General features: G+C 36.0%; 2 protein-coding genes and 2 long non-coding RNA genes across 23 annotated transcripts; 1 reads left to right on the top strand and 3 right to left on the bottom strand.

Moving 5' to 3' along the window:
* Window positions 1-12,639: 12,639 nt before the first annotated feature.
* Window positions 12,640-13,544, top strand: LOC132269713 (uncharacterized mitochondrial protein AtMg00860-like). Its single transcript, XM_059770969.1, has 3 exons — window positions 12,640-12,722; window positions 12,789-12,897; window positions 13,164-13,544. Exons 1-3 carry the CDS (start codon window positions 12,640-12,642, stop codon window positions 13,542-13,544), a joined length of 573 nt encoding a protein of 190 aa, XP_059626952.1.
* A 28,607-nt stretch (window positions 13,545-42,151) lies between these two features.
* On the bottom strand, window positions 42,152-86,887 carry LOC132269337 (protein NSP-INTERACTING KINASE 3-like). 12 transcript variants are annotated; one of them, XM_059770491.1, is made up of 15 exons: window positions 84,859-86,887; window positions 84,511-84,712; window positions 83,907-84,034; window positions 83,421-83,824; window positions 83,125-83,335; window positions 68,749-68,786; window positions 68,449-68,549; window positions 64,287-64,388; window positions 64,108-64,170; window positions 59,719-59,852; window positions 59,515-59,586; window positions 59,324-59,383; window positions 59,130-59,227; window positions 58,907-59,053; window positions 42,152-42,614 (listed from the first exon to the last, which is right to left on the bottom strand). In XM_059770491.1, exons 5-15 carry the CDS (start codon window positions 83,286-83,288, stop codon window positions 42,589-42,591), a joined length of 1,005 nt encoding a protein of 334 aa, XP_059626474.1. In that variant the 5' UTR covers window positions 83,289-83,335; window positions 83,421-83,824; window positions 83,907-84,034; window positions 84,511-84,712; window positions 84,859-86,887; the 3' UTR covers window positions 42,152-42,588. The 12 variants fall into 12 exon arrangements, 10 of the variants coding, with proteins under 10 accessions (XP_059626474.1, XP_059626472.1, XP_059626475.1 ...); XM_059770489.1 differs by having other exon boundaries at window positions 83,907-83,994; XM_059770492.1 differs by having other exon boundaries at window positions 83,907-83,994; window positions 84,511-84,704.
* A 4,993-nt stretch (window positions 86,888-91,880) lies between these two features.
* On the bottom strand, window positions 91,881-104,965 carry LOC132269335 (uncharacterized). 7 transcript variants are annotated; one of them, XR_009469473.1, is made up of 8 exons: window positions 102,355-104,965; window positions 102,024-102,208; window positions 101,420-101,507; window positions 100,934-101,337; window positions 100,636-100,846; window positions 93,538-93,625; window positions 93,051-93,455; window positions 92,631-92,962 (listed from the first exon to the last, which is right to left on the bottom strand). It is a non-coding gene; the product is annotated as an uncharacterized LOC132269335 (long non-coding RNA). The 7 variants fall into 7 exon arrangements; XR_009469474.1 differs by having other exon boundaries at window positions 101,420-101,547; window positions 102,024-104,965; XR_009469470.1 differs by having other exon boundaries at window positions 102,024-104,964.
* A 4,111-nt stretch (window positions 104,966-109,076) lies between these two features.
* LOC132269336 (uncharacterized) lies at window positions 109,077-112,309 on the bottom strand. 3 transcript variants are annotated; one of them, XR_009469476.1, is made up of 4 exons: window positions 111,633-112,309; window positions 111,304-111,488; window positions 109,516-109,623; window positions 109,077-109,433 (listed from the first exon to the last, which is right to left on the bottom strand). It is a non-coding gene; the product is annotated as an uncharacterized LOC132269336 (long non-coding RNA). The 3 variants fall into 3 exon arrangements; XR_009469478.1 differs by having other exon boundaries at window positions 111,304-111,348; window positions 111,633-112,294; XR_009469477.1 differs by lacking the exon at window positions 111,304-111,488 and having other exon boundaries at window positions 111,633-112,282.
* Window positions 112,310-144,179: the final 31,870 nt, after the last annotated feature.

Here is a 144,179-nt window from a genome sequence, read left to right as displayed (position 1 = left end):
TCTGTAATAGATTTGATTACAACCTAAACAGATTATCAGTATCATACCATTAACATGTAAGTTTTTAATTTATAAGTTATTTAACCCTAGAGACTATCTAGGTGCACATAACACAAGCCAACGGGAAGGAGGAAGAAAAGAACTTGCCTTTGATTTCAGTTATGAAATCCCGGCATTGTGTCTACTGTTCCGGCAATACGAACCACTGTAAAGCCTCCTCTGGTTCTAGAAAACCCACCACCACACCTCCTTTGTCCTTCCTTCTCCTAGGTCCGACCCTGAAGCCTCAGTCAGAAACCTCACAAACTTGCTTTGCTCTCTCAAAACCTTACTCTGTATCTCTCTGTGTTTTGCAGAACTAACACTTTGTTTTTCCCCCAAACCCTAAACCAACGTGATCACTGTATTTATAGGCGTAAACACTAAACCCTAATCCTTGTTTAATTACAGCCCTATCGTATAACTCCAGTTGATCGGCCCATATAACAGTCTATGTTAAGATACTCACGTAACTTCTTAGGGAACCCTAGTTAAGTAACGGATCATTTAATACTACAATTACTCAATTAATATAAAAACACAATTAATCAAATAACTTAAAACACTTAAAATAATTAATTCAAAAATCATCAGTTAATAAACAAACAAATAAAACAAATAATCAATTAAATAAACAAAATTAACAAATAAACAAGTAAAAATGCAATTTAAACAATACATTAAATACCAGGAATATCCTTTTAAATCTAGGGGTATTACAATAACCAATCCATCCTGAAACCATAGTAGGTCATTCAATTCACAATTGAAATGACACCTGTAGGAAATGGACTTAACCTTTATGATTAATCCATACCTTAGTCCAAATTTAGGTAGGCTTAGTGTCTGAACTAATTCGTACCTAGTATGACACCGTCCCATACCGGTGCATACCATCCTCCAGTTTACATAGTTAATAATACAGTATATCTATTTATTAACCACATCCCAGAATAAGCATAAATATAGTTTAACATGTATACAACCAATTTATGCCTCCAATATAACATTTAGATATCCCATTGCAGTTCTTTATAAAAATAAAAGACTGTACACTTAACTCATCCAGTTAGCGTAGTTTGACGAAAACAGTATCAGATACTAACCAACCATACTCCAAAATTTGCATAAATATAGTTTAACTTGCGTATAACCAAATTGTGCCTCCAATAACAATTTTAGAATCCCAGTTCCAATCCTTTAAATTGACAAATCAAGATTATACAATTTATTTCTCCATATAATACCATAACTGATGTATTGTATGTTAGTTTGTAAACATCAGTTAATTCCAGCTAAGAACACATATATTTTAACAGTCATATGCTCTTAACACAACTAACAATATGATTCATAATTTAAGATCATGCAATAAAACCAATTGCTAAAACAGTAAGCAGCGTAATGTAAATATTTAACCATTCACCTACGAGCCCTCTATTTAATCTTAAATTAATTCCTATCCTCAATAACTGAATGTGAACTTTCTTCTTAACATTATTATAGGTCTCAAACACATATTTACAACATTCAGTAGCTTTAAACAGTTCCAGAAAATTCAATTTCAGCCAAACGAACCAAAAAAACAGTTTTTAGACCTTTTAAGAGAGAACAGGCTCTAGAAATTAAAAGAGCCTGCTCTTCTTTTCTTCAGAGCCGGCTCTAGGCTCATTAGAGCCGGCTCCACAACATCCTAGAGCCGGCTTTACCTTCTAGGAGCCGACTTTAAGGGGTTATAAGAGCCTGCTCCCTTTTCCCCTTAGCAGCTTCATCCGTTTCGTCGTCTTCTCTATTTTTTGTGAGTACCAGTTCTTGTAGAAAATTTTTAGTGCATGTTTTAAGGCCTAATTCAGTTCCAGATTGATTGTAAAACAATGATATATCATCAAACTAGAATTGAAAACAAAATACTACACAACGAAGCCAAATTACAGAACTACAGTTTATTTACTATCTTTCTGAAACAACGAAGAACAGGTTCAATTCCATGAAGTTAAACATTGATTAAATATGCATAAAAGTTGTAATTAAGCCTTAGTTTAATCCCTGGAGTCTTCCTAACCATACACAGAATACAGATTAGAGAGATAGAGAAGAACAAGACTTGCCTTGAGTTTCAGACTTTGAAACGCTAATTCCACAGTTTATGGTGTCTTCCTTGAACTGCTCTGCCAATTCCCTAAGTTCACGCTCTGTTTCTTAGCAGCCCTTGGTGATACAGACGTAGCTTTATGTTTTCTAAAACCCTAAAGCCCAGTATGAACATGTATATATAGGCTTCAATTTACCAAATCCTATTCCAACTCTGACTATAAGTCGGCCAACGATAAATCCTAAAACCTTAAATTTAGATAAATAAAATAATTACACCATGAAAAACTTAAACATTTAAATTAAACCAATTGAATTAAATAAATTAAATTAAGTCAATTTAAAAACAACCCATTAACATAAAAATGAAAAAATACTCAATTAATCAATTCAAACAAAACCAAAACCAAAACCAATTAAAATAACAACTAAATAAAATCACAATTAATTCAAACATTCCAGCAAGCAAATAATCAATTAAATAAAATAAAATGCAAATAAATAAATACCAATTAAATACATGTCACATTGGTAAACAATTAAATAAAATAATTAAACCAAATAATCACGCAAAAATACAATAAAAATAATAAATAAATGCCGAGACTATCCTTTTAAAATTAGGGGTATTACAAGATGGATTCCCGAGTTGTTTAAATTATGGAGTTTTGGATTATCAGATTTAAGTATTTAATTATTAAAGGATTTTATATTTTAGTTTCTTCCAGCTTTTAAAACTTAATTCTTATTTCTTTTGTAATCTGTGTTCGTTATAACGTATTAATTGTTTGATATCTCTCGGGTTTGGGCCTGGGCCTAATCAACCCGTGTCTCGGATCTGAGGGGTATCACACAAGGAGAGGAGGAAGGGGTGTTGCTCATGGGATTTAACTTAGGGCAGTAATGTAGTGGACGACAGTCAAGAGGTCGCCGGAAAGTCTTGACAGAGGATGGAAAACCAAACTTACAGAGGCAGGTTCTTTCCTTACTCTCTCCCGTTGCCTGTGTTCTGTGCATCCTGAGACTGTCTCTAGGGTTTTAATGGATTACTAATTAAAGTTTACATGCTTGTTATATGCCAATTCTGATATCTATATGCATGAAATTGTTCTATTATAGTTCTAGTATTTTCTGTGTTTTATTCTGCGTTAAAAACATGGTTAATCGGTTAAGGTTTTAAACACTATAATGGAATTGAACTATTATGTACAAGGCATTGGGATGTTATTGAATGGTTCTAGGACTCTTAAGATCAGATTTAAGAAGCAACAGAGGGGTAAGAAAAGGGTCGGAGATGGAGTAGATCGTCGGAAACGAAGAAGGAACAAAGTCGAGGCTCTCAAAAGGGAGAGAGCCGGCTCTAGGCAAGAAGAGTCGGGTCTAGGCAGATTGAGCCTTCTCCACTATTTTGGAGAAGGCTTTGTGATCCTATTTGTTTACAGAAATAGTTTTGTGCATTATTTGGTTTGATTGTGGCTTTTTTTGGGTGCACTGTGTGGATGATTCTTGAGTCTGGAACTGTGTGGGAAGTAGACTAAGATGATTAACATGCAACCTAGGTATTGTTATAAGCTTTCAGTGCATAAGAGATGCAATTATGCAAGGGGAATAGGAAGCAAATGAGAAGGCTCAAAGGGAGAAAGAGAAGGCTCTAGAATGTGGAGCCTGCTCTAGGTGGTTTAGAGCCTTCTCCAGTTTTTTAGAGAAGGCTCTAGGTGATTTAGAGCCTTCTCCAGTTTTTTGGAGAAGGCTCTTTTCAATAGTGTTTTCAGAATTTTATTTTTTACGAACTGTATTGTTACTGTTGGAGCATGGAAACTGTTTTGTTGACTCTGGGGTTTTACAGAGGGATTATAAGGTTGGTTTAGGGTGTTATTAAATCTTTAAATTGAGTAGGGTTGACCTCTAAGTGAATGGAATTAATAGTGCGCTAATTAACAACTTTGCATGCGGTTAACGGCTGGAAGGAAGTTTATTGTCTAGTTTTAATTTGACAATTTAGGGTGCTATATAGTGATTCTAAATTAAGATTAAAAGCACAGTGAAGTCTTTTAAATTAATAAATTGGACTTGGGGCATAGTGCATGGCTCTGTGGTAAAAGATAAGACAGAATACAAGTATATAACTTAGTACGCTGTTACCGGATGGAAGGAATTAAATTGCTTAAATTAATGTACCGATTTATTGGACAATAATATGATTATAGAATTTATTTTAAATGCATAATAGAGTCATTGATGTATTAGATTTGATCTATGCATGCTCTGGATGGTAATTGCTGAATTGTTAATTGTTTCCTGCAACTATATGGTTTAACTCTTGGATTTAAATTGCTGAAACTTTAAATATATTTATGCAATTATTTGGATATTTGGTTTTGGACTATAAATTACTTGCTTATTATTTATATGTTGTAATTTACATGGATATGGAGGATTGTATGCACCGGTATGGGACGGTGACATACTAGGTATGGTTTAGCTCCAAACGCTAATTCCTACTTTATGGATTTTAATTGATGAACAATTTTTCCTGTTTAATCAATTATATGGATTTTGTGGATTGTATGCACCGGTATGGGACGGTGGCATACTAGGGACAGACTGATTCAAAATACTCAGTCCTACCTATTTTGGAATAAGGGTTCGGGTTGTTAAATAAAATCCTCCTTATATATATGAGTCGGTGCGGTTGAATACGCCGAACGACTTACTGGATTTCTTATGGATGAATGTGAATGGATTTTTTATATATTATTATGGTACTGCGATCTGAGCTTGAGTCTCATAGTCGACGGTTAGGGTGCATATATATAGTAGGATGCGTAACTAACTATGTTGGTTGAGGTATACCCTGTTAGGCTTAGGTAGTCATGCCCACTCAGGTGCGTATTGTATGTTGCCTTCTATTCAGGTTGAGACCCTCAGCATAGTTTAGTGAGAGTCCTGTAGTGTGGATATATATTTATCTATTACGGACTATATAGATATGGTTGGGACATCTAGGATGTATCTGCGTATCGGGTCTCTGTTTGGATTGTAGTTAAGATAGAACTTGGTCGTGGGCCTGACCCACTATTATTTTCAGGTAACAGACCGTTCCAGGTCTTAGAGCTTGTTCGTGCTGAGTAGTGACGACTACTCATTCTACCGACGACGTAAGAGGTTTCTTCATGGTTTAGCAGTGGATTTCTTTTCAGTTGTTCGCTTTCCAGTGTTGGTTTTGATTAGAGGTCCACTAGATAGATTCCCGAGTTGTATTGGAATTGGAAAAGTTGGATGTATCAGATTAATACTTTATTTATAAAAATTTATTTTGAGGTTTTCAATTTTGGATTATCATTCTAGTTTTTTTTCAGCAATTTTATTTATTCTTGTTTATCTTATCTGTATTCTGTGTTCGTTTATTACTAATTTGTTTGATATCCTCGGGTAATCGGGCGTGGGCCTGGCCAACCCGCATCTAAAAATCCGGGGGTATCACATAATATATGCTATATTGATGATTTGTATGTATTGCAATCCACTCTGTTTTAGTTCGTGCTTGTTTGAGTTCCAGTGTTATTCTTTAAGCATGCTAAACTAGTATTGTTGTAATTACTGTAACTGCTTTTAACCACTGTAAACAAACCATGGGGATGTTACTGGGATTAGATAAGACTCCTAAGTTCAGTATTGAAGAGGAGCAGAGGGGTTGGAATGGCCGGAGATGGAGCAGACGGCCTGAAACGGAGTGCGTTAGAGCAGGAGGCTCTCAGAGGAGGTGAGAACCGACTCCATAGAAGTGGGAGCCGGCTCCCACACTTGTAGAGCCAGCTCCAAGGTCCTTGGAGCCAGCTCCAGGCTTAAAAGAGCCTACTCCCAAAGACTTGGAGCAGGCTTTCTCTCAAATTTGTTCTCTGATGGTTTTTTTTTACGCACTGTTTTGAACTGTGCGAGGATTGAACTGTTCTGATGGTTTTGGGTTTCCACAGAGGGATTAAGAAGTTGATTTTGGGTATTATTATGACCTTAAATTGATTAAAGTTGACCTCTAAGTTTATAGGACAAATAGTATAAAATTAACGAATTTTCTAGACTGTTAATGAATGGAAGACATATTGGTTGCTTAATTAAATTTTAGCAATTTAGTTGGATTCAGTATGTTTATAAAACTTATTTTAAATGCATGATAGGGTCATCTATTTATTAGTTTTGATCTATGCATGCTTTGGATGCTAATTGTTGAAATATTAAACCTTTTATGCAATTACCTGGATTATTGTTTGGATTTCAATTGCTAGAATATTAAATGTCTTTCTGCAATTATTTGGATAGTGATTTTGGACTGTAAATTACTAAACTATTATTTATATATTGTAATTTACATGGATATGGAGGATTGTATGCACCGGTATGGGACAATGGCATACTAGGGATGGTTTAGCTCAAAACGCTAAGACCTAACCTACCGGATTAAAGGAATGGATTGTAAAATATTGAATCCTATTTGTGCTTAAGTCAGATCAACTGGTTAAGTTGAACGAATTCCTGGATTAGTTGGTTGTAGTTAAGTCATATTAACTGAATAAGTTGAGTGACTAACCGGACTGTGTTTAGTATGTCACCTCAATGAACAATTGAATGACATACTCTGGTTTTGGGATGGACTTTAAATATATGGTTATGGTACCACGAGATGAGCTTGAGTCTCAGGCTCGTTGGTTAGGGTGCGTTTATGCAGTGGATGCGTAGCTGGCTATGGTAGGTTGAGGTGTACCCTGTTAGGTCTAGATACTCATGCCCACCTTAGGGTGCATTTTCGTATGTTGCCTTCTATTCAGGTTGAGACCCTTATTGTAGTTCAGTGAATGTCCCTTAGTGTGGATACATATATACTTATGGACTAGATAGCTATTGTGAGGTATTTAGGGTGTATCTGCGTATCGGGTCACTGTATGGATTGCAGTTAGATTAGAACTTGTTTGTGGGCCTGACCCACTCTTTTATTCTTTTCAGGTACAGGACAGTTCCAGCTTTAGAGTTTGATCGTGCTTGTCGAGGGCAGTCTCTTTCATCTGCTTACGTAGAACTTCTCTCGATGTTTTAGTTGCATTTATTTTCAGTTATTTCAGTTCAGTTGGGTCTTTGTTTAGGGATCCACTAGATGGATTCCCGAGTTGTACTCATAGAGAGTTTAGAGATTTGGATTCACTTTAATCATTATCGTTTGGAGGATTTGTTATTAGATTTTTTTCTTTCAGCTTTATTCTATTTCTTATTTCATTTAATATTCTGTATTCGCTTTAAAATACTTTAATTGTTTGATATTTCTCTCGGGTTTTGGCCCGGGCCTGATCAACTCGTGTCTCGGATCCAAGGGGTATCACAATATTTAAGTCCCAGGAGTGTTAGTTAGGTTGTGGTTACGGACATCATGTAATTTTAACTATTAAGTTGCATGCTGTCAGGAGTTGTAGAGGTTGCTAGTTTTGTTTTGGCAAACTGAATGGACTAGTATGGGAATACTTTTGGGGTTTTATATAATGTACTCTGGTTATACTTCTGAGTGTCATTATATCAGGCACATGATTTATAATTGAGGATTAAATGGACGTCTTGGGATTTAAATATTTATTTGCATGCCGTCAAGGATTTAAGAGGATTTAATTACTAGTCTTTGTTTTAGTAATTAAAATGAACTAGTATGAAAGTATTGGTTGAGAATTTTAGTATAATGTGCTCATGTTATAATTCTAATAATCATTATATCAGGTTATGGATGTTAATTGCTGAACTGTTATAATTTTTGTTCTGTCAATTATATGGAAATGGATAGTTTAAATTGTTTATCATTACTCGAACAATTTAAACTAAGGTTTCGTGATTTTAATCATGTACTGGATGCATAATCGAATCTTGTCTATCTCTGATTTCTATTATGTTGGACTCTGGATGTATTTGACGTTCTAATGAGTGTGCATCATTTATAGATCAAATGCATCATATGCACTGGTATGGGACGGTGGCATATTAAGGATGGATTAGCTAAAAACGCTAAGTCCTACCTATTCATACATACGGAATATATTAACTAAAACAGTTAAATCCTACATGGATGTATGTCCTGCCAACTAAAACAGTTGAACGACATAACGGATGTTTGTTTTATTTTTCTGTATTAGGAAGGATTTATATATATAGACTTATGGTGCTGTGATATGAGCTTAAGTCTCAGGATAACGGGTGCGTATATCGCAAAGGATGGGTAACTGGATATTGCTAATGTTCCCTGATAGGTCTAGGTGTACATGGCCATTGGAAAGTGCGATTTACATGTTACCTTCTATGCAGGCTGAACTACACTATAGACTAGTGAGCGTCCTATAGTGTGTATCTATATCTATATGGACTATTTTAGTTATTGCCGAGCTATCTAGGATGTATCTGCGTATCGGGTTTATGTATGGATTGTAGTAGGATGGAACTTACATGTGGGCCTCACCCACTCTTATTTTTTAGGTGTTCATTAGTACCAGGCTTAGAGCTTGATTGTGACGAAGCAGATACAGTTACTCACTCTTCCGACTACATATGATTTTCGTTCTTATTTTAGTTTTGGATTTTGGTTCTGTAATTTATTTTTCATTTGGACTTATTAGGGGTCCACTAGATGGATTCCCGAGTTGTACAGATTAGAAAGATTGAATTATATTAATCTATTATTTTGGAGAATTTTTATATTTAGAATTCTTTTTAGCGTATTATTTTATTTTTAATTCTTTTGCACTCTTGCTTGTTTACATATTAATTGTTTGGTATCCCTCGGATCTGTGCTCGGACTTGATCACCCGTGGCTCTAGAATCGAGGGGTATCACAAAGATAGGGTCATCTCGATTAGTATGAGGTTTTCCTCATAGGGATTGTTAGAAGAATTTTGATTTGGTGGATGAGAAACTAGAACATATTCTAAAACGAGCCTCGTTAAAGAGACAATGGCTGTACATTGCGACAGAAAACTTAGCATCACATTCACCGTCATAATTAACTTGGTCACCACTAGTTATAAAATGACAAAATGCATTTAATGCAACAGATGAAAATATCCAGTAGGTTCCACAATTGGATAAAAAGGAAATGACCTCTTAGAACCCTAGTATCATTATGATTGCCTAGGTAGCTGTTAGCCCCTTGACATTGGTCCAGGGGAAGACATAGGCATTCAGGGCCATGCCATGTCTTGGGGATACTTTGGTTCTAGTTAGACAGCCACGAGGATGCTTAGTGGATTGTCAGTGTGCACAGGATGCTCAACGAGCACACTAGATGCTTAGAAGGATGCTCCGCGTGCACTGGGGGTGCCCAGTGGCATTTTCGTAAATATGGCAAAAAAGTGAACTTTTGAGTTTTGCCTCGGGATCTTTATGGGAGGTACCTTGAGTCCATAGAAGATGGTTGGCACAGACGGCACTCGATTTGGATGTCGGGAAGGGCCTGAAAGGCTTTTATGACTCTTCAAGCATTGTTGATGTTTACTCCTGTCAGAGTGCTGATTTTCCTTAAGACTATACTAGGGGGGTCTGTTGAGCACATCAGTTAGGCTATGGCATGGCTTGCTTAGAGGGCTTAGCCAACGTGCATGGACACGTCTTGCACCACTCCAAGATGGTTACACAAGAGGGCACAAGAAGGAAGCATCCAAACTAATGAAGGGCTTAATGGGCGGGCGGGCAGGCGTCCAACACGGTGTGCGCGTGGGCGTGCAACCACATGCACATGGGCGTTCAAGCATGGCTCGCGTTGATGAGCACCAGCGTGTGCACCGGCGTGCAGCAGCGCGCTTATGAACGTGCATCCGGGTTTACACTCGGACGTGCACACGGGCGTGCATGGCTTGGCACATCGTGCACTCAGAGACATCTATATTTGGGTTCAGACTTGTCGGCTTGACTCAAGATGGCTCGTGGACCATGGCTAAGGCCATGGCACCCACATATTACTTGGTGGGCAGCAAGTGTGCTTATCAAGGAATGATCCAATCAAGAAAAGACATGGGGGAGCAGTTGAGATACGCTGAGTGGCTTATGTTCAATTGTTTCATATTATATGTCTTGTGGCTTATATTCGGTTATGATAAGATATATGACATGTTGTATGTCTTATAGCGGTTCAGGGCAGTTCCTAGCAGTTGGGGGTTGTCCAACTGAGTATGTCACAGATAAAATAAGCAGTTGAGGGAAGAAACTGCTAGATTTAGTGGGATCAGATTGTGGGGCAGTTGTTTAGAAGGTTGGGCATGTCAACCTTAAGTGGGATAAGATTGTGGGCAGTTACCTAGAAGGTTGGGCATGTCAACCTTAACTGTGTGTATCTATATGTAGATACATAAAACCAGTTATGGGCGGTTTTCTTGAGGGCCTATATATTGGGATGCAAGGGGCATGGTTTGGGGTAGAGACACAGTGAGTGTTGAGACTTAGTTCCTTGTACGAGTTTGGTGTCCTTTGTAATACATTTAATATGAGCAAAGGTTGGGGCTTGTCCCTGTAAATTGTGTGTGCCTTCTTTACATTTCAGTATTGCGTGTATTGTGTTGTGTGTTGGCTGAGACTTGGTGGCCCCAAGTGCCATTACAGAGGTAAAAATTTGTGGTGTGATTTAGTCCTGTAACAATTGGTATCAGAGCCCTGTTCTACGATGGCTGGAGGCAATACTCGTGAGACAGTTTCCTGTTTGGAAGAGTTTGTGGGTTTTCTTACAGAAACATAGGTACAAGATGGTGCAGAAAGCCTTGTTGTTCAAATCGAAAACTTGGCTTTTGAAATGGAGATCTTAAAGACTGATCCTGATGGGTTTGGTGACTTCATGTAGGCCACCAAAGAGCAATTGACCCGTATCTCTGAAGATGTTGAGTCATTGACTGACGTCTTCAAGAAGAACTTGAAGGTGAAGTGTCATTGGTGAAGAGGGCCATTCATGGGAGTTCCAGAGGCGGTGGTGATCCTCTTTCACAGAAGATCAAGGTGCCGGATCCCAAGTCTTTCAGTGGTCCCCGAAATGCCAAAGAGTTGGAGAATTTCCTATGGGACATGGAATAGTATTTCAAGGCTGCTCGGATCCCCGATGGCGAAAAGGTGACCATAACAAGCATGTATCTGTTTGGTGATGTAAAACTATGGTGGCGCACACGGACAGAGGATGATGTTTCTGTATGTAGGCCTTGGATTGATGTTTGGGAGACCCTGAAGAAGGAATTGAAGGACCAGTTCTTGCCTCAGAACACTGCATGGATTGCAAGGGAATCTCTGAAGAAATTGAAGCACACAGGCACCGTTCGTAACTATGTGAAGGACTTTAGTTCCTTGATACTGGACATTCGAAATATGTCAGAGGAGGACAAGCTGTTCAATTTCATGTCCGGATTGCAACCATGGGCTCAGGCAGAACTCCGAAGGCAAGGTGTGAGGGACCTTCCTACTGCCATGACAGCGGCAGATTGTCTTATAGATTTTAAGATGACTGGATCTACCACACAAAATAAGAAGAAGTCCAAGGAGGGGAAAAAAGACAAAGGCCAGTCCTTCAGTTTTAAGGACAAGAAGAAGGACAAGAATCAAAAGAAGGATAAAGGCAGTGGCTTTGTCAAGGCCAAGGTAGATTACAATAACAAAGGGAATAGCAATGGGACTAAGCCCAACTCCAGTTGTTTTATCTGCAATGGTCCCCACTGTGTTAGGGACTGCCCCAAGAGGGAGAAGCTGAGTGTTATTGTCGCTGATTTAAAAGGAGACTCAGACTCGGAATGTGGTCCAACCTGAGTCAATTCTCTGCAAATGTTGAATTCTCTTACTGAAGAATAGTCCATGGAGTTGAAAGGGCTCATGTTCATTCAAGTGACACTGAACGACAAGGAAGTATTGGCAATGGTGGACACGGGGGCCACTCATAACTTCATTGCGTAGAGGGAAGTAAGTAACTTTAACTTAAAGTTAATTTCGCATGCTAATAAGATGAAGGCCATGAATTCTGAAGCCAAGCTTATCTTAGGCATGGCCACCAAATCTATGAAAGTTGGTTGTTGGGAGGGTGTAGTTAGTCTTATGGTTGTACCCTTAGATGATTTTGATCTAATCCTTGGAATTGATTTCCTTATGAAAGCCAGAGTGGTAGTTGTGCCATATCTGGGAGGAATTTTTATTTGGGACAAGGATTGTCCATGTTTTATTCCATCAGTGGCTCTTTATGGGCACCAGAAGAAGGAAGATCGTAAATATGGCTGCATCGAAATAATCTCTGCATTGCAAGTGAAAACAGGTTTGAAGAAGGGAGACTTTACCTTTCTTGCAGCCATGATAAAGATCAAACTGGACCAGTTTGTTGAAGTTCCGGATTCTGTTGTTGAAATTCTAGAGGAATTTGCAGAAGTGATGCCACCAGAACTACCCAAGCAATTGGCCCCTTGACGTGCTGTTGATCACAAAATTGAGTTGGAGCCGGGTACTAGGGCTCCTGCTCAGGCCCCATACCGGATGACGCCTTCAGAATTGGCTGAACTGCGTAGACAGTTGGATGAGTTACTGGAGTCTGGCTATATTCAACCATCCAAGGCACCGTATGGCGCGCCAGTGTTGTTCTAGAAGAAGCATGATGGCTCAATGCGGATGTGTGTGGACTATAGGGTGACTGTGAAGAACAAGTACCCAGTGCCTAATGCTGCAGATTTATTTGACAGGTTGTCAAGGGCATCCTACTTTACTAAGCTGGATTTACGTGTAGGCTACTGGCAGGTGCGTATAGTAGAAGGAGATGAACCCAAAACTATATATGTAATTCGTTATGGGTCTTATGAATTTCTTGTAATGCCGTTTGGGCTAACTAATGCCCCGACAACTTTCTGTAACTTAATAAATAATGTGTTTTATGACTACATCGATCGTTTTGTTGTTGTTTATTTGGATGATATAGTAGTCTATAGTGAGTCCTTGAAAGATCACTTAAAACACTTGAGATTGGTTTTCTCAAAACTAAAGGAGTTTCAGTTATATGTCAAAAGGAGAAGTGTGAGTTTTGTCGCCAAGAAGTGTTGTTTTTGGGATATTGGATCAGTAAAGGCCATGTCAGAATGGATAAGCGAAAGGTGAAAGCCATTCTTGATTGGTTTGTACCAACTAAAGTTACAGAGTTGAGATCCTTTCTAGGATTGGCAAACTACTACAGAAAGTTTATAAAGGGGTATTCCAAGAAGGTCAGTCCTTTAACGGACTTACTAAAGAAGGACAAACAGTGGGTTTGGTCTGAGGAGTGCCAGAAAGCTTTTGAGATGCTTAAGCAGGCATTGTCTACAGAACCGGTCTTGAGACTGCCTGACTTTGGTTTACCATTTGAAGTGCATACTGATGCCTCTAACAGAGCAATTGGTGGGGTCCTAGTCTAGGAGGGACACCCCTGTGCCTTTGAAAGCAGGAAGCTTAAGGATGCTAAGCAGAGGTATACAACTCACGAGAAGGAGATGACTGCAGTGATACATTGTCTTAACGCATGGAAGCACTATCTGTTGGGTAACAAGTTTACAGTGGTGACTGATAATGTGGCCAATACCTATTTCAAGACACAGAAGAAGCTTACTCCAAAGCAAACTTGTTGGCAGGAGTTTTTGGGGGAGTTCAATTTTGTGTGGGTTCACAGGTCTGGAAAGCAGAATCAGGTTGTTGATGCCTTGAGTATAAGAGAAGTGCAGGAGTATGTGGCGTCGCTTACAACGGTGTATACTGATTTCCTTGACAGAATCAAAGAACAATCTCAGTCTAACAATGCCTATCAGAAACTTAAGCTACAGGTTGTTGATGGTGAAGTCAGAAAGTACTGTATTGAAGATAATCTACTCTACGCCAGAGGAGATAGATTATATGTTCCTGTTGGAGGGTTGAGACGGGAACTAATGCGGGAGATGCATGATACTCAATGGGCTGGACATCCAGGGGTGGATAGAATGCTGGCGTTGATATCCAGATCATATTACTGGCCCAAGATGGAGAATGACATAGAGTTATATGTCAAGACTTACTTAGTCTGTCAGAAAGGCAAGTGTGACACCCCCAACATTTTCCACGCATAAGTTGATCAGGCTTATACACGAAAAACGAGGGATATCAAAAACAATTGGCAATATACAAGCATAGAATACAAAATGATGATAAATAAAGAATTTAGACAGGAAAGGAACACTAAACAATACAACATCCATCCAACCTTTATTTAATACAGTACTCCATTACAACTTGGAAATCCTATGTCAAGAATCCCTAAATATAAACCTGAGAGTTCAACGTTAAAAGTAAATAAAAACTGAAACTGAAGTAATACATAAAACTTCTACCCTGAACTGGATCGTAAGAGTAGATGAGTTCGGATGGTGGTCCCTCACTGCTAACCTCAACCTTGGAACGGGTACTGACCGTATCCTGAAATAACAACAATGGTGGGTCAACCCCACGAGCAAGTCCTCTCTACTATGACCCAAATCAGAGAATCAAATAAATTAATCATTATGAATCGGACGAGTACTATATTTGCATACATCCTAAGGGAACTATCCAATGTATAACATGACCTCAACCAGAATAGACGGTGATCACTTAGACTCACACTAGGTGGTTAAGTGTCGCCTTTCCCTACCCGGGAAATCAGCTATTATACATGGTGCACGGTACTGACAACACAGACTATAACGAACTACACAGTGATAACACCTCTCAAAGTACTGATGAATATACTGAGCATATAAATTAGGCAACACATGCCAATAATATTACTAAACATACTGAGCATGTCAATTAGGCAACACATGCCAATAATATTAAACCACATACCCCGACAGCCACACATCTGTCTATAGTAACGAATGCATAAGGTATAAATGAGTCTAAACTTATTAGCCAGCTCACATGGTTCTATATGGCAACACATCCATATAATATAAATGCGACATAATTAAACAGTCCATTTATTCTCTGAAATGCACATAGCATAATAATCATGGTTTATATATGATTAACAGTATAAACATCCCATAATGTAAGATGGATAATTTATATGACTAAAACCATGGCATTATTTAATTTCAAAGCAATGATTAATACCATTTAATAAAATAATAACACCATCTATATTTAACAATGTCGTTAAATAAATCACATTAATATCCGTACTGGTAACGAGCCAATAAATGCTTAGAAAAGATTAATCGGTCATAAGAATAATTAACGGGAATTAAAATAATAATTTCGTGGCCCGTTAAACCCGTAAATACCAATACAGTACCTAAAAATCCACGTTTAAGGTTCTGGAATTTACAAAACAGGCCCTAGGGGTATTCTGGTAATTTCCAGCAGCTGACAGGGCCCTTCACGCGCCCCCACGCGCCACCCTAAGCTTCCCCACGCGCAGCCCAACCTTCCCCACTCTCCCACGCGCCTCCACGCGCGTCTGGCATCAGCCACGCGCGCGCACGCGCTCCCACGCGCGCATTGATGGCTTCTTGCTGACGCGGCGTCCTCCGGTTGGTTGGCTGCATCATCTTTCCTACATGCGCGCCACACCGGATCAATCCACCTAAGCTCCTTTCATCCTGCGGCTGATGATTAACATGCACCATCATATGGTGTCCCGCGCTACACCGAATCAATCTAAGGATTCACAACCCATCTAACGACTGCTGATCCATGCGCATGCTTATTACAATACACCGCAACACACCAGATAACTCCGGTCACCTTCCTCACTGCCGGTGGCCGGAAAACTCGCCGGAGTCTCGCCGGAAATTGCAGAAAAGCCCCGGAAAAATCTAGAAAATTCTAGAGAAATCCCTAAAGCCTTATTTAATTATTTTCAGCCATTATTAATTTCATAGGATATTAAATAAATATATACCATCCTATATAATTAAAATTTTATTAATTTAATAAACTAAAATTAATAATTTATTAACCTCATAACCTGGTCTCTATGCATGAAAATAAACTAAACAATTAATTTATTAATTCAAAGGGGAAAAGTAGATAATAACTTGCCTTTTTGGATTTAAAATAAATCCGCCGGTTGCGCGTAATCGGGTAAATTTCTCCTACACCGGTCCAAGCTCCTTTTTTTCTCTCTCTTCCTTTCCACACTTTTACAATGGCTCACTAAAAATTATAACTTTTTTTAACTCCCTTCCATTCCTTCTAAGGTAGGCTAGCTAATTTATATACAATTTATATAATATAAATATTACAAATATCTAATTTTGCATTTAACTAACCACATTCCCAACCATATGGCTTCAAGTCTTACCCATAAATATTAATGAAATCCTATCCTAATCTCTAATTTCATCATGACTTATGATTTAATACTATTATTATTATTATAAATATTATTATTATTATTATTATTATATTATTATTATTATTATTATTAAACTATTATAATTATTATTATTATAAATATTATTATTATTAAACTATTATAATTATTATTATTATTATTACGTAAAAATACATTATATCATCATAATACTATATAACACAAATATAATACTTTAATTAACTAATAATGCTTAATTAAACATAATCAACAAATAAAATTATTAATAATAATACATGCACCATTAAATGAACTCAATATAAGAATGGTAAAGAAATCTACACATTAATTAATTAAATAAACTAAATTCTTTAATAAAATACGGGGTATTACAGCAAGCATGAGAGGAAGAAGGAGGCAGGGCTACTGCAACCCTTGCCTATACCAGAGCGTCCATGGCAGTCAGTTTCAATGGACTTCATTTCTAGTTTTCCTAAGGTGGAAGGTATGAGATCTATTTTTGTTATAGTAGATAGATTCTCTAAGTATGTAATTTTCATTGTTGCACCACATGCATGCCCAGCGAAAGTTGCTGTTGGTTTATTTCATAAGTTTGTGGTAAAATATTTTGGTTTGCCCGAGGATATTGTTAGTGATCGTGACACCAGATTTACGGGAATCTTCTAGACAGTGCTATTTGGCTTGATGGGTTCTGAACTGAAGTTCTCCACAGCAAACCATCCTCAGACTGACAGACAGACTGAAAGGATGAATCAGTTATTGGAAGAGTACCTGAGGCACTATGTCACTGCAAGTCAAAAAAATTGGCTGGAGTTATTAGACACTGCACAATTTTCATATAATTTGCACAGGTCTTCAGCAACAGGAATGAGTCCCTTTGAGTTGGCAATAGGGTAACAACCTCGCACACCACAGGAGGTGGCAGTGCAGAGGACTGGTGGAAGATGCCCTGCAGCATACCGTTATGCCCATTCCATGCAAGAGATGGTGGAAGAGGCGCAGGACAGCATTGCCAAGGCTGCTAGAAGGATGAAGAAGTATGCAGATAAAGGGAGAAGGCCATTAGAGTTCTAAGTGGGGGACAAGGTTCTGTTGAAGTTGACTCCACAGATTTGGAATAAGATAAACAGCAAGACTGTTCACAGAAGGCTGATTCAGAAGTATGATGGTCCCTTTGAATTTGTGAAGAAAGTGGGAAATGTTGCTTACAGATTGAAATTACCTGAGAGGCTGAAAGTCCATCCTATTTTTCATGTGAGTTTTCTTAAGCCTTTTTCATGAAGACACTGCAGATACATCAAAACAGCAGGCTAAGAGAGCCCCATTTGTTATTCGGTTGCAGTTTAACAAGGAGGTGGAGAAGATTTTGTCTCACCGGACCCAGGGTCAGAGTAAGAAATATCACAGAACTGATTACTTGGTGCAGTGGAAAGGATGCAGTGAAGTAGAGGCGAGTTGGGAAAGGGATGTGACATTGTAGCAGTTTGATAAACAGGTAAGGGAGTACTTGGACAAGTCGACGAGGGCGTCGATTTCTTTTGGTGGGGGTGGTTTGTTAGCCCCTTGACATTGGTCCAAGGGAAGACATAGGCATTTAGGGCCATGCCATGTCTTTGGAACACTTTGGTTCTAGTTAGACAGCCACGAGGATGCTTAGTGGGTTGTCAGTGTGCACAGGATGCTCAGCGTGCACACTAGATGCTTAGAAGGATGCTCCGCGTGCACTAGGGGTGTCCAGTGGCATTTTCGTAAATATGGCGAAAAAGTGAACTTTGGAGTTTTGGCTCAGGATCTTTATGGGAGGTACCTTGAGTCTATAGAAGATGGTTGGCATAGATGGCACTCGATTTGGATGTCGGGAAGGGCCTGAAAGGCCTTTATGACTCCTCAAGCATATATGATGTTTACTCCTGTCAGAGTGCTGATTTTCCTTAAGACTATACTAGGGGGGTCTGTTGAACACATCAGTTGAGCTATGACATGGCTTGCTTAGAGGTCTTAGCCAACGTGCATGGGCACGTGTTGTACCACTCCAAGATGGTTGCACAAGAGGGCACAAGAAGGAAGCATCTAAACTAATGAAGGGCTTGATGGGCGAGCGGGCAGGCGTCCAACACGGCGTGCGCGTGGGCGTGTAGCCACATGCACATAGGCGTTCAAGTATGGCGCGCGTTGATGAGCACCAGCGTGCAGCAGTGCGCTTAGGAGCGTGCATCCGGGTTCACACTAGGACGTGCACACGGGCGTGCATAGCTTGGCACGCCGTGCACTCAAAGACATCTATATTTGGGTTCGGACTTGTGGGCTTGACTCAAGATGGCTCGTGGACCATGGCTAAGGCCATGGCACCCACATATTATTTGGTGGGCAGCAGGTGTGCTTATCAAGGAATGATCCAATCAAGAAAAGATATGGGGGAGCAGTTGAGATACGCTGAGTGGCTTATGTTCAGTTGTTTCATATTATATGTCTTGTGGCTTATATTCGGTTATGATAAGATATATAGATATGTTGTATGTCTTATAGCGGTTCAGGGCAATTCATAGCAATTGGGGCTTGTCCAACTGAGTATGTCATAGATAAAGCAAGCAGTTGAGGGAAGAAACTGTTAGACTTAGTGGGATCAGATTGTGGGGCAGTTGTTTAGAAGGTTGGGCATATCAACCTTAAGTGGGATGAGATTGTGGGCAGTTGCCTAGAAGGTTGGGCATGTCAACCTTAACTGTGTGTATCTATATGTAGATACATACAACCAGTTATGGACGGTTTTCTTGAGGGCCTATCTATTGGGATGCAAAGGGCATGGTTTTGGGTAGAGACACAGTGAGTGTTGAGCCTTAGTTCCTTGTACGAGTTTGGCCTCCTTCATAATATGTTTAATATGAGCAAAGGTTTGGGCTTGTCCCTGTAAATTGTGTGTGCCTTCTTTACATTTCAATCTTGTGTGTATTGTGTTGTGTGTTGGCTGAGACTTGGTGGCCCCAAGTGCCATTACAGAGGAAAAAATTTGTGGTGTGATTTAGTCCTGTAACAGTAGCCATAATGCATGACATGGACAACTGGGTAATATCCGAGACGTCAAATTACTATAAATAGGAGCCTAAAGGTAAAAGAAAAGAAGGTACCTAAAAGCAAGTATTAAAGGCATAGAAAAGAAGGTATTTCTATCATTGCAACAATACACATCCCTATCTCCACTGAGGACTCACTAACCAATCTATTTTTTCTCCTTCTTCCATCTCTTTCTTTGGATCCCTTCCTTATATTTGTGTTCATATATATAAATCACCATTTACATAACCTTTACTGTATTACAAAAAAACCCCTACAGAGACACATAGTTATTCAATTATTAATATATATATATATATATATATATATATATATAGCATAATTATTTAATTATTGAGTTTTTTTTTTCTTTCCATTTTAATATTCCATATTAAAAAAAAAATTAATTATAAAGTCAAATTACATTCTTACGTAGTAGTAATTTTTTCCCCACTAATTAAATTTACTCGTATATAAGCATATCTCATGAGGTTTGAAATATCAACTTTTATATGATTCGAAAAGATAGTAAGCATAATGTTTATTATTCTTAACAGTCCAACATTATTGTTAGGAATGTCAGGAAAATGTACCGCACCACAATACCAAACTTTAACGCGTTTAAAGCTTTTTCCCATCACTTTCTCTCTCCTAATTTTATAGCTTTTGCGCTCTCTCTCTCTCTCTCTAAACATCATTCTTTCTGTATTTACTTGAAAGCTTTATTTCGCTGCAGCCTGCGACACATCACGACCCAGAGTGAGCAGGGTTCTGAGTCTTCTGACCTCCATATTCTCCCTCTTTTTACAATTCCAAAAAGCGGGACCAATTAATTTTTGCCGTCTCTTTTACTTTTGACTTTTTTTTTTTTTTTTTTTAAATGTTGCTTTAGGAATTTTATTCTTCTCGATCTTTTTTATCATATAACAACCGCTAGTTTGGTATTACTTTGTTGCCATCACCTTTTCATTTTAGGTACAGTATTCAATACTTTTTTAACTTATGTACGTATTTTTATATCCTTATTAGGAATACACACACAAACAAATTGTTTACGTCCACAAACACTTTTTCTCACTTTCTCAATTCTGACAATTCTATCTCTTACATTTCACACGTTATTGAATTACCAAATCTTTGTTGGATAATAATTCCTACAACTTGTCTATCATATCAAAACAATCACCCACTCTAAAATGAAAGCATCCCCATCTGGGATTGCTTTTTAATCCCTTAAAAGTATTTTTAATTTAAAAATTATATTTAGATATATTTGGTGATAAATAAAAAAAATGCTTTTAGGGAGTAGAGGATGAGTCAAAAACTTGCTTTTTGTTGAAACTAAAAATTGAAACTATAAAAATTGTGTTTCAAGTGATTGGTGACGGTGTTTCATACAAAATACGTTTCCAGACATATTGAATCGGTCCATAAAAATTAGTCCGTCTTTCTCAAGACTCAATATTTAACAGAATTTGAGACACATTCTAACATTCTATTCTATTTAAAATTTATAACATGGTTAAAGGATTCTTGAAATAGTTTAATTTAGGGATAAGTGCAGTTAACACCCCAATTAGTATCCTTAGTGTGCGTATACATGTCCCCAATGTTCAGTTGTTCATTAAACCCCCTCAAGTTTAAGACTCGTGCAAAGAACTGAATACCCCTCACAACAACAATTCTTTACATTATTTTTAAAAAGAATCGAAATGGGAAATGACCAAATTGGACATTGTCTATGTGATCAAATTCTTACCTAGCGTCCCTTTGTTCTCTCTCTCTCATACAGAACTCTCTCTCTCTAAATGTTATCATGAAAAAGAAAGTCGGCAAAGGTTATTACAAGGAATATAGGAATCCACTTTTCATGGGTATATATTTAGAGCACATTATTGACTATAAAAATAATATCTACTATATAGAACCGTATGTAATATGCTGATAGTATCCCAAAGTAGTGTTTTTAGAATAATGTGTGGTTGGATCGGATTCTTCCTTGTATGTTGTCTAATGCAATTGTTGTCAAGCTAGCAACTTCACAATCAATTAATGTAGAATTATAGCAAATCATTGGAATGGACTAATAAATTTGCTTCCACCACACAAATGAAAGAGAACCCTGTTCATCCTACCTCAACCATTCGTTGTAACCAAACATGCTGAAATGATGTCCCTCATATTCATTTGGTTGGATTATTGTGGACCATTAATTCAGATTGCGTCTGTCAACATATACATTTATGAAAATAAAAAGGTCATCAAAATCACATGGATTGAGATTGCAACGACTTAGTGGGTGTGAGCCCGGCTCCTTGACCCACTGTTAAGTTATGAAAGTATTCACGTCACATAAAAGATAATTTAAGGAATGTAATTATATATACGGATTTAGAAAATTTTGTAAAAGGAGCGGTTTTTTAATTTGTGGGGGCAAACTTATATAATTAGTTTATTTTTGTAATTTCAATAGAATTTTTTTAAAAAATTTAAAATATAAAATGCAAAAAAAAAAAAAATAGTGGGGTGAATTGTAATTTTGGTGGGGCATCTTCATAAATTCTTAAACATTTAAAATATAAAATGCAAAAAAAAAGGAATTTAGTGAGAGCGAATTGTAATTTTAGTAAGATTATCTTCATAAATTTTAAAAAAATTGAGATATAAAATAAAAATATAAAAATTCAATAGGGACATCCGCCGCACTAATCTTATGTTGGGCTGGTGCCTGTGTATTTATATTTTTAAATATATATAAATAAAATGAATTGACACCGCTTATTTTAAAAAGTAGGGAGTCACCCTGCAGCATAACCTTATACTCGGTATAACAGAAGGGTTAATAAGTGGACTTAACAGTTGGATCTATAATAAGTCTTTTGGACTTTTTTCAGTTCGGAAATGTTAACCTAATTTAGGTGTAAAGCAAGATTGAAAATATCAGGAAGTAATTGGTACGGCCTTTGCAAGAATTAAATGGGAGAGTCTGTCACATGTCAAAGCCATTTAATATATATTATGTAAGCCATTTACTATATTTTTTCAAAGTTCCACTACGTCCAAATTTAATGCAGCCCCCCTGAAAATTTTCAAAACATTGTGTAAAGTGACCTTTCACATCGGCAAAACTTGATCTTAATTAATGTTTAAAAAATAAAAAAAAATGAGAAGGCTAAATACAATCGCAGATGCAATCCGTCCAAATTTAATACAGCGCCTTGAAAATTTTCAAAAGATTATGTGTAAAGTGTCCTTTCACACAGATCGGCAAGCCTTGGTCTTAACGTATGTTTAAAAAATGAGAAAAATAAGGATGGTTAATTGCAGTCATGTTGCAGATGTAACCGTTCAAATTTAATGCAGCACCTTGAAAATTTTCAAAATACTGTGTAAAGTGTCATTTCACACGGATCAGCAAGACTTGGTCTTAACGTATGTTTAAAAAATAAGGAAAATGAGGGCGGCTAATTACAGTCGCAGTCTCATCCACGACTGCAATTAGCCATCCTTATTTTTCTCATTTTTTAACACATACGTTAAAAACCAAGTCTTGTCGATCCGTGTGAAAAGACACTTAACACACAATCACAATTGTAATTGGCTAAAAAAATAGTTATAATTAATGCATTGCTTTTATTTTTATGGAGCATTCAAATCTAAATTTGTAAGACGAAATAATTATCTTTTTTGTATATTGACTATTATTCTTTCTTCTCCTTCCATCACGTGCATATATATATATATATATATATATATATATAGCTAATCTTATGTCAATTCATTATTTCCTTTTCTTCTTCTTTTTTTATTTTTTATTTTTTTAAATGGATTCATTCTTTCCTTTTTAAGGTAGTTTAATAAGTGATACATAATTACTGGTGATAACAGAGTATAAATGATTAGTTTTGAAAAAAAAAAAAAAATGGATGAATCATTTTAAAAGACAGTTAAAAGAAAGAACGAACAAAGATATATATACGTACACAAACACATGAGAAGAGAGAGTATAAAATTTAAGAAATAGGGTAATTTCATCTTATAAAATTAGATTTTAATACTCAATAAAAATAACAGTAATATATTAATTATTATAATTTTTTTTAACCAATCACAACCACAATGCAATTAGCAGTCCTCTTAAAAATTGTTTGCAAGAAGTCTAACCATTTGAATTTCGAGCGAACCCCTTGGAGTCATGCATGCTCCATCCTATTTTAATGGTACCTTTTGGAAATGAATGCATTATCTCTTTTTTAAAATTACTAAATTATTAGGTTATTAAGTTGGGAATTTTTAAAATTTTAAAAGAGTATTTTCAGAAAGATGCACTTACATTCCTTTTTGACTTTTCAAATGAAATAATTATATTGGAACGAACCAAAACAGAAAAAAAGAACAACAGGGAATACCAACTATATATATATATTTCTTTGTATAAATTTGATATGTCATAATAGATTTAAACAAAAACTTACATAACTAACTTATTTAATATAAGGTTGATTCATTAATAAAATGAAAAAAATGAAGGAAAAAAAAACGTATGTTAATATGACCGTGTAAAAGAGTTGTGCAAAATATATAATAATTTTATACATTAGTGAGTTGTGCAAAATATATAATAATTTTATACATTAGTGACATGGCGATATATCTTAACATACTATTAAAAATTATAAAAAAAAATAATAATTACACATTATATATATTTTACACAAAATAAATTTTTGACACACAACCGAGATGATCTTAGGAGAGAAAAATCTAAGAGTTCTTTTTGTAGCGTTACTAGAGTATATTTTTATCCCAACACTCAATCTTGTTAAAAAAGAGAATAATTATAATATTTAAATTAGATCATAAAAGTAGAATAGAGCTTATACCATCTGAGTTAAAGTAGTAAATTACAGAGCATGCAGACTTCTAGTATCCCTGTCAATGTGGTAAATTACCAAATTGGAGACAATCACCGTCTTAGACGAAGTTTTTTAAAATTACTCTTATACCCATGATAAAAGTCACTTTACCCTCTCTTAACATCCGTATTTTCTTTTCTATATCTTTATCTTTCCCTAAATATTTCTCCTCTACTCATTAATTATCTTTAAATTGTTCATCCCTAGCTGTGATCAGATCACCACCACTGGACCATCGGCGGTGAGCTAGTTTGTTTCTTCTTTCTCTAAAACAAAATATCACTATAAAAATCAAATTCATGTTTTTGATGGTGAATTGATGTAGAATAGTTTTATAGACTTTTTTTTCATTTACTTAGTAGTTTTTAGTAATTAGGTTATTTATTTATTATTATAATAATAATTATTTTTTTGGTAATTTTTTGGGAAAATTGAATTTTAAATCCTTTTCCTATAAGTTTTTTTTTTTTTTTTTTTTTACTTTACTATTAGGTTTTCTTATGATGATAAGAGTTTTTATCTACGTAGACGTAGACCGAAATTTATTTATTTAATTATTATGATATATTCAACTATTATTTTCTTTTAACATTGTGCATTCAAAATTGTTCTTTGTAAACATTAATAACTTCTGTGCTGTCCTGAATTATGAAGTGCTTTAAAGGACTTGACACTGATAATGAAAAAAAAGAAAAAAAGTCAAATTTTTATACCGCGACTAACCACCATGTTTGAAAATTTAGCTTTGATTTTATGATTATGGTCACATTGCAATCAATTGTCTTCTGAACATTTATAGCTTATGAATTATGAAATGCTCAATCAATTGTCTTCTGAACATTTATAGCTTATGAATTATGAAATGCTCTAGGAGCGTTTGTCATGATTCATGAATTATGTAAGTGTTCCATATTTGTGGTTTGTCCAATTCAATTCAACAGTATGGTATTGGCTAGTTTGGCTCTTCATATATATATATATATATATAATTTATTAAAAAGTTTATTTAACTTCTAAAATAACTGTCTAAATTTGTGTTTTATAATTTATTTTCTTATGAATTATATATTATTTTAATAATTTGGTTGGATTGAAACTTATATTTTCTAGTATTTATCATTTGAATGACTATTATTAATAATTTAAATAATATAATTTTTTATTTTAGTAAATAGGTCATTAAACGGATTATATGTGTAACTCATTTAATAAATAGATCGAGTTAATGTTGAGAGTTCCTAACACGATTGTTAAACGAGTTGTGTTCGAATTAAGGTGTTTAATAAAATGCCAACACGACACAATTATGACCTAAATCACACAATCCTTCTTAACGAATGTCTCTCTCACATTCTGAACTCGCTCTTACACTTACGTTCCGGGCGATCTGACTCAAATTTTTAATATTTATGATTTAATTATACTACTTTCATATTCTCTCTCTCTCTCATTTACTCACCTCCCATCCCTACTTTCATTCTCACTTTATATCACTTAAATTATGAGGTGCAGACACAAATGGCCACCCCCTAATCCCCACCTATGGCCACCCCCAATCCCCACCTATTTCACCTTACTTTTCAAGCTTGGAAGAAAAGAAAGAGTGCCATTAAATTCACTTCCCTTTTGAATGTTTCCGTCAAACACTTTGAAATAGAAAGGCCCCATCAACAAGTAAAACATATAGTGACAACCTCCTCACCTACTTCACTAACTAAGTAAATATCATAACTTTAAACCACGTGGCTCTTGTTGCATACACGCGTAAACCCTAACTATCACATTCATAGGCCCGTATAAAATCATTATAATTAAATATTTGGGGTCCTTTCAGAATATTTTACATGTTTTTTTTTTTTTTTTTTTTTTTGCAAGTCATTTAACAATTGTTTGCGTTTGTTTGTTGTTGTTGTTTTCTTTCTTTTATTTTTTATTTTTTATTTTTAGTAGTGTTATTATAATAACGTTCTCGTAAAAAGTCTAAAGAACTCGTGCTTTATAAGTTACACAATTCTTATTTTTAAGAATAAAAATAAATTAAGATTTTTTCTCTTTTCTCTCCACGTTTTCTCTTTTGATTAACCCTTAAAGAATCTGTCTCTCTCTCGTTAACTCTCAAAGAATTTGTCTTTCTCTCTTATAGTTAACCCTTTGCCTTTCGATCAAAGAGCTTATCCACCTACATTAAACAGATTGAGTCGTTTCTATTATCTTGATGAAGAAGAAATTACAATGAATATGAAGGAGGGGTGGAATGGTGTTTGAATTCTCTTATTGAGAAATTACTCTCAAAGAATGCTATCAATACTAATGGTATGCACAATATCATGAGTAAGATTTGGGGTTGCTCTTCAAGGAAGGGTGGCGAGGATCAAAGAGAAGATTTTTCAATTCAAACTTGAACATAATTGATTCAAACTCATAGAGTTTTGATAGTCAATTGTTGGTATTGGTTCCTTGTGGTTAGATAGGTTGATTAAAGATCAAATCTTCAACTAGGAAAAATAAAAAATTCAATCTTCAATACACCAAGTTTTTGGGTGCAGTTAGAGAAATACCCATAGGAATTAAAGTTGGTAATAGATTTTTAAGCTATGATTGTATTGAAATTCGATGCAGAGAATTAGAAGGAGGGCATTTCTTGTGAATAGGGAGAAAATACTGTGACTGATGTTAATGGATCACAAGTCACTAACCAAACATAGCATAATGGCTACTCAGACAAATTAGTTGAGTATGAGCTTTTTAGACTTTTTGTGAGAGCGTTGTCACGCATTAGCACTATTCTTTTTTTATTTTACAAAATTAAAGTTTTAATTAGAAGGACATGAACATTGAACACATGGTACGCTTGTACTAATTTTAGGACACCTCATGTTTCATTCAATACTTTCATTCAATACATTTGTGTCGTGATCATCCCATAAACCATCCATGTTCAGTAGGCTGCAACTTGGGCAACCTAACTTAGTCCCAATCCAACCTCAACCCGAAACGGGTTGGGTTGGACCAACCCGAATTGTACTTAACATGGGTTATTATTATAACCCGAATCGAATATTTTCGGACGGGTTGGGTCGGGTTGAGTTCTTAATTTTATTTTTTTTTTGAAATTTATATATATATATATATATAATATATTATTTTATATATATTATATATATTTGATTATATTATTATAAAAAAATAAAAAAAACCAAATCATTTCAGCCTCCCCTGTCGCCCCATCTCCATTCTCTCTCTCCTCCAACTGCAAATTACAAAATCTGCAAGAATTAGATTCAAAACCCATATCGGCATATCATTTCAGATTGTTCAAAAAATCAAAAACCAGATCGGCTTATCTTTCAGATTGTTCAAAAAATCAAAACCCAGATCTTTCAGTTTCCATCGCCGGCCTGCTGTTCCAGTTCGGGTTCGCCGTTCGCAAGCTTCAGCCGCTGTCTGTCGACTCTCAAGCTTGCCCCCCTCTCAACTCTCAAGCTTCGCCCATGGACGGCGGTAGAGAGAGAAAGAGAAAGAAAAAGAAGAGTGGATCTGCAGACTGGAAAGTTCTCAAATACCTTGCGATTATTATTCCTACCGGAAACATAATCCCCCAACTCACAGCATTCAATATTCCATGAATCTGCCAACAAAATTAGAAAAACAAAAAATAAATCAGAGAGGATAATTAGCAAACAAAAAAAAAGGAAAAAAGGAAAAACAATTACAAGCATATGTTCACTTCTATAGTTTGATGATGAAACAGTACAACTAATCAATTCCCAATTCAACAACCAGTTTGATAAAAATCCACTGGTTCTTAATGATGATTGGAGCGCCGTTGCCTGCGGTGATGCTGTTTAGATATAGAGAGAGAAGAGAAGGATGAGGAGAGAGAAAGTTAGGGTTCTTTGAAATTTTTTTTTTTTTTTTTATGAAATGTTTAATTTGGGCTTTCGGGTTGGGTTTGGGTTGAACTCAGCCCAAACCGAATAAGGTTGGGTTTTGAAAAAACCCAACCCGACCGAAACCTGAATTGTGAATTTATATGTCCAGATTTTAAAATTCATTAGCTAGACTCGGGTTGGGTTGGGCTAACCCGTCCAAGTTGCACCCCTAATGTTAAGTGGATTACGTGGAAATAAAGGTTAGATATATTGTCATTCAGTATTGATTGTGCACGAACTTGATAACGACATTAATTAGCGACCTTTCTATTTGTTGAGGTTATTAGTCATTTGCCTTTTTTTTTTTTTTTTTTTTTCAAGTTTCCATAATTCACATTGTTCTAATGCTTATAAGTTTTGAATTTTTTTCTCATATAATAACGAGAGGATAGGGGAGTTTGAATGATCACTCGGTAAACTTTGCAGAAATAACTATTATCAATTGAAGTCACACAATCTTTCTTAACAGGTGTCGTCTTCACGCTTTAAGCATACTCTCGTTCTCACGCTTTGTGTTGTGATCTCTCTCTGACTCCTGCTCCCGCATCATGGGACTTAGCTACCAACTTCTCCGATAGTTCTCTCCAATAACTCTTCCTTAGATAAGAAAAGGATATTAGTGTCCTGACATGACACGAGTACTATCAAAAATTAAATACGCCGGAATTGTGCTTCGTCATGTTGCAAGAACAATGTTCAGTACTAGCTTGTGCAGAATTTTCATCAACAATATATATTGGTTATTTTTTATTTATTTATTTATTTTTCATATATTTTTCTACCCACTCGGAGCAAGTGAACATTTAAAGATTTAAAATAAAGTGGAGAGGGTGATGGGAGAGAGAAAAAAAAACCGTGTTGGATAATTTGGCCCAAAATCAGTTATGGGGATGGACTAAGGGGACCTTTAGGGTGTGTTTGGATAGATAGGGGAGAAAAGAAAAGAAAAGAAAAGATAATATTAGTTAGGAGAGAAAAGAAAAAAAAAAAAAAAAAAGTAATAATTTTTATTCATGTTTGAATATATAGGGGAGAAAAGAAAATAAATTTGGATAAGACAGATGAAAGAAAAGAAAAGAAATAATAGTGGACAAATTACTTTTTTACCGTTTCATAACCACTTCAAACATTATTCTTGATAAACACGAACTTAAATCAAATTACTGAGAGAAGCTACACCTGTTTACTTATGAATATGGCTCAGCAAACAGATCCACTGGCATCATTTATAAAATACCATATTTTAGGTCATTAGACAAGCTCTAAGTAGCAGTTCAAATTGAGGAAGGAAGCATTGGGAAGTTCAAATTACATGTTAAGAACCCTTACACGAGAATGGCTTCTAAAGATCTAGAACAATCCTCAAACATGTTTCGGCTCTTTACTGCTAGTCTGATTCTCAGTGTGAGTAATTTTTTTTTTATTTATATTTTCAACAAATTTGTTCTTCAGATCGGTTTTCTTTGGATGGCTTATTTAGAAACCATTTATTGGATATTTCCTGTGAAATGCAAAAATAAGTTTGAACAAATGCTTTACTAATTTGTTTTTTTGGAACATGTTTGTTGTAGTTCTTTTTCTTGGCTTGCCTGTTGTAGGTAGCCTTTGATTGTTTCTCTCTTTTGTGATTAAATAATTGAATTATCAAAAAAAAAAAAAAAAAAAATTATGAATCTTAGATTTTATTCTTCAATTGGAGTCCAGGAAAGAGAAAGTGAAAAACTGCTAACCCAATTGGTGGGTGCAGATGAAACACAAACATAGCATGTAATTCCCCGAAAAAAAAAAAAAAAACATAGCGTGGGACTTGAATGGAATAACAAATTTGTATATTGATTTGTGGAGGCTAGTTTTGATATTATCAAAATACCATTAAAATCACTATTCTTTCTCTCCCTATTTTCTCAAAATTGGAGAGAAAGCAAATGAGAGATAGGGAGAAAAAGCTATCCTTTCTATCTCTCCTTATCCACTCTTTTCTCTTCATTTAACTCATCCACACACACTCACACCCTATCATTTCTTTTCTTTTCTCTCCCTATCATTTCAAATCATCCCTACCAAACACACCTAGTGTTGGGCCGCGATTTGAGCCTATTATCTACACGATTCCTCACACAAGGGAAGTTGATGGATTAGGAGTCTTATTTATATCCATCAAGTTCAAGGCCCAACGCTAAAGCCCAATCCAGCGGTCCAAATCCACATAAGTAAAATTCACAGTTCAAGGAAAATGATTTTTTTGTCATGCAATTTGTCACATTTGGATTTGTTTGGCAGGCCGGAAATTCCTACCCCGTCAAATTCTTGTTCATTTCAGAGAGAAAATTTTATGTAAAGGAGGGAAAAGATAGAACAAACTACTGCCTCTCTTGGTGCACTTTAATACGTGTGTTTGTGTTTGTGTGTGTGACATGAATTTTTTTTTTCTTTTCTTTCACGTGTGTCATAATTCATTGGTGATGCATAAGTATTTTTTTTCGAAACCAAAATATTTGTATTGATAGGTATAAAAATGTAGAAGTCATGAAAAAAGGCCCAGAAACCGCCCATTAAGGGACATACAAAGGCAACATTAGTTGGCCCAAAAGGCAGCCCATTAAGGGGACACTAAGGCAACATTAGTTGACCGAAACCACAACTTCATCAATAGGCCCAACAAAAGTTGATGACAAGTCCAAAAGGCAGCCCAAAAATAAAAAATTAGCGGTTATGCAACGGGCACTCAATCCTCTTCTTGGATTGAAGCCAGAGCTTCAGACCATTACCCTAATCCGGTGGACGAGGAGGTGGTACTTATTGCCTTTTAGTGTATCATATCATTTATTTCACCTACAACTTCAATTGTTCACATCCTATGTGTTAAATCACGTGTCACATGACACGCATGTATCATGTATCATATCTGTTTTCTCCCAATCTCTTTGCCATTTCGGATCCCTCGTGTGTAGGAGATTTTGTGTGCACCCCTCCTGTATTGTTGATGTAATTAACAATGTTGCATTCTCATTAAATGTTGCATTCTCAATGTAATGAGTGAATTGAAACACATAATACTTGAGGCCGTATTTCATAAGAAATACAAGTTTATTTGGAGAAATATCTGATACCCAATTAACTAAACATGTCAATACATAATATTAAAACAATCCATACACACACACACATATACCTTTAACCCAACAATTCATACATGAACAGGCGATTATTGTTTTCCAGCCGGAACAAAGGTATGGGGAAGCTCCGTATCAGCCAGTGAATCATTGCCGCTGCTTCTTACAAGATTCTTCCAAGTGTATATCTGTGGACGTCATTGTCAAATATACATGGTAAAAATAAATAAATAAATAAAATGTGTTGTGAGTTTGGAAAAAAAAAAATCTAAATCACAACTTGACTTACATTTAAACATGCAGTGGCGTAAATAAAACAATCTAAATCATATATATATATATATATATTCAACTCTCTCTCTCTCTAACCTAACCTGCTTCCAGGAGTTGAATTGATCGTACATGTATTTTATCACTGGCATGATAAGATCCTTCAACACAAGTATATATGATAAGGAATTTGAAGATAAAAAGTGTTGTTTAAATCGCAACACATTTTATCACATCTTTGTTGGAAACGGGACATTAAAAACATAAACTTTGGATAAGGTTTGGAATAGATTCCGCTAATAATTTTTTGCAGATTTCTATATGAACGCATTTCTCTTTGCAAGGAGATGAACATGGTATATTTACTTTCTCAAATTCGTTACCGGGTGAATGAGAAATTAGCTCCAAAGTGTGGTTTTTGATAAGCCTGAATGGGTATGCAAAATGTGGGAAGTGTTTGTCCCACGTAGAAAAAATGTTGAAACTAATTGAAATTTAAATAAGCCAAATTTGGGCTTTGGCTTGGACTTGGGCTTGGGCCTAATTGCTTGGGGCTAATTGTAAAGTCTAATTATTCTTTTTACTAAATGGAATCTAGGATTGGGCCTTTAATTTTGGGCTGGACTTATTTAAATGGGTGGTTAGTTTTTTAATTTAAATCAAAAGTTAGTTTTTTTTCAAAGGGTTACATATATTTCTAAAGGGTTGCATCTGTTTCTAAAGGGTTGCAACTCAAAACCAACAGATATAACTATTCATGTGAACCATTACAACCTATTGGAGTGTATGTGTCTATTGGTGAACAAACATCATGTGAACCATTGCAACCTATTGCAATGGATGTGTCTATTGGTGAACAGACACCATGTGAACCATTGCAACCAATTGGAGTGGATGTGTCCAGTGTGAAGAGATACATATAAATGGTTGTGTCCAATGATAAAGAGACACACCCAATCTGAAGATGCACATTAATTAAAAACTACTTTTTAGTTTTTTTCCAAAGGGTTGTACCCAATCCGAAAAGGCACCTTGTTGCCTATAAATACCCCCATTTGGATCATTTGCAATTCATTCATTTTTCAATTTATTCTATCTCCTTCTCTATGCTTGAACCCAACCCAAGTGGGTTCAAACCATAGGTTAAGTGGTCCGAAGTACTTAGACCCTAATCCAATTTCATCCAGCTATATTAAGATTGGTCCGAACCATTTGGTTCGGATTGCACCCAATTCAGCATTTATATAGTATAGATGCATTTTTGAGTTAGAGAGAGTATTATACGGAAGAGGTTCGCTGTATCCACGAGTTTGTAGTACTGCTACTGGTGAATGTAGACCGTTGTATCTTCGGAGATAGACGCCATTGAGTCCGTTAGCACCATAGCGGGGCGAATCTGCCTTAAAGACATAGTATCCAGTACTAGCCTCGGTCCAGGTTCATTTCTTGTATATTATTATTATTTTATTACTTTATTTTGCATATTTAATTAAATATAGAATTGCATATTTAATTAATGATTTCTTAGCATATTGTTAATTATCTCATGACATATTAGTATAAGATTTGTTATATTTTAAATGTCACATGAAGCATATATCTTTCCAACAATCTTGACTTACATTCAACCAGTGGCATAAACAAAACAATCTAAATCACATTTTAGTTCACTAATGTAGACGATTGAAAGAAAACCAAGCACTTAAACAAATTTTGAGATGAGTTAAAGTAGAATCAACTTGAGATTGCTTCAGTGACGAGCGAGATATAGCTCGAGCTAGCATCATGTTTGAACTACTAATTGTTCAAATCGATCAAGCTAGCTTGATCACCATCTCACTAGTTGGCTCATTTATAGCTTTACTAATTGCAGCAAATAAACCCGACAGAATTAGGCAATGGTTGATGAGGAAAAGTTCATCCATCTGGGCCAACACCAAAAACAAAAAGAAAAAAAAAGTGATAAATATATGAAATGGAGAAGAAAAAGAAAAGAAGGAAGACTAAAAGTTTTTACTCTACCTGTTTCCAGGCGTTGTATTTTATGTATGACAAAAATATAAAAAGGGATTTGAAGATATCACAGGATAATCTCTCTCCAGTCTTGAAAAAAAGGAGAACACGTAGGCAATGGTGAAAATCACGATCCAACAAACCCTGGAAACATGAGATAGAAAAGGTTACCCCATCTATTGAAAAACATGATGGAGCATCAAAGGAGACCTAAAGTTTATATATATATATATATATGATGAAGTGTTAAAAAAACCTTTCAACTATGTCTAAATTTGTAAATAATTCCCCTGAACTATGTTTTGTGTATAAAACTCCCTAAATTATCACATTTAGTTACAAAATGCCCCATTGTCTTACTTATTTACATTAAATGACTATAATACCATTTCTTATTGAATAACACTTGATATATTTTTTTTGTTAAAATAAACTATGAAAAAAATTCATACTAATTTGATGCAATATTTTCCATTAAATTTGTATAAGTTTGTCTTTAATTTTTTAAATTAATTATTTAAATAAAAATCTTAAATAGAAAATTTTGAAACAATTTAAGTAATTTCTTAATTTTCATGAATATATTGCATTAAAAAGAAGATATTTTTTATTTACACAATTTATTAATTTGTCATGAATATTGTTTGAAAAAGAAGATATTTTTTTTATACTAAATTTTCTTAAAGTGAGTATAATACTAAGTTTTATTATAATAAGTTAATCATTTTAGAAAATGATAGCTACAAATTTATTATTATTTTTTTCCATTTTTATAATCAATTGATACTAATTATAAAATAAATGTAAATGGTATACTTAATATTTAAATAAGCAAAAATAAAATAAAAAATAATTTAATAAGAAATGAAAATTTTAATAACAAAGGGTAAAATAGTCTTTTTGATGAATTTGTCATTAATTGTAACAAATTAATAGTTTAGGGGGGCAATTTTTAATTCGGGGGGATTAGTTGCAAAAAGTCAATAATTTAAGGAGTTTTTTGGCACTTTACCCTTGACACACACATGCATAAAATACAAGACGAAACAATAGAAAATAAAATACAAATGCATATCCATATGAACTCATTTAATGTACTTTTAGGGGTTACAAATAATTCTTATTAGAATATTAATTTAAGAATCAAATTCAGTAGTTTTTGAATTCATTTTTTGTAAGTGTAACGGTAGACTCTACTATTTGATATTGACGTTATGTGATGGGACCTATCATTCTTCTCAAATAAATTGAATTCGGTTACGGTGTCCTTTTGAAAAGCCACCTATATACTTTTCTATATTGCGTTATATATGTGTATAAATGAGATAAGAATATATTAAAAAAAAATTACTTACCAAAAATATATTTACTTACCAAAAAAACATTATAATAAAAACTTAAAAAGTAAGCCCACAAAGCTAATAAATAGAAAAGAGAGAGCTCACAAGAAATCTTACGAGGGAGACCTCATCGTAGCATTACTCTAAATAAAAACAACTCTCACAAGGCTAACAAGGCAGATTGTGAATTGCTTCTGGGTAATAGGTGTGACAATGGCTGCAGAATGAATCAAGATAGATTGCAGGGAGAGTTAAGGTAAAGAGTAACTGTAAGATGTGCAGTTCAGGAGTGTCCATGGAGAGTACATGCTTCCCGTTTATTAGATAAAGTAACTTATCAACTCAAGACAATTAAAGGTCCACACAATTGTGTGAATTCTCCTTCAAAAGATTAGGACCGTAGATAATCCCGCAGATATGCTGACTTAAAGTTGTGACTAAGTTCAAGTTTGAATACTGCTTAGACTTGATTAATATCCTGCGAGCGAACCTTCTGTGTCTTTGCTTAATTGTTTTAAACACCGGATCTACCTTCAGGCTATGGCATGAGATTGAAGGGCTGATTCCTACCACTATATATATATATATATATATATATATATTTGTCCATATACATTTCTTAAGGGTTTTTTTTTTTTTTTTTTTTTTTTTTTGTCCATTCATTAACTTACATTTACTTGTTAAATAAAAAATGAATAAATAAAGACAGATTTACTCGAAGTTAATGAATTTCATTTAACAATATACCCATTTGATAAATTAAATATAAAACAATCCATCGAAATTTTTGTCTAAAAAATAGTCTGTGATCCCATCTTATTTGGGGTAGTGGGATTTTTGCTCAAAAAATTCAGAAGGAGAGGTCACTACAAATGTTTATAAGTAAAGAGGAATAAATCACAAGCGTTACAAGTCAAGATGCATTTTTTGTAATTCCCCCAATAATCAGTCCCTCTGAATTTTTATAATAGTTAAATAAAAAATCTTTATTTAAGTGACTAACTTCTCATGATAAGTCCATCTGAATTTTAATTGCTCGTATAGAGGAGCCGGGGATAAAAAACGAAAAAAGAAATAAATATACGTTAATTTATTTTACTGTATGTCCGTACAAATAGTGTGGGTATATATATATATATGCATCAAGTAAGATGTGGTGTATGGCATTTTCCTCGGTTGAATTCTTGCAAATCCGGTCATGTAGTTTACTAAAATTAATAATTACGTAATTAAACGAATGTATACTTGTGTACGTGGTCCCCAATCTTTAGCGAAATGGTCAAAGTAGGTTCGTTACGTAGTAGTGGTGTAACTTTTTTCTATCTGCTTATATAGCTCTATAAAAGAGTCTCACCTTCAACGTACTCAATTTCTTTATCAATCTATCCATCCCATCCTCATACCATTAATTAATCAGTTAATTAGACGAGCTCGATCGGGTTAATTTGAAGATGAAGGTTATGAACAGAGGACCACTGCTGCTCCTCTTGGTCATCTCTTCTTCTCTTGCCTTGTCGTGCTCGGCAGAAGCCCAGGGGGACGGGGGTGATGATATGGGTGGCAAGGAGTTTGCCGCTTACCTGGGGGGTGACATAAAGTCCGTCGCTTCTAGGTTAGAACAAATGGTGGATTTCATTGCGGCACGTAAGGCAAATCCTAATACACCAGCGAAAGAAAAGGAATGCCTCAACAAATGCGAGCAAAACTATAAGCAATACATGGACACCCGCAAGGAACTGCACTTGGTTAATGGCGCAGACCTCCGGATCACCATTGAAGCTGTGAGGGCAACCTTGAAGTTCCCCGAGTATTGCAGCGTCTGCTTTGACGATAATGTTAACATTGAAGACTATGTCAAGCAGCAGAAGCAGAATCCGCCCAAGAAGAGCAACAATGTAGCAGCTGGTGTGAATTTACCCGGGGAACCTAAGCCTAATTTCAAGGTGAGCCACAATCCCGGCCAGCCTAGCAAGCCCGTTGCCATGACAAGCAACAATCCTGGACAGCCTGGCAAGCCCGTTGCCATGATAAGTCATAATCCTGGCCAGCCTGGCAAACCCGTTGCCATGACCAGCCACAATTCTGGCCAGCTTGGCAAGCCTGCTGCCATGACCAGCCACAATCCTGGCCAGCCTAACAAGCCAGCTTTCATGACAAGCAACGATGACGAATCTGCAAATTCTAATTTGTTCAAAATAAGCCACAATCCTAGCCAACCCAACAAGCCAATTGCTATGACGAGCCATAACCCTGGCCAACCTGGCAAGCCAGTTGCCATGACCAGTCACAACCCCGGCCAACCTAGCAAGCCAGTTGCCATGACCAGCCACAAGCCTGGCCAGCCAGCCATCATGACCAGCAACAACAACGTATAATCTGCAAATCCCAATTTGTTCAAGAAGCACCCATTACCTGAACGCCTATTAATTAATTAGTTAATTAATTCAGGGGATCCATCGTGATCAAACATTAATTATACGTTGTCATTTATTGTGTTTATATAAAGATAAAGATCGTGCTTAATTAAGCCGACTTATATTATATATATATGAAGATTAGTTAATTTCTTTAATTATTTCATCTTCTTCTGTCTCATATTAGTTCCATCTAACTCTTTAGATTTAACAAATGAGTGGTTGTTTGAAAAAAAAGTATTTTTTGAAAAATGTTTTCCCTATTTCCTTGTGTTTGGTGGCATAAAATTGAGCATTTTATGTGCAAATTTGGTCACATTTATACACTATTCACCACTGAAATGAGAAATTAAGAATGAATTTCCATACATTTATTATATGTAATGCATGTTACACCTATTATATTGGAAATCCAAAACATCTCACATTATCTTGACTATACAACATTCATCTTCTATGTAATGCGTGTTACATTCTCAATGTAAAATTATTCGGTCTTATTAACTCTTTTGTTTCATCAATTTATGAGCTTCTCTACCCCATAATCTGTTCTGTCTCAGCTATTATGAGTCCCACTCCACCATTGGAATTGAAAAATAGACAGCCACAGGAATTCAGAGTGAAACAGAGTGCTCCACACAACTCCTGTTTCGCAATAGCGTGCTGGAGGCCAATGCCGTTCATCTTATGCAAATTACCTTTCTATTACAAATCCAGTACTAGAAACCTGCCATTTTGTAAATAATAATCCTTTTCAACCATCAAGACATTACACCACCCATCCAAATCAAGCGCCAAGTTAATGAACTTCGTTGTCCTTAATCATGTCAATCCATCCATTTGACTAATTACATATGTTAATCGACTATGTTAAAACAATCCACACCTAATTAACTAAACATGCCAATAGACATTATAAAAACAATCAATCTACCTTTAACCCACTCAATCAGACATGTTAACCGGATTTGACCTGTAAAATTAAACGTCTTAGGTATGGAAATATCATAACATTGCTTAAAACTTTTGTTCAACTGTTAAAATTTCTAAATCTAGGAGTGCTTGCGCCATGCCACCATCAACATGGTATGAAAAGGCCATCGCTGTTTTCCTTCCATGCCACAGCTACTTGCATGCCACTTCTGTTCTTCCTATTTTAGTTTGTGTATCTTTGAGGATAATTTAAGCACATGTTATTGTCATGTACAGAAGACAAATAAGTAGATGATTATAAACTATACATAATAAAAATAAACAAGTAATCTTCTTGTCCTATGATCAGATTAGAGGTGGGCTTACATTCAACCAGTGGCATTAGCAAAACAATCTAAATCACATGTTACAGCTGGATCAAATAAAAGAATAAATATACGAAATGGAGAAGAAAAAGGAAAGGAAGACTAAGGCCCTGTTTGGGGGAGCTTCCTGATTCTAAAAGTCCTTTTACCGAATAGGCTTTCAGAATGCATTTTAATGAAAGGAATTTCAAACAAAAAAGATGTTTGGTAAGTGCATTTTTTGAAGTTCTTTTAACTATTAACACAATTTAACTTGACAATATTATCCTCAATAAAAATATATATATATATTTTCAAATCCTAAAAAATTCATGAATAGTTCATAATTGAATAATATAGGGGTAACAAGATAGGGAAAAAATCAATAATTGAAGTAATGGAATGAAAATCGCTAGAGCAACAAGTAATTGATATTCATACTTCAATTGTTGATGCTTTCACCGTCATTACACTTTTCACTGTTTTAAACTTCCATTGATGGTATACATATTGACCTGATAAGTTGAAAAATAGAAAAAAAAAAAAAAAAAAAAAGAAAAAAAAGGAGGGGGGGGGGGGGGGGGGGGGGGGGGGGAATAAAAAATAAAACAGAGATTGTAGCAAAAGTATCTAGATTTCATTCTTATCTACAGCTATAATAGAAACCCTAATTTTAGAATCTTGTTAAATGAATTTCATCAATTTCATGCTTGTTATTCCTTAGTTCTTATTGTGGCGGCTCCCAGATTGCTCATCCCTTACTTTAAAGAAGAAAGTAATGGGGAGTTGGACTTCAATTAAAAATCGATTCAGTTAAAGTCGCACAAAGGTTATATAAATCCAACCAGACGTTCAATTAAGGATAAAAAAAAGAATATATATATATATATATAGACAGAGAGAGAGAGAGAGAGGTTGTACACAATTCCACAGAGAGTTAAATTGGATGAGAGTTGACAAATTTAAATTGGATGAGAGTTGACAAATCTTATAACCTTTTGAGATGAACTGAGATTCAATTTGTATCTTTTCTGCACCTCAACGTTTTGTCTTATGTTCTTCCCTTATTTTAAAAGGTTAAAATTGTAATAAAAAATTTATTACTTATTCAATAACTTGATTTCCAAGAAGCTAAGAAGCAGGTTTTAGTTTAGTTGCTTCCCTTAAACAGGCTTTCAAGGAGATGAATTTTTCTGAAGCGCGTTTAAAATTTTTACCAAACAAGTGTACATTGCTTAAAGCGGGCTTTTTAAGTGTAAAGGCCCGTTTTGAGGGGGTGGAAGCTCCCCAAACAGGGCCCAACTTTTTTTACTTTACTGGCTTCCCTGTGTTTCTTGGCTTAAATAATTGTGAGCCAATAACACGTGCGCTGCACTACGACCAAAGCGAAAATATCACCAACCTTCAACCAAAAAATAAAGGACCACACCAAGGCCATTGTGCAAGCCACCATCCATCGGCACTTGAAATCATGAGAAAGAAAAGAAGTTTAGTTTCTAAGATGGAATTGGAAATGAGTTTTTCTAAGATGGAATTGGAAATGTTATCCCATATTCCCAACTATTAAAAGCATCAAAAAAGAGACCTAAAATTTAAATATATGTGTGTGTGTGTGTGTGTGTGTGTGTGTATAAAACACGTGACGAATCAACAGGAAACAATCTACAAATGCATATCCATATGAACTCATGAAAGACACTTTAACCAAACCAAAGAGGTAGAGGAAGGTCTTTAGAGTGTAGATTTATTCAGTTTCCGGCAAAAAAACCCAGAAGAATCAAACAGAAACCCAAAACAAAAAGAATATAGAACTAATTGCTGGCCTTTGGAGAATTGGACTGGCAACTAAAAATTATCAGCATAAAGTGGGTGCCCTCTATGAATTCATATTATCTGCCAATTCAAGTATTAATCACAGTTGAACCTAACAAATCTCTCTGAATCAACTTGTTCATTTTTTATGCTAAGTCCCTCAAATCAACTCAATTGAGGAAGAAAGTTTATATGTTTATCAACGGGCTCCAAAATCATAGGTTCAGAAAATATGATAGGAAGTCAAGTCCTAAGGGCCCCACTCTTAAATAGCTACTGCCATAAACAGCTCCCATCTATTAAAGGCCACACTGACCGCAAGCTCTGAACAACATGAAAAAACTACATCAACAGCCACCACCACCAATTCTTTTTCCAATTAATTGGAATCGGCCACGTTAATCTCATGTTTCCATTCTGCTCTATTTCTCATATTTCCATTCTACTCTATTTGAGGCCATACCCTCAGTCAATCTAGATGTTACCATATATTTCTTTTACTAACTCTACCTACGTTAATTTTGTTCTTTCTCTTAACCTCATTTTACTCTCAATGTAGATTATGTCACTTTTCCTAATGAGAGTACTGAAAGGTCTTCTTTGAACACGTCCAAACCACGACTGGTGCTACTCCAACCATCTCCCGAATGTTATCATTTCTAATTCTATTCTTTCTACATCTTACCATGCATCTATCTCGATCAACATTCTCAATTCTGCCACACTCACTTTATGCAAGCATTGTTTCCTAGCAGCCTTATATTTGATAGCATAAAGTATGGTTGATCTAATAGCAATTCTATAGAACTCCCCCTTCAATAGCAGGGGCAAACACCTATCACACAATATACTAGATGCACTCCTCTATTTAATCCATCCTGTCTTGATTCTATGATTAACATCATCTCCAATTTAACAATTGGGACTAAATAATGAAAATCTTCACTCTCAACAAAATGAAAAACTGACCCCACAAAAAGGAAAATACAATAGTTGCTGCTAGCTAAAACAGATTACGGTTTCTGACCCTCTAAGGCTAACTATATCTAACAATGTTTCATAAAAAAACTCAAAAAGAGTTGCGCCAACGCAAAAACAGAAAGAAAAAAAAAAAAGACCAAAGGAACATTTCCTGCTACAGTAAGACGTTCCATTTGAAGATCTACTTTGGAAGAAATTGAAATAATCATGCACTTTTAATTGTTCAATATTTACAGAACTCTTTTGATGTTTTCTGAAATTCTCACGACATATCTCAAATTAGAGCATCAACAATATATAGTTAAGATCACATAAGATTTCATTTTCTATTTGACAGATTTTTTAAATCAGTAAGTACTATACAACAAGATATTCGGATTATTTTGTGAAGATAAAATAAGCAGCTCTACAAATGCATAAAGCTGGAAAAGATGTCACAACATTAGGCATGAAAGGCAACAACTGCCCTGTCCCTCTCAAGCCCCTTCCCTCCCCTAGTACAAATAGCTGAATAAGTTTAACTATACATGTACAGGAACATAAGAAAGCACATGCATGTGGTCAGCATCAACGTTGTTTTAAATTTACAACTTCGGAAGTGGAAACCAAAATTTCCAGAAAAAAAAACTATATGAATCCAAGCTTTGTCCCATAGTTGACAACCAATCATGAAGTAGACAATTGGAGAAGCTCACACACACACACACAGATGTTAGTATATAATACTCACCAGATTTCATACTCAGCATTACGATAATTAAACACTTCCCTTGGGCACAGATGTAGTGTTAACAGGATCAAGAACAAAATCCAAAAGGTAATGCCAATAATATCAAGTCCACAAAAATAAGCCATCCCAAAAAAATAAATTGCAAATGCTACAATCCATCGCTGCACCGTATACACAATGATTTTATCCCTCCACCGTTGCATAAGAGGTGCACAATAACAAGCCAGCCCCATTCATGCTGAACAAACAGCATCCTTAATTCCCTTCACCCGATTAATAAAAACTTTTTCCCTGTTGAATATCCATATCCATATCAATACATGATGTAAGAACACAAAAAAAAAAAAAAAAAAAAAAAAAACCTTGGCAGAAGAATAAATGTACTTAAAGTCCATTCACTAGAGTAGTAAAATTGTTAACTTCTTCTCCCCGTTGCATGTATAACCATTCATGAAGATACAACCATAAAGGTTAATTTATTGAATTGAAAAGGCAATATTCCAATGGTATAACCTCTCTCCTCCTTCAAAGGGGAGGTGACGGGTTCCAGCCCTAGTTACCAATATGTTAAATTTGTGTGTGAGTACATACCTAAGAAGGGGGGGAAAAAAAATCAACAACAATAATAAAAAATAAAATGTTAATAATAATAGAAAGAAAGAATCAGAAAAGAAAATTTATGAATTTAAAAAGAAAAAGAGAGAACAGTAGTAGTATTAAATTATAATTAGGTTGATGTAGGCGGTGAGATTGGGAATATATATATATTTTTTGATAAGTAAAATTTATTGAAGAATTGCTCAAAAGGGGAGCGGACCCAAGTACAAAAAACAAGGCCAAAACGCCTCAAGCTTTCAAAGAGGCCAAAAAAACAACCAACTCCTCTACAGATCGAAAATCCCTCCTTGAAACCCAACAAAAAAGAGTGGAAAGAATAGAGAACTTAAGCATAGAGATAGGCTTTTCCTTTCCATCGAAGTATCTCTTATTTCTCTCAAGTCAAATACACCACCCTCCAAGTGTCCCGAATGAGAACCCCCACTGAAAATCCTCTCTAAGCCTCTATCAACCCTCTAGTGGAGCTAGGCATCACCCACGGGATCCCAAACAACCCAATCATCAAGTCCCAACAGCCCCTAGCCATACTACAATGTAGCAGAAGGTGATCAACAGTCTCCTCATCATGCAAATACAAATAACATCTATTAATCACCACCTGGTTCCTCCTCCTAAAATTATCCTAGGTTAAAATTCTACCCAAGACAGAAGTCCACGCGAAGAAGGCCACCTTGAGGGGGGCTTTGGATCGCCAAATAGACTTCCAAGGGAAATAGCCTCCAGCGCCAACCGTAAGACACTTGAAAAAGGACCTCACCTCGAATCGACCCTGAGGGTTGGGTATCCAAAGCCAACAATCAGGATCCCTAGCAGCGATCGTATGACGGTACAGAAAGGCTAAAAATCAGGTTACCTCCTCAATCTCCCAATCCTGGAAGTGCCTCCTAAACTGAACATCCCATATCAGTCTCCCGTTATCAAGATGATAACAGTCAACCACCAAGGCTTGCTTATGAGAGGCAATCTTGTAAAGCCGTGGGAAAGCGAGCGCAAGAGGAAGATCCCTACACCAAAGATCCTCCTACCATCCCTGATTCGAAAACGAACATACTTACAGAAATCATCCCACCCCTTCTGAATGCCAGTCCAAACCCCCACCCCCCTAGGACCACAACCAACGAGAGAACACCACCCTCCACTGCTCTCCCCAAATTTATGTGCAATAACCCTCCTCCAGAGCCAACGCCTCTCCACCCCAAACCTCCAAAGCCATTTCCCAAGGAGAGCCTTGTTGAAAGGCAACAACCTCCTAATCCCTAAGCCACCCCTTTGAATAGGACAACAAACTTGCTCCCAACGAACCAAGTGAAACTTGAACTCCTCCCCTCTTCCCTCCGAAAGAAAATTGCGCTGCAATCTTTCAATCCTCTCTGCCACAAAGGAAGGAATCTGAAAGAGAGATGAAATAAGTGGGGAGACAAGAAAGGGTACTCTTAATCAGAGTGACCCGACCCCCCTTAGAGAGATACTGCTTCTTCCAACCCGCTAATCTTTTCTCAAATCTATCCACAACTGGATCCCAACTCCCCACACATCTCGAAGGGGCACCCAGGGGCAACCCTAAGTAGGAAATAGGAAAAAAGCCAGTGCGACAATCAAGAATTTGTGCCAACCTCTCAATCTCAGGGACCTCCCCAATCGGCACAAGAACACTCTTACCAACATTCACCTTTAACCCAGAAATAACTTGGAACCAGACCAAAACACATCTCAGATATCTCAACTGATATGCATCCGCATCATAGAGCACTAAAGTATCATCAGCAAACATCAAGTGGGAACTTTCCAACTGGCTAGTAGCATCCCTGCCCACTCTAAAACCTCTCAAGAATCCCTACTCCATCGCCCGTTGAATCAATCTACTAAGGCTTCCATCACAAAAAGGAACAAGAACGGAGAAATAGAATCCCCTTGTCTTAATCCCCTCGAACTAGAGAAAAAACCGGTCGGAGTTCCATTAACAAGAATTGAAAAACAAGCACTAGAGATGCAAAACAAAATCCATCTCCTCCACCGCTCCCCAAATCCCATCCTCTTCATCAAGTAAAGGAGGAAACTCCAGCTCACATGATCATATGCCTTCTCGATATCTAGCTTGCATAAAACACCCGGATTCCCACTACTCAATCTGGAGTCAACACATTTGCTAGCTATAAGAACTGAATTCAATATTTGCCGACCTCCCACAAAGACATTCTGAGAATCAGAAATGACACCATCTAAAACCTTCCTTAACCTAGAGGTCAGGACTTTAGCAATCAACTTGTAAATACACCCCACCAAGCAAATAGGGCGAAACTCCCTGACATCCAACGCCCCGCCCTTTTTCGGAATGAGAACAATAAAAGTGGCATTCAAGCTCTTCTCAAAAGAGCCCTGGGCATAGAAGGCATGAAAAGTACCCATAATCTCCTCACGAACCATCTCCCAACTCTCCAAAAGAGAACTCATGGAGAAACCATCTGGACCTGGGGCTTTATCCCCATTACAGCTCTTCAATGCGGACAACACTTCCTCTTCAGAAAATGGCTCCTCTAGAACAGAACTTTTTTCACTCGATAGAGAGTCAAAATGAAGCCCTATGAGCAAAGGTCTCCAACCGGCTAATTCTGTGAACAATCTTGAGTAGAAATCTGCAATACCCTTGCAAATCTCCTCCTCCTTACATAACACCTCCTTATCCACTCGGATTCTCCCAATATGATTTGCCCCTTCTATGAGCATTAGCAAGTCTATGAAATTTTTTTGTGTTCTTATCCCCTTCCTTGAGCCACAAAGCTCTAGAATTTTGCCTCCACGAAATCTCCTCCAAAACAACAATCTCAGCAAACTCCGCCTGACACTCTACCCTCATACATTTCAAGGAGTCCGACAAAGATCCTTGACCCTCAATCCGATCAATAGCGGCAATCTCTGAAAAGACCCTATTCTTCCGCCAAACCAGATTACCAAAAACCTCCTTATTCCAAACTTTAAGATCGCTCTTCAACAGACGAAGCTTACTTGCGAGAGAATGACTAAGGGAGCCACTCACACAATACCCCTCGCACCAAGATCAAACCCTCTCCAGAAAACCTTGAGCTCGAAGCCACATATTCTCAAATCTGAAAGGGGATTGTCTACTACGCAACCCACCACAATCCAACATCACCATAACATGATCAGATAAAGGGTGAGCCAAAGTGGCCTGAACAACATCCGAGAACTTCTTCTCCCAATCGCTTGACACAAGGAACTAGTCAAGACAAGAGAAAGTATGAGGAGAACGACCACTAGACCACGTAAAAGGACCACCCACCAAAGGCAAATCAATCAATCTCCACTCATCAATGAACTTTGAGAATGACTCCATTTTAAATGTCCATCTTCCCCCTGTCGACCTCTCAAAAGGAGAAAGGACAACATTAAAGTCCCCTCCAACACACCAAGGCAACTCCTATTGTCTATGGACCTCACCCAACTCCTCCCAAAACAAATGTCGTACATTGTCTTCTGTAGGGCCACAAACATCAGAGAAGGCCCAACGAAAACCATCCTCCAACAAAGAGAGAACGCAAGAAACAGAGAAGAGCCCCACTTGAGTGTCTCCCAAAGAAACCCAACGGTTATCCCAAATGATAAGAACGCCACCTGCAGAACCAATTGCATCCAAAGCAATCCACTCCACAAATCTCCACTCATCAATGAACTTTGAGAATGACTCCATTTTAAATGTCCATCTTCCCCCTGTCGACCTCTCAAAAGGAGAAAGGACAACATTAAAGTCCCCTCCAACACACCAAGGCAACTCCTATTGTCTATGGACCTCACCCAACTCATCCCAAAACAAATGTCGTACATTGTCTTCTGTAGGGCCACAAACACCAGAGAAGGCCCAACGAAAACCATCCTCCAACAGAGAGAGAACGCAAGAAACAGAGAAGAGCCCCACTTGAGTGTCTCCCAAAGAAACCCAACGGTTATCCCAAATGATAAGAACGCCACCTGCAGAACCAATTGCATCCAAAGCAATCCACTCCACCCACCTCCCCCCCCCCCCCCCCCCCCCCCAACACCCAAGCTTCTCACGATTAAGTCCGTCATCGATGCAATCTTAGTTTCTTGTAAACACACAACATGCCCACCCTCTTTCCGAATCACCGACTTCACAACTTTTCTTCTCTTCGGGTCATTGAGACCCTGGACGTCCTTCATGAGGAAACAGATGAAAAATCACTCCCACTCCTTCCACCGTCCCTCTCCCTGGACCCTGCTCCTCCTTTCATAAGTGACGACATCAATGGGACTCCTCTCCTCCCTCTCCCCCACCTCAACTCGCAACCCATCCCTTCTACCCGCCCTCTCCAAAATCTGAGGATCAATAATCTCATTAAACAATCTTCGCCTCATCCAACCTACCTTCAAACGACACACCCAAAAGAGAACCCACCTCTCCACCCTTCTCTCTCAACCATTCCTCTTCCAAACTCCCCTTACCCACACCAACAGCTGATACTTCCATGCATTCCCCCTCCGGCCCCATCACAGCCAAAGGGACAACACAGTCAAAATCATCACCACCCCCTTCCCACTGAACCAAGCCCAAATCCCCTTCAAAGAAGGAACTTGAGCCTCCCTCCCAAGCATCGGAAGAGGAAGGGGAGTCGCAAGTCAAAGGCGTCCCAGCCTCCTCATCAAACAAAGAACTTCCTGAGATGCTCTGCAAGCGTTTCAATGTTAAATGGTCCTGCACTTCCTTCAAAAAAAACGTTGGCTGTTACATCATCCAGCTTAATTTTCACATCCCTTCCCACGCAAACAGTAACTCCCTCGGTACTAAAATCACACAGTCGAGAGGAGCGAAGCCCAAAATCACAACCTTCACCATGACAATCAACTGCCGGCTCTCCCTCAGCAGCAACTGGGGACAAACATTGAGAACCCGACTCCCCCACGCCTTTATTCAACCCCAAACACCTTTGTGACTGAGAGGAAAAGGGAGAAAAAGGCTGAAAAGGCGGTAGTCCATGTCAAATATTTGACTTACCCGGAACAGAGTTAACCTGCGTTCTCGGAACCCACTTTTGCTTCTCCTTCCTTGACCATCTTCTAACAAAAGAAGGAAGAGCATCATTGTTAATCATTCTTCGGTGACCCTGAACAAATCCCTTAGCTCGTCTTCCTCCTTTAGACCCGTCAGAAAAAACGCCGGCCAGAAGAGCATCATTGTTAATCACGACATTAGATAAGGGCTCAAAACGATTGCCCAACATTAGCCTAGGAACGTCCTTGAATGACCCCGGCCTGCCCTTCAAATTGCAACCCAGACCAACAGGCCCAACTGCATCAAAATCATGCTTCAGGGCTTTCCCACCTTCAACAGGTCCACTAGAAGTACAGGTTAAGACCGAAGGCTGGGCCATGAACACTTACTCCCAAAGACTTGGTCAACGGCCCATCCTTAGGCCCATCTCCACGAGCTTGCATCCTCGCCTTTGGAGCCCAATCATTTGAAACAAAATGGGAACCGGCTATATTCCACTTAAAACGGCCACTCCCTGTGCGCCATCCACGTGTATGGCCAACAAGACTCCTCTTTCCACGCGCTTGCATCACGTGAAATTCACCTCTCTGTCTTCCTCGATCCCACATCTGCAAGAATGCCGGACGGCCAATCTTAGCAGAAGATCCACCCCTCTGAGTTTCCCGGAAGCCCATCTGCCGGCAACGATCAAACACACCCGCCAAACCTTCGTTCCTTTTTTAAGTGAAAATCCGTCGAAAGCAATTAAAGTTGCGAATCCAGAGGGCGTCCCTCCACTCCTTCCATCGTTGAAACTCTGTCAGTCCCTTCTTTCCCATAGCATCCCACCTCAACCATTCGGCCTCCTTGAGCAAGTGCAAACCATCCTCTCCTTCAAGGCTATTCGTTGTCGGCACAAGTTCCGGCGGTTTCTCGTCCCACATGGCAACCATATAACAAAACTGATCGTTGTGGATGAAGACAAAAGAGGGACAAACCCTTCCATCCGAAATTGTGATACGAACCCGTTCAGCATCCACGGCTTTGTCGGCATCCACCCAAATAAAACCACCAGATAAATCCCCAACCGTCACGAACAGGGCATGACTCTAGAGATGAAGAGGGAGCCCATAAAGTGTCACAATCTTCAGCCCCTTGCCTTTCAACACCTCAGAACACCCAACTCTGAAACTCCAATTGTCCACCTGTAAGGTAGCCGTCCCCCAATCACGGCGCCCCTTTTTGAGCACCCTTGAAGCTTCCGCTGAGGATGGAAAGCGAAACAACAGCAAGGAATACGGCAGAGGAGACACCACAACTCCAGATGAGACCTTCCAAACTCGAGTCGCCCAAGCCGCAATTTGAGCCCTATCTCCCACTTCCTTATCAAACTTACCCACCAAACACGAACGAAGATCTTCTCGTCTCCTTCCAACCGAAGCATCATCCAAGAAAATCGAAGGCCCTCTATACGTGTTAGCAGATCTCGTAGTCCCACCTTGAAACAGACGAGGCAACCTAGCAACTTCCAAGAACGAGCGCATAACAAGAGATGGTGAACACAAAAAGCACAAAACCTCACACCCAACTGAGAAAGAGAAAACACGAAAACGAAAAGTGACTGAGGATTTCACCAGAGTTGATGACTCCGGTGACTGGTCGGAGTAGTAGACTCCGGACGCATCTCAGTCACAACAAACTCTCTCATTTTTACACTCTTAAATTAATATAATGGATATTGCACATATGTATATGTAAATCCCCTTGCTTGAAGATTAATGACCAACCAACAGAAATTTTAAAGTAATAAAAGTATTTCAGGATGAAACTGCTAAAGCAAGCAGCCTTAATATAATAAATCACCCTCACGACTTAGCCAATTATGAGATTGGGAATATATAGTTTATTGGATGATGAATTTTGAATTGAGCGATGTAAAAATATGGTATTGTTACTGGTTTCCTCATACCACCACACCACCAATCAAGATCTACCAAAACCATGCAAGTAACTATCACCGGAAGTACTGGAAAAGCTAAGGATGAAAGCTGATTAGAGGAGTTACCTAAGACTGGCAGTGGCAGCATCATCGGTCGTCACTCGTCAACAACGCCATTGGGTTTTGGGTTTTGGATTTGGATTTGGATTTGGAAAACCATTTTGTATGTTTTGAACAAATGGAATTTAAAGGGAAAGGGATTCCTATTTTAGTTTGGATGTGAAATGGTATTTGGAATGAAAATAATATTATATCACTTTTGTCTTTATCAAAATAAATAATTTTTAAAAAATAATTATATAGACACGAAATTGTAAAATGAGTCAATAAAAAAAAAAAAATTTCAAAAGGCGCCGCTAAATCATAAATGTTTAAAAAATATATTTTTTAAAATTATCCTTTTTTTCTCTCTCCCTAGCATTTCTTAAATTACGTATTGCTCTAATGGCCATTTGCTTTATCCTTTCTAATTCTTTGTGATATCCAGCACCATTTGATATTTGAAGGGTTAGTTACATAAAATCCAACTGAATTATTCTCTCTCCAAAAAAAAAAAACCTCCTCAAATTAATATTTTAACTTTTTACATATTTCTAGAAATTAAATAATAAATAAGGAAAAGTCCATACCTCTTGTCATGAGACAGATAACATTATTTTCAATTATCTGGTAGTGAAATTCCATTATGGACTTTTCCTTATTTATTATTTAATTTCTAAAAATATGTAAAAAGTCAAACAATTCATTTATTAATAAGTTTTAATTCAATGATTATCATCTTGAGAGGGCCTATCGTAATATAGCATTACTCTATTTTAAATGAAGAGTAACTTCCACTAAGATAATAAATAAATAAAGAGCAACTCCTTTTGTAGGAGTAATAATAAATTTGATTTAGAATATTTTAAGCTTTATTTTGGAATGAGAATATAACTTATATTTTTCTTCTTTTCATTCTTTTATTAATTTTTGGCTTTACAGACCCTTAATTCTTCTGTAGTGTTCCATCTGCTATCTGAAGCAATTTATCCCAATAGCTTAATTTTATCAGCTCATACTAAACATCAGACATACCTACCAGTAACACAAACCAGACTATAAAATAAGTTACCTGAGACCAGTGCCGTTCATCTTATGCAGAGTACCTTGCTATTGCATATCCAAGACTAGAAATTTGCTTTGATCAAAGTTAATGAATTCCATTGTCCTTAATTGTATTTAATAGTTGACTTTCCTTGTACAGTTATTATATGTTGATCGCAGGCTATTTCTTTCCCATGAAACTTCTCTTTCTGGAAATAGTCAATTTATTGGCACTTCTCGTACCAATCGCCTAATCTTATGTCAGTTGTTCACCCTGAAGGATTGAACTTGGCGGTGAAGCGCAGCTTCTTTTCCCCTTTTTATTTGGGGTTGGGGTTTGCAGGCTGTATCTTAAACATCATCTAGGCTAACCTTACTATATGTAGCGTTTTATTTTTTATTTGGGTAAAGTACAGTAACACCTCCTGAGGCTTGCCAAAAGGACACTTAGATGAAAGTTTGTCTATTTTGGGACAATAACACCCCCTAAAGTTTGATACATCCACCAAAGACACCCCAATGGTAATAAATTGACATTTTTACCCTTTGACCTTTATATTGACTAATTTAAGTGCTGAAATGACTTTTCTAACTTCATACCCATAACAATTTCTTTCTTTCTCTCCTCTCTATTTTCTCTTCCTCAGCCCCCAACACCAACCCACACTGTACACATATACACATATACTGTCACACAAATGATGCATTCATACTTATTTAATAAATAATCCATCAATTACTTGATATTTTTTCGGTTAATAAATCTAATTACTTTAATGTGTTCCTTGAGCAGAACCAAGTTTTAACTTTTGGCCATTTTATGGTTATTAAATTCTCCAAATAACTTGGTGGGTTGATTTGATGATGCAAGTTGTTTTGAAATTCCATTGCTTTTATAGATGTAATTTTTTTGGCTTTGGTTTTAAATTTTCCAATGTTTATGTCCAATCCCTCCTATCTCCGGTGTTTGTCAAACTCTGCGAGACTAGAAAAATTATATCTACAAAATATGGATTTTGGTTGTTGGATGCATTAGGACATTTGTCATGATTTAGCCCTAGCAATATTTAAATACTCCACTTTCATTTTTTATGTGCGTGTCTATGTGTGTATATGTGTGACAGTGTGTGTTGGTGTTGGGGGCTGAGGAAGAGAAAATAGAGAGGAGAAAAGGAAAGAAATTGTTATGGGTATGAGGTTAGAAAGGTCATTTCAGCATTTAAATTAGTCAAAAGGGTAAAAATGTCAATTTATTATCATTGGGGTGTCTTTGGTAGATGTATCAAACTTCAGGGAGTGTCATTGTCTCAAAATAGGCAAACTTTCCTTTGAGTGTCCTTTTGGCAAACCTCAGGGGGTGTTACTGTACTTTACCCTTTTTATTTTTAAATATTTTATAACTACTATATGTAGTTTTTCTCTATTTACCATTGCACCTTTAGAAATACGAATTTAGTGTAACGTACCTCAAGAGGTTTTTCAAAATTTTCTTCAGAAGAAACTAGTTGAAAGTTTGTGGTCAACCTCCGTTGAGGTTTTACAAAATTACCCTAACCACCTGTTGTCAATCAACTAGGTCATTCAAAGGGATAAATTTTAAGTTTCAAAAATACCTCTGTTGGTCCATAGTTGTTTGCACTATAAATGTCAAATGTATGCTTCTAGGGCTGCTACTGAGATATTTCACCAATTCTGGTGTGCTCATGTCATATTGATACATACAGGGGTAGTATAGTCATTTTACAATCATGAGAGCTCATTTAAAATAAGTCGAGGAAGGTACATTGTGCTGTGGAGTCACTTTACAGGCCAAATCTGCTTAAATATCTGGTTCATCAATCGGTATGAGTGCTTTGGTCTGCTTATAGAGGTTTAACCAACCTGCAGAAGATCTTGTGCAATGAATGAAGGTCAAGTAACCAATAAAGCTCCAGGATTTGATGGTTCCAATTATGATTCATGGAAGACAAAAATGGAGTGCTTCCCGATGTCTCAATCCAGCATACTACAATAGCTGGAATTGTAGTTCCGAACCCTGACAATCCCTTGGCAAATGATAAGACAGCTTTAGCCAATGATGGAAAGGCAAAGCATGCTCTCTTATGTGCTCCCAAACAATAGTGTAAAACAGCTAAGGAAACGTGGGACTCTCTCAAGGTTGCTCATGAGGGAAACAATGTGATCAAGGCGAACAAGATTCAGCTCCACAAAGTTCAATATGAGAGCTGTAAAATGGATAAAAGGGAGGCTATCTCAGATTACTTGTTCAGAATAAATGAAATTGTCAACAATATCAAGGCCCTTAGTGAAGATGTAAAGGATTCTGATGTTTGTAAGAAGATTCCCAGGTTCTTAACTCCCAGATTCAATGCTAAGGTCACAATTCTAGAGGATAGGGACATGCTACAGATGAAGATTGATGATCTACAAGCCTTACTCACAGCTTATGATCGAGATGAGAGTTGGGGTTCCTAATCTACACAGAAGAGAAGCAGCTCTTAAGGAAAAGGAAGTGATTGAAGAAACTGAACAAAAGTTTGATGATGATGACCTTGAAGAAGATGAAGCAACCTATCTAGCCAAGGAAGGGGTTGAAGAAACTGAATAAAAGTTTGATGATGATGACCTTGAAGAAGATGAAGCAACCTATCTAGCTAAAAAGTTAGGAAAATTCAGGTTCAAGAAGAAAACACAGTCTCAGAACCAAACCTGCTATGGTTGTGGTAAAACAAGTCACCATGTGGCTAATGTGAGATATATATTTTGTAATTGGCTAATTTCGTTGTCAAAACAAGTCCATGTCGAGTTGTAATTCAAGTTACTTGTATTGCAACTTATCAAGATCGAAAGTACTACGGGATTGGAGAGGTTGTTCAAAGTTATTACAATTGAGATCATTTGAAGAAAAAGGTAAGAACAACATATTAGGAAGGATTCTAAATAGGGTTGGACACATTCTACACTTTCCATATTGTTGAGAACTTACCGTAGAATGATTTTAGACTGAAGGAACCAATGAAATCAAGTCTGCCAAACTTGAACCGGTTCAGCCCCTCTGAACCGGTTCAAGATGCTCAAGGTTGGCTTCGAATACACTCTGCCAATCTTGAACCGGTTCAGAGGCACTCTGCCAATCTTGAACCGGTTCAGCCCCTCTGAACCGGTTCAAGAAGTCCTAGTACTATTCTAATTTCAGTTTCCTTCTTCTGAATGTTTCCTTTTTGATCCCAACTTCTTTCCAAGTCCTATGCACAAAATTTTTCATATTTTCAGAGGGATTGGGACTTTATAAACTCTATATAAACCTTGTCATACACATAGGTTTATTTCACGGCTTTAGGGAAAATCAATTCTATATTTTGAGAAAGCCTTTTAGAGAGAAAATTTAAAAATTCAAATCTGATTGTTCCGAATCTATTTATGAGAGCATACACATATATTCATGAGTGATTTAGTAGTGTTGTTCTCTATCTCATCGGAAATGGAGCTATATTCATGAAGATTCAGATATTCCGAATGAAGAGCATGATTTAATTCTTCTATATCGAGTTCAGATCTTGAAGAACAGAAGAAAAAGCGATCGAACTTCGAAAGGGTTGGAGCATTCGAGGAGTGTTGCCTAATCTACCTGCTATTCTTCTACAAATATCAAGCATAAGCCTGAGGTCAAGTTGTTGTTGGACGGGGAGTCGCAAAGCCAAAGGATTGTCAACAATTTGTGTTTGGTAGAACGATAGGGTGTAAGCCAGAATCAAAGTTCGGTGTACTTAGTTTCAAACATAGTGGATCAGTTTACTTTGGACTGAATAGTCCACGAGGTTTTTCTCATGCAAATAATTAACGTATTTTATCAATTAGGGTTTCCTCGCTAAAATCCTAGTGTAATCTCTTTAAACTTTTACTTGCTTTACTTTACAGTATTTATATTTGTGATTGTGGATGTTTAAATTGATCATATAATTTAACCAATCATAAATTAAGCAAGTTGACCTAATAATCAAATCTAAGTCATTAAAGGAGTTGATCACAATTAAAATCAACTAACTGTTTCCGCACCCCTCACAACTCTATTTTTATAATTTGGTATTAGAGCGGGATACTCGACATACATATTTGTTGATTGTATTTGCATCATGTCTGAAAATTCATCTGTTGATGCATTACCTCCTGTTTTTTATTCTATCACAAGCATGCAAATTGAGTGGTCGAAGTTTAAAAAGGATTTTGAAAATCTGTTAGAGAAATTGAATCTTGCGGAACTTGATAGAGATATTTATAAGTTTGAAGTTTCCGTCTCTAATAAAAATTTGGAAGAAATTGGCCATAAGAATTTGAATCTTCTTCATAAAATTGATTTTCTGGAAAAGGAACTTAAGAAGGTAAATTTGTTTAATAAATCACTAGAACTAAAAATTGATAATTTGAGTAGTGAATTTGTTAAATCAAAACAGTCTTTTCAGAAAGTTGAATTTGACACTTACAAAATTGATAAGTTGAAAGGAGTGGTTAAGAATATTAGGCATAACAAAGAATTAGCTTCAACTTCAAATGATTTGTATTTTAAAAAATCTAAAGATGTTTTTGTGAAAGTTGAAACCAAACCTTATGTCATTTCTAGTTCTACCAAACTTATTTTAACATGTCATTTTTGTGGTGAAAAGGGGCATATCAAGTATAAGTGTCAGAAAAGAAAAATTGAACTAGGAAATAAATTGAAAAATCTAGAGAGTTCAAATTTGAAGAAGAAGAGGATTAGGACTGTTGAGCCTTGTGACACTTTGCCTAGAATAATAGGGAAATCATTGCATAATGAATCTAAAATTGTTTGGGTAAAGAAAGAGAATTTTAAATGCCTTGCCATGCACACAGCACTTAGAACACTTGGTCCATGTTGTTGGTACTTTGATAGTGGTTGCTCTAGGCATATGCCAGGGGATAGAACATTGTTTACCACTTTTAAGGAATGCTCAGTTGGTGATGTTACTTTTAGTGATGGTAATGCTTCTACTGTAAGTGGTAAAGGTATGATCAAATTTTCAGGAATTGGGGAGTTAAAGAATGTTCTATATGTTAAAGGTTTAACTACTAATCTGTTGTGTATTAGTCAAATCTGTAATGAGGAGTTTCAAGTCAATTTTACTCAACAAGGGTGTTTTGTAACTAATGAAAAAGGTGAATACATCTTGAAAGGAACTAGAACTTCTGATAATTGCTATGTTGTATTTTCAGATCCTTCATTAATTTTTCTGCAGTTACTGATGAGGCTGTTTTATGGCATAAAAGACTTGGACATGTGAATTTTAATGATTTAGTAAATTTGTCTAGTAATGATCTTGTTCGAGGTTTGCCTAAATTGAAAATGTCTAAGAATGAAATATGTGGTCCATGTCAATTAGGAAAACAAACTAGAGTGTTACATAAGAGACTTGTTCATAAAGTCACTTCTCGACCTTTAAAATTGATTCATATAGATTTGATGGGTCGCATAACACCTGATAGCATTGGAGGAAATATATATATGCTTGTTATGGTTGATGATTTTTCTAAATTTATGTTTGTTGCATATTTGAGAGAAAAATCTGATACGTTTGTGAATTTCAGGTCTATTTGCCAACTTTTTTAAAATGAGAAGGGATATCGAATTAATCGGATTAAAAGCGACAATGGAGATGAATTCGAACCTAAGGAGTTTATTGAATTTGTGATAAGAGCGGTATTAAGCATGAAGTTTCAGCACTTAAAACACCACAACAGAATGGTGTAGTGGAAAGGAAAAATAAGACAAATGCAGGTATGGAACGTACTATGCTTCATGAGAACAAAATTGCAAGTCATTTTTGGACTGAATCAGTACGTACTGCTTGTCACATCCTAAATAGAGTTTATCTTATTTCTAGAACTAAAAAGACTTCATATGAATTGTGGTATGATAGAAAGCCCACTGTTAAATACTTTAGAGTCTTTGGAAGTAAATGTTATATCCTTAGAGATAGGGTACACTTGGGGAAAATTTGACTTTAAAAATGATGAAGGTGTGTTTTGAGTAATTCACAAACAAGTCGAGCTTATAGGGTTTTTAATCTTAGAACCAAAGTGGTCATGGAGTCTATAAATGTGGTTTTTGATGATACAAAATCTAAAATAACCTCTTCTCAACTTGAAGAAGAAACTAATTTTAAAATTGCAGGAGAAAGGAAAAAACCTACAATAGAAAGACTTGAGAATTTAGGTGGAGAAGATGAAAAGGTTGAAGAAGATGAGGATGAGGAATTAGAGGTCACCCCTGATGTACCTATTGGAATTCTTGCACCATCTTTAGATATTCCCACATCTAGCAGTTCTAGAGTTCGATCAAGTCATCCAATTCACAAAGTGATAGGTCCATGGGATCAGCATGGTACTAGGAGTACAGTCCGTGATCATATAGGACATTCATGCATTGTAGATGACATAAGACATTCATGTCACATGGCTCAATTTGAACCTAAGAATTTTGATGATGCTCTTCAAAATTCTTATTGGCTTATGGCTATGCAAGAATAATTGCTTCAATTTGTGAAGAATGATGTTTGGGAATTAGTGCCTCGACCTAGTGATATTAATATCACAGGGACCAAATGGATCTTTAAAAATAAACTTAATAAACATGGTCTTGTGATGAGAAATAAAGCTAGATTAGTTGCATAAGGATACACTCAAGTTGAAGGAATTGATTTTGATGAGACTTTTGCACCTGTTGCTAGACTTGATTCTATTCGACTTCTTTTTGCTCTTGCATGTCACTTTAAATTCAAATTGTTTCAAATGGATGTTAAAAGTGCTTTTCTAAATGGTATTTTGCAGGAAGAAGTTTATGTAACACAACCAAAAGGTTTTATTGGTCCACATAATCCCGATTTTGTTTTTCATCTTAAAAAGGCTTTTTATGGTTTAAAGCAAACACCTAGAGCGCGGTATGAGAAATTGACTTCTTATTTAATACACAAGGGCTTCAGAAGAGGAGGAGCAGATAAAACATTGTTTATTTTCTAAAAAGGAAAAGATTTTCTTGTTGCTCAAATATAAGTGGATGATATTGTTTTTGGTGCTACATATGATAACATTGTTCATAATTTTTCTAATGATATGAGTAATACTTTTGAAATGAGCATGGTTGGTGAACTGACTTTCTTTCTAGGTCTTCAAGTGAAACAACTTGATGATAGGATTTTCATATCTCAATCAAAATATGCAAAGGAGCTAGTTAAGAAATTTAGTATGAAAGATTTAAAGCATGTTCAAACTCCTATGAGTACTTCATCCAAATTGGATAGAAACTTTGATCCTAACAAGGTTGATCATTTCTTGTATAGGAGTATGATTGGTAGCTGCTTGTATTTGGCAGCAATTAGGCCATATATTTCATTTAGTGTAGGTGTTTGTACTAGGTATCAAGTTGATCATAGAGAACAACACATTCTTGCAGTTAAGCACATTATTCATTATGTCAATAGTACATTGAATTATGGACTGCGTTATTCTTCTGAGTCTAACTCTGAGAACGTAGGATATACTGATGCTGATTGGGTTGGTAACAAGAATGATAGAGGTTGTTTCTATGTTGGTAGGTACTAAACTTGTTTCATGGTATAGTAAGAAGCAAAATTGTATATCTTTATCATCTTGTGAGGCTGAATACATTGCTGCTGGAAATTGTTGCACACAATTGCTTTGGATGAAATGATTGCTTCTGGATTATGGAGTTAGTCAAGATACTATTGCTATCTTTTGTGATAATACTAGTATAATTAATATTTCAAAGAATTCAGTTTTGCATTCTAGGACTAAGCACATTGACATTAGACATCATGGAAACGAAGACAATATACAGAAAGAACTAACCAGTAACATCAAAGAAAATCTGTTGGTGGTGTCTATATCGCCACCAAATAAGTGACCCAATAAGCATTATGATCACAAAAGCAGCACTGAAGCTTGTGCCAAAAGCAGTAGCCACATTGTGGGTTTTAGTCCCAGATTCTGACCCAGCTGGGAAAGCAGTGATTTAATAATAAAGATTTCATAAAAATGTAGCAAACAGAATATTTGGCTGAGTGATAGACACCTCTTACACCATCTGGTGAGAAGGAAAGTGGTTCTGAATACACAACAGAACAATTGCTCCCAGAATTCTGCCCACAGTTTAAAGTGTTGCCTATTATTCTGAAAGCAGAAAGAAGCAGCAATAGAACTTCAATAATAAAAGTATAACAGAGACAAGAAATGGATCAGTATGGAACACAGGAAAGAATGACCAACTTGAAAGCTCTCGCTGATATTTTTGGCAAGGAACCACTGAGATTGTTGAAAGAAAGGTCCCTACAAGCAATTGTAACTTAAAATTGTGAAAACATCTGTGGATGAAAAGTAAATTTGAGTTTTTAGAAGTATCTTTCTGTGCTCTGCATGTTAAAATTGAACTTAAGGTTGAAAAAAGTACAGAGACATACACAAGATTGAGACCTTCAACTTTGGACAGAGATTGGGGAACGGGTCCAGTAAGGTTGTTGTTATTTAGTCGCCTGACTTGTGCAGAAAAAGGAGGGAAAAGAAGGAAAAAGAAAAACACAGGAGGCAAATTAAAAATCATTATACTCCTAAATGTTAAATAATTCAGGTGAAAGTCAAGGTTGGATGGGAATCTTGAAACTTACAAATATTTCAGGTTCTTGATATTCCCAAGAGAACTAGGAATTGCACCATTGAACTTATTGCTCGAGATATCAAGTGTCTGAAGCTTCTCCAACTTCCCAATTGCAGCAGGAATAGGACCAGAAATGGCATTATTCTGCATCAACCTACACAACTAAGAATAACTGAGCTGCTTTTTAATTAGAGAGAATATCGGCCAAATTCTGATAAATATGCACTTTTTCCAAAGACACGACATTTTGTTCAACAAGTTCCCATTAGATGCTCCTAAGTTTTCTCATTTTAGGAAATTTATTGGTGTCTGTTGTCTTGATTAGATGCATTGCAAAGACATAGTCTATAAAGGATTTTCATGCATATCTTTTTTTTGAGAGTCTAGATTATGTTTTTGGGAAGTTAAGCAAACCATATTGATTGAGTATGTTGAACTCCTTGGATTTTCATGCATATCTTGAGAGTCTAGATTATGTTTTTGGGAAGTTAAGCAAACCATATTGATTGAGTATGTTGAACACAAGGAGTTTAATGACACGTGGATTATCTGTGGAAAGCATACAATGGCTATATATTGATGAAATTGGTTTTGTTTACTTATTTTGTATAGTAAATGAATCATTAATAGTACATTTACTTGAGATATCATTGTTTTGGTCAAAAATAATATTGATATGATTGATCATTGTCTTAAAATTTAAACTTGATTTATGTGTTTTAGACCAAAAGAGTGAAAAGAAAAGAAAATTGAAAAACAGCTTGGAATGAAAAAGTTTTTGAAAAAAAAAGAAAAATATTTGTTGTTTTGACAAATGTGAGATGGAAAAGGTTACCTTTGGGATTTGTCCGAAAGCTACCTTGTCTCGAAACAAATGGGAATAAGGGAAAGAGCTGGCTGCCCATAAGCGTAAAAGCCACCAATGTGCAAAAAGAAAAGTAGAGCACAAAGAGAGATTAAAAAAAAAATGTCTTTTGCACATGTTGATTGTTTGATTTCTAAGGATATGTGATATCATTGATTTATTATCTGAAATCTGAACAATTGACAGATCATATGTTTTTAGAACTTGGTGGTGATTTTAATACACTTACAAAGTTTGTGGAACTTCATTAAATTGATCTTGGTTATTTCTGTTAATACATATAATCTTGCAGAGTCTAAATTCTAATTGGTTTCAATTTACAAGATTTATATGGTTGGTTGCTTTCTACTTCTAGGATATTTCTTCCTTGTGACCCTTGTTAATTTGTGACAAAATGGGGGAGAGAGTTTAGAGTCATATCATTCAGGGGGAGAGATATTTTTGCATTAAGGGGGAGAACTTTTTGCATTGAGAGCATAACCATTGATCATTGCATGTGTTTACATTGCGTTGATATTCAGGCATTAAAATTTGTTATTTTATGCTTGTGCTTATTTTCTTGATTAAGCTTCACGGGTAGTTGTGTTTGAGTTAATGTGTAGATTACAGGTTGCTACATGTGTTGAAGCTTCATGAGGTTCAAGATTATTTCCTTTAACAATCATTATAATTTACTTTCCTGTGTGGGTAGATTGCTGAATTGTTTTTAGGGTTTTGTCACGAAATTGCCAAAGGGGGAGATTGTGAGATATATATTTTGTAATTGGCTAATTTCGTTGTCAAAACAAGTCCATGTCGAGTTGTAATTCAAGTTACTTGTACTGCAAGTTATCAAGATCAAAAGCACTACGGAATTGGAGATGTTGTTCAAAGTTACTACAATTAATATCATTTGAGGAAAAAGGTAAGAACAACACATTAGGAAGGATTCTAAACAGGGTTGGACACATTCTACACTTTCCATATTGTTGAGAACTTAACGTAGAATGAGTTTAGGCTGAAGGAACGAAGGAAATCAAGTCTGCCAAATTTGAACCAGTTCAAGATGCTCAAGGTTGGCTTCGAATACACTCTGCCAATCTTGAACCGGTTCAATAAGTCCTGGTACTATTCCAATTTTAGTTTCCTTCTTCTGAATGTTTCCTTTTTGATCCCAACTTCTTTCCAAGTCCTATGTACGAAATTTTTCATATTTTCAGAAGGATTAGGATTTTATAAACTTTATATAAACCTTGTCATACACATAGGTTTATTTCACGGCTTTAGGGAAAATTAATTCCATATTTTGAGAAAGCCTTTTAGAGAGAGAAAATCCAGAAATTCAAATTTGATTGTTCTGAATTTATTTATGAGAGCATACACATATATTCATGAGTGATTTAGTAGTGTTGTTCTCTATCTCATCGGAATTGGAGCTATATTCATGAAGATTCAGATATTCTGAATGAAGAACAGGATTTAATTCTTCTACATTGAGTTCAGATCTTGAAAAACAGAAGTAAAAGTGATCACACTTTGAAAGGGTTGGAGCATTCGAGGAGTGTTGTCTAATCTACCTGCTACTCTTCTACAAATATCAAGCATAAGCCTGAGGTCAAGTTGTTGTTGGACGGGGAGTCGCAAAGACAAAGGATTGTCAGCAATTGGTGTTTGGTAGAACGATAGGGTGTGAACCAGAGTCAAAGTTCGGTGTACTTTGTTTCAAACATAATGGATCGGTTTACTTTGGACTGAATAATCCACGAGGTTTTTCTCATGCAAACAGTTGACGTATTTTATCAACTGGGGTTTCCTCGCTAAAATCCTAGTGCAATCTCTCTAAACTTTTACTTGCTTTACTTTACAGTATTTATATTTGTGATTGTGGATGTTTAAATTGATCATATATTTAACCAATCATAAATTGAGCAAGTTGACCTAATAATCAGATCTAGGTCATTAAAGGAGTTAATCACAATTAAAATCAACTAACTGTTTCCGCACCCCGCGTAACTCTATTTTCACAGCTAATTGTCCCACACCAATGGTCAAAACCAAAAGAAGCCTGACTCATTCAACAACAGAGGAAGATTTGGAAGAAAAGCCTTGGTCTTTGACTAAGATACAACTCCAAAAGAAGAAAAACCGAAAGAGAATCAAGAAGATGATTGTCTGTTCATGGCATTGCTTAAATAACCTGAAGCTCAGAAAGAATAAGAGGAAGAAAATGATACCGAGGTAGAAGAGATCCTTGAAGAATGTGAAAGACTGGCTGTGAAATGTGATCAACATAAGTCTTAAATCAAAAAGTTCAGTTTTTGAATTACAGAAATCCAAAGACTGACTCATTAAGCACATCAAGGCGAAGCTTTGAACCCCTACACCAATAGGAATACCACTAGTTATATCTTTTAATTTATACTTCCTTTACAGTTCGAGTGAAATAGATTGTGCAAGATTGCACATCTAGTTCAGCTCAATTCACAAACTCAAGCATCAGTTCCTTATTTTATGGAGAGATCAATGATGGCAGCTTTTCTTCCAAAAATCCAAAGAGGTATTAGGGTCTAAACAAGAATTACTTTGATATTTCTTTTCCCTGTCAAAACAGCCTAGTGGTAATGACTCTTCCATGCTGAGCCCTTTTACTTTAGATGGGAAATTCAGACAGAGAAAGAAAGAAATTTTTAGCCAGCTATGTATTTAAGTATTTCCGTAGAGCATTAAAGAGATGACTTGTGGCCACTATAAAAATGGAACTTGTATTGTATGTTCACAAAGTCACATAGTCAATCAACTATTCCAAGGACCCTCCAGAAACCTTTTTTTCTTCTTTTTTGGTAAGTAATGTTTTAGAAAGCGTTCAAACGGGGAATGTTAGAAATTGGCACAAATTAAGGCTCAAATTTATTGGTCATGTGATGTGTGTTTGGTTAATTGGATGATTAATGTGTGTGCATGTTGCTGCCAATAATCTCTAAGTGGTGGTGAAGTTTGTCAGCAATGAATGCTGTATGCAAGCTGTCTTGGTCCAAGATTGTGTGCTAGTCAATGTTTGTGAGTGGGTGAAGCACTGATGGCGAGAGTGAGTGCAAAGGGGCATTGAAGTTTAGGGAGATGTAGTCTCATAGAAATATGTGTGTGTGTGGGGGTAGAGATGATGAATGAGTGTGAAACACTGATGGCGAGCGGAGGTCTCGTGGAGTGGTATATCGTGCAAGGCTTGGGTATCCAGCACCATGCCTAAGCATTAAGTGGGCATACTCAGTTCAGTGTTCAACGTCTCTACCAGTGTAATTTCTTACGAGGCAATGAGTGTCTATCTCTACCGGAATATAAAGTTACTCCTTTGTCTACCTATAGTTGATTGATGGCAGAGGTGGTTAGGGCGATTTTTCAACGAATGTTTGACAACAGTTTTTCAACTAGTTTCAATCAAAGGTAATTTTAAAAAACCTCAGGGGGTACTTTACCATAAATTCTATATTTACAAGTATCAAACAGCCAAGCAATAAAGTTTCTAAAGGAGTAATGGTAAATAGAGAAAAACTTTACCATTCGTAATCCTAAAGCCTTGAGATCCTCATCAGTCATGTGTTTTAGGGTGGCTTTATCGATCTGCATAAAAACATGAGGCCTCAAAATAGTGATAGAATTTCGTAAGGTAATGGTTAAAACAAAAAGGTAGCGCATAAAATTGAACTAAACAACGAAAAGCTATAAAATTCACCTACTTCTTTTTTTGGGTAAGTAAATTCAAATACTTTCTCATCTTTGAAAAACACTGAATGTTTCTCAAAACCCAGCGACTGCAGGAAAGAATTCACTAATTCAGCCTGCACCAAACATGTATCACTTGTAAATACGAAAAAACACCACATTAATGTATTTAGAGCACGTTTATGATTGCTTTAGAATGATGAAAGCGCTTTTAGCAGTAAAGCTGTTATGTGTTTGGTGATGCGTTGTATAAAGCAATTTTTATACTTAAAGCACTTTAAATATGTTTGGTAACAATGTTGATTAAAGTACTTTTATTACTAATTTACTATATCATTCATACACTGGAAAATAGGATTTTTATCATTTGAGAATATATTATTTTGTTTGTTTGGATAGCATGGAAGGAAAAGAAAATAATTATACTAACCAAAACTAACCTTGTGATTTCAAATATTTAAAAAATAAATGAATTTGTTAGATCAATCCCCTTCATACCCAATTGTTTATTATTTTTAGCAAACAAATAGTAAAATAATGAATTATTAAAAATAATAAGATTTTAGCGAGGTTAGATCCTTGGATGTTGCACTGGCTCTTTTCCCTTTTCTTATTTAGGATTGCCTTTGGGTGCCCCTTCGAGATGTGTGGGGAGCTGGGATCCGGTTGTGGACAGATTCGAGAGGAGGTTGGCACGTTGGAAAAAGTAGTACCTGTCCAAAGGGGGTCGGGTTACCCTGATTAAGAGCACCCTTTCTAGCCTTCCTACATACTTCTTATCTCTGTTTCAGATTCCTTCTTCAGTGGCTGAGAGAATTGAAATATTGCAGTGCAACTTTTTTTTTGGGGGGGGGGAAGGGGGGAAAGGAGAAGAGTTCAAATTTCGCTTGGTTCGGTGGGATCAAGTGTGCCGTCCAATTTGGTTTAGAGGCTTAGGGTTTCGGAGGTTGTTGCCTTTTAATAAGGCTCTTCTTGGTAAATGGCTCTGGAGGTTTGGGATCGAAAGGCATTGGTTATGGAGGAAAGTTATTGCTAGCAAATTTGGGGAAAGTCGTGGTGGGTGGTGCTCTCTGGCGATGCGTGGTCCAAGGGGGGTGGGAGTTTGACATTTCATTCGGAGGGGTTGGGATGACTTCTGTAAGCATGTTCGTTTTCGTATTAAAGATGGAAGGAGGATCAGTTTTTGGAAGGATCTCTGGTGTGGGGAACTCTCTCTTGCTATCGCGTTCCCACGGCTTTATAGGATTGCTTCTCATCGACAGGTCATGGTTGTTGACTGTTATCATCTTGATAACGGGAGACTGTCTTGGAATGTTCAGTTCAGGAGGCATTTTCAGGATTGGGAGATCGAGGATGTTTCTCGTTTTCTGGAGCTGTTGTATAGCCAGGTGATTTGTTTTGGGGATTCGGATTGGTGGTTCTGGATTCCTAACTCACAAGGCCGTTTTAAGGTTAGGTCCTTTCTCAGATGCCTTTCTCAGATGCCTTTTGGTTGGTCATGGAGATCCCTTCCCTGGGAAGTTTATTTGGCGGTCCAAGGCTCCCCGCATGGTCGCCTTTTTTGCTTGGACCTCTGTCCTGGGTAAGATTTTAACCCAGGATAATCTGAGGAGGAGGAATCAGGTGGTGGTCAATCACTGTTACATGTGTTTGTATAATGAGGAGTTTGTTGATCACCTCCTTTTACATTGCAGCATGGCCAGAGATTGTTGGGATTTGATGCTTAGATTATTTAGGGTCCATTGGGCCATGCCTTTTTCCTCTAGAGGGTTGATTGAGGCTTGGAGAGGCGTCTCTGTTGGGACTGGCATTAAGGACGATTGGAAGGCTACACCGCTTTGTATCTGGTGGTGTATTTGGCTTGAGAGAAATAGGAGATATTTTGACGGAAAAAAGAAGCCTGTTTCTATGCTTAAGTTCTTTGTTATTTCTACTCTTTTTTGTTGGGTTTTAGGGAGAGATTATAGATCTATGAAGGAAATTATTGTTTTCTTGGCCTCTCTGAAGGTCTAAGGCGCCCTTTGGCCCTTTTGTTTTCTTTTGTTTCTTTAGGCTTCGCTCCCCTTTTGAGCGTTTTTAATAAAATCTTACTTATCAAAAGAAAAAAAAAAAAGATTTTAGCGAGGCACCAAGTCACACTCCAACCAAACACAACACTAACCCTAATTCTAATCAAACACAAAAACCCCTAGAACCCCAACACTAACCCTAATCCTAATCCTAATAGAACCCCAACACTAACCCTAATCCTAATCCTAATTTTCACCCAACCCTCTGATAGTAATGCTCTCAACAAATACTTGATATATATATATATATGTATGTATATATCACTCTCAATAATTACTTGAAAAAAAAAATACAATAAAGAATCAAAAAATAATTTCTTAGTAAGTCAATAAATAATCAATTTTGTATGAACTTTAGTATTCCATAATCATATCAACTAAGCAAATGACATGGGCATAATAGGAAACTAAAATAAAAAGAAACAACTCTTGCGAGAAAGTAAAATTTTCATGTGTTTTATAGGGGAAACATTTGGGGAATAAAACCACTTGCGGGAATCCTAGTTTCCCCAAAAATTTTCTTTTCACTCTAACCAAGCTCCTAAAAAGTTTAATTTTTTACTTTTCCTTTTCCTTTCCCGCTACTTCTACCTAACCAAACGGACCCTTAGGAAATCTCTACCAACTAAAGGTACTTTTTCTTGCTACCGAACACATCTATGATCTAACCACAGTATTTTTTAAAAAATGAAAGCGCTTTTTAGCGATAGGGAAGCAATTCTAATGGGCTCTTAGTCCACAATCCCATTATTTATATTTAATTTTATTAAAAAGTCTTCAGCTAAGCTGATGTTTAAGATACACTCTGCAACCCCCAAAACAAAAAGAGGAAAGAAAAAAAGAATCAGCAGCTTCAACAATGATAAATTTATTGGTGTCCTACCTAGTTCAATCCTTCAAGGTGAACAACCAACATAAGTTTAGGTGATTGGTATAAGAAGTTCTAACAAATTGACTGTTCCCAATTAGAAGTTTCATGGGAAAGAAATAGAGTGATCGTCTAATCACATGATCAGCATATAATAACTATAAAAGGAAAGTCAACTCCTAAATACTTCTCCAAACGGTTCAAAACCAGTAAAAAAAAGAAAAGAAAAAGAAAAAGAAAAAAAGAATACGGAAAAAAAAAAAAAAAAAAAAAAAAAAGATAGAAGAAATTCAATATGAATTGCACCAAAAGTACCAAGGGCAGTAACCTAGTCGTATCTCCTCTACCTCCAAAAATGAAATGTGTTGGTTCAAGTACCCATAAGAGCAAATGGGGGTGTGACTTTCTTGCTAAGTTATAAATTGCACCAAAAGTGAAAACTAAAATTACTAAATCCGCTAACTTGAGTGGCGTTTCTTGCCACTCCCCAAGGGGAAGGGGAGGTCACAATTCCCGTTGGGACCCTTAGTTTTTGTTTTACCCAGAAGTGAAAAGGATATAATCACACCATAAGTACCAACGGCAGTAACTTAGTAACATCTCCTCTACCTCCCGAAGTGAAAGGTGCCATAAGAGCAAATGGGGGTGTGACCTTCTTGCTAAGTTATAAATTGCACCAAAAGTGAAAACTAAAATTACTAAATCCGCTAACTTGAGTGGCGTTTCTTGCCACTCCCCAAGGGGAAGGGGAGGTCGCAATTCCCGTTGGGACCCTTATGTTTGTCTTACCCAGAAGTGAAAAGGATATAATCACACCATAAGTACCAACGGCAGTAACCTAGTAACATCTCCTCTACCTCCCGAAGTTAAAGGTGGGGGTTCAAGTCCCCAAAGAGACAAATGGGTGTGTCAGTTTCTTGCTAAGGAATAAATCGTGCCAGAAGTGAAAATAAAAATTACTAAATCCATTAACTTGAGTGGCATTTCTTGCCCCTCCCCAAAGGGAATGTGAGGTCGCAATTCCCATTGGGACACTTATGTTTGTCTTACCCAGAAGTGAAAAGGAAATAATAAAGATTTACTTAATTGCAAAACACCCTAAAAAATTAAGAACTCATTCTTCGAAAAGTAGTAAAATACGACAGAAGAAATATTTTGAAAAAAGGAAAACAGTATGATTGGGGTATTTCTAAAAACTGAGGCTAAGCAGACAACTCGTTTTATAGCAGATTGACTGACCTCAGGTACTGACTCCGGCTTTGGTGGATCAGTGTTCACCGGCTGCATATGCGTGTCAACATCGAGATCCTCAAACTCCTCTGCCTGAACAATAGGACCTCCTGCAATAAAACCCTTTCCACTTTGTGTTCTTTGCTGACATTCGATCAAAGTACTATGTACAAAAGATTGCTATATATTATAATTGTTATTTATAATAACAACGAACATATATATATATATATATATATATATATAAGTAAAATACAATCATAGTTGCAGCCTTTAGATGGATGCAACTGTATGTCAAACAATTCATACTTGTCCAAAATTCAGACTTGTAGGCATAATTACTGTGCCTGCAAAACAAAAGACCTTCAGTCAAATAAAATACAAAAAAAAAAAGACAAAAAAGATAGAAGGCTTTGTCTCTCAACTTAATATAATGGCAGTCCACCTTACTACATACTAAGAAACAAAATGTAGGAAAAGGGAAGTGCATCTAAGAGATTTATTACTTAATGGCTCACAACTGTAGAACATGCATAAATTGTATATGTATTACTCAATTGTATATGTCCCAAAAATGACTTGATCGTCGGAGGGTACCCGGGCGGCACCCGCCGATGCCAGGCCTCAGTCAGCATCCCTTTTCTTTTGCAGGAAAGAGTGCTAATCCGGGTCGTGCAGAATTTTGCTTCAACATATATATATATAATTCTTTATATTGCCATAAACGTAAATCTTCATATTGAACTTTTCTCCAAGCTTTCTTAGCAAGAAATATTCCAGTTTTGGTGACTAAAAGGCATAGATCTTGTGCGTGTTGTGATTAGCAAATCGGTTTGATGTTTGTCATTGCATTGATGGTGGATTGCTAAATGCATCATCTGGTTTTGAAAATTTTGGGCCTTTTAACAGAGCGGGGCGGGGATGGTATTCTTACCAACAAACCGTCCTTGGTTCTTAACGGATATGGTATGAAGGATTTCTTAAAAGGGTGAGATAGGGTTCACTCAAACCCGTACCGAACCCACCCAGTAGCCATCCCTAACTCCAAACACTATACGCCCTTATATACCAGGCTACAATAGAGTACTAAATAGGGTCCACGGCCTGCAAGCAAAAAATGGGTCACAATTTTTTTAGTCCCACACAACTCACTATTCGGGTCTAAATAGTGTCGCAGCGCAGCGCGGGCCGAAACAAAATTCAGGCCACAATATCACAGCAGCAATATTTCACCATTTGCTAATAAAATTAAATTTCTTTGAATGAAAAATATTATTGGAATAACACAGCCTAATAAGGATTCATGGGAGAAAAGGTATCACAGGTTTGTGGTTGCATATCTTTTAGCAATTCTTGAACTTTATTCGTGTTTTTATTTCATATTTATACCCCTCAACAACCATATATATATATATATATATATATATATATATATATAAAGATATATATAACATTGTCACTTTCCCTGTTTCTTATTTTACATTACAATAAAACATAAACTAAATGCAGGACATTTCCCTTCATACTTAGATAATATAAATTTAGGATCATCTCAACAAATCATGCAACTTACTAATTTTTGTCAAGGCTGGTAATTGCAACAAACAAAAACTCTCAATACACGGATATAATCAACAATCAAACACACACTTCCAATATAATAAGTACTTATCAAAATTAAATTATTTTTTAAATTATTTGGTAACAATTTTTTTTAATTGCAACAAACAAAAACTCTCAATACACGGATATAATCAACACAATCAAACACACCTTCCAATATAATAAGTACTTGTCAAAATTAAATTATTTTTTAAAGTATTTGGTAACAATTTTTTTTAAACACTTATATTGCTGAATTTACAAAAATATCCTTTAATATGATGATACCATATTTGATAATAGCAACTTAAATGGGTGTAATTGTCATTATAAAAAAATTATATGGACAAAATTGTCTAATAAAAAAGAGTAACTAATATATTCAAACGCCAGTAACTATTTTTTAAAATAAATGCACTTTTAAGGAGTCGAGAAGCAATCACAAACAGGCTCTTAGAAGCCATGAAAATAAGGAAAGGATACACAATAACAACAAAAAAAATACAAACACGAATACTTACTCAGAGTCCAAACAAAGTGATGTTAGATTTGCCGGGGCGAGGTTCTCCATATTCAAGGCACAGAGACCTGACCACGTCGTTGAAACGTGCATGTCATCAGAAACTTGGACGATCAAGATGGGAACATATTGAAAGTTGGAGGGGTCAACATTTAAACCAGTCTTCATCATACAAAATCTTTTCTATCCCAAATGAACAAAGCAACCAGAGAATGCGGGATCTTTAAAGTCCAGTCCTCTAAAATGCACTGGAACACCAATAGATTGAATGATACCATCATTCTCAACGACTTGATATGCAATCAAGTTATAATTACATCCGAAAGTGTATAAATAACCATCCAACATATTCAGCCTTTCCAAAGAACGGGTAATATAACCCATTCTCCTTTTCCTTCTTGATGACCTGCCAGTTCTTCATTTCACTCCCGATTCTGTAATAATAGAATTCTGGGTTACCATGAAGAAAATCATGGACTGAAATGAGAATACAGTAGTGAATGACTGCGTAACTAGAGATAATTCTGGGTAATTTTCTGTCCAAAGGATACTTAGGTAGGGAACAATCATTATAATCCGAATCATACCACCCATCCAAAGGATCTAAACGTTCGAAACACGGAGAGCGTATTTTGTAGGACGAATACAAAGTAGCTCCAGCAAGCACAAAAAAACCATAGTCAGGGTCAGCCTCATCAGTAGGGGATAAGGTTTTTTGCTTCTGGCAACGGCAATTCGAAAGCCGTTTTGGTATTTGTATTGAAACAAATGGGTTCAAACTGCAAAGACCTGTCATGCAGATCCCAATATGAAGCCATCAAGACCATTTTCAATCCTATGATATCACAACCAACCGGTGAATATACTCTCTCTTCATCTAAGCAACGAAACGCTTTCTTCAAGGGACTAACTCTTGCAATTTTAGAACCAATTTTTCCTCCTCCTACGAATTTGATTTCATAAATTGCAGCACAATATGGCCCACCACCAAAACTAGCAACCAAAAACAATGATACCATCTTTAAGTGCCTTCCTCCTCCTTCGCCGGAGATGTACGAGACTCTACCTAAGGGCTCTGAACGTTGCATAAGAGAATCTTTGTGCTTCGTGTAGAAGAAGCCTTTTAGGGTTTTTATTGCCTCCCACTCCCCCCTCCCTCGATTATAAATGGTAAGGAATGCGTGATTGCGTGTGTACTTTAGCTAGGTCTGAAAGGACATCGATACCTCCAGCAGCCCAACCCCAATAATTTTGAAACTTCGACTGTTAAATTTACAAATCGGGCTCAAATTAGTTGGATTTTACCAAAACCCAATCGTATTCGGATTGGATTGGGTTCAATCTGAACCCAACCTAAAATCCGAAATTAAACAATTCTACCAATTTTAGCCATTGAATAATTCTGATCCAATGAACCGATAATATCATACACCTAAATTAATATAAATCCTAAAGGTATGCTTGGTTTGTAACTCTGAAAATAGTTACAAAATTTTTTAAAACAGAGAACAGTTTCCGAAGGAGGGTGAATTTTTCTTGAAGCTGCTAAGATTAGGCTGAAAGGTATATGTCTAAGTCATTGTTGGCTGCTAATGAACAGATCACCACCATTCTCTAGCAGTGCTTCCACCTTCTAGTTTATTTATTTTCGAACTCCCGGCTTCTCTCTTTTTTGTTGGACACTGATGAAATTTTCTCTTCTGTTCTGTTCAGAGCCTCTTTTTCACTCTTTCCTCTGTATATCAACCTTAAGGTCCTCTAGCTTTCCAGCTGGAATTTTAAAACACATGGCTCCTTATTATTAGTTCAAACTTCTATGATCATCATGTGTGAAACCATCTGAATTGACTTTTTCCGAAAAGGTAATACTTATAAGCTATGACATATGCCATTTTTTACTTGTTTTATCATTTCATCACAGCATTCTTTGTTGAGCTCTTTGTTGAGCCCTGGACCCTATTTCATTTATTGTTTGTTTTACCTCGAGTCAAAATAGTAACACAGCTTTGTCCTCCAATTGGGTTTGAAATACAAGATTGCGTCTCCTGGTTGATGCAACATCACTCATTGAATTGTTCTTTTAGAGTCATAATATGTGTGTAATAATCGTTTGCAATATTTTAAACCTAATTACTCTTCTAACCAGATCAAAGTTGGTGAAAATTTCAGGTGATGTGACTTTTGAGTATCTGCCTCATGGCTAATACAAATCCAATTATCAAACATTAGGGGTTTTGGAGGCACTCTGTGAAGACTGTGATAAGAACAAGATGTGACTTGAATGCACGAGTCATACGTGATTGACATTTACTTTTGGAGCAAAAATAAACAAAATCAGATATTTTATAAAATTATATATATATATTAAGATAAGATTAGGGTTATTTCAGAGTTTTCTTATTTTAGGATTTTATCTGATAGTTGTGTTTGATTAGATTTTATTTTATTGTCAATATATATATATATAGGGCGGGGTACTTTCGATTAGGACACTTTTTAATGATTGTTGATTAATGAGCATGTTGTTTTAGAGATTTTGTCTCTATTTTCTCCCTCTTTCCTATCTATCCTCTCTTCTTTTTCTGCATTAATTTGGTATTAGAGCTTTCCCCTACATCAAATGGTGTCAACGTTATATGAAGTATGCTTTTAGATGAAGATTAATACTGGCTTTATTGGATACAACCTCTCTAAGCAGCTAGTTGGCAGTGTCTCTATATTCGTGGGTCATGATTTAGGAAATGCTCCTCTTTTTTTCTTTTCTATTTTTTTTTTTTCTTTTTTGTTAATATCAGTAATAGATTCGACTCACACCCTCCAAAATCTTTGTCTCTTGCTCATTTTATGTTCACTTTAACTCTTCTTTCATGGTTCAAGAAAGAAGATACTTTTGGCATTAGAGAGACTGAAAGTTTGACATTTAGGAGTTGATTAGGTTCATTTGCTTGTTTGTGTGGAGCTCAATGTTTCGGACTAACATCTGACAATTAAGCAGGGGTTGGCATGATAACAGTTTACCCTTCCCCTTCGGTTAAAAGTGATTTTACCAATATCATTCATCAGCAAATACCGAAAGAGGAGTGCTAGGGGGCAGTTGCGCTAGCGACTGTCCTTCCACAGTAAATACGTTTGAACACTCATTTTGACCCTGTTTGGCAATTTTTTTTGCTTTTCTTGGTAACTTTGGTTGCAATTGGAATAATATCTTTTTATACTGTAGCAATGATGAACAGTACCCAAAAAAAACCCTCTTTACCTTTTTAACCACCCATTTTATTCTTTTTATTCAAGGCCCAGCGACCTGACCACAATGTTGAAAGCTCCGTGTCATCAGACGCTTGGACGATCAAGATGGAAACATATTGAAAGTTGGAGGGGTCAACATTGAAACCAGTCTTCATCATACAAAATCTTTTGTTTCCCAAATGAGCAAAGCAACAAGACAATGCGGGATCACAATCCACTGGTAGATCTTTAAAGTCCAGTCCTCTAAAATACACTGGAACACCAATAGATTGAATGATACCATCATTCTCAATGACTTGATATGCAATCAAGTTATAATTACATCTGAAAGTGTATAAATAACCATCTAACACATTCAACCTTTCCAAAGATCAGGTAATATAACCCATTCTCCTTTTCCTTCTTGATGACCAAAGGATACTCAGGTAAGGATCTAAACGTTCTAAACACGGAGAGCGTATTTCACAAGACGAATACAAAGTACCCCAGCAAGCACACAAAAACCACTTTCAGGGTCATTGTTACAGGTACAAATCACACACTGACTTTTTTTCTCTGTAATGGCACTTGGGGCCACCAAGTCTCATCCAACACAAAACACAATACAGATATACAAATATAGGCACACACAGTTTACAGGACCAAGTCCCAACTTTTGATCTTATTAAACATAATACAAATAACACAATTTCGTACAAGGAACCAAGGCTTTCATTGCATACATTGCAATGTACACTCTGCATAATCCAAGCCCCCTACATCCCAATATATAGGCACTCTGCAAAACTGCCTACAACCGGTATGTATGTGTCTGTATCTAGACACTACAGATAAGGTTGACAAGCCCAACCTTCTAGTCAACTAACCCAATCAAACTCGTCCAGCACACCATAAGAAGTTTCTCCCTCAACCACCTATCTGTGTCAGGCATATATATATATATATATATATATATATATATATATATATATATATATATATATTCAGTTGGACATCCCCGAACTTTTATGAAGCTGCAATAACTGAAATAAGCCATATAACATATCTGTATATGCTATCACAACCGAATATAAGTCACAAGGCATCTCTGGAACAACTGATCATATCTCAACTGCTCCCACATGCCACCTTCTGATTGGATCCTTGCTTGATAGGCACACCTGTTACTCACCAAGCGCACGCCCATGCACGTGCTGGTGCATGCCAGTGTGCAAGCACTGGTGCACGCTGGCGCGCGCGCTACTGCACGCTGGTTTGCCCTTGAGTGTTTGGATGTTCCCACCTTGTGCCACCACCTTGGGGTGGTGTAACCCGTGCCATGCACGTTGGCCAAGCCCTTTAAGCCATAGTTGAGCTGATGAGTACAACAACCGAGCTTCAACTCCCACTGCCTAGCTGAGCTAAGGTAGATATTAGGACTCTGGCAGGCGTAGACATCACCTATAGCCAACGAGTCATAATGGCCCATATTGAACCCTCTGGACCTCCAAATTGAATTATGTCTTCACCAACAGTCTTCTAAGGTCTCAAAGTACCTCCCATTAAATTTTCGAGTCCAAACTCCAAACTTCATTTTTCACCATAATTACAAAAATGCCCCTGAGCATCCTCTGGGCAAGCTGACAGCCCACTCGGTGCACGCTGAGCATCCTCATGGTGGTTGTCAATTGTGTCACTAACCTCTCTTTGACAAACCCCATGTCTCACACAAGTGCATAAGTGATCCCAAGACATGCATGGCCCTAAATGCCTATGTCTTCCCTTGGACAAATGTTAAGGGGCTAACAAACCACCCCACCAGAAGAAGTCGCCGTCCTCGTCGACTTGTCCAAGTACTCCTTAACTTGTTTCTCAAACCGCCACAATATCACATCCCTTTCCCAACTAGCCTCTGCTTCACTGCATCCTTTCCACTGCACCAAGTAATCAGTTCTGCGATTTTTCTTACTCTGACCCTGGGTCCGTTGAGACAAAATCTTCTCCACCTTCTTGTTAAACTGCTGCTGAATAACTGGTGGGGCTCTCCTAGCCTGCTGTCTTGATATATTTGTAGTGTCCTCATGCTTGAGGAAACTCACATGAAAAGTAGAATGGACTTTTAGCCACTCAGGTAATTGCAGTTTGTAAGCAACATTCCAAACTTTCTTCACAACTTCAAAAGGACCATCATACTTTTGAACCAGCCCTTTGTGAACAGTCTTGTTAATCTTCTTCCAACTATGTGGAGTCAACTTGTCTCCCACTTGGAATTCTAATGGCCTCCTCCCTTTATCTACATACTTCTTTATCCTTCTGGCAGCCTTGGCGAAGCTGTCCTGCGCCTCTTCCACCATCTCTTGCATGGAACGGGCATATCTGTATGTTACAGGGCATTTTCCGTCAGTCCTCTGTACAACCACCTCCTATGGTGTTCCTGTTGCTGAACACCTGTGTAAGTTATATAAAACCGTGCAGTGTCTAGCAACTCCAGCCAATTTTTTTGACTTGCAGTGACAAAGTGCCTCAGGTACTCTTCAAGTAACTGATTCATCCTCTCAGTCTACCCGTCAGTCTGAGGATGGTTTGCTGTGGAGAAATTCAGTTTGGAACCCATCAAGCCAAATAACATTGTCCAAAATCTCCCCGTGAATTTGGTGTCACGATCACTCAATATCTTTTGGCAAGCTAAATATTTAACCACATATTTATGAAACAAACTAGTAGCAACTTCTGCTGGGAATGTATGTGGTGCAGCAATGAAAATTGCATATTTAGAGAATCTATCTACTATCACGAAAATAGATCTCATACCTTCCACCTTAAGAAAACCATAAATGAAGTCCACTGAAACTGTTTGCCATGGATGCTTTGGTATGGGCGGGGTGGAAGTAGCCTTGCCTCTTTCTTCCTCTTATGCTTGTCTTTCTGACAGACCAAGCAAGTTTTGACATATAGTTCTAAGTTTTCCTCCATCTTGGGTCAGTAGTATGATCTGGATATCAACGCCAGCATCCTATCCACCCCTGGATGTCCATCCCCCGCATTAATTCCCGTCTCAACCTTCCACTAGGAACATATAATCTACCACCTCTGGCATAGAGTAGATCATCTTCAATCCAATATTTTCTGACCCCGCCATCAGTAACTTATTGTTTAAGTTTCTGATATGCATTGTCTGACTGGGACTGCTCTCTGATTCTGTCAAGGAAATCAATATACACTATTGTAAGCGAAGCCACATATTCCAGCAATTCTTTACTACTCAAGGCATTAGCAACCTGATTCTGCTTCCTAGGTTTGTGAACCCACACAAAATAGAACTCCCCCAAAAACTCTTGCCAGTGAACTTGCTTTGGAGTAAGCTACTTTTATGTCTTGAAGTAGGTATTGGCTTTGTTATCAGTCACCACTGTAAACTTGGTACCCAATAAATAGTGCTTCCATGTGTCAAGACAGTGTATTACTGCAATCATCTCTTTCTCGTGAGTTGAATACCTCTGCTCAACATCCTTAAGCTTTCTGCTTCAAAGGCACAGGGATGTCTTTCCTGAACTACAACCCCGCCGATTGCTCCATCAGAGGCATTCGTGTGCACCTCAAATGGTAAACAAAAGCCAGGCAGTCTCAAAACCGGTTCTGTAGACACTGCCTATTTGAGTGTCTCGAAAGCTTCTGACACTCCTCAGACCAAACCCATTGTTTGTCCTTCTTTAGTAAGTCCATCAAAGGACTGACCTTCTTGGAATACCCCTTGATAAACTTTCTATAATAATTTGCCAACCCAGAAAAGACCTCAATTCTATAACTTTAGTAGGTGCAGACCAATCAAAAATGGCTTTAACATTTCTCTCATCCATTCTGACAAAACATTACTTCTTGGCGACAAAACTCGCATTTCTCCCTTTTGACATATAACTGAAACTCCTTAAATTTTAAGAAAACCAATCTCAAGTGTTTTAAGTGATCTTTCAAGGACTCGCTAGAGACTACTATGTTATCCAAATAAACCATAATAAAGCGATCAATGTAGTCATAAAACACGTTATTCATTAAGTTGTAGAAGGTTGCCGGGCATTAATTAGCCCAAACGGCATTACAAGAAACTTATGAGACCCATAACGAGTTACACATGCAGTTTTGGGTTCATCTCCTTCTGTTATACGCACTTGCCAGTAGCCTACACGCAGATCCAACTCAGTATAAAGTAGGATGCTCTTGATAACCTGTCAAATAAGTCAGCGGCATTGGGCACTGTGCACTTGTTCTTCATAGTCACTTTATTCAGAGCCCTGTAGTCCACACACATCCGCATTGAGCCATCCTGCTTCTTCTGGAACAGCACTGGCGTGCCATACAGTGCCTTGGATGGTTCAATGTAGCCAGACTCGAGCAACTCATCCAACTGCCTGGGCAGTTCAGTCAATTCTGAAGGCGCCATCTGGTATGGGGCCTGAGCAGGAGCCCTAGCACCCGGCTTCAACTCTATCATGTGATCAACAGCACGTCGAGGGGGCAACTACTTGGGAAGTTCTGGTGGCATCACCTCCGCATATTCCTCTACAATCTCAGCAACAGAATCCGAAACTTCAACAAACTGGTCCGGTTTGATCTCTATCACGGCTGCAAGAAAGGTAGAATCTCCTCTCTTCAAACCTGTTTTGACTTGCAGTGCAGAGATCATCTCGATGCCATACTTACGCTTTCCTTTCTTCTTATCCCGATAAGAACCCACTGATGGAATGAAGCATGAACAACCCTGTTCTGCAATAAAAATTCCTCCCAAATATGGCACCACAACCACTTTGGCTTTCACAAAGAAATCATTCCCAATGATTATACCAAAATCATCTAAGGGTACAATCATAAGATTGATTTCGCCCTCCCAATAACCAACTTTCAAAGAAGTGGCAGTCATGCCTAAGATAGGCTTGGCCTTTGAATTCACAGCCTTTATCTTTCTGGAATTACTAACTAACTTTAAATTAAAGTTACTTACTTCCCTCTGTGCAATGAAGTTATAAGTGGCCCCCGTGTCCACCATAGCCAACACTTCCTTGCCATTTAGAGTCACTTGAATGAAAATGAGTCCTTTCTGGAATAAGGACTGCTCTTTAGTAAGAACAGTCAGCAACTGCAGAGGATTGACTCGAGTTGGACTGTTCGACTCTGAATCTCCTTCCAAAGTCTCATCGATAATAACACTCAGCTTTTCCCTTTTAGGGCAGTCTCTAACACGATGGGGACCATTGCAGATAAAACAACAAGAGTTGGGCTTTGTCTCACTGCTGCTAGTCCCTTTGTTGTAATCTGCCTTCAACTTGCCAAAACCCCTGTCTTTATCCTTCTTGTTCTTGTCCTTCCTCTTGCCCTTAAACTTAAAGGATGGACCTTTGTCTTTCTTTCCCTCTTTAGACTTCTTCTTGTCAGTAGTTGTAGATATTGTCATCTTGAAATCTACCAGACAATCTGCAGTAGGAAGGTCCCTCACACCTTGCCTACAGAGTTTTGCCTGAGCCCATGGTTGTAATCCAGACATGAAATTGAACAGTTTGTCTTCCTCTAACATATTTCGAATATCCAACATCAAGGAACTAAATTCCTTCACATAGTCACAAACTGTGCCTGTGTGCTTCAATTTCGTCAGAGATTTGCTTGCAATCCATGCAATGTTCTGAGACAAGAATTGATCCTTCAATTCCTTCTTCAGGGTCTCCCAAACTTCAATCCGAGGCCTGTTTGCAGAAGCATCATCCTTTGCCTGTGTGCACCACCACAATTTTGCATCACCAAGCAAATACATGCTTGTAATGGTTACCTTCTCGCCATCAGGGATCTGAGCGGCCTTGAAATACTGCTCCATGTCCCACATTAAATTTTTCGAACTCTTTGGCATTTCGTGTACCACTGAAAGACTTGGGATTCGTCACCTTAATCTTTTGTGAAAGAGGATCACCAGTGCCTCTAGAACTCCCATGAATGGCCTCTTCACCAGGGACACTTCATCTTTAATATCCTTCAGATTCTTCTTGAAGACATCTGTCAAAGACTCGACATCTTCAATAATACGGGTTAATTGCTCTCTAGTGGCCTGCATGAAATCACCCATACCTTCATAATCGTTCTTCAAGATCTGCACTTCAGAAGCTAAGATTTCAATTTGAACAACAAGGCTTTCTGCATCATCTGCCTCGGTTTCTATATGAAAACCTACAAAGTTCTTGAACCGGGAAACTCTCTCTCTAGTATTGCCTCCAGCCATCGTAGAACAGGACTCTGATACCAATTGTTACAAGGATGAATCACACTATGAATTTTTTTCTCTATAATGGCACTTAGGGCCACCAAGTCTTAGCCAACACAAAACACAATACAGAACTACAAAGATAGGCACACACAGTATACAGGACCAAGTCCCAACCTTTGATCTTATTAAACATAATACAAAGGACACAATTTTGTATAAAGAACAAAGGCTCTCATTTCATACACTGCAATGTACACTCCCTGCCTAATCCAAGCCCCCTGCATCCCAATATATAGGCACTCTGCAAAACTGTCTACAATTGGTCTGTCTGTGTCTATATCTATCTAGACACTACAAATAAGGTTGACAAATCCAACCTTCTAGCCACTAAAGAATCAGAGGAGTCCGCAAATCTCAACGAATTGCTTTGAGTTATATATATATATTTGATTAATGAATGATGATACTGATTGATGATGTTATTTTGTTTTGTTTGGTTGATGTTTGCTTGAAAGTTCAGATTTATGTGGTTCTGTAGAATCAAAAAATTAGAATTTTCAAATTTAATCGGTTATGGGGCAGTTGCGGGGTGGGGGCGGGGCAAGCGGTGGCGGGGAGGGGGCAGTTATAGGGGTTGGGGGTAAAGAAAAATCATTTGGGCGGTTTTGGGGGTGCAAAATTTAAACGAGGACTGGGATGGGGATTGAGACACCCGCCCCAAACCGCCCCATTGCCAACCCTAAACACAATACAACCTTAAACACAAACCCTTTCTTTTCTCTTTCCTCATCTATTTTCTCTCTCTAATCGCCTCCCAATTCTTTTCCCTCTTTCCACTCCAATCAGTACCGATCTCTGAGCTTTTCATCCGCGTTTGGTTTGCGTTTCGTTTTCTTCGCTGCCCTGTTGTGTGTTGATTCACGCTGCTGATTGTAATTATGTTTGTGATTGTATGTTTTCTTTGTTCTCGAAAATGCTGAAAACCAAGTCATTACACTTACATTTAGAGTTTAAGATGAGGTTTTAGTTTTCAAGGCTTTCTAATGAAGAATGTTTTTAATATTTGAAGTTTTGCCCTTCCTGGATTGTTGGATGCTCTGTTCTAAACTTATTTCTCAATCAATCAATTTTTTGTGCTTGTGGGTTAATTTTATCCTGTTAATTTGTCCATCCCTTTTCATGTATTCTTGTTTCATGGCAGTTTCAGCTTGTAGGTATTAGTGGGATTGGTATTTTATCTTTAAAAACATATACTAAATTTATGCAAATTTAAGTCCTACCTATATATACACTAGTAAAACACACGTGCGATGCACGTGATGAAAAGTTCTTTTATAATTTTAATTAATATAAAAATTCTGATCCAACGTCGTTTCCTGTAACAAAGAGAGATGCTAGCCCTTGTCGACACCGGTGTGGTGCTTGCCAACGGTTCTCCAACGATCAAGTCAGAATGGAACCTATAAAATTTAAGCAGAAAATATATTAATTAATTCTTGCGTACCTCTTTGGCTTGACAGAACTATGCTCTTATAGCAGGTAGACGTCATCCGTTACGAGTTGTTTAAACCTGGTCATCCAACTTTATCCGTATCGTTAAAATACCCTAATTCAAATTATCCTTATCAATTGCCCCTCATTCCCGAGCTTGCTCATCAAGCGTGGAGAATGTCAGACACTATTTTTCTTCTTTTTTTGGGGTCGAGTTGTTTTTAATCAGAGTTAAGCATGTATTATTGCTTCAATCTTGTTCCTTTATCAATGGAAGTTGTTGTACTCAGCTAATCCTCAAGGAGTAGTTATTCCGAATTTCACTTAACTCGTTTGGATAGTAAGATAAGTAAAATTTGTCGAACTTCACTCAGCACACTTTTAATAAGGGAAGCATATTCTACGAGCTCCACCCAGCTCGCCTTTTAAAAAGCAAAGCATATTTTACAAGCTTCACTCAGCTCGCCCTTTAATAAAAAAAGTATATTTTACGAGCTTCACTCAGCTAGCCCTTTAATAAGGGAATAGGCTTTTTCTGAGCTTCATAGACTCACCCTTTAATAGGGAAGTAAGCTTTTACTAAACTTCATGAGCTTCTCCCTTTAATAGAGGAGGTTGATTTTATTAAGCTTCGTAAGCTTCTCCCTTTAATAAGGGAGGTTGATTTTACGAAGCTTCGTGAGGTTCTTCCTTTAATAATGGAGATTGATTTCATTAAGTTTCGTGAGCTCTTCCCTTATATAGGGAGTTCTGTCTGTGTTTATATCTATCTAGACATTAGAGATAAGGTTGACAAACCCAACCTTCTAACCAACTAACCCAATCAAACTCGTCCAACACACCATAATAAGTTTCTCCCTCAACCACCTATCTGTGTCGAACATATAGATACATATATTCAGTTGGACATCTCCTAACTTACTGAAAACCGACCAATAATAACATGCCACAGCAATAACTGAAATAAGCCATATAGCATATCTGTTTATGCTATCACAACCGAATATAAGTCACAAGGTATCTCTGGAACAACTGATCATATCTCAACTGCTCCCACATGCCTCCTTCAGATTGGTTGGTTAGAGTGCACACACATTCCTTACCCTTTAGGGGGGAGGGGGGGTGGCAATAAAAACCACTACAAATCTTTAATCAGACATACAAGATTTGTATTGGTTTACACTTCCAGCCTCATTTTCTTGATACTATAGAACCTTATAAGGAACACACACTCGTCGCTTTTTATGCTCCATGCGAACCTTATCTATCCAATTTGCCTTTCCCCATGGATTGATCAACTCATGATTGATTTTCTAGTCAGTGTTAAACGTATAATCCTTGTGATGATATCCCAAATGATGGCAGAGAGCCACAAAGTATTGAAATCTCTCTTCCTCATTCAATAACAAAGGGTGTTTCAATAGACTAGATGCTCTGTAAAATTAACATGACCAATTGACTTGAAGCAATAAATGAATCAAAGATTGAAAAAACTAGTATATACCAAGAGAAATAAATAAAAAAACTTGGAGCAATAAAAGAATATAAGGGCAATAATTGAATAGATTAAAAGAAATGTTCATATAAAATTCAAAGAACATACTTAGAGGTCTTGTAATTGCAGAATGGATTCCGATCGTGAGGCCTAGACGGATGATTGTTTAGGCCAATGTGACGGAATATGAACTTTTTGAAATTTTCCAGGTCTTCCGTTTTGCATCTTTCCTCCCCGCATAACATATGAGCGGTCATGTAGAACATTTCCATGGGCTCTACCCATTTTATGTAGATACCCTATTGTAGCTAGAATGTTTCTGGAATTGATAATAAAAAATTGTATGATTATAATATACTACTCAAACAAAGAAAGGAGTTTTTGAAATAAAAAAATATTCTTACCTCATCGATTCAATCCAGAACTCCTTGAATTCATAGTCGTCGGATGTGTTTACAAAGAAAGGCTGACTCTCACGATGTGTTTCCAAGCTTCAACCACTCAACAAAATAGGAATCAAATCCTTCATGACTAATCACAGTCACTTCTTGGTTGAAGTCCACAGCAACATCAGTCGGTCTCAACAGATATGGAGTTCTGAAGTCCTTCAACATCAGTATTGAATCAATGGCTACTCTCTGATATCTCCCTTTTCTGCGCAAACACCAAAATCGAGCATCTTCTTTCCTTCGTCCATGTTTTACTATTACTCCCTTCCACAGTTTTTCCGCCCAGGCTTCTTTGCATTCAATTCAAAATAATAGCTCCTCAAACCAGATCTGTAACCTTCTAGTATTGATTCTTTATCCTAAAAATTTCAACATTATAACAATTAGAACTATATTGGAATTACAAATTGAAATAACATTAGGCTAGAACTTGAATTATACCTTAGCTTTACCAACCAAGTCTTAGCCTGTTCTCTCATCTTTATATATGAACGGTCTATTTGGTAATCTTCAAGATCAGGTTTTGGTTCTTTATCGAGATCCATAGTACCGACATCAAAACAATCATACTATTAAAAAATAAAAATAAATTACGGTAATTGATCACAAATCACAGAAGTCAGTCACAATAACACAGAATAACATAATTGCAACCCCATAAGTAACTAAACAGTGTATGTATATCAGGGTGGAACCCAAAATCACCACTCAGTTTGCATTGTTCCTTCATACAATATACATTCTCAGTTCAATCACTTTTGCATAATTAATCTCATCAAAATATAACATAAACAAAAATAAATTATACGTTAACAGTAATCACTAAGGTTACAGAAGTGAAACAATAACAAAATAATTAACATTAGATGAAACCCCCAATCTGCAACCAATTTAATGAAACAAGAACAATTTAAAGAAAACCCCCAATTATGAACCGAAAATATCTACCATACAAATCACGACACAAACCAGCCAAATGATAAACCCTAAACCCCAAATAAGAAATGTAAACCTACCGAGATATAATATGGTCAAGATTACTTACAAATTGATGACGATCAGCGAACAAACACAACACAAACCCTAGTTTCTGCACAAGAAATTGCTGTGATTCAGACTTTCTTGCGATTCAGACTTTCTTGCGATTCAGACCGGTCGTGGAGCCTAATTTAGAGTTATTATCATCATCTCCATTCAGGTTGAAAGAATTCCTCTCCGGTGACCGAAAATGGTTCAGTTCTGAGTTTCTAATCACACATTTTCAAACACATATGGATACAAGGAGAGATAAAGTTGGAATAAATCAAATGACGAGATGAACAAAAGAAAGAAACATGTATAAAAGATCGATTCATGCAAAAGGAGAGAGAAGAGAGAGAGAGGATGAACATACCTTGTCACGGTGTCACCTGAGCCTGAAGCGATACATAGGCTGCGTCCTGCGGAGTGTCGAAGCAGATTGTGTCGTCTGAAAAACTTGCCCTAACTTATATTTTTTATTTTTTTTTTCCCATCCCCTATGGGCCTCAAATTTTGAGGCCCAAGCCAACCAAGACTTGCCGTAACTTAAATTTTTTATTTTTTTTTATATCTAAATGTAACTAATGTATCTCACCATAATATTATAATAAAATATAATAATAATTTTATTATAAAATTACAATTGTAATGATCGTGATTTTTTTTCATTTTTTATTTTATGGTATTTTTTTCCATTTTTTGGGATTATTTTGGTCTGGTGTCATTTTGCGTGCCGGACACCGTGGTGTGCGCCAGGTGTGTTTGATAGTTAGTTGAGGCACTTCCTTGAGTTCAGGACTCTTGGAAATGAATTGGTTGCCATTTCGACATTTTTCTCATTTTTTTTTTTTTTTTTGTTGGACCAGGTGGGACCCGCTTGGAATTTTATTTAGAGTTCATTGCATTGCATGCATTATTTATACATGGTTAAGTGTTTAATTGTGTGGTGGTATTATGTTGAGAGTATATATATAAGTTATTAAATTAAAAATATATATATTTTTTATGCCACGGTACCCACCATGGTAATGAACCATTACAAATGGTCTTAGGATCAATTACGGACCATTACTTTCTCTCCCTCTGCCACGATTTTCTCTCCCCCTCTTGGTTCTATATTTCTTTCTCTTTTTGTTACAATTTCAATCTTTCATTTCTCCATAACCATAAAGATTTTGACTTGCGCGTCGAGATCTACATTTTATTCGTAGCAGAGTTCCGTTTAGCCACCATTTGAATTTCGAGTTTGGGCTAAGTTTTGAGGCTTTTCTTCTTTATTGAGGTAGGAGTGTTCTAATTCACACCATCTTTGATTTTAGTGAATTTTCTTCCTTTAAATTATTTCTAAGCATGTTTAAATTAATTATTTTGCTTATGGTATGGAGGGATTTGTGTATCAATGTGTTTTATGTAATTAGTTGGTTGAAAATATATGTTAATTGGATTAATAAGACGAAGCATGTTAAGCTGAAATTTGTGTTTGCCTTGAATGTGCATAAATGTTGAGATTCTATTTTGTCAATACATGAGTTCATTTTTTGTGAACTTTCTTGAAAGCATGCTATATATATTGTTGTGGTTGATTGCAATTTATGGAAAATTTGAATTTATTGTCATGGTTGAGGATGGCATGAAGCATTCATGCATTTCATTGGGAATGAAAGGGAAATGCTGTTTTAAAGCAAATGAAATAAATTTTGGAAAAATTATTTTGAAAAATGTTTATGAAAACCTGGACGCTTAGGAGGTGCCTAGTGGTCTGTGGCGTTAATGTGATCTAGAAAGAACTAGGGAGAGACCCTAGCGTGGTTGAGATACTTAGGCCTAGAACGACACCATGGAGGTGTCATGTGGTCGGGGATAGCTAGCCAATCCTTCCTCGTGGCGCTACAGAGGTGCTATGGGTCGGGTTGCATTAACGGTTTGGAACAGCGAAACGCAATTGTTTCGGAAAATAGGGAACAACATTGGCATGACATTGCACTTCATTGGCATACATTGTGTAATTTGTGGTTGGATGACCTATATACATACTTGTAATTGTTGCTGCGATATCCCCTATGGCATGATCCCGTTTACTTGTATTTTGTCCCTTGTATGGATTCACGGGGTCATTAAGAGGTGTGTTTTAGACACCTCTTACTGAGCGACTGGCTCACCCCATCATATTATTATATTTTTTCAGGTCACGAGAAGGAAGTGGCAGACGACACTCCTCCACAAGTTTAAATGGGTTAGTGAACTGTTTTGACATCTTTTGTACTTATGATCTCATTTTTTTGTATAAGCCTTGGGATGACACATATATTATGTATCGACCTTAGAATTGACCATAGTGCCCTTAGACGACCTCACGTTTGAGTAAGAACCCGGTTAGCAATTCAGACCCTCGGGTTCGGGTCATTACAATAATATTATAATGAAAAGATTTAGATCTATACATATATATTTAGGAATGAGTTAGAAATAAAATAAAATAGAAAAAGTAAAGTTGTTTTGACCTTCAAAAATTCTGAGCATAATAGGATTTATTTTAATTGGTAACTTTAGGTTTAGGAAAAAGTTAGAAATATAATAAAGTACAACGTTCAGAGCCCTCTAGTAAAGTGTCTTACATCTCCGACTAAGGAGGAGGAAATTGTAATCAATAAAAACCCTAATAGGCTTCTTCTAAGCGACGCACAGAGAATCTCTTCTACAATTTCCTCCTCCTTCGCCGAAGAAGTAAGAGACTCTCTACTAGAGGGCTCTGAAAGTTGTAGGAGAGACTCTTTGTGCGTCGCTTACAAAAAGCCTATTAAGATTTTTATTCCCCACCCCCCTATTAGGGTTTTTATTACAACCACCCAACAGTAAGGAATGCCCGAAGCCTATTAGGGTTTTTATTGCCACCGCCCCAATGGTAAGGAATGCGTGTGCGCTTTAGCTAGGTCTAAAAGGACATTAATATCTCAAGCAGCCCAACTGGATTGAAACTTGGGCTTTTAAATTTACAAATCGGGCTCAAATTAATTAGATTTTATTAAAACCTAATCTTATTCGGATTGGATTGGGTTTTAATAAAATTTAACTAATTTGAACCCGATTTGTAAATTTAAAAGCCGATTGGATTGTGTTCAATCCGAACCCAACCCAATCTTACAAACACAATTAGGGATGGCAAATATCCCCAACCCGGTGGGGAAACACCCCGCCCCTGCCCCAGCCTCATTTACAACGGATTTGGAAAACCGTTTAGTTAAATGGAGTGGGGATGGTGATTTAAAAATAATAAAAAAAAAAGGCCGATTTTGGAGCGGGAACGGGGGAGTCCAATCCCCGCCCCGAGCCCGCCCCCGATTAGTATATAAAATTATTAATTTACCCCTACTATGCTATTATATTTACAAAATTAACCTACACTATTTATGAATTTTGGAAATCCTGGACTACAGTTCGCTTCCTATATTCCTAATGACAGTGAGGCAGGTGTAGGAGGCGGCACTAATAGATCTGACGAAAGAAAAAAAAAAAAAAAAAAATAGCAAGAACCAAGGACGAAACAACTAACAAGTACTCGAAACTCCTACCATCCTACACTCCCTCCCGCCTCCTTCACCATCTTCATCCACTGCCTCAGCCGACGTCCACCTGTTTTTGCAGATGCTTTTCTTTTCTTGTTAAATGATCACTTACATTACATTGTGTACTCAATCCTGGATACTTGGAAGTCCATTGATTTGTTCACACAATAAGATCCACCAATTATTTTTCTTGCAATTTTATGGTTCTGATTTGAAGTTATTAAAGGTGAGATTGCAATTTTGTTAATATTTAATTTTGTTAATATTTGATTAAAGAATCAGAGGAACCCGCAAATCTCAACGAATTGCTTTGAGTTTTATATATGTATGTGTATATATATATATATATATATATATATATACACATACATATATATAACTCAAAGCAATTCGTTGAGATTATATATATATTTGATTAATGAATGATGATACTGATTGATGATGTTATTTGGTTTTGTTTGGTTGATGTTTGCTTGAAAGTTCAGATTTATGTGGTTCTGTAGAATCAAAAAAATTAGAATTTTCAAATTTAATCGGTTATGGGACAGTTGCGGGGTGGGGACGGGGCAAGGGGCGGCAGGGCAGGGGCGGTTATGGGGGTTGGGGGTAAAGAAAAATCAATTTTTGGGCGGTTTTGGGGGTGCAAAATTTAAACAGGGACGGGGATGGTGATTGAGACACCCGCCCCATTGCCATCCCTAAACACAATACAACGTAGAACACAAATCCTTTCTTTTCTCATTCCTCATCTTTTTTCTCTCTCTAGATCGCCTCCCAATTATTTTCCCTCTTTCCACTCCAATCAGTACCGATCTCTGAGCTTTTCGTCCGCGTTTGGTTTGCGCTTCGTTCTTTCCGCTGCTCTGTTGTGTGTTGATTCACGCTGCTGATTGTAATTATGTTTGTGATTGTATGTTTTCTTTGTTCTCAAAAATGCTGAAAACCAAGTTATTACACTTACATTTGGAGTTTAAGATGAGGTTTTAGTTTTCAAGGTTTTCTAATGAAGAATGTTTTTAATATTTGAAGTTTTGCCTTTCCTGGATTGTTGGATGCTCTGTTCTAAACTTATTTCTCAATCAATCAATTTTTTGTGCTTGCGGGTTAATTTTATCCTACTAATTTGTCCATCCCTTTTCATGTATTCTTGTTTCATGGTAGTTTCAGCTTGTAGGTATTAGTGGGTTTGGTATTTTATCTTTAAAAACTTATATTAAATTTACGCAAATTTAAGTCCTACCTACATATACACTAGTAAAACACACATGCGATGTACGTGATGAAAAGTTATTTTATAATCTTAATTAATATAAAAATTGTTGACACATAAATCTGTATGATCCGATCCAACGTCCTCTCCTGTAACAAAGAGAGATGGCAACCCTTGTCGACACCGGTGTGGTGCTTGCCAACGGTTCTCCAACGATCAAGTCAGAATGGAACCTATAAAATTTAAGCAGAAAATATATTATTTAATTCTTGTGTACCTCTTTGGTTTGACAGAACTATGCCCTTAGAAGGTAGACGTCATCTGTTAAGAGTTATTTAAACCAGGTCATCCCTCTTTATCCGTATCGTTAAAATACCCTAATTCAAATTATCCTTATCAATTGCCCCTCATTCCCAAGCTTGCTCATCAAGCGTGGGGAATGTCAAACACTATTTTTCTTCTTTTTGTCGGGTCGAGTTGTTTTTAATCAGAGCTAAGCATCTATTATTGCTTCAATCTTGTTCCTTTATCAATGGAAGTTGTTGCACTCAGCTAATCCACTAGAAGGAGTAGTTATTCCAACTTTCACTTAACTTGTTTGGTTAATAAGATAAGTAAAATTTGTTGAACTTCACTCAGCACACCTTTAATAAGGGAAGCATATTCTACGAGCTCCACCCAGCTCGCCTTTTAAAAAGCAAAGCATATTTTACAAATTTCACTCAGCTCACCCTTTAATAAGGGAAATATATTTTATGAGCGTTACTCAGCTAGCCCTTTAATAAGGGAATAGGCTTATTCTGATCTTCATAGACTCACCCTTTAATAGGGAAGTAAGCTTTTACTAAACTTCATGAGCTTCTCCCTTTAATAGAGGAGGTTGATTTTATTAAGCTTCGTAAGCTTCTCCCTTTACTAAGGGAGGTTGATTTTACGAAGCTTCGTGAGGTTCTTCCTTTAATAATGGAGATTGATTTTATTAAGTTTCGTGAGCTCTTCCTTTATAAAGGGAGTTCTGTTTGTGTGTGTATCTATCTAGACATTACAGATAAGGTTGACAAACCCAACCTTCTAACCAACTAACCCAATCAAACTCGACCAACACACCATAATAAGTTTCTCCCTCAACCACCTATCTGTGTCGAACATAGTTGTCAAAGGCGCCGGAGGCGCGCGCCTGAGGCGCCAGGTTAGCGCCTTGAGTGTACTCAAGGTGGTTAGGTTATATAAGGTGTGCGCATTTAAGAGCAAGGCGCCAGGCTACAGGCGCTAGAAAGGCGCGCCCGCATGAAACTTTTGTTTTTAACTTCTTTTCATTATTTTTTTTGTTTTATTTGTGACTCTGTATTGTTATATTATTTGTATTGTATTATTTTATTACTTAATTAAGTAGAAAGCTTAAAGCCAAAGCCTATTGCAAGTTTGCAACATAAAAAACAAAAAAAAAAAAAAGAAGCAGAGGAAAGAAGAAGACAGACTGACAGAGGCAGCGAAGTACTCACTCGGGACTCTCGGATCTGCGTTGGCTCTCTCCTGGCAGGTTAGTTCTTCTTCTTCTCTCCTTCTCTTTTTCTTCTCTCCTCCTTCTCTTCTCGGATCTGCCGTATCGGTGATTCGGTCAGATTTTTTTTTTTCTTTTCTTCTTCTTCTTCTTCTTTTTTTCTCTCGAGTCTGGGGCCTCTCGGCTCTTTCTTGTCGGATATTTATGTCTTTATTTCTATTTTTCTTCTTCTTTTTATTTTTTTATTTTTTATTTTATTTATTTATTTTCCTCCAGTTTTATTCTTCTTTTTCTTTTTTTCTTCTTTTCTTCTTCTTCTCTCAAGTCTCAGCTTTCTCCTGGTAGATTTTTTTTTTTTCTTCTTTATTTATTTATTTATTTTTTCTTCTCTTCTCTTGAGTCTCGGCTCTCTCTTTTTTCTTCTTTTTATTTATTTTATTTATTTTTTCTTTCTCCAATTTTTTTTTTGTCTTTTTTTTGTCTTTTTTTTTTTTTTTTTCTTTTTTTCTTCTTCTTCTTCATTTTATTTATTTATTTGTGTGAGATACTTTATATTTACCTGATTTATTTGTGTGAACAGTTGTATTTGTTCCATTCTAACATGTTGTTGGTTTGAGGAAATGCATTTTTATCTAATTTTGTTAAAATGAAATAATTAGTTAAGTGTACTCTAATTTTGTAAAATCTTTGTATACATTGTTGGATCGAAATTTTTGGCAGCTTCAACTTTTGTGATAATTAATATTCTTGAGTATTAAGGACCATTAGGTACAAAGAAGATAAAAAAGTGCTTCGCATATATACACTTTCCTAAGGTAATGATTGAGTTAAATCCATGAAGAGCTGAATAGAAAGTAACTAATATTTTTGGTGTAATCATGTGTCACGGACTGCTTTTTCTCCAAATTCTTTTGCTCTTCACTAAATTATACTTAAGCTCGGTGAAAATGGAAACATGTAAATTTTGCTCTTTATGTTTGATTATTCACTGTTTTGAACTCAAGTACTTGATTTACTTGGTTTTAACATCTTTATGTTAAATATTTAACTTAAATAATCCATTTAGTTGATTTTTACATCTTTATATATACTATTGCATCTTTAATACTTTATTGGGTGAGTTTTGTTTTGTTTTTGTTTTTTTTTTTTTTTTTTTCCCAACATGCGCTTTGCTTCAGTCGGGCACGCGCCTCGCCTTACGCCTCAGGCTCCGGGAGACATTTGCGCTTTTGTGCGCCTTGAGCCTTTAACAACTATGGTGTCGAACATATAGATACATATATTCAATTGGACATCTCCCAACTTATCAGAAACTGACCAATAATAACATGCCACAGCAATAACTGAAATAAGCCATATAGCATATCTGTATATGCTATCACAACCGAATATAAGTCACAAGGTATCTCTGGAACAACTGATCATATCTCAACTGCTCCCACATGCCTCCTTCTGATTGGTTGGTTAAAGCACACACACATTCCTTACCCTTTAGGGGGGAAGGGGGGGTGGCAATAAAAACAAATACAAATCTTTAATCAGACATACAAGATTTGTATTGGTTTACACTTCCAGCCACATTTTCTTGATAGCGTAGAACCTTATAAGGAACACACACTAGTCGCTTTTTATGCTCCATGCGAACCTTATCCATCCAATTTGCCTTTCCCCATGGATTGATCAACTCTTGATTGATTTTCTAGTCAGTGTTAAACGTATAATCCTTGTGATGATATCCCAAATGATGGCAGAGAGCCACAAAGTATCGAAATCTCTCTTTCTCATTCAATAACAAAGGGTGTTTCAATAGACGGGATGCTCTGTAAAATTAACATGACCAATTACTACTGACTTGAAGCAATAAAAGAATCTAAGATTGAAAAAACTAGCATATACCAATAGAAATAAATAAAAAAACTAGCAATATAAGAATATAAGGGCAATAATTGAATAGATTAAAAGAAATGTTGATATAAAATTCAAAGAACACACTTAGAGGTCTTGTAATTGTATAATGGATTCCGATCGTGAGGCCTAGACAGATGATTGTTTAGGCCAATGTGACGGAATATGAACTTTTTGAAATTTTCCAGGTCTTCCGTTTTGCATCTTTCCTCCCCACATAACATATGAGCGGTCATGTCGAACATTTCCATGGGCTCTACCCATTTTGTGTAGATATCCTACTGTATCTAGAATGTTTCTGGAATTGATAATAAAAAATTGTATGATTATAATATACTACTCAAACAAAGAAAGGAGTTTTTTGAAATAAAAAAAAATATTCTAACCTCATTGATTCAATCCAGAACTCCTTGAATTCAAAGTCGTCGGATGTGTTTACAAAAAAAGGCTGACTCTCAGGATGCGTTTCCAAGCCTCAACCACTCAACAAAATAGGAATCAAATCCTTCATGACTAATCACAATCACTTCTTGGTTGCAGTCCACAGCAACATCAGTCGGTCTCAACAGATATGGAGTTCTGAATTCCTTCAACATCAGTATTGAATCAATGGCTACTCTCTGATATCTCCATTTTCTGCGCAAACACCAAAATCGAGCATCTTCTTTCCTTCGTCCATGTTTTACTATTACTCCCTTCCACAGTTTTTCCGCACAGGCTTCTTTGCATTCAATTCAAAATAATAGCTCCTCAAACCAGATCTGTAACCTTCTAGTATTTGATTCTTTATCCTAAAAATTTCAACATTATAACAAGTAGAACTAAATTTGAATTACAAATTGAAATAACATTAGGCTAGAACTTGAATTATACCTTAGCTTTACCGACCAAGTCTTAGCCTGTTCTCTCATCTTTATATATGAACGGTCTATTTGGTAATCTTCAAGATCAGGTTTTGGTTCTTTATCGAGATCCATAGTACCGACATCAAAACAATCATACTATTAAAAAATAAAAATAAATTACGGTAATTGATCACAAATCACAGAAGTCAGTCACAATAACACAGAATAACATAATTGCAACCCCATAAGTAACTAAACAGTGTATGTATATCAGGGTGGAACCCAAAATCACCACTCAGTTTGCACTGTTCCTTCATACAATATACATTCTCAGTTCAATCACTTTTGCATAATTAATCTCATCAAAATATAACATAAACAAAAATAAATTATACGTTAACAGTAATCACTAAGGTTACAGAAGTGAAACAATAACAAAATAATTAACATTAGATGAAACCCCCAATCTGCAACCAATTTAATGAAACAAGAACAATTTAAAGAAAACCCCCAATTATGAACCGAAAATATCTACCATACAAATCACGACACAAACCAGCCAAATGATAAACCCTAAACCCCAAATAAGAAATGTAAACCTACCGAGATATAATATGGTCAAGATTACTTACAAACTGATGACGATCAGCGAACAAACACAACACAAACCCTAGTTTTTGCACAAGAAATTGCTGTGATTTAGACTTTCTTGCGATTCAGACTGGTCGTGGAGCCTAATTTAGAGTTATTATCATCATCTCCTTTCAGGTTGAAAGAATTCCTCTCCGGTGACCGAAATTGGTTCAGTTCTGAGTCTCTAATCACACATTTTCAAACACATACGGATACAAGGAGATATAAAGTTGGAATAAATCAAATGACGAGATGAACAAAAGAAAGAAACATGCATAAAAGATCGATTCATGCAAAAGGAGAGAGAAGAGAGAGAGAGGAGGAACATACCTTGTCACGGTGTCACCTGAGCCTGAAGCGATACAGAGACTGCGTCCTGCGGAGTGTCGAAGCAGATTGTGTCGTCTGAAAAACTTGCCCTAACTTATATTTTTTATTTTTTTTTCCCCATCCCCTATGGGCCTCAAATTTTGAGGCCTAAGCCGAATTGGAGTTGCCCTGACTTAAATTTTTTATTTTTATTTTTTTCATCCCCTATGAAATTTGAGGCCCAAGCCAACCAAGACTTGCCGTAACTTAAATTTTTTATTTTTTATTTATATCTAAATGTAACTAATGTATCTCACCATAACATTATAACAAAATATAATAATAATTTTATTATAAAATTAAAATTGTAATGATCCTGATTTTTTTTCATTTTTTATTTTATGGTATTTTTTCCATTTTTTGGGGTTATTTTCGTCTGGTCTCATTTTGCGTGCTGGACACCGTGGTGTGCGCCGGGTGTGTTTGAGAGTTAGTTGAGGCACTTCCTTGAGTTCAGGACTCTTGGAAATGAATTGGTTGCCATTGCATTTCATGCATTATTTATACATGGTTATGTGTTTAATTGTGTGGTGGTATTATGTTGAGAGTATATATATAATTATTAAATTAAAGAAAATATATTTTTTATGCCACGGTACCCACCATGGTAATGAACCATTACAAATGGCCTTGGGATCAATTATAGACCATTAGTTTCTCTCTCTCTCTGCAACGATTTTCTCCCCCCCTCTTGGTTCTATATTTCTTTCTCTTTTTGTTACCATAAAGATTTTGACTTGCGCGTCGAGATCTACATTTTGATCGGAGCAGAGTTCCGTTTAGCCACCATTTGAATTTCGGGTTTTGGCTATGTTTTGGGGCATTTCTTTTTTATTGAGGTAGGGGTGTTCTAATCCACATCATCTTTGATTTTAGTGAATTTTCTTCCTTTAAATTATTTCTAAGCATGCTTAAATTAATTATTTTGCTTATGGTATGGAGGGCTTTGTGTATCAACGTGTTTTATGTAATTAGTTGGTTGAAAATATATATTAATTGGATTAATAAGATGAAGCATGTTAAGCTGAAAGTTGTGTTTGCGTTGAATGTGCATAAATGTTGAGATTCTATTTTGTCAATACATGAGTTGATTTTTTGTGAACTTTCTTGAAAGTATGCTATATATATTATTATGGTTGATTGCAATTTATGGAAAAATTGAATTTATTGTTATGGTTGAGGATGGCATGAAGCATTCATGCATTTCATTGGGAATGAAAGGGAAATGCCGTTTTAAAGCAAATGAAATAAATTTTGGAAAAATTATTTTGAAAAATGTTTACGAAAACCCGGACGCCTAGAAGGTGCCTGATGGTCCGTGGCGTTAATGTGATTTAGAGAGAACTAGGGAGAGACCCTAGAGTTGTTGAGCTACCTAGGCCTAGAACGACACCATGGAGGTGCCATGTGGTCGGGGATAGCTAACCAATCCTTCCCTCGTGGCGCCATAGAGGTGCTATGGGTCGGGTTGCATTAACGGTTTGGAACAGTGAAACGCAATTGTTTCGGAAAACAGGGAACGACATTGGCATGACATTGCACTTCATTAGCATACATTGTGTAATTTGTGGTTGGATGACCTATATACATACTTCTTGTTGTTGCTGTGATATCCCCTATGGCATGATCCCGTTTACTTGTATTTTATCCCTTGTATGGATTCACGGAGTCATTAAGAGGTGTGTCTTAAACACCTCTTACTGAGCGGTTGGCTCACCCCATCATATTATTATATTTTTTAGGTCACGAGAAGGAAGTGGCAGATGACGCTCCTCCACAAGTTTAAATGGGTTAGTGAACTGTTTTGACATCTTTTGTACTTGTGATCTCATTTTTTTGTATAAGCCTTGGATGGCACGTATATTATGTATCGACCTTAGAATTGACCATAGTGCCCTTAGACGACCTCGGGTTCGGGAAAGAACCCGGTTAGCGATTCGGACCTTCGGATTCGGGTCATTACAATAATATTATAATGAAAAGATTTAGATTTATAGATATATATTTAGGAATCAGTTAGAAATAAAATAAAATAGAAAAAGTAAAGTTGTTTTGATCTTCAAAAATTCCGAGCATAATAGGATTTATTTTAATTGGTAACTTTAAGTTTAGGAAAGAGTTAGAAATATAATAAAGTACAACGTTCAGATCCCTCTAGTAGAATGTCTTGCATCTCCGACGAAGGAGGAGGAAATTGTAATCAATAAAAACCCTAATAGGTTTCTTCTAAGCGACGCACAGAGAATCTCTTCTACAATTTCCTCCTCCTTCGCCAAAGAAGTAAGAGACTCTCTATTAGAGGGCTCTGAACGTTGTAGGAGAGACTCTTTGTGCGTCGCTTATAAGAAGCCTATTAAGATTTTTATTCCCCCTCCCCCCCCCCCCCCCAATTAGGGTTTTTATTACAACCACCCAACGGTAAGGAATGCCCGAAGCCTATTAGGGTTTTTATTGCCACCGCCCCAACGGTAAGGAATGCATGTGCGCTTTAGCTAGGTCTGAAAGGACATTAATATCTCTAGCAGCCCAACTGGATTGAAACTTGGGCTTTTAAATTTACAAATCGGGCTCAAATTAATTAGATTTTATTAAAACCTAATCTTATTCGGATTGGATTGGGTTTTAATAAAATTTAACTAATTTGAGCCCGATTTGTAAATTTAAAAGCCGATTGGATTGGGTTCAATCCGAACCCAACCCAATCTTACAAACACAATTAGGGATGGCAAATATCCCCAACCCGATGGGGAAACACCCTGCCCCCGCCCCAGCCCCATTTACAACGGGTTTGGAGAACCGTTTAGTTAAATGGAGTGGGGATGGTGATTTAAAAATATAAAAAAAAGGCCAGTTTTGGGGCGGGAACGGGGGAGTCCAATCCCCGCCCCGAGCCCGCCCCCGATTAGTATATAAAATTATTAATTTACCCATACTATGCTATTATATTTACTAAATTAACCTACACTATATATATGAATTTTGGAAACCCTGGACTACAGTTCACTTCCTATATTCCTAATGATAGTGAGGCAGGAGCAGGAGGAGGCACTAATAGATCTGACGAAAGAAAAAGAAAAAAAAAAATAGCAAGAGCCAAGGACGAAACAACTAGCAGATACTCGAAACTCCTACCATCCTACACTCCCTCCTGCCTCCTTCACCATCTTCATCCACCGCCTCAGCCGACATCCACCTGTTTTTGTAGATGTTTTTCTTTTCTTATTGGATGATCACTTACATTACGTTGTGTACTCAATCCTGGATACTTGAAAGTCCATTGATTTGTTCACACAATAAGATCCACCAATTGTTTTTCTTGCAATTTTCTGGTTTTGATTTGAAGTTATTAAAGATGAGATTACAATTTTGTTAATATTTAATTTTCTTAATATTTGATTAAAGAATCAGAGGAGTCCGCAAATCTCAACGAATCGCTTTGAGTTTAACATATATATATATTTGATTAATGGATGATGATACTGATTGATGATGTTATTTTGTTTTGTTTGGTTGACGTTTGCTTGAAAGTTCAGATTTATGTGGTTTTGTAGAATCAAAAAAATTAGAATTTTCAAATTTAATCAGTTATGGGACAGTTGCGGGGTGGGGTCGGGGCAAGCGGCGGCAGGGCTGGGGCGGTTATGGGGGTTGGGGGTAAAGAAAAATAAATTTTTGGGCGGTTTTGGGGGTGCAAAATTTAAATGGGGACGGGGATGGTGATTGAGACACCCGCCCCAAACCGCCCCATTGCCATCCCTAAACACAATACAACGTTGAACATAAACCCTTTCTTTTCTCTTTCCTCATCTTTTTTCTATCTCTAGATCGCCTCCCGATTCTTTTCCCTCTTTCCACTCCAATCAGTATCGATCTCTGAGCTTTTCGTTCGCGTTTGGTTTGCGTTTTGTTCTCTCCGCTGCTCTGTTGTGTGTTGATTCACGCTGCCGATTGTAATTACGTTTGTGATTGTATGTTTTCTTTGTTCTTGAAAATCGAAAATGCTGAAAACCAAGTTATTACAATTACATTTGGAGTTTAAGATGAGGTTTTAGTTTTCAAGGTTTTCTAATGAAGAATGTTTTTAATATATGAAGTTTTGCCTTTCCTGGATTGTTGGATGCTCTGTTCTAAACTTATTTCTCAATCAATCAATTTTTTGTGCTTGTGGGTTAATTTTATCATGCTAATTTGTCCATCCCTTTTCATGCATTCTTGTTTCATGGTAGTTTCAGCTTGTAGGTATTAGTGGGTTTGGTAATTTATCTTTAAAAACTTATATTAAATTTGTGCAAATTTAAGTCCTACCTATATATACACTAGTAAAACACACAAGCGATGTACGTGATGAGAAGTTATTTTATAATCTTAATTAATATAAAAATTGTTGATGCATAAATCTGTATGATCCGATCCAACGTCCTCTCCTATAACAAAGAGAGATGGTAACCCTTGTCGGCACCGGTGTGGTGCTTGCCAACGGTTCTCCAACGATCAAGTCAGAATGGAACCTATAAAATTTAAGCAGAAAATATACTATTTAATTCCTGCGTACCTCTTTGGTTTGACAGAACTATGCCCTTAGAAGGTAGACGTCATCCGTTAAGAGTTATTTAAACTAGGTCATCCCTCTTTATCCGTACCGTTAAAATACCCTAATTCAAATTATCCTTATCAATTGCCTCTCATTCCCGAGCTTGCTCATCAAGCGTGTGGAATGTCAGACACTAATTTTCTTCTTTTTGTCGGGTCAAGTTGTTTTTAATCAGAGCTAAGCATCTATTATTGCTTCAATCTTGTTCCTTTATCAATGGAAGTTGTTGTACTCAGCTAATCCACTAGAAGGAGTAGTTATTCCGACTTTCACTTAACTCGTTTGGTTAATAAGATAAGTAAAATTTGTCGAACTTCACTCAGCACACCTTTAATAAGGGAAGCATATTCTACAAGCTCCACCCAGCTCGCCTTTTAAAAAGGAAAGCAAATTTTACAAGCTTCACTCAGCTCGCCCTTTAATAAGGGAAGTCTATTTTACGAGCTTCACTCAGCTAGCCCTTTAATAAGGGAATAGGCTTTTTCTGAGCTTCATAGACTCACCCTTTAATAGGGAAGTAAGCTTTTACTAAACTTTATGAGCTTCTCCCTTTAATAGAGGAGGTTGATTTTATTAAGCTTCGTAAGTTTATACCTTTAATAAGGGAGGTTGATTTTACGAAGCTTCGTGAGGTTCTTCCTTTAATAAGGGAGATTGATTTTATTAAGTTTCGTGAGCTCTTCCCTTATAAAGGGAGTTCTGTATGTGTCTATATCTATCTAGACATTACAGATAAGGTTGACAAACCCAACCTTCTAACCAACTAACCCAATCAAACTCGTCCAACACACCATAATAAGTTTCTCCCTCAACCACCCATCTGTGTCGAACATATAGATACATATATTCAGTTGGACATCTCCTAACTTACTGGAAACTGACCAATAATAACATGCCACAGCAATAACTAAAATAAGCCATAAAGCATATCTGTGTATGCTATCACAACCGAATATAAGTCACAAGGTATCTCTGGAACAACTTATCATATCTCAACTGCTCCCACATGCCTCCTGATTGGTTGGTTAAAGCGCACAGGGGGAGGAGGGGTGGCAATAAAAACCAATACAAATCTTTAATCAGACATACAAGATTTCTATTGGTTTACACTTCCAGCCTCATTTTCTTGATACTGTAGAACCTTCTAAGGAACACACACTCGTCGCTTTTTATGCTCCATGCGAACCTTATCTATCCAATTTGCCTTTCCCCATGGATTGATCAACTCTTGATTGATTTTCTAGTCAGTGTTAAACGTATAATCCTTGTGATGATATCCCAAATGATGGCAGAGAGCCACAAAGTATTGAAATCTCTCTTTCTCATTCAATAACAAAGGGTGTTTCAATAGACGGGATGCTCTGTAAAATTAACATGACCAATTACTACTGACTTGAAGCAATAAATGAATCTAAGATTGAAAAAACTAGTATATACCAAGAGAAATAAATAAAAAAACTTGGAGCAATAAAAGAATATAAGGGCAATAATTGAATAGATTAAAAGACATGATATAAAATTCAAAGAACATACTTAGAGGTCTTGTAATGGGAGAATGGATTCCGATCGTGAGGCCTAGACGGATGATTGTTTAGGCCAATGTGACGGAATATGAACTTTTTGAAATTTTCCACGTCTTCCGTTTTGCATCTTTCCTCCCCGCATAACATATGAGTGGTCATGCAGAACATTTCCATGGGCTCTACCCATTTTGTGTAGATACCCTATTGTATCTAGAATGTTTCTGGAATTGATAATAAAAAATTGTATCATTATAATATACTACTCAAACAAAGAAAGGAGTTTTTTGAAATAAAAAAAACATTCTTACATCATCGATTCAATCCAGAACTCCTTGAATTCATAGTCGTCGGATGTGTTTACAAAAAAAGGCTGACCCTCAGGATGTGTTTCCAAGCTTCAACCACTCAACAAAATAGGAATCAAATCCTTCATGACTAGTCACAATCACTTCTTGGTTGAAGTCCACAGCAACATCAGTCGGTCTCAACAGATATGGAGTTCTGAATTCCTTCAACATCAGTATTGAATCAATGGCTACTCTCTGATATCTCCATTTTCTGCGCAAACACCAAAATCGAGCATCTTCTTTCCTTCGTCCATGTTTTACTATTACTCCCTTCCACAGTTTTTCCGCCCAGGCTTCTTTGCATTCAATTCAGAATAATAGCTCCTCACACCAGATCTGTAACCTTCTAGTATTGATTCTTTATCCTAAAAATTTCAACATTATAACAATTAGAACTAAATTTGAATTACAAATTGAAATAACATTAGGCTAGAACTTGAATTATACCTTAGCTTTACTGACCAAGTCTTAGCCTGTTCTCTCATCTTTATATATGAACGGTCTATTTGGTAATCTTCAAGATCAGGTTTTGGTTCTTTATCGAGATCCATAGTACCAACATCAAAACAATCATACTATTAAAAAATAAAAATAAATTACGGTAATTAATCACAAATCACAGAAGTCAGTCACAATAACACAGAATAACATAATTGCAACCCCATAAGTAACTAAACAGTGTATGTATTTCAGGGTGGAACCCAAAATCACCACTCATTTTGCATTGTTCCTTCATACAATATACATTCTCAGTTCAATCACTTTTGCATAATTAATCTCATCAAAATATAACATAAACAAAAATAAATTATACGTTAACAGTAATCACTAAGGTTACAGAAGTGAAACAATAACAAAATAATTAACATTAGATGAAACCCCCAATCTGCAACCAATTTAATGAAAGAAAAACAATTTAAAGAAAACCCCCAATTATGAACCAAAAATATCTACCATACAAATCACGACACAAACCAGCCAAATGATAAACCCTAAACCCCAAATAAGAAATGTAAACCTACCGAGATATAATATGGTCAAGATTACTTACAAATTGATGACGATCAGCGAACAAACACAACACAAACCCTAGTCTCTGCACAAGAAATTGCTGTGATTCAGACTTTCTTGCGATTCAGACCGGTAGTGGAGCCTAATTTAGAGTTATTATCATCATCTCCTTTCTGGTTGAAAGAATTCCTCTCCGGTGACCAAAAATGGTTCAGTTCTGAGTTTCTAATCACACATTTTCAAACACATATGGATATAAGGAGAGATAAAGTTGGAATAAATCAAATGACGAGATGAACAAAAGAAAGAGACATGTATAAAAGATCGATTCATGCAAAAGGAGGGAGAAGAGAGAGAGAGGATGAACATACCTTGTCATGGTGTCACCTGAGCCTGAAGCGATACAGAGGCTGCGTCCTGCGGAGTGTCGAAGCAGATTGTGTCGTCTGAAAAACTTGCCCTAACTTATATTTTTTATTTTTCTTCTTCCCATCCCCAATGGGCCTCAAATTTTGAGGCCCAAGCCGGATTGGAGTTGCCCTAACTTAAATTTTTTTTTTTTTTTTTTCATCCCCTATGGTCCTCAAAATTTGAGGCCCAAGCCAACCAAGACTTGCCGTAACTTAAATTTTTTATTTTTTTTCATATCTAAATGTAACTAATGTATCTCACCATAACATTATAACAAAATATAATAATAATTTTATTATAAAATTATAATTGTAATGATCTTGATTTTTTTTCATTTTTTATTTTCTTGTATTTTTTCCTTTTTTTGGGGTTATTTTGGTTTGGTCTCATTTTGCATGCCGGACACCGTGGAGTGCGCCGGGTGTGTTTGAGAGTTAGTTGGGGCACTTCCTTGAGTTCAGAACTCTTGGAAATGAATTGGTTGCCATTTCGACATTTTTCTCTTTATTTTTATTTTTATTTATTTATTTATTTTTTTTGGGACCAGGTTGGACCCGCTTGGAATTTTATTTAGACTTCATTGCATTTCATGCATTATTGCTTGATGCTTATACATGGTTATGTGTTTAATTGTGTGGTGGTATTATCTTGAGAGTATATATATAAGTTATTAAATTAAAAAATATATATTTTTTATGCCACGGTACCCACCATGGTAATGAACCATTACAAATGGCCTTAGGATCAATTACAGACCATTACTTTCTCTCTCTCTGCCACGATTTTCTCTCCCCCTCTTGGTTCTATATTTCTTTCTCTTTTTGTTTCCATAAAGATTTTGACTTGCGTGTCGAGATCTATATTTTGATCGGAGCAGAGTTCCGTTTAGCCACCATTTGAATTTCGAGTTTGGGCTAAGTTTTGGGGCTTTTCTTTTTTATTGAGGTAGGGGTGTTCTAATCTACATCATCTTTGATTTTAGTGAATTTTCTTCCTTTAAATTATTTCTGAGCATGCTTAAATTAATTATTTTGCTTGTGGTATGGAGGCTTTGTGTATCAATGTGTTTTATGTAATTAGTTGGTTGAAAATATATGTTAATTGGATTAATAAGATGAAGCATGTTAAGCTGAAAGTTGTGTTTGCCTTGAATGTGCATAAATGTTGAGATTCTATTTTGTCAATACATGAGTTGATTTTTTGTGAACTTTCTTGAAAGCATGCTATATATATTGTTGTGGTTGATTGCAATTTTTGGAAAAATTGAATTAATTGTCATGGTTGAGGATGGCATGAAGCATTCATGCATTTCATTGGAAATGAAAGGGAAATGTTTTTTTAAAGCAAATGAAATAAATTTTGGAAAAATTATTTTGAAAAATGTTTACGAAAACTCGGACGCTTAGGAGGTGCCTAGTGGTCCGCGGCGTTAATGTGATCTAGAGAGAACTAGGGAGAGACCCTAGCGTGGTTGAGCTACCTAGGCCTAGAACGACACCATGGAGGTGCCATGTGGTCGGGGATAGCTAGGCAATCCTTCCCTCGTGGCGCCATAGAGGTGCTATGGGTCTGGTTGCATTAACGGTTTGGAACAGTGAAATGCAATTGTTTCAGAAAACAGGGAACGACATTGGCATGACATTGCACTTCATTGGTATACATTGTGTAATTGTGGTTGGATGACCTATATACATACTTGTAGTTGTTGTTGTGGTATCCCCTATGGAATGATCCCGTTTACATGTATTTTATCTCTTGTATGGATTCACGGGGTCATTAAAAGATGTGTCTTAGACACCTCTTACTGAGCGACTGGCTCATCCCATCATATTATTATATTTTTCAGGTCACGAGAAGGAAGTGGCAGACGACGCACATCCACAAGTTTAAATGGGTTAGTGAACTGTTTTGATAACTTTTATACTTGTGATCTCTTTTTTTTTTGTATAAGCCTTGGGATGACACGTATATTATGTATCGACTTTAGAATTGACCCTAGTGCCCTTAGATGACCTCGGGTTCGGGTAAGAACCCGGTTAGCGATTCGGACCCTCGGGTTCGGGTCATTACAATAATATTATAATGAAAAGATTTAGATCTATACATATATATTTAGGAATGAGTTAGAAATAAAATAGAATAGAAAAAGTAAAGTTGTTTTGACTTTCAAAAATTCTGAGCATAATAGGATTTATTTTAATTGGTAACTTTAGGTTTAGGAAAGAGTTAGAAATATAATAAAATAGGATTTATACTCTGTGCACGCTGGCATCCCACTCAGTGCACGCTGGCTACTGCAAATTTGATTTCATAAATTGCAGCACAATATGGCCCACCACAAAAGTACAACGTTCAGAGCCCTTTAGTAGAGTGTCTTACATCTCCAACGAAGGAGGAGGAAATTGTAATCAATAAAAACCCTAATAGGCTTCTTGTAAGCGACACATAGAGAATCTCTTTTACAATTTCCTCCTCTTTCGCCGAAGAAGTAAAAGACTCTCTACTAGAGGGCTCTGAACGTTATAGGAGAGACTCTTTGTGCGTCGCTTATAAGAAGGCTATTAGGATTTTATTGCCCCCCCCCCCCCCCCCCCGGCTGTTAGGGTTTTTATTACAACCACCCAACGGTAAGGAATGCCCGAAGCCTATTAGGGTTTTTACTGCCACTGCCCCAACGGTAAGGAATGCGTGTGCGCTTTAGCTAGGTCTGAAAGGACATTAATATCTCCAGCAGCCCAACTGGATTGAAACTTGGGCTTTTAAATTTACAAATCGGGCTCAAATTAATTAGATTTTATTAAAACCTAATCTTATTCAGATTGGATTGGGTTTTAATAAAATCTAACTAATTTGAGCCCGATTTGTAAATTTAAAAGCCGATTGGATTGGGTTCAATCCAAACCCAACCCAATCTTACAAACACAATTAGGGATGGCAAATATCCCCAACCCGGTGGGGAAACAACCCGCCCCCGCCCTAGCCCCATTTACAACGGGTTTGGAGAACCGTTTAGTTAAATGGAGTGGGGATGGTGATTTAAAAATAAAAAAAAGGCCGGTTTTGGGGCGGGAACGGGGAAGTCCATTCCCCGCCCCGAGCCCGCCCCCGATTAGTATATAAAATTATTAATTTACCCCTACTATGCTATTATATTTACCAAATTAACCTACACTATATATTTGAATTTCGGAAACCCTGGACTACAGTTCACTTCCTATATTCCTAATGACAGTGAGGCAGGAGCAGGAGGCGGCACTAGTAGATTTGACGAAAGAAAAAAAAAAAAAAAAAATAGCAAGAGCCAAGGATGAAACAACTAGCAGGTACTCGAAACTCCTACCATCCTACACTCCCTCTGACCTCCTTCACCATCTTCATCCACCGCCTCAGCCGACGTCCACCTGTTTTTGCAAATGTTTTTCTTTTCTTGTTGGATGATCACTTACATTACGTTGTGTACTCAATCCTGGATACTTGGAAGTCCATTGATTTGTTCACACAATAAGATCCACCAATTGTTTTTTTTGTAATTTTCTGGTTCTGATTTGAAGTTATTAAAGGTGAGATTGCAATTTTGTTAATATTTGATTAAAGAATCAGAAGAGTCCACAAATCTCAACGAATTGCTTTGAGTTATATATATATATATATATATATATATTTGATTACTGAATGATGATACTGATTGATGATGTTATTTTGTTTTGTTTGGTTGATGTTTGCTTGAAAATTCAGATTTATATGGTTTTGTAGATTCAAAAAAATTAGAATTTTCAAATTTAATCGGTTATGGGACAGTTGTGGGGTGGGGGCGAGGCAAGCGGCGGCAGGGTGGGGCGGTTATCGGGGTTGGGGTTAAAGAAAAATCAATTTTTGGGCGGTTTTGGGGGTGCAAAATTTAAACGGGGACAGGGATGGTGATTGAGACCCCCGCCCCAAACCGCCCCATTGCCATCCCTAAACACAATACAACGTTGAACACAAACCCTTTCTTTTCTCTTTCCTCATCTTTTTTCTCTCTCTAGATCGTCTCCCAATTCTTTTCCCTCTTTCCACTCCAATCAGTACCGATCTCTAAGCTTTTCGTCCGCGTTTGGTTTGCATTTCGTTCTTTCCGCTGCTCTGTTGTATGTTGATCCACACTGCAGATTGTACTTATGTTTGTGATTGTATGTTTTCTTTGTTCTCAAAAATGCTGAAAACCAAGTTATTACACTTACATTTGGAGTTTAAGATGAGGTTTTAGTTTTCAAGGTTTTCTAATGAAGAATGTTTTTAATATTTGAAGTTTTGCTTTTCCTGAATTGTTGGATGCTCTGTTCTAAACTTATTTCTCAACCAATCAATTTTTTGTGCTTGTGGGTTAATTTTATCCTGCTAATTTGTCCATCCCTTTTCATGTATTCTTGTTTCATGGTAGCTTCAGCTTGTAGGTATTAGTGGGTTTGGTATTTTATCTTTAAAAACTAATATTAAATTTATGCAAATTTAAGTCCTACCTATATATACACTAGTAAAACACACATGCAATGTACGTGATGAAAAGTTATTTTATAATCTTAATTAATATAAAAATTATTGATGCATAAATCTGTATGATCCGATCCAACGTCCTCTCTTGTAACAAAGAGAGATGGTAACCCTTGTCGACAACGGTGTGGTGCTTGCCAATGGTTATCCAACGATCAAGTCAGAATGGAACCTATAAAATTTAAGCAGAAAATATATTATTTAATTCTTGCGTACCTCTTCGGTTTGACAGAACTATGCCCTTAGAAGGTAGATGTCATCCGTTAAGAGTTATTTAAACCAAGTCATCCTTCTTTATCCGTATTGTTAAAATACCCTAATTCAAATTATCTTATCAATTGCCTCTCATTCTCGAGCTTGCTCATCAAGCGTGGGGAATGTCAGACACTATTTTTCTTCTTTTTGTCGGGTCGAGTTGTTTTTAATCAGAGCTAAGCATCTAATATTGCTTCAATCTTGTTCCTTTATCAATAGATGTTGTTGTACTCAGCTAATCCACTAGAAGGAGTTGTTATTCCGACTTTTACTTAACTCGTTTGTTTAATAAGTAAAACTTGTCGAACTTCACTCAGCACGCCTTTAATAAGGGAAGCATATTCTACGAGCTCCACCCAGCTCGCCTTTTAAAAAGCAAAGCATATTTTACAAGCATCACTCAGCTCACCCTTTAATAAGGGAAGTATATTTTATGAGCTTCACTCGGCTAGCCCTTTAATAAGGGAATAGGCTTTTTCTGAGCTTCATAGACTCACCCTTAAATAGGGAAGTAAGCTTTTACTAAACTTCATGAGCTTCTCCCTTTAATAGAGGAGGTTGATTTTATTAAGCTTCGTAAGCTTCTCCCTTTAATAAGGGAGGTTGATTTTACGAAGCTTCGTGAGGTTCTTCCTTTAATAAGGGAGATTGATTTTATTAAGTTTCGTGAGCTCTTCCTTATAAATGGAGTTCTGTCTGTGTCTATATCTATCTAGACATTATAGATAAGGTTGACGAACCCAACCTTCTAACCAACTAACCCAATCAAACTTGTCCAACACACCATAATAAGTTTCTCCCTCAACCACCTATCTGTGTCGAACATATAGATACATATATTCAGTTGGACATCTCCTAACTTACTGGAAACTAACCAATAATAGTATGCCACAGCAATAACTGAAATAAGCCATATAGCATATCTGTATATGCTATCACAATCAAATATAAGTCACAAGGTATCTCTGGAACAACTGATCATATCTCAACTGCTCCCACATGCCTCCTTCTGATTGGTTGGTTAAAGCGCACACACATTCCTTACCCTTTAGGGGGTGAGGGGTGGCAATAAAAACCAATACAAATATTTAATCAGACATACAAGATTTGTATTGGTTTACACCCAACCTCATTTTCTTGATACTGTAGAACCTTATAAGGAACACACACTCGTCGCTTTGTATGCTCCATGCGAACCTTATCTATCTAATTTGCCTTTCCCCATGGATTGATCAACTCTTGATTGATTTTCTAGTCAGTGTTAAACGTATAATCCTTGTGATGATATCCCAAATGATGGCAGAGAGCCACAAAGTATTGAAATCTCTCTTTCTCATTCAATAACAAAGGGTGTTTCAATAGACGGGATGCTCTGTAAAATTAACATAACCAATTGCTACGGACTTGAAGCAATAAATGAATCTAAGATTAAAAAAACTAGTATATACCAAGAGAAATAAATAAAAAAACTTGGAGCAATAAAAGAATATAAGGGCGATAATTGAATAGATTAAAAGAAATGTTGATATAAAATTCAAAGAATATACTTAGAGGTCTTTTAATTATAGAATGGATTCCGATCGTGGGGCCTAGACAGATGATTGTTTAGGCCAATGTGACAGAATATAAACTTTTTGAAATTTTCCATGTCTTCCGTTTTGTTATATGTGGTTGATTCTACCATCATTTTGTCCATAGAAGGAATGATGAGATGCATCTTTCCTCCCCGCATAACATATGAGCCATCATGTAGAACATTTCCATGGGCTCTACCCATTTTATATAGATACCCTATTGTATCTAGAATGTTTCTGGAATTGATAATACAAATTGAATTATTATAATATACTACTCAAATAAAGAAAGGAGTTTTTTTAAATTAAAAAAATATTCTTACCTCATCGATTCAATCTAGTACTCCTTGAATTCATAGTCATCGGATGTGTTTACAAAAAAAGGCTGACTCTCAGGATGTGTTTCTAGGCTTCAACCACTCAACAAAATAGGAATCAACATCTGTCCGTCTCAACAGATATGGAGTTTTGAATTCCTTCAGCATCATTATTGAATCAATGGCTACTCTCTGATATCTCCATTTTCTGCGCAAACACCAAAATCGAGCATCTTCTTTCTTTCGTCCACGTTTTACTATTACTCCCTTCCATAGTTTTTCCACCCAGGCTTCTTTGCATTCAAATTCAAAATAATAGCTCCTCACACCAGATCTGTAACCTTCTAGTATTGATTCTTTATCCTAAAAATTTCAACATTATAACAATTAGAACTAAATTTGAATTACAAATTGAAATAACATTAGGCTAGAACTTGAATTATACCTTAGCTTTACCGACCAAGTCTTAGCCTGTTCTCTCATCTTTATATATGAACAGTCTATTTGGTAATCTTCAAGATTAGGTTTTGGTTCTTTATCAAGATCCATAGTACTGACATCAAAGCAATCATACTATTAAAAAATAAAAATAAAATACGGTAATTGATCACAAATCGCAGAAGTCAGTAACAATAACACAAAATAACATAATTGCAACCCCATAAGTAACTAAATAATGTATGTATATCAGGGTGGAACCCAAAATCACCACTGATTTTGCATTGTTCCTTCATACAATATACATTCTCAGGTCAATCACTTTTGCATAATTAATCTCATCAAAATATAACATAAACAAAAATAAATTATACGTTGTAGGGGTTCTTTTCTACTAGATAAGAAAAGAGCAATAAAATAAAGATATCAGGAATACAAATACGAAGGAAAACAGAGGAGATGCTCAGTGCAGGAGGAGGAGAAGAAGACCAACTATCAAGATAAAGATGGTGGTTGGGCGAGTATACAATATTTCATGACAGCTTTTCTTCCTTTCGGGGGTTGGTTCTTTCTTCATAGGACAGTGCAATTTATAGATTTGGATTCCATTGGTTATTATCCAATGGTTCCTTCCATGCATAGTCCCTCACATGCATCACCCCTAATCCGGATTACGTGAGTAATCCTGAAGATTTAGGTGTTTGAAGGGTCTAATCCTTTCCTCGAGCCTTGTCCCACGTTGCCATGTCACTTCTCCCTTAATCAGGGGCATTAAATGTTGCTTGGTCGTTGGTTGGTCAAGCCTGACATAGGATTAATTATGATTTTAAGGTTTGCTGTCACGACATGTATAATCTCATCATTTTGTTAATTGGGCTTTGTCGAGAGTGAAGGCACCTCTTGACTTCTCATCCACCAATCCAAGATCCTCCTAAGTTTCCCAAATATGGATTCCTATAACACGAAGATCCTACCTTCATCTCATGCTACGGAGCTCCAATCTTTCAAAACAGTATTGTTTGGAGTAACACCATCGAGGTATTCGAGAATTGGTCTCTCGAGGCTTGATGGGCCTGGTGTGATGTCAAGGCTTGGGATGCTCGAGGATCAGCTTCTCGAGGCTTATTGGGCCTGGAGCAATCCCAGGGCTTTGTATGCTCGAAGTTTGATCTCTCGAGGCTTGGTGGGCCTGGAGCGATGCCAAGGCTTAGAGTGCTCGAGATTTGAGCTTTCGAGGCTTGAGGGGCTGGAGCGATGCCAGGGCTTAGAGTGCTCGAGATTTGATCTTTCGAGACTTGAGGGCCTGGAGCGATGCTAGGGCTTAAAGTGCTCGAGATTTGATCTTTCGAGGCTTGAGGGCCTGGAGCTATACCAGGGCTTAGAGTGCTCGAGATTTGATCTTTTGAGGCTTAAGAGCCTGGATGCCTGGGCTTATAGTGTTCGAGATTTGACCTTTCGAGGCTTTTGACTTTTCAAATTGCCACGGAGGATTTGGCTAGGGTTGTATTGACTTATCAACATGCCACATCAGCTTCTAATAAGTGACACCCACATACGTTAACAGTAATCACTAAGGTTACAGAAGTGAAACAATAACAAAATAATTAACATTAGATAAAACCCCCAATCTACAACCAATTTAATGAAACAAGAACAATTTAAAGAAAACCCACCCAATTGTGAACCAAAAATATCTACCATACAAATCACGACACAAACCAGCCAAATGATAAACCCTAAACCCCAAATAAGAAATGTAAACCTACCAAGATATAATATGGTCAAGATTACTTACAAATTGATGACGATCAGCAAACAAACACAACACAAACCCTAGTTTCTGCACAAGAAATTGCTGTGATTCAGACTCTCTTACGATTTAGACCGGTCGTGGAGCCTAATTTAGAGTTATTATCATCATCTCTTTTCAGGTTGAAAGAATTCTTCTCCGGTGACCGAAAATGGTTTAGTTCTGAGTTTCTAATCACACATTTTCACGAACAAATGGATACAGGGAGAGATAAAGTTGGAATAAATCAAATGATGAGATGAACGAAAGAAAGAAACATGTACAAAAGATCTATTCATGCAAAAGGAGAGAGAAGAGAGAGGGGATGGACATACCTTGTTACGATGTCACCTGAGCCTGAAGCGATACGGAGGCCCTGCGGAGTCTCGAAGTAGATTGTGTCGTCCGAAAAACTTGCCCTAACTTATATTTTTTATTTTATTTTTCCCATCCCCTATGGGCCTTAAATTATTTATTTATTTTTTCCATCCCCTATGAGGCCCAAGCCAACCAAGACTTGCCGTAACTTAAATTTTTTATTTTTTTTCATATATAATAAATGTAACTATGTATCTCATCATACCATTGTAATACAATATAATAATAATTTTATTATAAAATTATAATTATAATGATCTTGATTTTTTTCATTTTTTATTTTCTAGTATTTTTTCAATTTTTTGTGGTTATTTTCGTTTAGTCTCATTTTGCGTGCCGGATACCGTGGAGTACGCCGGGTGTGTTTGAGAGTTAGTTGGACACTTACTTGAGTTCAGGACTTTTGGAAATGAATTGGTTGTCATTTTGTCAATTTTTCGTTTTTTTTTTTGACCGGCAGGTCCGAGGTGGGACTCGCTTGGAATTTTATTTAGAGTTCATTGCATTTCATGCATTATTGCTTAATGCTTATACATGGTTATGTGTTTAATTGTGTGATGGTATTATGCTGAGAGTATATATATAAGTTATTAAATTAAAGAAAATATATTTTTTATGCCATGGGACCCACCATGGTAATGAACTATTAAAAATGGGCCTTAGGATCAATTACAGACCATTACTTTCTTTCTCTTTGCCACGATTTTTTCTCTCCCTCTTGGTTCTATGTTTCTTTCTCTTTTTGTTACAATTTCAATCTTTCATTTCTCCGTAACCATAAAGACTTTGACTTTGCCACTTAAGGCAAAGTTGACGAGCGCGTCGAGATCTGCATTTTGATTGGAGCAGAGTTCCTTTTGGCCACCTTTTGAATTTCGGGAATGGGCTAAGTTTTGGGGCTTTTTTTTCTTTATTGAGGTAGGGGTATTCTTATCCACATCATCGTTGATTTTAGTGAATTTTCTTCCTTTAAATTATTTCTAAGCGTGCTTAAATTAATTATTTTGCTTATGGTATTGAGGGCTTTGTGTATCAATGTGTTTTATGTGATTAGTTGGTTGAAAATATATGTTAATTGGATTAATAAGATGAAGCATGTTAAGTTGAAATTTGTGTTTGCCTTGTATGTCCATAAATGTTGAGATTCTATTTTGTCAATACATGAGATGATTTTTTGTGAACTTTCTTGAAAGCATGCTATATATATTATTGTGGTTGATTGCAATTTATGAAAAAATTGAATTTATTTTCATGGTTGAGGATGGCATGAAACATTTATGCATTTCATTGGGAATGAAAAGGAAATGTTGTTTTAAAAGCAAATGAAATAAATTTTGGAAATATTATTTTAAGAAGTGTTTACGAAAACCCGGATGCCTAAGAGGTGCCTAGTAGTCCGTGGTGTTAATGTGATCTAGATGGAAGAAGGGAGAGACCCTAGCGTGGTTGATCTACCTAGGCCTAGAACGACGCCATGGAGGTGCCATTTGGTCGGGGATAGCTAGCCAATCCTTCCCTCGTGGTGCCATAGAGGTGTTATGGTCGGATTGCATTAACGGTTTGGAACGGTGAAACGGAATTGTTTTGAAAAATAGTGAATGACATTGGCATGATATTGCACTTCATTGGCATATATTGTGTAATTTGTGGTTGGATGACTTATATACATACTTGTTGTAGTTGTTGTTACTGTGATATCCCTTATGGCATGATTCCATTTACTTGTATTCTATCCCTTGTATGGATTCACGGGGTTATTAAGAAGTGTGTCTTAGACACCTCCTACTGAGTGGCTGGCTTACCTAATCATATTATTATATTTTTCGGGTCACGTGAAGAAAGTGGCTGACGACGCTCCTCCACAAGTTTGAATGGGTTAGTGAACTATTTTGACATCTTTTGTATTTGTGATCTCATTTTTTTGTATAAGCCTTGGGATGGCATGTATATTATGTATCGACTTTATAATTGACCATAGTGCCCTTAGACGACCTCGGGTTCGGGTAAGAACCTGATTAGCGATTCGGATCCTCAAGTTCAGATCATTACAATAATATTATAATGAAAAAATTTAGATCTATATATATATATATTTAGGAATGAGTTAGAAGTAGAATAAAATAGAAAAAGTAAAGTTTTTTTACCTTCAAAAATCCTGAACATAATAGGATTTATTTTAATTGGTAACTTTAGGTTTAGGAAAGAGTTAGAAATATAATAAAATAGAAAAAGTAAAGTTGTTTTAACATTAAAAAAATTTGAGCATAAAATGATTTATTTTAATTGGTAAATTAGAGGATTTATTTTAATTGGTGCCTTATTTTATTATTTGGTAAATTATTTTTTATTTTATTTATAAATAATTTGAAACATAACTTGTTGTAGTTGTTCTAATCTAAGTCACATAAAGCGGAAGAGAATGAATTCGAGAGCGAGATCGTGAGCGCGTCAAAATTATGTCATAAATAGTGAGAATTTGAGCGAGAGCGAGAGCGCGCTCGAAACGTGAGAGCGTCACCTATTGCAAATGATTGTGTGACTTAAGTTTTAATAGTTTTATAGAAAATCTTTTATTTTAATGGTTCTAATAGTTTTATAGAAAATCTTTAATTTTAATTCATTTTATTTATAGAAACTCTTTTATTTTAATTCATTTTATATGAGATATATAATAAAATAGAAAAAGTAAATTTGTTTTAACCTTAAAGAATTCAGAGCATAATAGTATTTATTTTAATTGGTAACTTAGGGGATTTATTTTAATTGTTAACTTATTTTATTATTTGATAAATTATTTTATTATTTTATCTATAAATGATTTGAAACATTTTGATTGAAATTCAATAAAACAATTACACATTTAATTTTAATTGGTAATTTATTTTATTATTTGGTAAGTTATTCTATTAAATAATTTACCTATTTTATTTTTATAGGTAACTTGTTTTAGTTGTTCTAATAGTTTTATAGAAACTCTTTTATTTTAATTCATTTTATTTATAGAAACTCTTTTATTTTAATTCATTTTATATCAATTAATAAATATTGAAATATGAAACACTTTAGTTGTTCAAATAATTTTTAGAAACTCATTTATTTTAATTCATTTTATAGCAATTAATAAATATTTTTGTGACGACCCTGGATTTTACAAACTCAGTGTGTCCTGTGATGACCCGAAACGGATCCAAAATACAGAGCTAAACATTAACAAATCTATAGAGAAGTACGTCATCCCTAAGACACAAGAATGACCTTTCGAGGAGTCCCGTGACTCAGCAGAAGCAAGACCGAATTTAGGGTTTCTAAACCCTTCAAGGAATGGACCAAGGACAAAATGGTCATTCCAAACTGAAACGAATACCACCATGCACACCATTGGAAAGACAACGAAAAATTAACAAAGATGGAGTCAAGAATCACTTGATTCGGAGTCTAGATGGCAAAGATATCAAGTCTTGAAGTCAAAGGAAGAGAAACCCCATCCCGGTTCGAACCAAATCCTGATACTACTTCACTAAAACTTGAATATCTTGAGGTACAAATGGATTCTAAAGATGTAATTAGTACCATTGGAAAGCATATTTCGACGTGGTCAATTTAGACTTAAGAATGGACCAATTCGGAATTAAAACGAATGAGATACGACAATTTGAAGTTAGAGGTGCAATGCTGAAGCAAGACACACACACACACACACAACAGGGACGGACGAGCGCTCATCCAAGGTCGACGAGCGCTCGACCAACAGACAAGCATAGCAGATTTTTGGACTTTAAACGCAATTTTGAGGACTGTCGCGCCCAGATTTTTCCCGTCCTCTCTAAGGGTTATATTAAACACTTATGGGTCAGAAAATAGATTTAATGCGACGGAATGACTATGGTCAAATTATTATTTATTTGGAGTCGCCACCTAACATAAGATTTATTGGTGTGTTAGATCACCTTAAAATGTCTAAGGACTTTAGAAAATATTTTATTATTTGACCTCCATTTTTTAGTCTACGAAAACCAGATTAATGGGTCCGGGGGGTTTGATAGTGCATGGGGAAGGTGTTAGGCATCCCATGACACCCGTAGAAACACGGTTACCTTGCTTTCTATGTTGCATTCCAAAAATAAACAAATATATATATATATAAGTATAAATGTAGCATCTAAAGATGCCTAAATATGACTTTGGAAGCTTAACCTTATCTACGAGAGAAAAGATCAATGTTTTCGTAAGCCGTAATATAAACAAATGACTTCGGTATATGTATACATATGTTTAAATGTATGGGTTTTAGAAAATTTGAACTTAAGAGTTCTTAAAGAGATTTGAAAGCATATAAAAATTTGTCTTTAAAAGAGTAAGCTTTGAAGAGAAATATTTTTTTTAATTGTTTAAACACAAATTATTTAAATACAAAATTATTTAAAGTCTAGAGTGAATTTCATTATGACCCAGTTTCAATAATATGAAATTGTGTTTTAAAATAGCATGGAAAGAGCTCTACATTCAGGTCTTTAGGAAGAACTGATCCTAGAATTTAGGAAGAACTGATCATAGAATTCAGGTCTTGCATAGAAGTAACACTTGTCATTATTTTAAATTCCTGCCTTAATTATTTACTCGCCAATCATGCTATCCACTAAATGGTACCGCAACTCATGCAATAGGAGTTATAAAACTGATGACTGGCTTTCCTTTTTTAATGTGCATGTGTGTGTTTGTGTGTGTGTGTGTGTATATATATATATATTTAATTATACTTTCCTTTCTTTTTTATTTTATTTTGTTAACAAAAATTTGTTAACTTATTTTTGTTAACATTCTTGCCATAGAGAGATCATGGCCTTGGGTCGTGGCTTAATGCCTGGACCGAATTTAAATTATTATATATATCTATATATATATATCATATCTTTTCTTTACTTAATGCAAATCATGTTTTGACCAGACAATAATATTCTGGGCAAGCATTATATGCTTATCAATATGTTTATTTACTTACTTTATTTATATATTTTTTATATTTTATTCATTATACGTATATAGCACACAATTGCATGGTCTATTAAGTTGGTTTATCCCCTAGCTTAGCGAGTAGGGCTACTTGGTGATTAAATAAAATAAAGAAAAGCAATAAAGTTATGAGCTTGGATATTAACACCAATTTTGTAGTATAGAAAATATAAGTACATAAAATATAAGTTCAAACTATAAAGAATATAATATCAGTGGATATGCCCCTTCTATAAAAAAAAATATAACCTTTTAGAAAAATATTATTCTATACAACGTGATTTAAAAATATATATTTATATTTAATGTTACCGATTTTCCCTATTTTCTAATTTCGGGAATTTACTTGATTTTTCTGGATTATTTTAATCTTTGCCTCGTTTTGCGTGCCACGCTGGCCCCTAGGGGCGTTTTGGTTATTTTCTTGAGCCGAGGGTTTTAGAAGTGTATTTTTAATCATTTTAAGTCAATTAGAAGTGACGATATTATTTTTGGAATTTTTCAGAAGTCGGGACGATTTTCGAACTTGGGAACTTCTTCCGATTTTCTCATTTTAAGTGAGGGGCGTTATTGACATTTCACATGTGTGTGTGTGTATTTATATACATGTATGTATGTAGTATTAGTGGTATTAAATGGAGGGTAGTATTTTATGGCAAGGTTGAAGTTACAAAGAAGTTCAAAAGGCATTATTGTAGTTTTAGACTCATGGATCCACCTAGAAAATTCTAGAGACATGAGGGTGACTTTATTTTTTGACCCACTCTTTTCTTTTTTCAATTTTCGGACCACACACACACCACAAGCTCTCTCTTCCTCTATTTTCTTCTTCTCTTTAGAATTTCTTCATATTAGAGAGGATTTGGTTTAAGCCGGAGTTAGCAAATTGTAGATTGTTGCAAGGGCTACGTTTTGGTACCGGTATTGCAAGCTTTTGGTGGGATTTGAGTTTGGAGCTTGGAGCTTGGGTTGTTATCTTGAGGTAGGGGAAGTTTAAATTATGAGTCCTATGGTTTTAGTGAGCTTCTATGTATGTTCTTAAATGAAATCTTCTTGTTGTATAGCATGCTTAGTTTTGTAGAGTTTTGGGTTGTGGTGTTCAAACATGATATATGGTTGATTATGTGGTTTGAAATGTAGTTAATGTGTTTTTATGCTAATTGTGCATAATATGCTATTTTTCATGTTGAAATGTGAAAGTATAGCTTGTATGATTGTCTTATGTTTTGTATATTATGAGTGATGATATTGATTTAAATTCATGAATGATATTTTGATGATTAATGGAATAAGCTCATGTATTTTTCATGGGGAAAATGGGGATTGTGAAATTGAACTCATGATGTGGGAATGAGGGCTGAGAAGTGAATTGATATGGTGGTGTAAGTTGGGTTGAGAAGTGAGATGATGGGTGTGAAAGGTTTGATGAGATTTGGGTTGGAAGGAAAGAGAGGGCAATTGCATCTCATGTGTTGAAACGATTTATTAATTCATTGAAATTAATGTTTGATATTATGTTGACATTCCCATGATCTCTTCTTATTCTCCTCTTCTTTGGTTGTGGTTCACGGGATTTTTAGGAATATAATTTAAGCTTTCTCTATTGAGCTGTTGAGCTCACCCTATCATTATTAGCATTTTTCAGCGATTGAAGATGAGCCGGTAAATGACGTACATTTATGGACATTGATGTAACTAGGAATCCATTTCATTTTTTTTTTACATATTAAAGTTATGTAATTTTGGCCGAGGCCTCATTCTTTGTACTTAACTCTTTGGAAACTGTATAAAATGAGATTTGTGTAATTCGGTCTTCAAACAATGTATTGGGGTTTAATCATGTTTTTATACCATTAAATGAAAGATTTGAGACAGGTTTACGCTTTAAGAAAGTCACCAAAGGACCAAAGTAGTGCCAAAGAGCATAAGATTTCAATTTTAAGCTGTTTGGGGCATTTTGGAGGTTTTGGGCATCTTGAACCGGTTCATCACCATTGAATCGGTTCAAGAGGGGTACTTTGGTTCAAGAATGGGCATACTGCCCATCTTGAACCGGTTCGAGTCCCCCAGTGCACTTTTCTGGCTTCTTTAGTTGACAACTTAGAACATTTGACTTCGGACAGTCATAACTTCTTCGTTCGAAACCCAAATAGGGTCATTCTTGAGCCCATTTTCAAGGATTTTAAGTTAGCTTTCCAATGAGACCAACCTTGTGATACCCCTCGGATCCGAGACACAGGTTGATCAGGCCCAGGCCCAAACCCGAGGGAATATCAAACAATTAAGTATTTTAAAACGAATACAGATGACAAAAAGAAATAATAAAGATAGAATAAAGCTGAAAGAAATAATAATAATAAAACCCTCCATGTAAAATTGAAAATTGAAACTCCAATCCTCCAAAACTTCAAGGTTACAACTTGGGAATCCACTGATGGACCCCTAACCAAAAGTTCAACTGAAACTGAAAACTGAAAATAGATAATGCTAGAAACATCGAGAGAAGTCCTACGTAAACAGATGAAGGTGAGACTGTCCTCGACAAGCACGATCAAGCTCTAAGGCTGGAACCGTCCTGTACCTGAAAAGAATAATGAAGGAGTGGGTCAGACCCACGAGCAAGTTCTAATCTAACTGCAATCCATACAGTGACCCGATATGCAGATACACCGTAGACACGTCACAATATCTATCTAGTCCATACGTATAAATATATCCACACTAAGGGACATTCACTAGTCTATAATAGGGGTCTCAACCTGAATAGAAGGTAACATGCGAATACGCACCCAAAGGTGGGCATGAGTACCTAGACCTAACAGGGTACACCTCAACCTATTATAACTAGCTACGCATCCACTGCATATACGCACCCTAACCAACGAGTCTGAGACTCAAGCTCAACTCGTGGTACCATAAACATATATATAAAGTTCGTCCAAATCCAGGGTATGCAATTCAACTATTTATTAAACTGACATACAACAAACCAACTAGTTAGTCACTCAACTTATTCAGTTGATATGACTTAACTACCATCCGTTAATCCAGGAAGTCATCCAACTTGGTTACAGCTGATCAGACTTAGTCACAATTAGGATTCGATATCTTTCAATCCATTCCATTAATCCATTAGGTTAGGTTTATGCATTTTGAGCTAAACCGTCCCTAGTATGTTACCGTCCCATACCGGTACATACAATCCTTCACATCCATGTAAATTACAACATATATAACAGTTCAATAATTTACAGACCAAAAACCACCATCCAAATAATTGCAGAAGGAATCTTAACAATCTAACAATTAAAACACAGTAGTAATCCATGTAATTGCATCGAAGAATTAACTATTCTAACAATCAACATCCAACACATGCATAGTTCAAATTTAATAAAATAATGACCCTATCATGTATTTAAAATTAGTTCTATAATAATATTATAGTTCAATAAATCGCTAAATTAAACTAAGCGATCTAATTCCCTCTATCCGGTAACAGAGTACTAAGTCATATACTCATATTTTGTTGTATCCTTTAGCACCGAGCCCCCACTATGCCACAAGTCCAATATAATACTTTAAAAGACTTCATCGTGCATCTAAAATAAATTTAAAATCATTTTATAGCACCCTAAACCATCAGATTAAAATTAATCAACAAATCTCCTTTCAGCCGTTAACTGTACGCAAAGTTGTCAAATAGCGTACTGTTAATTCCATTTAAACTAAGGGGTAAATTTATGCAATTCAAGACCTTAGTTACAAGTTAAAATTATTATTTAACACCCAATTAAAATTTTAAAACTGATTAATAACCCAGATTGCCCAAACAGTGCCTTAAAACTAAAAAAAAATAAGAATTAAATGTATATTGCAAAAGGGAGCCTGCTCCAAATTTTGGGAGCAGGCTCTTTCAGCTTAGAGCCAGCTCTAGGAGTCCTTAGAGCCGGCTCTACTTGTTGTGGGAGCCGGCTCCCACATCCATGGAGCCGGTTCTCACCTCCTTTGAGAGCCTCTGTCCCCGTTGCTTCGTTTCAGCTTCCCTACTTCGTCACTGGGTTACTCCTATCACTCTGTGGGTTTTTAGAACACATCAAGAAGCCTCAATTAAGCCTAGAATCATCTCCAAGATTTGTTTACAATATTGGAAACAGTTACAGAGTTTAAACTAAACCATTGAACTAGCATGCTTGAAGAGCAACACTGTAAACACTTTGCAATATCAGTTATGATCCAACCCATCTGTTTCTCTTCACCCCTGCACCTAGGAGTCTTATATCCTCCCAATAACATCTCCATGATCCGTTTACAGAAGATAAAAACAAGTATGATAATTCAGACTACAACAGAGTTTAACATGCTTTACTGAATAGAACTGAAACAAACATGCACAACCTGTAAACATATTTGATTTTCAAGCAACATGATCAACAATAGAGCATATAATAAACACGTAAGTTTCAATTATTAATTATTTCATCCCTAGAGATCATCTAAGTGCACAGAACACGAACCAAGGGAAGGAGGAAGATAAGAACTTGCCTGTAGTTTTAGACTCAAAACTTGTCGCCGTCGTCCTAGCTTCCGGCAACCACTGCAACACTGTCTAGCCTCCTATTACTTCTGTTCTTCCCTTTTCCTAAGCCAAATCTTGAAGCCTCGGTTGGAAACCTCACAAACTTGATCTGCTCTCTCAAAGCCTCACTCTGTAACTCTCTGTATCTATGTTACGTGAGTAGGTTTTTTTTCCAACCCTTAATGCAGATTATAACTATGTATATATAGGTATAAAAATCCTAAACCCTAATCCGTGTTTAATTAGAGACAGAACCCTAATTCTAAACCTAGTCGGCCCATGAAACTATCTCTGTTACGGCTTACCTATACGTGAAATTCCAACCCCAAAGTTAACTGTAACTTAAAACATAATTAAATTAAAACTCAATTAAATAATTAAATACACTTAACCAACTAAATAATAAAAAATAACACATGTCACATAGGTAAACAATTAAATCAAATTACTAAATAAAATAAACACATGTCACATAGGTAAACAATTAAATCAAATTAATAAAAAAAATAATAATAATTAAACCAAATAATCACGCAAAAATACAATAAAAATAATAAATAAATGCCGAGACTATCCTTTTAAAATTAGGGGTATTACAAACCTCATCCCCAAATTCCACTCATGTTGAGAGTTATGGTTATTTTAGTGGAATAGTGTCAGAATTTACCTTGAACCGGTAATGACGTTTTTGGGAACTCATATCCGGTGACCGTAGAGCCTCACCGAGCTTCAGGGAACGACTAGAAAAGTTGTTTTAAACCTCATTTGACTAGTTTAAGGATGGATTATCCTTTCATATTATAAAAGACCATTTTACCCCTAATATGTCCTCGGGTTCGGGGTAAGGACCCGATTAGCGATCCGGACCTTTGATTTAGGTCGTTACATTATACGTGTGATGGATTTAGAAGATCGATAGCCATTAAAAATAAGTAAATAATATTATCAATTTTAATAAAAATTTATCAAAATGTCCGAATTAATGGGTGGGGCAAAATGGGGTGTCTACAGCTGCCCCTCTTTGTTCAATATTACAAAATAATGGCGAACAAAGAAGTAGACCCGTCCATTTTGCGTTATGGTTGGCACAAAACTATCGTTAGATTTCCTAGTTTGTACAAGGAACATTTCTGTCCTTGTTTTACTTATCATTATTATTTTTATTTATATATATATATATATATATATTTACCTTACCTATTACTATTATTTTTTTATTTTTATTTTTACAAAAAGGAAAGTATAATTAAAATATATATATATATATACACACACACACAGACGCACACATGCACATTAAAAAAGGAAAGCCAGTTATCAGTTTTATAACTCCTATTGCATGAGTTGCGGCACCATTTAGTGGATAGCATGATTGGTGAGTAAATAATTAAGGCAGGAATTTAAAATAATGATAAGCATTACTTGTCTGCCAGAGCTAGTCAGCTTATAAATACAGGATTAGCAAAAGGAGGGAGGGGACCCGAAAGCCATAAGTGTTTTCCTAATATTATTCACACCCCTCTTTAGCCATCACCAAACTTCTACTTCCATTATATGCCGGCAACCAGTGAAGGTTCTGTCCAAAAAAAAAAAAGCGTTTAAAAATAAAAAAAAGGTAGAAGTATTTTTCTTTCTATTTTTACAAATTGCTTCGTTTACTTAGATCCTAGTCCCATTGCATATATTACTTTTAGTTATGTGAATATTTATTTACTTCATAAATATTGTGGCTGTCTGACACCTTCGTTGTCATATTAGTCATTCTTTTATATCGAATCTCTACAATAGCTATATGACACCTTAGTTGTCATGATAGCTTAAGTTTGCTTTCATCTCTGCATCTATTTATTTATTTATTTTATTTCTTTTCTTTCTTCAAGTATTTGATTTTTGAACTCCACGGATACAATTGTTTCATGACACCCTAGTTGTCATGTAAGCCATAATCCCAAAGCATGAGGCTGTCGCAGGGTCATTAGAACTTGGTGATACTCTCAAGGGCACAAACCTTATTTACTCCTTTCCTGTGAGATCTATTTATAGATTCATAAGTTTGGGTTATGCTATGTTTTACATATATATATATACATATACATATTATTGATCACATTTTTTTGGCAACTAACTATAGAATGGTTTATTAAGCCTACTCATGTATGATTGTGAAGTTCGGATTGCTTTGTAAGATTATTTATTTAATTGTGGCCCACATGATTTGGACATGTGACATATTACTTGGTGGCTAAGTAAATATATATCAATTAATATTATTTATTTAAGGTCAACTTATAATTACCTTTTTGATAATTACTTATTAGAGAAGTGTTTTCCTTTCTTATTACTTACTTTGATGGAAAGTAGAATTATTTTACTAAAAGGAAAACTGGTCCTCTCTCTGCCTTTCTAAAAGTGCATATCCTCCATCAATTATGTACGTTTAATGATATAACACGAGAAAGTTTTATATGTGCAAAAGGCTAAGAGAGAGAAACCAGTTTCCATCTTTACTGTTGATCAGAGTTGCAGATTAGTTCGTAATTAAAGGATCTAGACGTTGGATTTAATTTCAACAAGGTTTGATGTCATGAATCGAGGTATTTATATCTAACTATTTATTTATGTATTATAGATATGTGAAAATTATGAAATTCTAATATATGGGATTCATGTAAATTTGTGATTAATGGCTTAATACGAATTATTAAAGTTTACATGTGGTATCAGAGCTTATGGTTTAGGAACTCATTATTTTTCATTAAAGTTGCATAAATAATATGTATAAATTTAAAATTAAATGATTGTATAATTCATTCTTTTCAAATCGTATGTTTAGATCAATCCGTGTGGTTTGTGAGATACCCCTCGGATCCGAGACACGGGTTGATCAGGCCCAGGCCCAAACCCGAGGGAATATCAAACAATTAATATTTTATAATGAACACGGAATACAAAATAAATTAAAAAATGAAATTAAAGCTGGAAGGAACTAAAAATAGAATCCGCAAAATATTATAACTATTAAAATCCATCAAACCCAAACTCCAAAACTCCATCAGTTTATAACTTGGGAATCCATCTCTAGTGGACCCCTATTAAATATCCAAACGGAAGATAGAACAACTGTAATAAACGTCCAGAAATAAAACTATAGAGAGAGCCCTACATCGTCGGAAGAGTGAATAGAGACCTCTGCTCAGCACGAACACATCTAAGCCTGGAACTGTCGTGTACCTGAAAAATAGAAGTGGGTCAGGCCCACGCGCAAGTTCTATACTACTACAATCCAAACAGAGGTCCGATATGTATGTACATCCTAAACAATTCAACAATAGCTAATAGTCCGTAAATATATATATATAGTCACACTAAAGGACTTTCACTGGACTACAGGCCGGTCTCAACCTGAATAGAGGTAACATGCTAAAACGCACACAAAGTGGGCATATGTACCTATACCTAAACAGGGTACACCTCCAACCATCGTAGCCAGCTACACATCCCGATGCATATACGCTCCCTAGCCATCGGTCCTGAAGCTCAAGCTCATACCGAGGCACCATAACAGTACATATATAAAATCCATCCAAAATCCCTGGTATTGCCGCTCAACAAGTAGTTGCCATGACAATACAAATCCACGGGACTTAACTTTTAGTTAATCCCATCCTTATTCCAAGTAGGTGGGTAATGGTATTGTTTTAAAAACCAAACCCATCCTTAGTATGCCACCGTCCCATACCGGTGCCTACTTTCCAATCCTCCAGTAGTCAATAATACCAATAAATCAAGTATATATCAACTAAATTCCAACATCCAACATTCAATGTTAGCAGTGATAAAATAAGCATTGATAAACAGGGTCACAACAACAACATATACATGCCCAATTTAAGTTGTTCCCTTTAGTCTGATATAAAGACAGAATTAATTAAAACTTCCATTTAACACCTTACAAATGACATACAGATATATAGGGTATGTATCACAAAATCCTAACCTCCACAGTTGATACTAACTGTGATAATGTAAGCATCAAAACAATATTCACAGTATGTATGTAGACATGCTCAAATTATAATGTTCCACAAAACTGATCTAGTGTTAAACTCAAATCCTCCTAGTATTTAAGTTCCAACAGTTGCTATTACAGAAGTTAAGATAGCTATCATCTAGACCCATCCTTCCAATAATTTATACTAGCAGTGGTAAGGAAAAACGTGAACCACAGAACCACAATGCATCCACAAACATGCTTAGTCTAGGTTGAACAAGCATACAACACTACTGTAACTACCAGTTTCATAGCAAAACAGATATCATTTTAGTTTGGTTTAATCTTCATTAATCCTGAAATCATTTAAGAGTGCAAAGAGTATGAAGCCTAAGGGAAAGAGTAAGGATAGAATCTTGCCTCAGAAACTTTTGTTCAAAGTTTCAACGTCGTCTTCTTAAAAAATCCCGGCGAGTTCCAAAACCCGGTTACTGTTCACGGGTATGAAACACTATTCCTGAACTCAAAATCTGATCTCCACCGTTCAGATTGTGCGACACTGAGTCATGAACCTATCCTCCAAATTTCAGCTCGATCGGACCACGGACGAAGTAAGATCGGATGTTTGATGAAATCTGGGCAGAATGGAAAAAACCTGTGCGACCCAGTTACTGTTCACGAGTACGAATCACTGTTCCTGAGGTCAAACTCTGATCTCCACCATTCAGATTGTGCGTCACTATGTCGTGAACCTCTCTTCCAAAATTCAGCTCTATCGGACCACGGACGAAGCGAGATCGGATGTTTGATGAAATCTGGGCAGAATGGAAAAAACCTGTGCCACCCAGTTACTGTTCACGAGTACGAATCACTGTTCCCAAGGTCAAACTCTGATCTGCACCGTTTAGATTGTGCGTCACTGAGTCGTGAACCTCTCCTCCAAAATTCAACTCGATCAGATCACGGACGAAGCGGGATCGGAGCTTTGATCAAATCTTGGCAGAATGTGAAAAACTGCATTTTTCCTTCTCCACTTCCACAAAACGTGTGCTTTGTTTAAAAAAAACCCTACACAGACGTCTACCTTATACTTATAGAGTTTTCCTAAACCCTAGGTTCATTTAAGTCCAACTCACAATCCTAACCGGCCCATCCAATTAACGTAGAAACCTACGACGGCTATAATATAAAACCCTAATTTATACTGTAATTAAAACCCTAGTTAGATGTATTTACCTAATTACCCTATTCACCATTAAATACTTAACAAATAATCTAATTGAACAAAATAATAATTAGTAAACCCAATTAAACCAAATAAGACACACATAAAATAAGACACACATAGAATAATTAAACCAATTACACTTAAACCATTAATGCCAATTAAATAATTAAAACACTAACAAGTAATTCCAATCAAATAACTAAACCAATTACACTTAAACCATTAATGCCACTTAAATAATTAAAACACTAATAAGTAATTCCAATCAAATAACTAAAAATAAATATCATTTAAATAAATTAAATCACCACAAAAGAAATAAATTAAATCACCACAAAAGAAAACAATTAAACACCTAATAAAAAAAATAATGACACATAATCAAATAAAATGCACTTAAATAATAAATTAAATATCATTAAATACCAGGAATATCCTTTTTAAAATTAGGGTATTACAGTTTGTGGGTTTGGGTACCTTGTTTTTCGTGCCAAAATTGAATTATGAGATTTGATTACTGATACATATAGTTTACATATGTGTAATAGTACAAACATATGTATAATGTGTGGCAAACAACTTATATGTGATACTGATTTTCGTGCATAACTAACAAAGAATATGGAATTAAAAAATAATAGCATTTGTCCTGTTATTGTTTTAAAGAAACACTCAGCTATCAACGGATTATAAAGACTCATTATTATTCTTAGTCTTATTTAAAAAATTAATAAATTATTAAACATATCAAGTATGTGTATTTATTTTTTCTAGATTAATGTGTGAGTTTAGAAATTTAATTTAATTTTGGTTAGACATAATGAATTATTGTTTTATACCCAAACATACATAGATGATAGAGAATTAATTTTAGATTGATTCAATTATGATCTTTTAAGTTCGAAAATAAAATAATATGTTTTATTATGTATATAAAATAAAAAGATATTTTCTATGAAATTTCGGACTATTAAGTTTTTGAGATCGAAGTTGCTTAAATTTCAATCGACAATTATGAGTATGTGTGTATAATGTTAAATGGGTAAATTAATAATTAATTAGTTACTAGCTAATTTAATATTCATATTATGTGAGGGTTAGTACCTACCAAAGTGGCCTAACCATAATGGTCGATGAATATTAATTTTAGTAGTAAATATAACTTAATGATGAATTAATCTCTGTCTAATTTAATATTCATATTATGTGAAGATTGGTAGCTACCAAAGTGGCCCAATCATAATGATTGATGAATATTAATTTTTGTATTAGACCTAATTAATCATAAATTAGTTACTATCTAATTTAATATTCATATTATGTAAAGGTTGGTAGCTACCAAAGTGGCCTAACTATAATGGTTGATGAATATTAATTTTAGTAGTAAACATAATTGCAATATTTTATGAATTATGATGCTTATAATTTTGTGTGATATTCATGAATATTGACTTTATTTAATTATGAGAAATAATTCCTCAAAGGGAATTGATTTTCAAGTGATTAAATAAAAAATTAAGGGGTTGTATGTATTTTTTAATTAGGTAAATATAGGATATCCAAAGGTAACTTATTTGTTTAAATAAATAATGCATCACCAATAAAGGTATACATATAAATACATGTAAGTATCATAATTAGTATTTTATAGTTACCACCCAAAGGGGTTCTATAGTTATATATTGTATTTATATTTTTAAGTTATATGTAAACGTGTTGTTAACTCAAAGCATTATTGTTGTGAGCATTTTATCTTATTATATTTGTTTTATTATATCTTTTAATATGTATGCTACGTCTGTTTTGATTCTCAATAAGACTAACTTCTCATAATGAAATGAGTAAGTTGAGTTCAAAATTTAGGTATGCTAAATTAAAATTTAGCATTTTAAATTGAGAAACCTACTGTTATTACTGAGAAAAACAGTGAGGAAGAAAAGATTCTCCATAGAGCTTGAGAGAGATCGAACAAATTAAGTATTATGATTATGCGAATTATTGTTCCCCATAGTATTAGTGCTAAGGAATATTTGACTATAAGAAAGTTTTCGTATTGTAGATAAATATCTAAAATGAAAATTATTAATTTATATCACTACTATGCAATTTTGTTGGTACTCTTATAATGTATGGGTATAATTTTTTTTTAGATGACTAATGTTGCTGCAAAATTGAGAACCTTATGGATGATTGTAAATGAGAATTTTCTTATTCAATTTATTCTCAATTTCTTGTCTATTCAGTATGGGTCATTTCAAATTAATACTATTAAGACAAGTGAAAAGTGATTTGATTGACTATTATGTTAATTTAGAAGGAAACAAGACTTAAGTAACAAGGTAATCATTATGTTCATCTAATGACTCAAGAAGTTATAAATAAATTTTGGGAATAAGCCTGAAAAGGCATTAAGTGAGCAACACCCAAAATTAAAAGATTTAGGTCAATCTACTAAAAGAAATGAATGTAATAATGAAAAAGTGTCATTAATCTATTGAACACTTTTTAAAAAGATTACATAAAACATAAAGAATGATTCGAAAAGAAAGATAAGTCTTTTAACTTTTGTATATTTCGAATTACTTATTGATATTACTTCTAATACATAATATATTGACTTAAGTACTAATGTTTATGTTTCTAATAGATGTTAGGATTTCTTATGGCCTAAAACACAAATTCAAATGAGAATTTCTTATTTATGAGAATTGGGAAAAAGTTTTGTTGAAACCATTTTGAAACCATTGAGACATTTTGTTTGGTCTTAGACAATAGATTTTATTTAAATTGTTTTAAACTTTTTATATTTCTCTCAATTTGATTTTATTTCAAAACTTTATATTAATGATTTTTCTTTAAGTTTGATAATGATATTTATTCAAGAAATTCTAGTTTGTGAGTTATGGTATTATTATTGATGATTTTTGTCAATTAAAACTTGATAATGTTTGACCTTGCATCATAATGTTAGAATTAAGCGTAGCTCAATTAATGAAAATTCATTTATCTTATGGCATAAAAGACTGGTTAATATTCAGTGAAAGGTTAGAAAAATTAGTAAAGGATGTGAATCTTTTGTATCTAAACTTTACTGATTTTGGTATGTGTGTAGACTGTATTAAGGGTAAACAAAGCAAAACACACAAAGAAATGAGCCACAATAAGTATAGGACTTCTTGAAGTTATTCATACAGACATTTATAGACCTTCTGTTGTTCCATCTTTTGGTGGAGAAAAGTATTTTATTGCCTTTATAGTTAATTTTTCATGTTATAGATATATCTATTTATTGCATGAAAAATCTCAATCAGTGGGTTCTCTTGAAGTATACATAAACGAGGTTGAAAAACAATTAGATAGAAAAGTGAAAATTATAAGGTCATATAGAGGTAGTGAATATTATGGAAAGTATGATGAAACGGGTTAATACTCTAACCGTTTGCTAAACTCTTTGAAATATATTGCATTTGTGCTCAATACACTTTGTTATACATGCCACAGCAGAAGCGCGTAGTTGAAAGGCATAATTGTACTCTTATGGATATGGTTAGGAGTATGTTAAGTAATTTCTCGTTACCTATAATGTTGTGGATATTAAGTAATTTAAAGGGTACAAGTTTTACTATCCTAAACATAATACGATAATTATTGAAACCGGTAATGACAAATTCATTAAGAATGGTGAAGTCAGTAGGAGTGATAAAAATAAGAATGTGATCATTAAAGAAATTATGGAATAAATTTATTTATCCATAACTTATAAGGAAATAATTATTTATTCAGTTGTTGAACTGTATAACAACGAAGAACAATTGAATGATCAACAACTCCATAATGAGATTATTACCAATGAATAGATTGTAGATGAATCATAAGGAATAACATTAAGACGATCTCAAAGAGAAAGGAGATCTGCTATTCCGGATGACTATGTGATATATCTGTAAGAATCTGATTTTGATATATAGTGAGATATATACGGATCCGGTTACATATTCACAAGCCATTAACAATAATGATTTTACTAAATGAATTAGTGTCATGAATGAAGATATTATAGAGAAACATTCTCTCTAGTATTTAAGAAGGAATCTTTTAAGATATCATGGCATTAGTAACTTATTATGATTTAGAGTTACATCAAATGAATGTGAATACAATTTTTATGAATAGGAGTTTATAAGAGGAATTCCATGTGGAACAACTTGAAGGCTTCACATTAGAGGGTAAATAATATATGGTCTATAAACTTAAAATGTCAATATATGAATTTATAACTAGCTTCCTGACAATGGTATTTTAAGTTTAATGATACCATTATTTCTTTTGGTTTTAAGGAAAACACTGTTGATCAGTGTATATACTAGAAGGTTAGTGGGAGTAAGTTTATATTTCTGATTCTATATATTGATGATATTTTGTTTTCTAGTAGTGATCTTAGTTTATTATATGAAACTAAAAGTTATCTCTAAGAACTTTGAAATGAAATATATAGATGAGATATCCTGCGTGATAGAAATAGAAATATTTCATGATAGATCACGTGAATTTTTAGGATTGTCTCAGAAAGCATATATTGAAGGAGTTTTAAAAAGATTTGGTATGTAACATTATTCAACCAGTATTGTTTCATACATAAATGGGGATAAATTCAGCCTAATGCAATCCCAAAGAATGAGTTAGCTATAAGGTAAAGAAACGAAAAAATATTCCTTATGCATATATTGTGGAGTTTGATGTATATATAAGTTGGTATGTAATAAAAGATTATATGCTCACACTTACGAAGATATTTTTTAATTGGTTATTTATTTCTTTTGGCTGAAAGAACAATATTATGAAAAAGTATAAAATAATTTTTTATTACTTTGTCTATTATGAATTTTTAATTAGTAGCATGCTTTAAGGTTACAATTTATTATTGCAGAATTTATTTCAGGATTTGGAGTTATGGGTACCATTTTCAAATTGCTGAAAATTTATGCTGCAATTGTTGATCTTCTTGTATAAAAATGATAGGTATTCTAAAGTTGAAATACTTTATCATTAAAGAAGATGTTTAGAAACAACGAATGTCTATCGAATATATAAATACACAACTTATGATTGCAATCCATTAACGAATGGACTACCACCCAAGACATTTATGGAACATGTTAAAAGAATGGGTCTTGAATGTAGTCAATGATGATTATTTTTTAATTGTAGATTACTTAACAGTGCTTATATATATTGACATTTTGCGCTTATTATATGTGTTTATGATATTTCCTATTAGTTAATGTACATGTTCGTATTGCTTTAATAAGTGGTAATAGGAATAGTCTTGGAAAAGACATTATTGTTAGATCATTATTGATACTTCTCATTTATAGATTATGTTGAATAGGATACTAGTGTTGTGGTACATGGAAGGGACTGTGTCATTTAGGGACATACAACCGCCATGACTCACATTGGTAGTTTGTTTACCATGGTATTTATGATGACCAACTTAATACCTTAATTTGATTTATGGTGCACACTAATGACTATTTTACTAAACCACTAGAGAAGTTATCATATGTGCCAAGTGGGAGAATGTAAGATTATTTATTTAATTGTGGCCCACATGATTTGGACATGCGACATATTACTTGGTGGCTAAGTAAATAGATATCAATTAATATTATTTATTTATGGTAAACTTATAATTACCTTTTTGGTAATTACTTATTGGAGAAGTGTTTTCCTTTCTTATTACTTACTTTGATGGAAAGTAGAATTATGTTACTAAAAGGAAAAATGGCCCTCTCTCTGCCTTTATAAAAGTGCATATACTCCATCAATTATGTACGTTTAATGATACAACATGAAAAAGTTTTATGTGTGCAAAAGGCCAAGAGAGAAAAACCAGTTTTCAGCTTTGCTGTTGATCAGAGTTGCAGATTAGTTCGTGATTAAAGGATCTAAACGTTGGATTTAATTTCAACAAGGTTTGATATCATGAATCGAGGTATTTATATCTAACTATTTATTTATGTATTATAGATATGTGAAAATCATGAAGTTCTAAGATATGGGATTCATGTAAATTTGTGATTAATGGCTTAACACGAATTATTAAAGTTTACATGCTTTCCGTTTCTCTATGTAAAATTGTAATAAGGAAGTTATGTGTATGCAGACATTCTATAGACATTCTTTATTTTGTCATTCAAAGCAACTTCTTTAAGTGTCATTAAACCCTTATTTATTAAAAGGTTTCATACTAGAGATCTCCTAAGTAACTGGAAGGTCATGTTTTCAAAACTTCTCTTAAAACACAAATTTATTCCTTTGTAGTTTATTCAGGCACATAAGGTTCAAGGAGTTCTTAATTCCTTAAATGACTTATATATATGGTTTTAGTAAATTGGGGTTTCTTAAATCCTCAAAAATAATTTATTTCGCAAGCTTGTGGTATCAAAACAATTCCAAACTTACTGTCTCAAGGAAATTATATCTATATTTACATATATGAATAAAGTTTTATGGTTTCGTAATTTGCAGTCTCGTAAGCACATACTTTAAAAAAACATTTTTTAAAAAAGTATGAACTTTCTTTACACTTTTTCTTCGTAAAAGAAAATTTATTATTTAAGTTCCTAAACTTCTTTCAAAACTAGTAAACTCGGGATCCTCTAAAAAATTGGTTTTGGATTTCAATAAACTTTTAAAATAAAACTTCCAACTCAAGATCTTTATAATAGTAAATAAACAAAATCACCTTTTAAATATTTATTTATGTATCATGGGTTCTAGTTTGCATAAAGGTCAGAATAGGGAGCTAAAGGTTCAAAACAAATAAATTTTCTTAGTATTTTTTTAAAACATCATATTTAAGACATGAGCTTATTTAAAAGTTTTGGGCTTAGTCTCATAGTCACCTAAAACAGAATAGCATTTCATGATGTAAACTTTCAAGGATCAATTCTTCCTAAATTCTAGGATCAGTTCTTCCTAAAGACCTAAATGTAGAGCTCTTTCCATGCTATTTTAAAACTCAATTTCATATTATTGAAACTGGGTCATAATGAAATTCACTCTAGACTTTAAATAATTTTGTATTTAAATAATTTGTGTTTAAACAATTAAGAAAAATATTTCTCTTCCAAGCTTACTCTTTTAAAAACAAATTTTTATATGCTTTCAAATCTCTTTAAGAACTCTTAAGTTCAAATTTTCTAAAACCCATACGTTTAAACATATGTATATATATACCAAAGTAATTTTTTTTATATTGCGGCTTACGAAAGCATTGATATTTTCTCTCGTAGATAAGGTTAAGCTTCCAAAGTCATATTTAGGCATATTTAGATGCTACATTTATACTTATATATATATATATATATATATGTTTATTTTTGGAATGCAACATAGAAAGTAAGGTAATCGTGTTTCTACGGGTGTCATGGGGTGCCTAACACCTTCCCATGCACAATCAAACCTCCAGACCCATTAATCTGGTTTTCGTAGACTAAAAAATGGAGGTCAAATAATAAAATATTTTCTAAAGTCCTTAGACATTTTAGGGTGACCTAATATACCAATAAATCCTATGTTAGATGGTGACTCCAAATAAATAATAATTTAACCATAGTCACTCCGTCGCATTAAATCTACTTTCTGACCCTTAAGTGAAATGAATATACAACAAGTCCATGTCCAGGATTTTGATATAGAAACGACTTTCAAATACAATTAAATCCATGACTCAATTAGATAGAATTGAATTAAATAAAAATAATTAAATTCCCTAGATTCTAATTCAATTCCAAATAACCTCAAATTAATACATATTAAAGAACATAGCATGGTCATCACCTATATCCATTCTAAAACTCAATTAGGTTATTGAAACAACAAAGTAAATATCTAATTAAATCATGCTAATTTAATTACCAAGGTTCTAAAGCAACTTCAAATGGTCCACAATTAATATATACTAGTAAACAAGTCATGGCCAATACAAATATCAAGTTAAAATCTTAATTAAGCTAATGGGACCACAAAATAGATTTCAATTAATTCTTTTAATTAAAATCTCTAGATTGTCAAACTTAACCAAATGCTCTCAATTTAAGATATCTTAGAGAACATGCCAAGGACTAATGTAATATCACATTACAAGCTTATTTCATGCAAGTTACACCTATTTAAATTAAACTTTCACTAAAGTTAAATATAAAATAAAAGTTACAATTCTCATACAATTAATCTCAATTTAATATATGTGAACAACCATACCAAAGCTTAAATTTCTAGCATGCCACAATTCAATTCCAAATTGTATATCACCATGGGGATTAAATCTTAAACAAGGAAATTAATTAAATGAAAGGATTCAAAACCTAACCGAATAATCTAAATCAAATATATGTGAAGTTATATGGCATGTAAATGAAGAATATCAAGTCAGAATTCAAATAGAGTGAATAGTGCACTCGGAGCAAATTAATTAAAAATTAATAATTTTCAAAACACCTACAATTAATTTCAAATTCAACTATGTTGAAGAGCATGCTAGGGCCTAATATAATATGCCATCACATGTTGATTTAAAGCTAGATAAGGCCACATGATTTAATATTTTATTCAAGATAAATATTAATTAAAATCTTCAATACTATTCCAAATAATCTAGATTTAATATAAGTCAATCTATATATCAAGGTGTAATATAATGTCAAGCCACAAGTTTAAAACATGCTATAATTCACCGGGAAAATTAAATTTCATACTAGAAAATAAATAATCAAAAATTCTAGATTTAATATCCAAGCATGCAATTGAGTTAAATAAGCATCACCAGCATGTAATAGAGTAAGAAAGTAAATTATAACACCACCTACCTCAATTTGAGATGAAAATCCCAAATCCCCACCGAAAAGAAAGTGTTCCGAATTCGCCGAAATCGAAGGGTTTTGTCGGGGACAACACGATCTATATGAATCCCCAAGAAGCCCCATGAAAATCCAAACTTGGCCTCAAACCCAAACTCAAAAAATGGTCAGAAATGGATTCTAATAAGGGGGAAAGATGCGCATCGCCAAGACGAGTACAAAACGCGAAGGCACTATGACTTTTTAACAAAGGGAAGAAGGTTTACATGAGATAAGAAGGTTGGCAGCCACCTTGGGCAGCCATGGCAGGTTCAAGTCATGCATGAAGGGAGGAGAAAGTGAAAAATGAAATGTCTCACCCCCCTTTTATAGTAAAACCCTAAAAGTGCCCCGAATGGGCCACGTCAGGTCTAGAAAAGTGGAATTCGAGCAAACGCGCTCAAACGGTGAAACTCCGTGAACGAAAAAGATTCAAAATGAGAAAATATGAATAATGGAAGAAACTGCATCAAAAACCAAGTCCAGAGCAGAAAGTTATGTCCCGAACAAGTTTGGTGGCAACCGGGTCCCGAAACTCTGAAACTGGAGAAAAACGACCAGAACGGAATTCTAAGAGTCCACGACTCGACGAAATGTGAAAATGAATCCCGTACGAGGATCCAGGCTCCAGATGAGGCATTTTGCAATAACTTTCATTAATTGCACAATGACTCTTACAAAAAGGGTTAACTACGAAACTGCCCAAAAATGAAAATATCTTCCAAAAGATATTTTCTTAGATACCCCTGAAATAAAATATCTTCAAAATATATTTATGAAAAACACCCCAAGAAATGAAAAAGATTTTGAAGAATTGTGTATCCATGCCCCTATGGGCACCGGGAGCAACCAGAGTACTTTCTTGTAAAAGTAAAGATACGTATTTCGAGAAAACTACTCAAGATGAAGGCACGTGAAGTCAAAAACCAACTCCGAGCATGAGAAGTGAGGTTGTGCCAACAATGTGACAAATGGGGAAAAGACAGAATAGGGAAAAAGACGAAACAGGAAAAAGTACGAAAGACGCATAGTGTCAAAAAATGAAAAATGTGAAAATGACTCGGTCCTCAAAGAAAGTTGTCAATCCACGGAAAAGAGTCTAAGGAACCAATTCCGAGCACTCGAGATGACACTAAGCGACACGAAACAGAGCTCAGAAAAGAAGATTAAACGAAAAAAATTCATTCGTAAAATTTCAGGAAAAAAGAAAGGGAGGCAAATGACCGGGTCGTTACAACCTACCCTCCTTAAAGGAATTTTGTCCCCGAAATTAGGAACGTACTAGAGAGAATAGAATAATGACCAAACAAAAGGTCAAATCAAAGGACAGCTCACAATGCACTGAAGGACAAATCCTGAAGTCTAAAGATCAACTGAAAGAACGCAAAACCAAGAACTGAGGCAACACCTCATACGAATCGGCACGTTAACTCAACGTCAACCACCGAGAGAATCCCAAGACAATGAAATGTCAAACGCGGTGAAAGAAGAGAGTGACAAGGCAGTACGAACAGCAACCAGAACCCATCCACACTTACTCGTCAGTAAGGTAGCATGATAGTATAAGGCACTAGTTCATAACGTGCCCCCGAAGGGAACTTTTCGATACAAATGACATCAATGTCAGAAACGTTCATTACCAAAGGCACTAGGGAAATCAGGCATCTGCGAGAGTTGGGGTAGCTAATTCCAAAACTCTGACAACAATGACACTGGCACCATTACGCTTAAGGCCTTAGATCTAAAAGCCATGAAGGAAAAGGAAATGAAACGGTGCCTCCCTGATCGGTTGATCAACTAACATCAACCTTCGCAATAGCACGAATCATTGTAAAATAGGGCTATTGGTCGGGTAAGTCGAACCACTGGGACTGCGCTAATCTATGGCAACCTAAGTGTCTAGAGTCATTTTAGAGTGATAAGGGGTGTTCATAGAGGGTTTGTTTTGTTTGTCACTAAACTACAAATTCATAATGCATAAAACAATAAATTGAAGGAGATTAAAAGAGAAGATTTAGAGAAGGAAGTCTAGGGAAGTGAATCCACTCCAAACCTCTACACAAGCTAATTATATGATTGATTTGGGGAATTAATGTAGAAATGACCTTGATATATAATAATACATGACTACTATAATATCTTCAAGAAATTCAATTAATTAAAGAGTAAGGACAACCTATCAAAGCTTCACATGGTTGAGTTACCTAAACTAAGATGCAACCCTAGACATGCTCACTAAGCTAGAGATTGTCAAACAATTAATCAATTGGTGGAAGCACATGATATCAAGTCACAAGATTAACTCATCAAAAGAAATTCTTAAGCTATGGATTAACAAACTACTCAAAACCATGCCATTAAAACCGTTCCATAATCTTAGTTCCATTGTCACTATGAAACTATAAGCCATACAACTATGAGATTAAATAATCTAAGACAAGAGTATGTAAATCAACATAGTCATTCAAACATTCAAAATCTTCATTACAATTTGTAACATGCTCTAGACCATGGAACTAGCCAAATATACATTTCATTCCCCAAAATAAATCAAAAACTAGACATGCTTACAAGGTAGAGCTTCATCACCTCCCTAGATGGAGGTTTAGTTACCCATTGATGCACTAGAGGAAGGAGGAAGCAAAGCCTTGACCTCCATTTTTGAGCTCCCCTCTTCTAGCTCCAAGAACACACCTTTTTTGCTCTCTTCTCTCTCCTCTATCTTCCCAAAATGAAGCTTAATGTATTCTGTGGCTTCCCTCTCTTATCTTCTAGAGATAAGGCTCAAAAAATCCCCACCAACCAACATCTCCAACCAACCATTAAAGAGGGAAATTAGAATTGAGGAACCCAAGATGCAAATGGCTGAAAATGGGCCATTTACGGATGCAATTCTGCCCTAATTTCGAGCACTCGAAATAAGGGCTCGAGCACTCGAAATTGGAGCAGAATGCTCCATTCTTGCCTTGCTCCGCCCAGGCCTACTTCGGTTAAACAGCCATAACTTTGCGCTCTGAACTACGAATGACAAACCGTTTAAAGATTTGGAGAGCTGATTCAAAGCTTTAAAAACTTCATGAAGACCCAAATCTCAAGTCTGGTTGGTTGAAAATGGGGAGAAAGGAAGTACTTCAGTGCTGCCAGGCAGTTCTGCGCACCTCTGGTAACAAGGCCATAACTCTCTGTTCCGAGCTCCGAATGATGAACCGTTTGAAGATTTAGAAAGCTAATTCAGAGCTCTAAATCTTTCATGTTATGATGGAAGTCCAGTTCCCGAGCTTTCTGGGTCAAAATGGCGAGCAAAGTCCTGACTCCACTGCTGATCTCGTGAAGCAATCTGCCCTAATTTCGAGCACTCGAAATAAGGCCTCGAGCACTCGAAAATTGGCCAGAATGCCCTATGCTTGGTTTGCTCCGCCCGGACCTACTTTGGTAAAACGGCCATAACTTTACGCTCTAAACTCCAAATGATAAACCGTTTGAAAATTTGGAAAGCTAATTCAGAGCTCTAAAAATTTCATGTTTTGGTAGAGATCCAATTCTCAAGGATGATTGGTCGAATATGAAGATCAAGGCAGAATTTCATTGCTGCAAGGCAGTTCTGCGCACCTCTGGTAACAAAGCCATAAGTCTCTGCTCTGAGTTCCGAATGATGAACCTCTTGAAGATTTGGGAAGCTAATTCAGAGCTCTAAATATGCCATTTTATAATGGAAGTCCAGTTCTCAAGTTTGCAAGGTCAAAATGGCGAACAAAGTTCGGGCTTCACTGCTGCCAGAATTTCAGAATTGGCACCTTTGATGTTCAAAACTCCACAAAGCATCCTTCTTGCTTCTTTTTGGCCAATGGACCTGAAAATGTGCAAAAACATACAATTGGAGATAATCTATATAAAATACACAAATAAAGAACTTAACTAATGTAATTTAGGGCGCTTGAATATACAAGATTCGGCGCTTATCACACCCCCAAACTTACATTTTGCTAGTCCCTTTGCAAAACCAAAATGCAAAACTCAATGGAATGACAAACATGGGACTGCTACTACAAAAATATCTACCATGGTAAAATAAAATAGATACATAGCTCAAATACAACTTGAAACAAACAAAAACTGGAGATGGGGTCATTGGGAAAACTACCTTGCATATATGAAGCATTGATACAAAAATTGGCTAAATACATTTCCACATACATGCATCAACATCAAAGTCTATATAATTAACTCAATTATCATCTCTTGAATGGAAATCAACTCTAGCTTCAGTGAAAGTGAATTGGATTCTCAACATGCGGCTTTTACTTTCTTTTCCAATTCCCAAGCACAAGTTTTCAAATCATTGAATTCCCCTTTAAATGAGGTCCCTAAGGCATGATTTTATTTACAAGACAACTTTTGTTACTTGTTGACAATTTATTGCAACTCATAAGCGAAACATAGAATGGTTGTGCAATGCTAAAGTCCCTTAAGCTTTCTAACCAACCTATGTAGCAAGCGTTAGGCCAACAACTCCCAAACCAGATGGCTTTAGGGTGTTAAGTATAGAGACACTCCATAGGGCTTAATAGCTCAAGTTGGAAAGGCTACGAACTCCAACGAACCATGTTTATTACAATTTTTTTGAATGACCGTGCAATGTTTAAGTCCTTTAAGCTTTCTAACCAACCCTTGTAGCAAGCGTTAGGCCAACAACTCCCAAACCAGACGGCTTTAGGGTGCTAAGTGTAGAGACACTCCTAGGGCTTAATAGCTTGAGTTGGAAAGGCTACGAACGTCAACTGGTCATCATTTTTTTTTCTTTCTTTCTCAGTTTTTTTTTTTTTTTTTTTTTTTTTTTTTTATTTTTTTTTTACATTAGGTCCAACTTAAATCATGCCAAAGATATTCATCTATCAGGTTCATCAAATCAAATTAACTAGGCCAAGGTCAAGGTCGATCAAGTTGCATGCCTCACAGTTAAGTTTCCAATGTGCATCTGTGCATTGTGAAGCTTAAAAGAGTGTCAAATCCAGCGAGAATTTAATTGAGACATTTATATAGACTAATTTGAATCTACATGATCATTTCAACTCAAATTTTTCTTTATTTTCAAAAATGTCAATTACTTCTATACACAAGGTATTAAACATATGCTTCATCTCCGACAAGTGTCAAGTTATACTATCATTGCTTAGCAAAAATTATGAAACCAAAAATGCATAAATGCACCCCCAAACTTGAATGTCACATTGTCCTCAATGTGAGAAGACAAGTAAATCAAAATAAGAGCAAAAAGGGGGGAAAGGAACAATAATACCAAGTGGAGTGATGACGACGTAGATGTTCAGCCATGTGAGTGCGCAACGGCGTCCCCCAAACTTGGATATGAAGACCTATCAAAACACAACTAATGTACACAGGTAAAAGCATAGGTCTCGTAAGAAAAACCAAAACAGAAATTAAAACACTAACCTAAATTTTAGTGCAAGATAAAAAATCCAAACAAAAGACAAATGCTGACATTAGCCACAAGCGTAAAATGCAAAACAAAATAATGCCAAAAAATTTATTTATTTATTTAGTATTATTATTATTATTAGTATTATTAATTTCTGTAGGAAGACAAATAGTGGAAGATGCCGAGAGATGTGTGCATGCAGGAGGGGTGCCCGAGCATGGTGGTGTTGGGTTGTGGGTTTGGTTGGTTGATGTTGGGGTTGAGAAGAAGGATGGTGGAAGAGAGAGAAGTTGGTTTGCATGGTTGGCTGCAAGAGGTTGGTTTGTGGTTGATGGGGTGGTGTTGAAATGCATGCATGGTTTATGGAGATGAGGTTGTGGGGTTGGTGTTTTAGGTTGCAGAGAGATATGCCGAGAGTGGTTGGTTTGGGGAATGGAGGTTGATGCAGGGAAGGAAGTTGGTTTGGTGTTGAGAAGATGGGCTGCAGAAATGCCGAGAGGGTGGGGAAGGTTTGTGGGTTATGGGAGTTGGTTGCTTGGGGGTGGTGTGTTTAAAAGAGAGTGAGAGGCTAACTTCGAGTGCTCGAAAATGAGCCTGCGAGCACTCGAAATGAAGGCAGTGTCTCGGGTGTTTGGTGCAAGCAATTTTGAGCAATCGAAATGGTATTGCGAGTGCTCGAGATTTTGGCAGAGAGTGAGGGTTGGTTGGTGCATGGAGTTCGAGCACTCAAACCAGAATTTAGAGTGCTCTAAAATGGCTCAGAAGGCTACGGAAGTTGGGCTGAAAATTTGGAGCAATCCAAATGGGAAGCTAGAGTGCTCTAAATGAAGGCAGTGAGCTTGGGATTGATGGTTCACATTTAGAGCACTCCAAATGGGAGCTAGAGTGCTCTAAATGAAGGCAATAGGCTCATGGAAGTTTGGTTCACAATTGGAGCAATCCAAATGGAAGCTAGAGCACTCCAAATACAAGTAGTAGCCTCGGAATGATGGTGAGGAAGTTTGGAGCAATCCAAATGAGAGTTAGATTGCTCCAAATTTTGACAGTAGCATTCGAATTGATGGTGAAGACATTTTTTTGCAACTGCTGCACCTGATGCCAAGCAATACATAGATGGATTTTCAGACCTTGCATGCATTATTCCAAACCAATGCATGGATGGAAATCAAGAACTTGGCAACTTCATGCAATGCATGGAAAATTTGGAAAATGCTTCAAACTGGGCAAATTTTTTACAGCATGGAAAATTTTTAAAAATTTCAAATTCAGTCCATTCCAATGCATGGGTGGAATTTGGTCTCTTCAAATGCATGGATGAATGTAGGAAAATTTTTTAAACCTTGCAAATTCATTCCATTCCAAAGCATGGATGAAAAATTTTGAAAACTTTTCAACTTCATTCTAATGCATGGACAATTTTCAAACTTTTGAACTTCAATCCATTCTAATGCAAGGAGGGAAAATTGTCAAACTCTACACTTCATTGCAATGCATGGAAAATTTTGGGGAACCATGATCCAACAATGCGTTGAAAATGAGAGGTTGTGCACATGAGTTGCATGCCAAAGATCCTATGAAATTGCTCGAAAGCGATGGAAATTTCCGGGAATGAAAATTAGAGCTGAGAAGGTCTAAGAGGCCAGTCTAAAATTGCGAAACAACTGAAGACCATTTCAGAAAAATCAAATTTTTGGCTAATCGAAACCATTTCCCAGAAAATTTCAAGGCACGAGCAATTTAAGAAGGTAGAGAAGCTTGGAACATCGAAATAATTTATTCCCTTGCTTTGCTAAATTTCATGTCGATAGCTAGACGAAGTTAGAGCAGGTACTAATCCTCAAAAATCTCGATAGCTAGACACACCGAGATCAGGTTAGTCCTCCTTACCCTATACCATGTCTCTCAAGAGATTCAAGCTTCCCCAAATAGGATAATTCTTTTAAAAGCGAAGGAGGAAGAGCTTGAAGACAAAAGTGGAAAAGAGGTAGCGGAAAGACCTCAACCCACTCTTCATCCTCAATGAAGAACTTTGGATTATGGGGCTTATTTAGATTATAGGAAGATGGAGTAGGTAAGAGTGCACCTAGCAAAGGCTTTTGAAGGGTCATATTGAGCACGGGAATGCTCGACAACTTATCCTTCAAAATTTCAACATCCTCCTCACACTTATCCGGCGGTTCGAGCTCAACAACTTGAGACAACTCAAGTGAGGGAATGGGATGAGATGCAAGCTCCCAAGAAAGAGATACATTTGATGTTGACCAAGGAAGAGAATGAATAGATGGATGAATATTAAGCAAAGAATTCACCTCCGAAATGGAATTGTCAACATTAAAATCCTCACAATTGAAATGAGCCAAACAAGCTTTTAGAGGATCCTCCATTAAAGGAGGTGCATCAAGCAAAGGATTATTTAGGGGTTGTTCTGGAGTTTTAAAGGATGCAATCTCATCATCTTTTTCCTCATTTTTAACCACAAATTCTTCCATTTTATGAGTGGCAACAATTTGATCTTCAACCACCATTTCATCATTTTCACATGTAATAACCACTTGATCATTCTCATGATGAAAGTTACTAGGAGTAATCTCATCATTCATAGAATTTTCTTTTGGATTGGCCATAAATTCAAATGAAAATGTTTCATCCTCTTCATGATTTTTAGCATTAATCCTTTGTTGAATTTGAGATATTTGGTCATCTATCATTGCACTAACTTGGGACTGGTGATATGGTACCACTTGATTGATAGACTCTACTGTGGATTGCATGCTAGCAAGGGAGGCCAATAGTTGATTGTTGGAGTCCATCATTTGCGTGTGCATAGACTCCATCATTTGTTTGTTAGCAACAATTAGCTCATCCAATGGAGACGGTGGAAAAGGAGAAGAAGAGGGCTGGAAATAATGACCATTGGGTTAAAAATTGGAGTGAAAATGTTGCCCAAGAGATTGTGGGACTGAATTTCCTATGTCATGCCACAAGAAGTTTTGATGATCTCCTGAACCCGAGTTATAACCATTGAAGTATGGATCACTACCCGGTTCAGAGAAATTTGCATTTGGTTGCTCTAGATAAAAATCCGAGAACTGTCTCGTTGGAAGACCATCTCTTGTATAATGTGTATTACTAGAGCAAAAAGCACAAAACGCATGTGGTGTGTAGAATTGAGTTGGGAGATAATTATTCTCCATCTAGGAGAAATTCAACAACACACAAAGCAATCAACACAACACTTCATCACCATAACCTCCACATATGATATTCCCTTTCTCCTCAATTATCAAGACAAAAATTAAATTGGCCACGACAAGGACCGATGCTTGAACACGAAATTAAAACAGGATAAGAGCCTC

This window comes from Cornus florida, unplaced genomic scaffold (genome assembly GCF_030987335.1).
Source record: "Cornus florida cultivar Cherokee Brave unplaced genomic scaffold, ASM3098733v1 CherokeeBrave_3.0.0_Hap2_Chr08, whole genome shotgun sequence".
NCBI lineage: Eukaryota > Viridiplantae > Streptophyta > Magnoliopsida > Cornales > Cornaceae > Cornus > Cornus florida.
The sequence above is the reverse complement of the archived record's forward strand: the minus strand, read 5'-3'. Positions and strand labels throughout refer to the sequence as shown.

Coding starts and splice junctions, on each gene's coding strand:
- LOC132269337 (XM_059770488.1), bottom strand. CDS start 70,732: ATGATGAAGACTGGTTTAAATGTTGACCCCTCCAACTTTCAATATGTT. Junction 64,389..68,448: donor AGCCGGAGTCAGTACCTGAG/GTCAGTCAATCT, acceptor TGTTTGGTGCAG/GCTGAATTAGTGAATTCTTT. Junction 64,171..64,286: donor TTACTTACCCAAAAAAAGAA/GTAGGTGAATTT, acceptor GTTTTTATGCAG/ATCGATAAAGCCACCCTAAA.
- LOC132269713 (XM_059770969.1), top strand. CDS start 12,640: ATGACGCCTTCAGAATTGGCTGAACTGCGTAGACAGTTGGATGAGTTA. Junction 12,723..12,788: donor ATTCAACCATCCAAGGCACC/GTATGGCGCGCC, acceptor TGTGGACTATAG/GGTGACTGTGAAGAACAAGT. Junction 12,898..13,163: donor TACGTGTAGGCTACTGGCAG/GTGCGTATAGTA, acceptor ATATGTCAAAAG/GAGAAGTGTGAGTTTTGTCG.